Below are 136,237 nucleotides of genomic sequence, written 5' to 3' on the forward strand. Positions count from 1 at the left end.
TCTCTCAGAACATAGATATAATTCCACAGTTAATGTGGGAGTGCTTTCTTTTTTTCTGGCCAAAACATATTGCTGTGACCTGTCCTTATTGTTGCTGTTTCTATATGCCATCAGGTTAACTTTGACTTATGGCAACTCTGTGAATGAGAGACCTCCAAGACCCCCCCCCCCTCATATTAACAGCCCTGCTCAGGTCTTGCAAACTCATGGCTGTGCCTTCCTTGACTGAGTCCAGCTATAGTGGAACTTTCCTCTTTTCAAATGCATTCTACTTCACCAAGCCTTATTATCCTCTCCAATTAGACATGTTCAATGTATGACAGCCTTAATCGTATCAATGTGGCTTGTAGTGAGAGCTGGGGCTTGGTTTGCTCTTGAATGCATTTATTATTGTGTTTTTGGCAGTCCAGTGCATCCATGCATCTCCTGGAGCACCACTTTCAAATATTATTGCTGATATTTGCCATCAAGTTGACTTTGACTCGTGGTGACTCTATGAAGGAGAGACCTCCAAGAACCCTGACCATCAACTGCCTTGCTCAGGTCTTGCAAACTCAGGGCTATGCCTTCCTTGGTTGAATCAATCCATTTTCAGTGTAGTCTTCCTCTTTTTCTATTGTCTTTTTCTTTCTATCAGTCAAAAGGATAGAATCATAGAATCATAGAGTTGGAAGAGACCCCAAGGGCCCTGATCCAGTCCAACCCCCTTCTGCCATGCAGGAACTCTCAATCAAAGCATCCCTGACAGATGGCCATCCAGCCTCTGCTTAAAGACCTCCAAGGAAGGATGTTGCTTTATGGTACGGCTTGGTCTAGGGAATGTTGCTTTAAAAATAATAATCCCTAGTGTTGCCAGTTCGACACAATACAGAAAACAAAGAACTAGCTATCTAGGGGAGCTGGCAAAGTGACCAATGCTCAATGGGACCAGATGCTAATTGGGACTGATGCTCATCTTGTGCTTTGTACTTTGGGACACCAACCAGGGAGTGCCAACGCACACCAGGTAGAGCCAGACACATGTCAAGACACGCTTGGTGGTGTCCCGTTACACATCTTTGCAAATTACTAACAGGATTTCTACGTAGCTAAGTATATGTAAAGATACAAAACATAGACTGTGCCTTTGCTCTCCTCTGAGGCTGAGAGAGTGTGACTCGCCCAAGGTCACCCAGTGGGTTTCCATGGGCAAGTGGGGATTCGAACCCTGGTCTTCAGAGTCATAGTCCAATGCTCAAACTTAAAAAAGGACAAGCTTGCAGAAGATTCTGATGGAGAACCAAGAATCAATCCTATTCCAAGCCACAAAAGAGGCACCCATTTGGGCTTTATCTAGTGAGATGGGCCAAGGGTGCAGTGGTACTAATGGAAGGGAACTGAGGGGCAATACCCGCCAGGTGTTTTGCACCCAGAGCCAGGCTGTGTGTGAGATATTGCGTCTTGTGGATCACATGGGAATGGAGTCATCACTTGGATATGGGCCAGGTAAGGTAAGGAAAGGAAAGGAAAGGTAGAGCCCTGGAACAAGCCTCTTGGGAGTCTGGTGGGACACAGCTTTCCTGGGCTGCATCAAAACTGCAACAGTAATCTGGCTTGAGACCACTTTACGTGTCATGGCTCAATGCTATGGAATCCTGGGAACTGCAATTTGTTGTGGCACCAACAAACTACCATTCCCAGGATTCAGTAGCATTGAGCCATGGCACTTAAAGTGGTCTCAAACCAGATTTTTGCTGCAGTGCAGATGCAGCCATAATCCTCAATGCCGGATAGAGAATAAATAAAAAAGAGTCCCCAGAAGCCAATAAGGCAAAGAAAGAAGAAATCAGCCCAAGAATCGTTCTCTCCAATAGGAGTTTAGATTCCTCCTCCAAAGCCATCCCTGCTCCTTCTTCATCTCCTTCTAATATATCTGTATTTCTGTTGTTGGCACACAACAACAACTGTGCTGCCTTTGTGTAGCTGTATCTCCAGCTAGGGGTCTGTTTCTGGTCTGCCTTCATGGTAGAAGGGTTGTTTGCAGGCGGAAAGTATGATTAAATATCTCTGTGTGTGTGTGTGTGTGTGTGTGTAGTATATGTAATATATATGATATAAATGGATATGTATATATATTTATACACACACATATGTACACACACAATACACACACACACAATCCTATGTATATATATTCATACACTTATACACACACATAATACACACACAAAATACACACACATATATAATCCTATATTTGTGTGTGTGTGTGTATATATATATATATATATATATATATATATATATATATATAAACACAATCCTATAAGTGTGTATATGTACATATATATCACACAGAGACATATATAGAGAGAAACACAATACACACATATATAATCCTATGTGTGTGTGTGTGTATAATAATAATAAAACTAATAATCCTATATCATATAAAACCCCTATATTATTTCATGTTGTCTGTGTATTATGTGTGTGTGTGTGTGTGATTTTAATTGTTTGTGTTTTATATATATATATATATATATATATATATATATGTTTAAAATCCTATATTGTTATTGTTATTATATTGGATTTTTCCCTCTCTGGGCAATTTTTCCCTCTGCAATTCCCCCTGAGATTTGAGCTCCAGGGAAAGAAAGAAAGAAAGGAAAGAAGGAAAGGAAAGGAAGAAAGAAAAAAAGGAAGGAAGGAAGGAAAGAAGGAAAGGAAGAAAGGAAAAAGAAAGGAAAGGAAGAAACAAAAAAGAAAGGAAAGAAAAAAGAAGGAAAGGAAAGAAAAGGAAGAAAAAAGAAAGAAAGAATGAAAGAAAAGAATTAAAAGAAAGAAAAGAAAAGAAAAGAAAAAAGAAAGAAAGGCAGTCCAATGACTTCCGAAGAAAGCTGCATCCGCACTGCAGAAATAATCCGCTTTGAAGCCACTTTAACTGCCATGGCTCAAGGCTATGGGGTTTTGAGGACTGTACTTTAGTGATCAAACCGGATTATTTCTGCAGTGCGGATGCAGCCCCAGATCTTGGAATTTGGACCATTCTGGTCTCGATGAATAAGAGGCGCATGGCATGAGAGGGAAAGGGGCGCTCTGTGTGTGTTTTGTGTGTGTTGTGTGTTTTGTGTGTGTAGTTTCCGGCATTTTAAAATGTTGGCGATGCATTTCAAAATAAAAAAGGCGAGGCATCCAAAGGAAAAAAAAGGTGGATAAATCTGGGCTAAGAAACTCTTCCTGAAACGATCTGAAGGCAGACAACAGCAACCGCAATAATGGCAGTTGCAATTAATAACACAACAGCCACAATAATAACTTTAATGATGATGGTAATAATAACAATACTACAGTAGTCCAACTACTCCGGGGTTGCAAATAAACCTCCTTGCAATCTGAGGAACCGAAAGGGAAATTTCAATACGGGACAGAATCATTCTTTCTTCCGAGGAGGCTTCTGAAATGCTTAGGGTTCCCGAATGCAAAGACATAGCCGTGTTAGTCTCTAGAATCAGCACCCAGAGAGAGATCTTGCAGCACCTTTCAGGTTCAAGGTCCAAAGCGCACTGCAGAAATAACCCAGTTAGAGACCGCTTGAAGCGCCCTGGCGTTTGGTGAGACATGGCGCCTCCTCTGTCCGGGTGCCACAAGGTTTCCCAGGATTCCCTAGCCCTGAGCCAGGGCAGATAAAAGGGCCTCCAAGTGGACCTAATTGAAAGAAAGAAGTGGGCGGCTTGAGCTTTCCTAGGCTTCAGTCTACTTCCTCAGATGCATTTAGTCCATGAGGATGAGGAGGATTGAAGGAACGCGACACCCGACAAATGACGGAAGGCTCGGCATTCGTTCCAGTTTGTTTTGTTTTCCAACATCGATTTCTCTTGTAAACAAACAACAAACAAACAAACAAACAAACCGATTTCTTTTTCACCAGCAACTGTCGCTTGAGAACTGCAGCATCCTTAGAATTGGTTGCATGCATCCCTTTGCATCTAGTCTTCCTTATTCATATTATTATTATTACTACTATTATTATTTAAGAGATCCTTCCTTGCCTATAAGATCCCTTTGCATACAGCTATGCGTACTTGGTATACAAGATCCTCGCCTATAAGATCCCTTTGCATAGGCGCCGGTACTTGATCCCCTTGACGAAAACTCATGCTCCCGATCTCTCTCTCTCTCTCTGAGTGAGCCTCGACACGGTCCCTTTGCGCACAAGATCCCTTGGTAGACTCGCCTACAAGATCCTGGCATCAGACTAGATCCCCTTGTATACGAAAGCCCAGGCTCCCAATGCCTTTCTGGATCTGGCGATCTTTCGGGTATTTAAGGGGATCTGACCCAGGGATCAGGCAGGATCTGGTGCTTTCGCAGTGTTTAGGCGGAAGGGATCCTGCTTAGCTCCCAAGATCCATCGGGATCTGGTGCCTTTCGGGTATTTAGCCAGATCTAATCCCGTTCAGTTTCCAAAATCAGGTGGGATCTGGTGCCTTTTTCTCCGCACTGCAGAGATAACCCAGTTTGGCGCCACATGAACGGCCAAGGGCCAGTGCTATGGAATCCTGGGAACTCTAGTTATCCTGTGCGCTGATGCCACAACGAACTGCAGTTCCCAGAATTCCATAGCATGGAGCCATATCATTATTATTATGTTTGGGACCAAAGTGGCGCCAAACCAGATTATTCCTGCGGCGCGAAGACAGCCAGAAAGTGGTACCAAAGCGGATCATTCCCTGCAAATGCGGAAGCCACCAAACCGAATTATCTCTGCAGCGCGGATGTCCTCAGTGATGCCAGACCGGTTTATCTCTTCAAGCACGGAGGCCTCCTTTTTAAAGGCTGCATCCTCACTGCGGAGATAATCCGGTTTGACGCCACTTTAACTGCCCTGGCTCAAGGCTATGGCATTCTGGGAATGGGAGTTAGTTGTGGCCCCAGAGCTCTCTGACTACAATCCCCAGAATCCCAAGGCATTGAGCGATGGCTGTTAAAGTGGGGTCAAACCGGATTATTTCTGCAGTGTGCCGTCGATTGCTTTTTGTAGAGAGTCGGGATATAAATACGTTTATTATTATTATTATTATTATTATTATTTAATGTTGTGGGTGCGGCCTTTTAAAACACAGAGCAGTTTGGGGGAAGGAAGGAAGGAAGGAAGGAAGGAAGGAAGGAAAAGAGAAGAAAAGGCAAGAAAAGCAGTCAGTCCAGCCATCAGCCGAGGAGAGCGATCCCTTGAAGCCGGACGGCCTTCCTTCGCCAGATTCAAAAGGGAAAGGGAAAGGAGGAAGGAAAAGAAAGAAAGAAAGAGGAAAAGAAAGAGAAAGTAAAGGGATGAAGGAGTCAGTCAGGAGGAGGGCGATGCCTTGAAGGCAATGGAGTCGGAGAAGGCTTCCTTCATCAGTTTCAAGAGTTAAAGGAAGGAAGGGAGGAAAAGAAAGAGAGGAAAGAAAGAAAAGGGAGGAAAGAAGAAAAAGGAAGGAAGTAAAAGGAAGGAAGGAAGGAAGGAAGGAAGGAAGAAAAAGAAAGAAAGAGAGGAAACAGGAACGAAAGAGAAATAGAAAAGGAAGAAAGGAAAAAGAAGGAAAAAGAAGAAAGTAAAAGGAAGGAAGGGAAGAGAGGAAGGAAAGGAAGGAAGGGAGGGAGGGAGAGGCGGGATCCCTGGAGGCGTCAGCGCCGGAGGCTCCTTGCCTCCTTTCTGCCTCCATCAAAGTTTCAGGAGTTGGAGGAGGAGCTCCGTCCGAAGAAGAAAGTTTGCAGAGGGAAAGGGGCGGGGCCTTGTGGGCGTGGCCTGGCGTTGCCTGGCGACGGGATGCGGGGCGGGGCCTGGGGCGAGGGTCTGGTGGCGGGGTCTGCTCTGCTCTGGCTCGCAGCTGTCGGCGTTTGGCCCTCGGGCGCCCATTGGACGCAGCCGCCCTGAAGAAGGCGCCGCCGCCGCCCGCTCCGCCGCCCGCGCACCTCCGCCTCCTCCTCCTCCTCCTCCTCGGGCACCGGCACCCTCCCGCCTCCCTCCCTCCCTCCCTCCTTCACAGCAGCAGCAGCAGCAGCAGCACCTCCAGGACAGAGACGGACCTCCGCCGAGCCCGCCATGAGCAACCTGCAGCCCAAGGAGCCCGAGCACGGCAGCACCGGCAGCACCGGCACCGGCAGCGGAAGCAGCAGCCTCGAGGAAGAGGTAGGCGCCCCGCACCCGGACCTCCCTCCCTCCCTCCCTCTGGAAGACTCAGGGAGCCTCGGCCTCCTCCGCGCAGCCCTCAGGGCCCTCAGCCCAGGAAGGAAGGAAGGATGGAGGGACGGAGAGAAAGAGAAGGAAGGGCGCCAAGGGCCGGGCAGGGGCTCTGACGGGAACCACTCCGGTCCTTTGGGCGCCTGCAGAAAACTTCTCTCCTTCCTTCCTTCTCTCCTCTCTACTTCCTTCCTTCCTTCCTTCCTTCCTTCCTTCTTTCCTCCTTTCCTTCCTTCTCTCCTTTCTCCCTTCCTTCCTGGGAGTCACCAAACGTTCTTCTTTTACAGCACATGCCAGACATTCTTTCCTCCCTTCCTTCCTTTCTCTCTCTCTCTCTCTCTCTCTCTTTCTCTCTTGGAGACCCGAACTTTTTTTAATCCTAATTTTGTGGCACAAATTCTGTCTGCTCTTCTTGCCTTGAGAAAACTCTCTCTTGCCCCCCGCCCTGCCTGCCTTCCTGCCTTCCTTCCTTGTTTCCTTCCTTCCTTGTTTCCTTCCTTCCTTCCTTCCTTGTTTCCTTCCTTCTTTCCTTCCTTCCTTCTTTCCTTCCTTCCTTCCTTGTTTCCTTCCTTCCTTCCTTGTTTCCTTCCTTCCTTGTTTCCTTCCTTCCTTCCTTCCTTCCTTCCTTCCGCAGTGTGACCGAACATTCGTCTTTCAATAATAATAATAATAATAATAATAATAATAATGTTAGAGTAAAAAGAAATAAAAGCACAAAGCAAAACCTAATCAGAATATACACAAGGCTAACCCTCCGCCAACATCAGAATAAAACAATCAGTTGCACTTTCAAGATGAAAATGAGTTATAAAGCCATTAAAAGGTGGGTAACTGGAGAAGGAGAACTGCAGGCTGTCTCTTAATGGGAGATCTGCCTGGGAAGGATTGCCTTTGACAGGACATGCCAGCAATTCAGTTCCTTCCCTTCCCTTTCCTTTCTTCCTTTCCTTTCCATCTTCCCTTTCCTTTTTCCCTTCCCTTCCTCCATCTTCCTTTTCCTTTTCCTTTTCCCCTTCCCTTCTCTTCCTCCATCTTCCTTTTCCTTTTCCCCTTCCCTTCCCTTCCTCCATCTTCCTTTTCCTTTTCCCCTTCCCTTCTCTTCCTCCATCTTCCTTCCCTTTTTCCCTTTCCCTTTTTTCCCTCCCTTCCATCTCTTCCATTCCCTCAAGCAAACAGTCTCTTGGTGACCTGAACCTTTTAAATTTGCTGTCTGACCAATGGCTCTCCTTCCCTTGGTCTGAGAAAACTCTCCCATTCCCTCTGGCCAGGAGCAAGCTCCTTCCTTCCTTCCTTCCTTCCTTCCTTCCTTCCTTTCTCTTTCTCTCCCAATAAAGCAGTCTCTTGCTAACCTGAACTTTCCTAATCTTGTGGCACAAATGCTGTCTGACCAACTACATTCCCAGGCATCCCTTTCCTTGCTTTGGGGAGACTATCTCTTGCTCTCTGGCCAGGAACTAGCGCACTCCCTTCTTCCCTCCCCTCCCCTCCCCTCCCCTCCCAGGGTGACCCAAAGCCCTCCTTTTCCAAGACATGTCCTCCATGTCCTGGAAAAAGTGTCCTCCGTCAACCATCTGTCCAGGAGGGATTTCAAACTGTCCTTCATTTTGAGCACGACTCAGATGCATGGATTTATATCGATAGGAGTGTTTTCAGCTTTCAGTTGGCCGTGTCCTACATTTTTCTTGACTGTCCTCCTCGCGGTGCCTTGTCCTCCTTTGCAGTTAGGACGACATCTGGCCACCCTGCTCCTTCCTTTCTCTTTCTTTACCAATAAAGAAGTCTCTTGGTGACCTGAGCTTTTCTTATGCAGCAATTTGTTTCCAAGTTACATCAACCCTAAGCTGAAACGATCACAGGTTTCTTCAGAGAGGGGTTGCCATTGACATCCTCTGGGGCTGAGAGAGTGTGACTTGCCCAAGGCCACCCAGTGGGTTGACATGGCAGGGCCGAAATTCAAACCCAGTCCTCCCAGTGTCCTGGTCCAGTGCTCAGACCATTACTCCACACTGGCCCTCTTTTAGTGGGGTAGCCTGACTTTTTAACGCCTGCCTGGCAGCTGAGTGGAGAACGCAAAGATATCCCTTTTCTCCTGAGCATATGCTGAGCATATACTGGCAATGGCAGCTGTTGCCCAAGGAGAGCTTGGCTATCAAAATGCGGGGTGTTTCTTAAATCATTTGCACAGTTACTTGCCATTTTCACTTTATTTGCAGGATGCTTTCAATGCGCTTTAATTTCTCTTTAATGCCGAAATTAGCCCCAATGTGATAATCGGATTATTTGACTCTTTGATTCTTTCCTTAAACAAACAATACGCCTTGGATCATAAATGGTCTTTATAGCCAAGAACTTGAGCTCCCTTCTCATGAAGATCTTGAAATGCCTACCTAAAGGCTACTAGGTTTCACGGGGGTTGCCTTTTGCCCTAGATCTTTGCGGATTTGGACGACTGGGTTGCTTGGAAGTGACCTTTCCCTCCTCTAGTCATTCTTCTTGAGATCCAGATGTTGGCTTGGTTTCTCTTGGTGTAATCTGAATCGAGATGTGGCTGCAAATGTATGAGGTCCTGGTTTGGAGCTAGAAAATGGAACATGGCTCCGTTCCATGCAAGAAAGCCAGGGAAGAGATTTGCTGATTCCTCTCATGCTTTTGGACTTGGCTGGAAAGCAGAGACCATGCTACTAGACTCCCTTTCCGACCAGCCTTGTGGATTTTCCTTTGTGTGCGTGTGTGTGTGTGTCTACCTACACTACCATTGTGAAAATAATTGCATGTCATTGAGTGGCGAAGAACAAACTTCAGTTACAACCAAACTGACCATGTCATGTAGCATCAGTTACCTGTGCAATACTCCCATTTGTAACATGTTCGGGTATTAATTTATCATCTGCTGTATCTGTTCCACGGAAAAGACGTAGCTACCGCATAATTCAAAACTAGGGCTGAGCGACCTCCATGTTGGGTGTGCGTGTGTTCATCATCTGTGTGTGTGTGTAGCTCTTGAGATAAAAGGAAGAAGCCTCGGTTCCCCCTGGGCTGCAGTCAGTTACTTGTCCCCCTCCCAACCCTCTGGAAAATAGCCGTGTGGCTTCGTTGGCGCAGAATGGCGGCCGCTCTCCTCCATTCCTTCCAAACTGCACAAAGAACTGGAAGATCTTAATACTGTAGCCATACATTAGCAGCAGAGCTAATCTAAACTACTGGTAACCGCAATCTGAAAACGGATGGAGGCTTTCTCTTCACATTCTCTAACGGGACCATGTTCTGCGCAAAATGCTTCAGTCGGGTGGTTCTTCTGGTCTGGTGTTCTCTTGCGGATGTTGTATTAGGCTGAGCAATATTGATGTAATGTTGTTATATGTTGTATCTCGATTTCGATTAAATGATTTTGATTTTGAAAAGAAACACATGAGAAACTTGGGCACTACATGTTTATGATCTGGATGCTTCTGGACTAATTGCTTTGAGTGTCCTTACTTTACCTGTGCATCGTTGTTATGGGCCTTCAGGTGAATTCTAACTTTGGATGGCGCTCATCTAGGGTTTTCTTCGGAGGAGGTTTGTCGTCGCCTTCCTCTAAGGCTGAAAGAGCGACTTGCCCAAGGTCACCCAGTGGGTTTCCATGGCTGAGCGGGGATTCGAACCTGAGTCGTAGTCCAACAACAACAACAACATTTGCCATATATACTCGACTATAAGTCAACCTCATGTATAAGTCGAGGGCAGGTTTTGGGGCCAAAATTATGGATTTTGATATGACCTGTAGATAAGTCGAGGAGAAAACTTAGGGGCATGTAATGAAGGATCTATGAAGCTAAGGAAAACAATGCCAACAAAGTTACAAAATCCCAGCAGGAATAACTGTTTGTGCTCACAGTAAATGCTGGATGGATGAGAGTAGAAGGGTTTGAGGATCAATGCTTTCAGGACAGATTACGCTCTTCCCTTTCATCAGGGGATGGTTCCATATGTGTGTGTGTGTGTGTGTGTGTGTGTATTATATATAAGAGTTAAAGTACGGTACTTACATTGACCCATGGATAAGTCGACTCAGATTTTTTGATTAAATTTTCTAGACTTTAGCACAAATATATACAGTATTTATATCCTGCTTTCCGCCAAAATTGGGACTCAGAACGGCTTACAATTTAAAAGAATTACGATTAAAGCATACAAAAGTGGTCATTAAAACAGAATTAAACTATTACAGTATTAAAACACATCGCTTAAAATAATAAAATGCAGTTAAAAAGATAAAATTGCTTAGTCCAGTACTCAAAAGACTACATGACTCCCGGTGTCTGCAGTTCATCATCCTATCAGGCAGATGCATGGAAGACCCTTTCCTCCCATTTTTTGTTTGCTTCATTTAGCTATACAGAAATGCAAGAAATGCAAAGAACAAATGAAGCCATTACATCTTGGGTCAGTAGCAAATTGGCTGGAATCACATACCCAGCTTGCAAAAAATGGCAAACCTAGTAGAAAAGGTTGAAATGTAACTGTTACTGACACAGATAGTGAGCTCACTAACAATTCTACTCTTAACGCTTTTCTGCTACCGTTTCATCTCTGTCAATTATCAACAGTGTATAGTAAACATACGGAAGAATATCAAAATCAATACACTGATGGGCAATTAGCCGGTCTCCATTGAATTACCAAGTGGCTGCTGGTTTTTGAGATCCAGACAATAGAATGGTTTATTTGATATAATCCATGAAGACGCCTGATGCGTAATTATTGTGAAATCTTGTATGTGCCCTAATTTTGCCAGTTTTGGAAGGTTCCAGGAATTATCCTTTTAAAAGTAAGAGTAATATTTTAAAAGTAACAATTTACTTTTAAAAGTAAAAAAAAAAATAGCTCCTTGAAAGTGTCATGTGTGAAACTTTGCAGATAATAATGCAGAACTGGAGGTTAAGATGGCTGTGACTCCTCTGCTTAAGTTCATGTTGCTTAAATTCATTTTATTATTTGGTGCATTAACAAATTATGCCCTGGACTGGTTTAACGATAACTTGCTTTAACTAATAATTGTACCACAAAAAGAGGAATATGCATTTCTTGTGCATTGTAACCCCCATGCCTACCTTGAACAGATAGGATTGTCATAATGGGCCATTCTCTTATGTGTGTATTGTATGCATGAAAATCCAGGGAGGCTAAAATGTTGGCCACTGTCAGGCTTTGCTTGGTTAAGAGTCTAATCTATCAAACTACGATTGTGCTAATCACCTTTAATTATGATTTCCATTTATATGGGAACTGAATTTGGGGAAGGTGAGAGTAGTGGTTTTCTTATGTAAGAAACTATGTATTCCACCCCCCCCCCCCCCCAAAATCCCCAAACATTGTTGATAGAGCAGATGAAAAGGGCCACTCTATATTTAAATCCATACAGCCATTTTCTTCCGTCAGTGAAGACTTTGCATGTGTCATTCAATGACTGCGTACAACACTAACTCCCTCTCAATGCAGATAATGGTGACTTAATCTGAATTATTTTCATGATGAAAGATAGGAAGACTGATCCTTGTGAATAAATAGTGTTTGGATTCACACAGTCACGTGGCTTTTTATAAACGTTAGGATGGGGAGGGTGAATGAACCTAAACTGGTGCATTGGACTGAAGAGGGCTATCCTACAAAGTCACACTGATTATTCCAGAAAGGGGAGGATTAGCCATGATATTCAGTATGCTATTGCTGGGATGGAAAATTAGTCTCCCTCCAGGGTGAGTGGCAATGCACAATATTCCTTATTGCTAGCTTCACAGACTATAGCTGATGGAATTACAGCCCAACACTATTTGGAGGGCCATACACTTCCTACCTCTTTGCTATTTCCTTTCTGCTGTGAAAGATCTGCATGCGATTCCACTTAAATTTCTAGCATAGCCCTCTTCAACCTGGTTCCTTTCAAATTGCTGTACTTCAGTTTGTCTTCATCTTCACTCAATCAGCTTGCATACCTTCCAGCATTTCGCATATGGAAACACATGGGGCCAAACACCATCAGAGTGTGGTGAAGACAGCAAATGTTTTTAATGAGGAAAAACACAAAGCTAGGAGAGGCTGCAGCAGTTTGCTTTTGCCTGAGCCTGCTGGGAAGGGCAAAATTCTGCCTCCCTCCTCTCCTCTCCATTGAGTTAATTGAGTGCAAAATACTTTTCCACTATGAACTCACTTTGTCACAACTGAAATTAGCTAAGGGCAAAGGGGGTAAGTGGGAGGAGGAGAGAGAAACTGTGACATTTAAAAAGCAGCTGAAAAGTTGGGGTGGCAGAGGGTTAATTGGGACTGTCCCTTCCAAGCTGGGATAGTTAGAAAGTATGGGGCATGTTTCCTGGGAATGGCAGGAGTTCTAGTCCACCACATCTGTAGTGAGCCCAGGTTGGGGAGAGCTATTCTATAGATTAAAATGGAATTGCATACAGATCCTTGGGTGGTATAGCCGGCAATGTTTCTCTATAGATAGGCCTCTCCTGTTCCCTCTGTTATAGGAGTAGGGAACTGTTTGCCCTCCAGATGGTTTTTTAAATTAATGTTTTAATACACAGTACATAATGCAAATTGTACAATCCATATTTCATAATATGCTTTTCTCCCCTCTCCCCCTCCCAAAAACAGCATTTGAGGGAAATGCATTCCAATCAAGTTAACAATCATTATCGGAGATGTGGAAAATATCATTAATTATATTTTTTAACTTCTTCATACCCCATTTTGCCTTCCACTTTCTTAATCACGATTTCCCATTTATCTTTCCATGATTCTTTATTGCTTTCCCCAACATATTTAAGTCTTCTTTCCCTAAGGAAATCAAATAATATGTATTCTTTTATATATTTTAAACAAATAAGACTTAGTCCAGTTCGGTTTCTTTTTCCATCCAAAAGCAATCACTGCATGGTGCCCTCCAGATGTTGTGCCAATAACTCCCAAAATTCCTGAGTACTGGCCATGCTGAGTGCATGTGAAAGTTAGACATTTTGAGGGCTAAAGCTTCCCCTTCCCTTTAGAAGGGTCTGAAGATTCAGGTTATAAATTTGGCTCTTTGTGGGGGATAGAATATCACAATTAAAAGTGACATTTCTAGATAGAGCAATCATGAGAATTCCCTGATTACAAGGAAGTCTGCTATGATTGATATGTATCATGATGAGACAAATAGTCATGCTGTTTAATGTCCGCCTTTCACTGTTGGAGAATATTTAGTGGCTATTTACTGTACAAAGCAAGTCAAGGTCTATAATTTGGTTTGGCAGCCCCCTCCCCAGTATGTAATAGTGCTGGCTCCAGGGAATATCAAAAGCAAAGTGGCCTGTAAAAACTTTATTGTTGAAAGAATACATTTCTGGGATCTTGTATTTGCCCTCTTGTGATATTTATAGCCTTCAGGGACTTGGCTGATTAAACATCTTTTTCCATTGTCCCAGGAAATACAAGTATCTACAGCAGAATGTTTAGAGTGGGAGGAAAATCTTCAGCTCTAGAAACATGCCTAAGAAAGAGATTTCGTAAGGCAGTGGTTCTCAGACTTTTATCCTTGTGTCCCCTTCACATCTGTATGCGGATTTCATCCTCCCCTAAGTAGACATAGTGTATAAAAAAATAAAAAGTTGTTTGTTTAATGTGCTTATTTCAATTTATACTTTCATATTTTAACATTTTATAAGGAAGCAACCTTGTTCAAATTAAAAGTTTTATTTAAATAAATTCAATATTTAATATGTGTAAATTATACACATACTCTCTCTCACAGATGTTCCAATGCTCAGATATGTACTCGTGCTAGAGAGTCATGCACTTTCATTCTTTCTTTCACTCTCACACATACTCATCAACTCTCATGCACACACAAACATTCATTTCTCTTACTTTCTCTTCCTTCAGGCAAAGGCTGCTCTCCAGACACCCTCTTTGCCATTCTCTTCCCCTCCAGGAAAAAAAATGCTTAGAAAGAGGTGTGTGGGGTGGGGAATCAGGGCCTTAGGGTTATTCACATTGTGAATCTCTATTGTTCACACACATCCTGAATGCACCCAATTAAGTTGGAGGGGGCTGCCAAAACCCCACTTAATCCAGGATAATCGATATTTGGTTCCTCCCAAAGTTTTCTTAGAAAGATCGGCATCATTGGTAGTGTGAATAATCAATGTGAATAGACCTGGGATAAAACGCTGCATACCAAAATGCATCGTTGCATCAGTGACTCCATCTTTATTTGAGTGCTTGCACATGTAAGCAACTGAACTTGCAGAGATGCAGATCAATGCAGTTCCATAGTGTGAATAACAAACCTGGAATGCCTAAGTGAGATGATTCACATCAGCATGCTAAAAAAATATATGTCCGAATGACCCCCCACATCTCACATCTCCCCCTTTAGCAACTCTTGTGCCTCCCTGGATGTTCCACACCACTATTTGTGAACCACTGCTGTAAGGCAACCTATTTTCTCTTGCTGTACAAGATTTGGCAGAACATAAAGGATGCTCAACAATGGCTCCTTTTCATCCTGGAGGGAAGTGACCAGTGGGGTCCACAGAGTTCGGTCCTGAGCCCAGTGCTATTCAACATCTTTATTAATGACTTGGTTGACAGAATTGGGGGCATACTCATCAAATTTGCAGATGACACCAAATTAGGAGTAACGGCTAATACCCCGGAGGACAGGATCAAAATTCAAAATGACCTGAATAGACTAGAATGCTGGGCCAAAGCTAACAAAATGAAATTCAACACAGAAGTCTAAGGTACTGCTCTTAGGATGGAAAAATGAAATGCATAGATATAGGATGGGGGACACCTGGCTGAACAAAACTACGTGTGAAAGGGATCTAGGAGTCCAGGTTGGCCACAAGTTGAACATGAGTCAACAGTGCTAAGAAGGCCAATGCAATTTTAGGCTGCATCGATAGAAGTATAGTGTCTAGATCAAGGGAAGTAATAGTGCCACTGTATTCTGCTTTGGTCAGGCCCCACCTGGAATACTGTGTCCAATTCTGGCATTACAATTCAAAAAGGACATTGAGAAACTGGAGCGTGTCCAAAGGAGGGCGACCAAAATTGTGAAGGGTCTGGAAACCATGCCCTATGAGGAATGACTAAGGGAGCTGGGGATGTTTAGCCTGGAGAAGAGAAGATTAAGAGGTGATATGATAGCCCTGTTTAAATATTTGAAGGGATGTCACATTGAGGAGGGAGCTAGCTTGTTTTCTGCTGCTTCGAGACTAGGACCCGGAGCAATGGATGCAAGCTCCCGGAAAAGAGATTCCATCTCAACATTAGGAGGAACGTCCTGACAGTAAGGGCTGTTCGACAGTGGAACACACGCCCTCGGAGAATGGTGGAGTCTCCTTCCCTGGAGGTCTTTAATCAGAGGCTGGACAGCCATCTGTTGGGGATGCTTTGATTGTGAGTTCCTGCATGGCAGGGGTTGGACTCTATGATTCTATGAAAGGAAAGGCTCCAGGATTTTTATAAAGTAAAAATTTAAATTTAATAAAAATAATTATTTAAAATTTACAAAATTTATCCTTTTAAAATTTCCTTTTAAAAACATCACATTTCACTGCAATCACATTGAAAAATGTTTTGTTGTTGTGTGCCTCTAGGTATAATTTTATTTTTGAGGTCGCTCACAATTATCTCCATTACATTCAGTGATATATGGGAATTACGATGTATGAGTAGCATTAGTACAAAAAAAACCCATTACTAAAGATTCTGTATGATGTGGTATGGGAGGAAGTCAAAGAAGAGGGTGATACCATGAGTAAATGCACTGGGTGACGCCAACCCTAGTGACGCCACTAGTTGTTTACAAGGCTGTGCTAGTATCTCACACAGCAGTTCCCCATCACTTCCAAGTCACCTCCCCTTCCAAACAGCACTTGGAAGGATATGGGTGCAGTTCTTTCATTCTATTAACTTTGGGAGAGTCAGTCAACATGGGTTTTACAAGCAACTCAGTGACTCAAAGGTTAGCACCAACTTAACATTGGACAAGAATAAGCTAATACAAAGCTGGTTCAAACAGTTATCTTGGCTGTGATGGTCAGACTGTGCATTTGACTGTATGGACAGTGATACTACAGTGCGGTTGAGTCAGAGAACATCCTGGGCTTGTTTCCTCAACACATGTCCACATTTTATAAACCCATCAGACAAGCATGAAGAAGGGTTGAATTCAGTAGCATAACAAGAGACTAAGGGGCAGCCTGCAGCTGCCTCTCTTTGCACTGGATCAGGGCTGCAGCAACCACACACTGCAGCCCCAATCTCATCTTTCCGTGACGCAAAAAAGAGCCACAAAAAGCGACTCCTTTCTGTGCTGCAGAAAGGAGCCTTGGCTACCAGATCTGCAGTTTTTGGTGCTCCTTTGGACGCAGTGCTACAGGAGCGCTGTGATGACGCCTGTCGTGTGGTGAGGCATGCTACGTCATGCTGGCCTTGGGCGGAGTCAGGGCATGTGTCGTGTGGACGTCATGCCCTTATCTGCTGTCAGCCAGGTCTTAATGGTCGGTCTGTACACCGTCTAAGTCCCTTACATTAGGAATATCTTTCAAGAACATCTACATGATGCCACCTGCCTTTCTCAAGTTATCTTCTCAAAATCCACCTTTCCCAAAAAGCTGCATTCTTACACCACATAGCTGAAGCACAGCCTAAAAGTATATGGTATTTACTTGCATTATTTGTTTTAATTGTATAGCCTCCCTCCACTAACATTACTCATATTGTCTCTTTCAACCTGAAGATTTGAGTTGGAAACTCCTTGGGAGAAAGGATTTGTGTTTATTAATGCAACACCATAAAAGTTCTGTTGTATGCTGCTGTTACACAACCACTTCATCACACAGGATCCACATTACTATGACCATGCAAGATACTATAACCAGTCCTAAAAGCAAAGCAGCAGAAAGAGGGTTGAAGAGACTTGTTAGGAGACAGGTTACATATTGCCAAGGCCTAACAAGGATCAAACATTGTCTGCAATCCAATTAGAGCAAGTTATACTTGTCAGAAGGACTCAAAAATACATATGTGTCAGGGACTGGGACAAAGACTATTGAGACCATGGGTGAGTGGGGCAGGAGGCATTTTTTAACCCACAGCCCTTACAGGGGCTGGTGTGGAGTCTCTTTCTTTGGAGGTCTTTAAACAGAAGCTGGATGGCCATCGGTCGGGATGCTTTGATTGTGATTTCCTGCATGGCAGGGGTTGGACTGGATGGCCCTTGTGGTCTCTTCCAACTCTGTGATTCTATGATTCTACTTCTGCTTTCATTTTAGGCCATTTTTATAGTTTGGTTTTTTTTTAAATGCACTGTAGTGACCTGAGGTTCATGAGCAAAACCACCCTATTTTAACACCCTATTTTAGCCGCCTCAATTGCATTTTGTAGAGAGGCGGGATATAAATAAATTTAATTATTGTATTATTATAACAGTTGTTTCAAACTAGATTTTCTCGTTTCTGGCCAAAAAACCCTACTCTTTTTAAATCGGGAGGTCTAGGGGGCTTTGAGGGCTGCAGTGAGTGCAAATGGGGTCCCATGGATCAGAAACTAGGGCCCCTTGCTGGCTGGGACGTCTGGTTCTTGAAATCCATCAGTATCCAAAGAGCCAAATTTACAAGCTGATGCTCTAATAGAAAGTTTTTTTTGCAGCTATGGTTGTAGAGATAGACTTGGGAATGTGTCTGGGTAATACCTGTTAAAGATAATGCATATCTCAAAACAGGGCTTTGTGCCTTGAATTCTGGTCCCACGTAGTTTATACAAGGCATGGCATTTGGCTTTTACTTGGTACAGAGTATCATATTTTCCTTTTTGGTGCCATGTAAATGGCTTTGCCTTGGATGGGTGGGGGGAGAGTTAAGGAGCAGATGTACTGCAAGATGTTGCTGATTGTTGCAAAACCAAACTACCCAAATGCTATTGCTGATTCGTTCTTACTACTGTAGGCTGTCTAACTTCTTGAATTGCTTACCAGTTGTCTGCTACCTCCTTCAGAGAACTTACTATATGTAAAGGGAGAGCTTAAATCCAGTGGTTAGTCCTCAGTAGAGTAGACCCATTGAGTACTTAAGTGATGGCTTCCAAGTGATTCGACTGCTCTAGTTTAATTGGGATTAACAATTTTGTTTGGGCCAATTGGTGCAACAAGTCCAGGGATGGGGAAACTGGCCCCTAAACCTCTCTTTTACAGCCCTGAAACAGGTCTTGAGGGCCAGTTTTCTGCTTCTCGGACACTCCAGGGTCCACGCAAACTGTCCAAAATATCAAAACATGAAAAAAGTTGGAAGTGGTCAGAATTCTACTTCTGGTCTTGAAAAATTGTATGTTTTTGATGTTAACAATGCAGCAGCACCCGGCAGTCTATTTAAAAGATGAATTGCCTCCCTTAGAGAAGGAATTTGGCTGGGGGGAGCGGTCTGGAGGGCTGTCTGGTCCCAGAGCCCACATTGTGCCCACCCCTGTTCTAGGCCACCAGCATAACCTGAAGTAAACAGGCTTCAGAGCTCCTCTTCTAGTTGATATACGGCCCTTATCCTTTTCCTTATAGCTATCAAACTTGTTGGCTGTTCAGGCATTAAATTCTTTTGATATCTTGGTGGCAAATGCCTTCCTGTTGTGGGATTGTTACTTGAACTGCCTCTGGAGCTCCAACAAACAAACTTTTTCTTGTTGGGGGTCTTCAATAAATGTTAGCTATTTAGGATTAAATGTTAGAAATTTGGGGGCTGCAGAAATTTGTTTTTTTTTTTGGGGGGGGGGGCAGAATTCTTATGGAAAGGGCAGTCCTCCCATTTTCATCCCCCATGGCAGTGATGCATTCCTAGCAATGAAAGAGCCCCAGAAATAGGCAGGTTGTGATATCTGACGAGTAAAGCTGCCTGTAGGCTAGGTTCACACACTTCTGAATCCATAGTGTAGAGCAACAGCAATATGGTGTGGTGGTGGTGTCTATCAAGGGGTTTTCTTGGCAAGATTTGTTCTGAGGGGTTATGCCTTTGCCCTCCTCTGAGTCTGATTTGCCCAAGGCCAGCCAGTGGGTTTCCATGACAAAGCTGAGGTTCGAACCCTAGTCCTCCAGTTAGTCCAGCACTGAAATCACTACATCACACTTGCTTCATGTAGGTGTAGTAAGACAAAAGTAATCCTCCACTTTTAATGGTCTGTACATCAAAGTTCTATGAAGTGGGGTCACTTGCCCTTGAAATACTTTGAAATCCTAGAGGCGCTGGCCAACTTTCCCTGTAGTAAGGGAGGATGGGAGTTATATAGATTAAAATATCTAAAGGCAAAGTTTCTTCATTGCTGTTATAACCACTTGCATTATAAAAGAATCTCTTGATCAGCGGAAGGAAATGTCTCGCCAAGATGCTGTGGAGTGTAAATCCCAGCATCCCTCACCATTAGTTATGCTTGTTAGGATTGATGGGATGTTGACTCCAACAGTATCTGGAAGGATGCACAATTCTCATTTGTGTACTAGGCCAATACATTTTTCTGTCTAGCCGAGAGTGTTCACACTTTGAAGTTCATTCTAAGAGGTGAGACCTTAATGCAGACAGGGATAGCTCTGCTGCTAGGCAGAGTGAAGAAGTCGTCTTGGGCAGTTGGTGTCTATGTAGGCAATGGCAGCAGTCACTCAGTCCCCAGCCATGCCACTTGGTACTTACTAAGGACATTACTTCGAAACCACAGTTTCACTGGGAAAGAAACAGCTTTGGTGATGCTTGTTGCATGATGACGCCTCCAACCTGTAGCTATGTTGTCCCATACCTGTCTTTTTTCATTCACAAGGGGAAAATGTGAATGACTTCACAATTGTACAAGTCCCCAGGTGCAGGGATGTAGCCAAGGGGAGGGGTCAGTGGGGTCTGGACCCCCCCTTCCGTTAGATACAATGAATGATGCGGGCTGCCACGCCACCGCACCAAAGCCCCATTATAATGGTGGCACTTAGTCTGGACCCCCCCTTCCCAAAATCCTGGCTACATTCCTGCCAGGTGCAAAATATCAGTCACATGGTGTCAGTGTCCCCTCCTCCACCACTGCCCCTCCTTGCTATTCCAAAGCAGCCTGATTTTCTTTCTTTCTTTCTTTCTTTCTTTCTTTCTTTCTTTCTTTCTTTCTTTCACTTTTAAAAACTTCACTGCAGTAGAGCTCTGAGACTGCGCAGAAAAAAAGGGGGAAATAGAAAAACCAACAACAACCCAAAGCTCCCAACCACACTGATAGCCCAGGACAACACATAGGGCATAAAGCAGGGAAGGGTAGGGCATAAGGCAGGGAAGCAGGGTTAAGGAAGAGGTTGAGAAAAGAGCGTGATGGGGGCAGCTGCCCCAGTTATGTGATTGAGAGAGGCTTGGTGATTGCCTGAAAAGTGGTTTGTTCCCATTTTATTGTTACATGTGTAACTGGTGCGAGAACCCTGTTGTCCTGAGCTCTCACTGTGGTTGGGAGCTGTGTGTGGATTGGGTGAGGATATCCTGACTTATCAGAGACCACAAGGACCATCCAGTCCAACCCCTGCCATACAGGAACTCTCAATCAAAGCATCCCTGACAGATGCCCATACAACCTCCGCTTAAAGACTTGCAAGGAAGGAGACTCCACCACTCTCCGAGGAAGTGTGGTCCACTGTCGAACAGCTCTTATTTTCAGGAAGTTCCTCCTAATGTTGAGCTGAAATCTCTTTTCCTGTAGCTTGCATCCATTGTTCCGGGTCCTGTTCTCTGTAGCTGCAGAAAACAAGCTTTCTCCCTCCTCAATATGACACCCCTTCACATATTTAAACAGGGTTATCATATCACCTCTTAGCCTTCTCTTATCCAGGCTAAACATCCCTAGCTCTGTAAGTCATTCCTCATAGCACATGGTTTCCAGACCCTTCACCATTTTAGTTTCCCTCTTTTGGACACGCTCCAGTTTCTCAACATCCTTTCTGAACTGTGGTGCCCAGAACTGGACACAGTATTCCAGGTGGGGCCTGACCAAAGCAGAATACAGTGGCAGTATTATTTCCCTTGATCTAAACACTATAGTTTTATTGATGCAGCCTAAAATTGCATTGGCCTTTTTAGCTGCCGCATCACACTGTTGACTCATGTTCAACTTGTGGTCTACTTGGACTCCTAGATCCCTTTCACTCATAGTCTTGTTCAGCCAGGTGTCCCCCATCTATCTATACATTTCATTTTTCTGCCCTAAGTGCAGTACCTTACATTTCTCTGTATTAAATTTCATTTGTTAGCTTTGGCCCAGCTTTCTAGTCTATTAAGGTCTTTTGAATTTTGATCTGGAGTATTAGCTATTCCTCCTAATTTGGTGTCATCTGCAAATTTGATAAATATGCCCCTAATTCTGTCATCCAAGTCATTGATAAAGATGTTGAATAGTACTGGGCCCAGGACAAAACCCTGTGGGACCCCACTGGTCACATCTCTCCAGAATGAAACAACCGTTTTTGAGTACCCTTTGGGTTTGGCCAGTCAACCAATTACAAATCCATGTAACAGTTACCTTGTCTCGCTCACATTTTACAAGCTTGTTTGAGAGAATGTCATGGGGAACCTTGTCAAAGGCCTTACTGAAATCAAGACATACTATATCCACAGCGTCAGTTTGCAAAGTGTCCTGTGCCAGACCTGGTACTGGCAAGTCCTAAAGCAGAGGTTTGTTTCTTCAAGTTGACACTGACTCAGGGTGACCTATCATAAGAGTTTTATTGGCAATATGGTGTGAGAATAGGCTTGCTGCTAAAATAAATAATTAAATAAATCTTTTTTTAAAAAAAAAATTTTTTTTTAAAAAGGGGATTTAAAAGAGGGAATTGTTTTAATGAAGGGCAGACACTAAAGTGGCATATGATCTCAGTTGTCTTCTGTCTTTGGACAAATCGGATGTGTTTGGATGAGATTGGATGGAGCCCTTCCATGTGCAGATACAGAGCATTTGAGATCTTGATTTAGTTTAAATATGGACAGTATTTCATATCTCCTGACTACTTCATGAGGACTACTGGCATCTGATGCGAGCCAGACTCTTATGTTCAGATGTTCCAGTTGCTAAAAACCTAATTTTCCCAGCCTTATTTGATAATTACAGCAATGGCTAGTGGAATATTTGGTTACCAGATGTTTTGGGCTGCAGCTCCAAGCAGCCCTTGCCAGTATAGTCAATGGTTGGGAACTACAGTTGACCTTCTGTATCCACAAATTCTTATCCTCAGAATCAACCATCAATGGCTTGAAAATAAATAAATTTTAAAAAGCAAATCTTGATTTGTCGTATCATTTTACTGTGCCATTGTATTTAATAGGACTTGAGAATCCATGGATGTTGATATACATGTGTGGTCCTGGAACCAGGTCCCAGCAGATATGAAGGGCCCACTGTGCAAGAGTTGAAGTTAGAAATATCTGGAAAGCCTTTGAAAATGAGGATGGCAGGCATGGTAGGAAACAAACTAGGCCTCTAGCGCTACGAACCTGGAACCTGTTACTGTTGTTGCCTAGTCTTAGTGACAGCAGCAGATGGACAAAACTCCAGTGTCAAACATTAACCAGCTTAACTGTTGCTCCTTCAGTTTGGTAGGGAAATAAAGCAGAGGTGACCTTGGCCCTACCTGCAAGTGACAACTCTGAAGTTGAAGCTTTTAGCAAGTGAATCATCCTCCCCTACCCATTATATTTAGAAGTAAGACTTTACAGTGAAAGCATCTCGGTTAAACATCTGTTTTGGGTATGGAGGAGCAGGGAAGAGTTAAAATCAATAAGAACATCTCAAGCAAGAGATGCAATTGTATTTTACCACAGAACACACGGGAGGCAAAACCTCTGCTGTTTCATAGAGATGCAAACTGTGTGGAACACAAGAAAAGTTACAGGGAAGGGTTAGGTAACTGTGGGCCTCCACAGGTTTTTTGGGATAGCATTGCATCCCATAATCCCTTATTATCACATGCTACCTGGTGACCGGGGTATGATTCCCCCATATTGTACAACTAAGATGAGAATCTTGCCCTTGCTAATGTTGAGCAATCTTGCTTTAGTCTGCAGTGAAGTTTGGATACAGGCAAAGCACATTATGCAAACAAACTTTAATCTTCTCCTTCCCTGCTCTTTCTGCTTGCCTGCAAATTATGACCATGTATGGAGAAGGCATGAAACAGAAAGGTCATGTACCTCGCTAGATGGGGCTCATCCTCAAAGTGACAAGTTGTCTTATACAGATCAGTGCTAATGTCTACCCACATACAGTACAAGTTGTGCCCCCCCCCCCCCCCCGAGAAATAATAGGAAGGAACATTGTGTTATGCGGGCTCCTATGGGACAGTTAATACTAAGTTGTTGTAAGGCTGGTCTTTGCCTCTGACTCTTTACCAGCTCTTCAAAAACATCAGAAGGATACCATCATTTCCTAGTAGGTTCCTTTAGTGAGGCAGAGATGAAAGGAGACTGGGAAGGATACTCTTTCCAAACTTGTTTTCTGAAGTGACTTCTTCTTGGTTCATGGTTCATGTTAAAGCTAATAACTGATTTCCTGACAGTGCGCCGCTTCACACTGTGAACTGCCATAAGAGCGAAGTTTCACACAGGCCTCATTTCCAGTATAAATGCAAATATTTTCAAAGTAGGATCATAATGCAGAATGGAGGAATCCTCTCAATCTTGTGTCTGTTTCTACTACTTTGTCTTTGCCATGAATAACTTCTATTTAGTTGGTAACCTGAAGAGTTACCAGTGCAATACACCAGTGATAGCTACAAAGTTGGCTACATAGGTTTTAATTTCGGGAACAGATGCTGTTGGATTATTAGCTACAGCCCCTTTATTCTATTCTAACTCTCTTTTTTTATGGTCAAAGTGAAGTACTCATCTCTTCTCTACAGCAGAGCCCTGAGGGACTGATCTGAATTAGGCAGGGGCATTAACGCTCTCTCAGTCCAGATCAGTAATACACCTGAACCTTATAATAATGATGATGGTTGGGGCTGCTGGGACTTGGTAAAGAACCACAGTCCCTCACACCAGAGGACTAACAAAATATTGGAAGTGCAGAGGAACCAAGCTATCGCACCAAAAGCAATATGTGAACAGCATTTATATTAGAGCCATTAACTGAGTTTTCCCATTAATGAAATGATGTAATCAAGTAATGATGGAAATGCAATGTAATAATGGGAGAGTCGTGATTTCATGTGATACGGAAAGAGCAAACACAGAATGAAGCTAGTATAATCGTGCAACAAACCTTATCATGTGATAAAGTCCTTAATCTGCTTAATCATATAAACACATCTGGGTGAAACAAAGTAATGACTGCTGTGTGTATGGAGGAGGGGAGAGGTTGACCACAAAAGCTTGTAGCTTTGAGTAATTCAAAGCATCTCCTGTTTCGTTTATGTTCTCAATTTTATCAAAAGCCTAGTCTCCCCCTTTTCTTTTCAGATCTGCCCATACTGGTCTGTGCCTTTATGGGTCAAGTGGGAAATGGTGGCTATATAAATATTTATGGATTAAATTTGTAGCATCAGGCTTCATCTGCATTGCAGAAACAATCCAGTTTGACACCACTTTAACTGCCATGGCTCAATGCTGTAGAATTGTAAGCCTTAGGGCAGGGAACCATCCAATTAAAAAGATTGTATGTACAGCGCTGTGTAAATTTACAGCGCTTTATAAATAAAGGTTAATAATAATTACAATAATCTGGGAATTGTAGTTTTGTGGGAGATTTAACTTTCTCTGTCACAGAGCTCTGATGCTACAACAAACAACAATTCCCAGAATTCCATAGCATTGAGTCATGGCAGTTAAAGTGGTGTTGAACTGGATTATTTCCGTGGTGCCAATGCAGCCTAAGAAGAGTTTCCCTAAGAGCAGTCTCCCCTGGATATTATTTTCTGACTGATAGGAAGATGAGGAGGAGTTCTCAGCGGCTTAACACCAGCTTTGGACCTATCTTCTGAGATTCCTTTGGAATCTTTACCCTTTTGCAATCAAAGAGGTGCTTTCATTTAGGTAAACTTTTGACTTATCGAGTTAACTTGCCAGCTGTGTTAATTTTCATTGCTTTCCCTTTTTAACAAACATGTTGACTCTTTAAAAAAGTTATTCTTACTTTTTATTCTTACCATTTCTTGCACTTATCTTCTATGCTATTTTTGTAGGGATGTCAGTTACTTTGAATACCCTTGGCAGAAAAATAGGATGTTGTAATCTTTCATGGTTCTGTTCTTCACCACAGTTGTAGGGCAGTTCCAACAATGAGAGAATGGAGTTTATCAGACAAGGGGAATTGGAAGTATAATTCAATGGCAATCCGAACACAATCATGGGGTTTAACATTATTGCATGACAGATTGCCACACGCAAATTCGGGTAATGGCGTGCTATTTTCAGGCAATGGGAAGCCAGTTCGAACGCAATACACATTCACATAATTGCGCTAAACTAGCGACTTTAAGTGAATGCGTTCTGGCCTCACTTTCTTTTCATTCAAATTTAAGAGAAATTCCTCCCATTTGATAAACTCCAATATTGCTACTGTTACAATGATGATAGCCATAAGCAGGTTTGAACACTGATAGTACAGTGCAACCGTGTTATACGCGGGCGTGCTTTACGCGGACTTGAGTGTACACGCTCAAGCTGCGGGGAGTGTGCAGGGTGCAAGGGGTGGCACGTCCCATTCATATGAATGGGGTGTGTGCCCGTGGCGCCCCACGTGCTGCCGCGCTACCGTGCACGAGCCCCATTCAAGTGAATGGGGCTTGAGCATAGGCGGAATTCGCCTTATGCGGGGGGTCCGGAACGGATCCCCCGCGTAAGGCAAGGGCCCACTGTATATACTGTATAGGCTAAAGCAAGACAGCATCTACTATGATTGCAGTCATGTCAGATATTATAGGGGGGGGGGGGGGACAGAAATAATGGTTATGTTCCATGAGTTAAAAACAAAATCCACAGTTGAGTAATACTCTCATTAGGACTGATCAAGAGGCCACAAAAGTATGCACACTTTCAGTTTCCTCATGACTATTCGTCTTCAAAAACTGTGGATCAGAGATATAAAGATATGGGAAGATAGCAGTAGATTCTAGGAAGTCAATATTTGTGTTAGTAGTGGATATGTTTTAATTGATGTTTGTCTATACTTGTGTATGTATAATGTTAGTCTTAATCGTTTGGGGGGAATCTTTGGGTGGTATGAAAACGTCATTTATGTTTGTTATGATTACATGATGTAATTTTATATTGTGTATACTGGTTTTTTTTATAATATTAATAAATAAATAAAACTGTGGATCAGGCTAGCTATTACAAAAAATATGCAAAGGGTGGAGAGAAACAGAAATATTGATAATTAGTATCTTTATTAAGCATTTAAATTACAGAATCATATTTTATGAACATCACTTTGTGCAGTTAGCAAAATCCTGCAAATTTACACCAGTGTAACAGTTGGTATTCAATGCTTTCTTGGGGCAGTTTACTATTTCTCCCCTCTCCCTGTGAACTACAGTTGGTATTCAAAGTTGTGCAAATCAGTGTGGCACTGATTCAGTTTTTTGCCGCGTATTTTAACTTGAAGATTCATGAAGATGCAAATGCATCTGAGGAAGTCGCTTGTAGTCTATGAAAGCTCATGCTGCCAATTTCTTTCTTTCAGTTAGTCTCAAAGGTGCTATAAGATCTCTCTATGTATTTATTTAATGGAAATGCCTTGTGTAGCGAAAGTATACAACATTGCTTGCTAAACATCAAGATAATGGATTTATACATTAACACAAAACTACTAATAATAGAGCCCTCTTGAGGGTTGAGAATTATTGAGATCTGCCAGTCAAAATGACAATGAAGCCACTTCATAGTATAGGATTTTATTATTTTGATGTCTCGCACAATTTGGAAATCCCCACCTATGTTGCTTGGCATTGATTAGTAGAATCCTCAACCAGTAATCATGCATATATGAAAAAATTTGGGTTCATTTTAGTACTCCTCCAAAATTTCATATGTATCACATAGCCTATAAGTTAAACCAGACCATTCCACAAGGTGGAAAGCCACCTATTTATATGTGATGCAAAGACAGATAGATAGAACTTTAATTTTTTTATGCAGACAGGGCAAAATTGTACAAATTAATATGTTGAACAAAACTTTTTGAAACCTTTAATAAGTTGTGCCACACTAATCTGTGTGAATTAAAAATGATTGGATTGCTTTGCCTATGTGAATGTTATGTATGCCACATAGTATATAGTTTAAGTCAAACTATCCCAAATATACCTTCCAAATATCAAGCTGTTTGCATGTAATGTGGTAACATAGACTTTATTTATAAAGATATAGAATACTTGGTCCCTGCTTGATCCCAGAGGCACCTGGCAGTGAAAGTTAAAATAATCAATCACATGGAAACTTGTTACTATTTCTTGAAGCCTTAAGTTAATTGTCTCAAGGTGGCCTTTTAAGTCTGCTCATTACATCTCAATCATCCACCTGTTTTGATTCTGAACACAGGATTCTGTAGCTGCTTCCACACTGCCAAAATAATCCAGTTTGACACCACTTTAACTGCCATTCAGTGCAATTCAGTGCTATAGAATTCTAGGAACTGTAGTTTGTTGTGGCACCAGAAACTACAGTTCCCAAAATTCCATAGCATTGAGCCATGGCAGTTAAAGTGGTGTCAAACGGGATAATTTCGACAGTGTAGATGCAGCCCCAAACTCTGGTGTTGTGACTTAGAAGCAAAACCCAGAGGCCTGAGATGCTGGTTTAGTGTTAGCATACTGATGCTACAACTAGCCAAAGGAAGGGAAAAAATGAGATGAGTTGGAGCTGTCGCTTTTATAGGTCCAGCCCCACCTCACCCAGCAGAGTGCATATGGCTCAGTTTACAGGAGTGGATTGTCATTCAAGGCACAACTTCCTCCTCCTGTTGCAGGCAGAGGGGCTCAGTGGGGTGTGATGCGATTAGCTCATGTTTTTCATAGACCCAGGCCATGAACCTATAAGGTTTTTAATGCCCTTTTTTGTTTTTGAACTTTTAAAATTGCTTTGTATGTTTCAATTGCTTTTTATCATTTTAAGTGTATGCTTAAATTGTTTTAATATTATGAACAGTTTCATGCCAATGCTCACTTTTTTTAAATGCTTTTAGGTTGCTTTGTTCTTGTTTTAAATTGTAAGCTGCCTTTGAGTTCCAGTTTTAAGGGAAAGGCAGGATATAAAAATATAACCCTTTCTCCTACTGATACTTGAGGTAAGGGAGGAGGATCTGGCAGCCTGCAAGGAGAAGGACATGCCTTAATCCCAGTGGTTCTCAATTTTTTTACCATTGTGATCCCCTTTCCATCTAAATGCAGATGCCATTCCCCTCTCCACTTAATGTAGTATATGAATGAAAATATTTTGTTTGTTTAGTGTGCATATTTTCATTTGTACATTCATATATATCCACATGTTATAATGTTGTACAAGGAAATGGCATCACCCAAATTAGAACAGTTTTATTTAAATAAACTCAGTGCTTTACATATGTGTAAATTTTACACATACTGTCTCTTACACAGCCACACTCACATAAGCGAGTGCTCACAGATAAAGTACACATTCAGTCATGCTTTTTCATTCTCTTGTGTATATGCGAGTATTTGTTGTTGTTGTCAAGTCATTTCGTACTTACAGCGACCCTAAGGCGAGTTTCTTCAGAGGTGGTTTGCCATTGCCATCCTCTGAGTCTGAGAGAGTGTGACTTGCTTAAGGCCACTCAGTAGGTTTCAATGGCCAAATGGGGATTCAAACTCTGGTTGGACTCCAGAATTGTAGCCCAACTCTCAAACCATTGCACCATGCTGGCTGTCAACAACAATATGATGACATTCCTTCAAAAATTGAAACATGGCTATCATGTTATCTGTGAAGCTTCTCTTCCCTACGCTAAAGATACCCAGCTCACTAAGCTGCTCTTCATAGGGCATCATTTCTAGACATTTCACCATTTTGGTCACCCTCTTTTGGACAGACTCCAGCTTGTCAATTTGTTGTTTGTTGTTAACTACCCAACATTGTGATGGGGAATACCATGGCTTGGATGATTCTAACCTTAGGGTGCCATTGTATCTCTTTACTCTTTAGTATCTTGTCTAGTTCTTTCATAACTGCCCTTCCCATTCCTAGTTGTCATCTTATTTCTTGACTATAGCCTCTGTTCTGATCAGTGTTTAATCCAAGGTATGGGAAATCTTTAATAGCAGCTATAGCAATAGCAGCTTAATTTATATACTGCTTCATACTGAACTAAGCAGTCTCTAAGTGGTTTACAACTGTAAGCTAATTGCCCCAACAATCTGTCAGGAAGTTCCTCCTAATATTGAGGCGGAATCTTTTTCCCTGGAGATTGCATCCATTGTTCTGGGTCCTAGTCTCTGGAGCAGCAGAAAACAAGCTTGCTCCCTCCTCACTGTGACATCCCTTCAAGTATTTAAACAGGGCTATCATATCACCTCTTAATCTTCTCTTCTCCAGGCTAAACATCCCAGCTCCCTAAGTCGTTCCTCATAGGGAATGGTTTCCAGACCTTTCACCATTTTAGTCGCCCTCCTTTGGACATGCTCCAGTTTCTCAACATCCTTTTTAAATTGTGGTGCCCCACAGGAAAAGAGATGTCAGCTCATCAGCTCAGTGTGTTCATTAATGATGGGCATAACCTGTTCTGTTGCCTTGAACTGAGCCATTGGAGCCTGTATCTTTGGTGCTAGATTGCCATCTTTTAGAACCAGTGTTCATAGTGTGTTAGGTTCTCTACTTTTTCCCCTGCTTCCCAAACACTTGTACTTTCTTGACTTTTTGACTAACAAGATGTTTCCTTTGCCCCTTCCTTGTGGTTTGCAATCCTGTATTCACCCAACCCCTTTGAATGCATACTTGTATCCTTTCTGAATACTGGTTATATCTTTTCCTGCTATTATATCTCTTTCTGCAGCAAGTGCATATGCTCTGTTCTAGAGTCCAGAATTCCCCCCCAACAAGGCTCAATTTTAATTTATGAACAGCTTGGATCACTTGGAATTTTGTTTCTAGGTGTGACAAAGCTGACATTTCTGGCACCAAATTCAAGCAGATCTGATAATAGGCTATCTTGGCTGATGTACTTCTTGCTCCTCCGTGCAAGAATCAATCTTGATCTTAATTTTCCTAGTATCATGGACTGTACACTTTCTGTCCCAGCCACAGTGGCTAAGCACGAGTGCTAAAATCACCCCTCCACCTTATTTGAAACAGGAAGAAATGTTTAAAGGGTGACCTTCTTTAAACCATTTTCTCTCTCTTTGCAGCTTTAGGGAAGCATGCTGCCGCCACCTCTGCTTTCACAGCTGGGCTCCTTCTGGATTTTGGTGGCGGCATTTGCAAAACACATACCTCTTTGTGGAACAGCTTCCAGTTCTCCTGTTGTCTGCCCTCATTATGGGACCATAAAGGTTGCATGCTCTTTGAGGATCCTTGCATAAGCATTGGGCTTGTCTCTAGCTCAGTCTGCTACTCTTACTCATAATGTGTTAAAATGTCATTTGTGCCTGGCTGCACAAAAAGGTTTGACTGTTGCATGGCATATAGACAGAATGTGCAGTGTGGAACATGCTTGGTGTCCCCATGCGCCAACAGGGAGGGTGGAAAGCCAGCTCATATGTGGAAGCACTGATGCCCAGTCAAGATCTGTTTTTATTCTTGTAGTATATACTAGAGAATTGAGCTTCATCTTCAAGAAAGAATTGATTGGTGCAATGCTAATGTATGAGACTTATCACGTGAGATGTTAGATAGTAGGTGGCTATAGGAACTATTTCTTCTGGACGGAAAGAGCAGAACAGAACAGATTTGACTTGTCCTTCAGCACTGTGATCTGGAGAGTGTAGCTGATAGCTTCCCAATGGCAATCAACATTGCTTGCTGAACTTTAATGCCTTTCCTGTTTCTATAGTTCAGCCCCTCAGAGAAGCCAGTTTTGTTCCCATTTTAACTACGATTGACACCTCTGATAGCCATCTTTCAGTTCAATGATATTTAATGGTGGGCCCTTGGTATCTGCTGGGGTTTGGTTCCAGGACCTCCCCCCCCCCAGCCCCCATAGATATCAAGATTTGTGGATGCTCAAGTTCCATTAAATACAGTGGTGTAGTAAAATGGTGTCCCTTATATAAAATGGCAAAATCAAGATTTGTTTTTTGGTATTTTATATATATTCAAGCTGTGGATGGTTGGATCCATATATAAAGAATATAAGTATACGGAGGGCTGACTGCATGTGTATGTGCCTTCATAGGTTGCATTTAAATATCTTGTTTAAAGTGAGACTAGGAAATCATTGATGATTTTTTCCATCTTTTTGCCTTTTGCCACAGACAAAGCTGCTTTCTTCTTCAGAAGAGAAGGGTCTGTGCATTCATGCAAAAGCTGTAGTACTGAACCACACATTTGGGATGCTGTTGTGTACCAAGTCAAATCACTGGTTCATCTATTTTTGTTAACATCTTCTGTACTAACTGCTAGTGATGTTCCAGAATTTCAGACTGGGATCTTTCCCAACCCTACCTGGAGATGCTTGGGATTGAATTTGGAACCTTTCACATGCAAAATACTGAGCTGTGGCCTAATAAAGAGGTGCATTCTAATTCTCGGTTTAAATATGCACAATCTGCTAGAGAGCTGAGTAGACATAGCAGATAGTGCCTTCCATTTGTAGAAGGGGTGTGTGTGTGTGTGTGGGCGGGCGTGTGGGCCCTGGGATACATGTGGGCCCTATGGCCACTTTTGAGAGCCCCACACCCTCCAATATTGGCTTGCATATGACATCCCTTTTAAGAGCTCCCCTTGGCCTAAAACATCCCAGCTCCCCCCCCCCCCACAACATGGTGAAATTGTCCCTAGAGAACATGGTGGCATTTTAAAATTATATGGTATAGCTAGTGGCAGTAAAAAAAACAAACACTTTAGTTCCTACTAATACTTCATTTGTGTGCCTACAAGTCTGGTTAAAAATATAAAGAATGATAACTGCAAAGTTTCACTTGGAATGTGTGGTTTTTTTTTGAAAGATGGCACTATTCAATTGATGGTAATAGTATGCTTGTTGACTTCTTTTGTTCAACTGTGCATTGGCTATTTCTCTCTTCTTTGGTTTCACTTGAAAGCAAAGAACTTGTTGGAAAATGAGATTAAGAAAAAACCAGTAGACGCCAATATAAACAAGTTGGGAAATTTAAGCAGTAAAATCCTAACATCTGAAAAGGATGTTGTCAGCTATCACTTAATTTAAAAAATTGCCTATTTTATGCTTGTAAAGCACAACTTAGTAAATTCAACATTTAAGAACCAGGGAAGAAACACATTCATTAAAAGAAACAAAAGATAGAGAGCCTATTCTGTGGTACAAACCAGAGTGTAACATCTGAAAAAAGGATAAACATGTTTTTAAAAACCATGGGACATCCATTCTTTTGTGCAGAAAAAAAGTTTTCTGTAACAAAGACATCCAAAATCTTTCTTCAGTCACTGTTTAACTCCCTATTTATATACAATCCAAGTTGTTGTTTTTTTCCCCATCAACAACTAGATGGCCACGTTCCTTTATGAATATGAGTCTTAATGAGGTTGCTATGTTCTCTGAGACTAGCAGTTTAGTTAGCAGCTAATCTTTGTTTTGGAAGGTTCCAAATGTTCCCCTTTCTACAATTTGTTTTGCAGTCTCTCTGTGTGTTTTGATATTGCACAGAGAGCCTTATAAGTCCGGGTGTTTAAAGCTGACTGCTGCAGCCTAGCATTCCATCCGACTCACGTCAAGTGGCTCCAGCTGCATCTTATCCTGTGTTCTGGGATCGGCTTGACAGTTGGCTCTGGAGAGCAATAGAAACGGCAAAGCTTTAAGTAGTTGCTTCCCGGAATGGCTAGCTGAAGTTGTACCCAAGCTTTGCCCCAGTCAGGTCACTTGCCATCTTCCAGCCTCTAAGGACACCATGTCTTTTTTCCATGGCTGTAGGAAAGACTGGACAAATTCATGTAGGATTGTTAAGTATATTAGTGACTGTTGCCTAGATCAGTGCTGTTCAGAGTGGTGACCCCTGGATGAGTGCTAGTTCCTAAGTCATTGGATGCTGGTTCCCAGCTACCTAGAAAGAAAGAAACAGTTGTACCCAGTGTTCACAAATCTAGTGCCAGTCCCAGGCATGTTCAGGGGGAAAAATAGCTGGTCCTCCATGTCTGAAAGCATGAAAAGGACAGAGCTGGAGGATAACGTTAGGTCCAGAGGCAGGGTTTTTGTTGACTTCTCTCAGGTCAACCACAACACATAGTGACCCTGCGGATGAGAAATCTCCAAGTGCCCCTATCCTCCACTGCTGAGCTGAGATCTTGTAAATTCAGGCCTGTGACCTCCCTAAGTGAGTCTATCCATCTGGTATGTGGTCTTCCTCTCCTTCTGCTGACTTCAACCTTTTCTGGCAATTATTGTCATTTCTAATGCTTCATGACTTCTCATGATGTGACTGAAGTACGACCACCATTTGGTCACTCTTCAGCATCTCAGTTCCCACCTTCAATATGATATTTTTTCCAGTTAGGAGAAACTGACTGAACTCGGTAGTTGTTCAGATGTTTGTAGGGATTGCCAAGCACAACACAACTGATCATAGTCATAGGAATATCAAGCTCATGACTAAAACATCTTTAATAATTTAATCTGATTGAGATGCTTCCCAGTTGATAGAGATAAGTGGACATGGTAATACAACTGTGTATTCTGATAGCTATGATCCCTTCATAGACTAGGAAAATGCTACTTCAGATTGTGTGTTCAGGTTTTGTGCCTTCAAGTTCATTTCTTAGGCAATGAATACTCAGAGGTGGGTTTTTTCGGTTCCTCCTCTAAAATACAGCCTAAAGGATCTGTATTCACTGGTGATTTTCTATCCATGTATTAAGCAGCGCTGACTCTGCTTAGCTTCCTAGATCAAATGGGATCTGTTGCCCAGTGCAGAACACACTGTTGGGTCAAAATTGTCACTCCGGCTGCATTTACACTGTAGAATTAATGCAGTTTGACACCGCTTCAACTGCCATGGCTCAATGTTATGGAATTCTGGGATTTCTAGTTTTGTGAGGTATTTAGCCTTCTCTCTCAGAACTCTGGTGCCACAACAAACTACAAATCCCAGGATTCTATAGAACGAAGCCATGACAGTTAAAAGTGGTGTGAAACTGCATTCATTCTGCAGTGTGGCAGCAGCCTCAGAGGGCCTCCCAGTCTTGACAATTCAAAATAATGAAAGGACAAAATAGGGGTAGTGATAAAAATTCTAAGGCAGGGGCACAAATCATGTGGCCCTTCAAATGTTGTTGGACTGTCAGCAGCCCTACCCAGCATTGTAAGTGGTGAAGAATGGTGGGAATGGTGAAGAATGGTGAAAGTTGTATTCAAGCAACATCTGGAGGGCTCCCTAATCCTATCCTTGTCCTAAGGCATAACAGCAGGTGGCAACCTCTGATGCTACTAGGCAGTAACATTGAAGGGTTTTTCAATATGGTCTTCTTAAGCTGGCAATGTATCATGAAGTAAAGCTTGTTGTGAGCTAGTGCAGCAGGAGGAAACCAATGAGTTGTTCACTAGCAGACAATCTATGTTGTCAGTCTTTACCAACTTATTTACCCTTGATGTTGAGAGGGTGTCCAAAGCCATGCTTGGAGTTTCCAAATTGTCCACTTGCCCCCACCCCACTCTGTTTTATTCAAGCAGGTATTTGATGATTGATGGGTTGCAAAAGAGTCATTTTATGGGAGGGGTGCTGTATTTTTATATTTATTGATAAGTTTTAAAGCTAATGTAGTTTATACTTTTAAAATTGTTTTAATATGATAACTTGTTTAATTGTGTGGCCACTTTTCAGTGAGGTTTAGCTTTTACCTTTTTTTAAAAAAAATTGTAAGCTGCCTTGAGTTTCATATTGGAGAAAGATGAGATATAAATAAGTTTTAAAAAATAAAACAACCCAAAGGCTTCAGCTACTCTTGTATGCTGGTGCCCTTGCTACAGGCAGAAATCCACATCTGATCCAAGCTTTATTCTGTTTTTCTGAAAGGAATGTCTCCCTGGCTTGCCCATTAGTCTCTCACTTGAAAGAATAAAGAGCTCAATTATCACTATTAGGGTGGTACATTCCAATATGATACTGCCCTGAATTGGACATGACTCCTTCCAGCAGTTAGTGGAGGAGCATACCTTCCTACTGTAGTCTCAATTTAGCAGGGACACTCCTGATTCTGTGTCGTCCCACTTTTTCTGCTGCTTTTAAAATGTCCCAATTTTTCTCTCCCCCTCTCACGTTCCCCTTTGCCCTCAGCTTGCTTCAGTTGCTGCAAACTGAATTCAAAATGCAAATGTAATTGGCACCTAGTTAGCTCAAGAAGGTGGAGAGGAGAGGAGGCAAAATCTTGCCCTTTCCGGGATGCTCAGGCAAAGGCAAGGTACCACAGCCTCTCTTAGCTTGTCTGTTCTTCCTTATTAATAACATTTGTCAACTTGACCACACTCTGAAGTTGCTTGGCAACTTGTGTCCCAGTTTTTGTCTGTGAAATGTTCTAGGTATGGGGGAGCCTACTTGTTTCTGTCCTACGAAACAGGAGTCTGAACAAGGCCCTGTGCAGTCATTCCAGGCAGACTGTGTTCCATTTCAGCATTTCTTTCTTTGCAGGGATCAAACCTGAATGACTGCCATCTTGGACTTGGGAGTCTGCCATCTCCAGATTGACTTGTTGAGGCTTTTGCCAGGTCACTTGCAAAATTGGCCTGGTGTATTGCTTTTCACTGTGGTCCTTTTTGAGCACTCAAGGGTCAAAGTGCATGAACCTTTCTATGCGCCTGTCTTAGGATGCCTACGTTGTTATGAAGATGCAAATTACTCCATTATTGAGAGTAATCTGGAACTGCTGATGAAAGAGGAATGGAACCGAGGCTCTCCCCAAAGTAGCAAAGCAAATAGGATAATAACAGTGAAAATTGCTTCAAATAACCATTTAAATTACTGGGTTTAAAATTTCACTCTAGGGTTTTTAAATAAGTGAACTTCATGTAAGTATTAAGTAGTTAATATAGTTTCTAAAAGTATACAATGCATTAAGGGTCAAACTGTGACTGACTATAACCTTCTAAATACTTTTAAAAAAGAAACTTTTCTTTAAAAAAGACAGTTAAGGAGGACTGTGGATCAATATTTTTCTAACTCTTGGTAAAATGCACACTGCTATGAATTTACTTTGCTTTTGGGGGAAAAGTAATCAGTTTCAAACGTAAGTAACAATTACGTGTTCGTGGCTAAGTCTACTCCAACATTTCAAGAGTTTTCTGTTCTGGGCATGGTTCATGATTATATGAAAGCAGGTACAGTCCAGTGTTTCCTTCATCATTTCTTCCATTGTCCTCTAGCTAGAGAGGCCAGGGGTTGGACTTGGGACTTTCTGCTTACAGAGCACTTGCTTTAGTCATTTCCCATGGTCTTACGTAGGTAGTACAATCTTGATCTTTTGTCAATGAGTTCATCCATAAGGATTAAGTGAAAGTATCAAGGTCCTAGTATTAAAAAGGGGGGTTGTTCTTAGGGTGGAAAGTTAACAAGCTAGGGTTTGGTATTACCTTTCTGCTTGACTTCTGTTCAGATCATATTTCTTGAAGTCCAAGAGGGAGGATGCCAGGAGAAGTCATCCACATCAGTACATCCTTGGCCTCAGTGTAGATATCTATTGCTATAAGTATGCAGAACTTTCTAATAAAATAGTCCCATTTCCTGACCCAAGCCTTAAAACATTTTTCATGGGCAACAAGAGTTGATTCCCATGTATGAGTATAGTGTGTGTGTGTTTGTGTTTGTGTTTGTGTTTGTGTTTGTGTTTGTGTATAGGAAAGGCTAAAAAATGGGGGGGGGGAGGATTCTCCCAAAATCAGAAGTGGACTTTTTACCACTATTGGTTTCATGGTAGACATTGCTGGGTGTCCATGCACTCTCCAAAGGCTCCCAGGGTATAAAGTGGCTCCTAGTCCATTGGTACTCAAAGTGGTGGTCCGTGGACTAGGGCCAGCCCATGAGCTATTTATTGGTTGCAGGGCTCCTGCAAGCTTTTGGGAAAGAAAGAAACAGTTGTAGACAGTGGGCAAAAATATGATGCCTATCCCTGACATGTTGGGGGAAAAGCCCTCCTGGTCCCCCCATAGATAGCCTAAGAAGCACTCCTCTACACACACTCCCCACAGTTGCTCATTTCGGCTATGGGGTACTATGCTCATATAACTGCTGGATGTGCGGCCATAGGTGCTTCTTATGACCTTGCATAAGGTGGTATCTAATATCTCCTTATACAGACGGTCCCCTGATAGTGAAATAATCACCTTTTCTTCTAGTCTAATACAGTTGGGCAAGGTTCAAACATATTCATAGAATCATTTGGAAGAAACCACAAGGACCATCCAGTCCAACCCTCTGATATACATGAATGCGCAATCAAAGCATCCCCAACAGATGAACATCAGTCCTCTGTTTAAGGCCTCCAACGGAGACTCTACCACTCTCCTAGGCAGTGTGTTCCACGGTTGGAACAGCTTTTACTGTCAAGAAGTTCCTTCTAATGTTGAGGTGGAATCTCTTTTCCCGTAGCTTGCATCCATTGTTCCGGGTCCTTTTCTCTGGAGCAGTGGAAAACAAGCTTGCTCTATCTTCAGTATGACACCCTGTAACTGACTGTGATCAATGAATTATAAATACCACTGCAATCAGACCAGACCAATATGATACCCCTTCAAATACTTAAACATAGCTATCATAACTTTCTCTTCTCCAGGCTAAACATATCCAGCTCCTTATAGGGCATGGTCTCTCCTCATAGGGCATGGTTTTCAGACCCTTTACAATTCTGGTCACCATCCTCACGCATACCAATAAAATAAAATAAAATAAAATAAAATAAAATAAAAATCTAAAAAGCAAACTTAATTGTATTGGTTTGTATAAGGGACATCATTTTATTACACCACTGTATGCAAAGGGACTTGAGCATTGACAGATTTTGGTATCTATGAGGGGTCCTGGAACTAAATCCCAGCAGATACTAAAGCCACTGTACTTGTGTGTATCTCTCCCCTCACGTTCCCCTGGCCAAGACCATCCCCATCTTCTGTACTCTTGAATAACTTCAATATAGATTTTCTTCTTTGCCAGCACACAGTGGGATCCTGGATTTTTAATTGGTTTTTAATTTAATACTATGTACAGTGTAGATCAACTGTAGTTTTCCTGCATGGCAGGGGTTTGGGTTGAATGGCCCTTGTGGTCTCTTCCAACTCTATGATTCCAAACTTCATAGAATCACTCTTCTTTTTCAAACTGTAATCTTAGTATCATGTCATAAGTTTTTGCAGTTAATTTTTTTGGCATCTGAGATTAATATATCTCCCAGTTTATTGTCTTCCAGATCAAAGCCTTCTAGCTTCTGATCCATCTTGAATCTTTCTTGTAATTGTATGTAGATGAACTAGTGGAAGGTAAAGCCAGTGACAGGTAAAGGCTAAATGTGTAATTTGACCATGTGTTACATGGAACTGAGTATCAGAGCTGGGTAATCAGACTACCTCCCTATCAGTAATGGCTGTTCACTCAGGAATCAAAAATACCCTCCCAACATATATTTATATTTCCAAATTTGTCAAATTAAATGACTTAGTAGCTGAAGAATCTTAAACTGTCGTTGTTAATGCCATCATCATGTGCTGTAGTCATACCTGAGATCTAACCTGCTTGGTGTTGTCCCTTTTCTTCTAGGTAAGGACACTTTTTGTCAGTGGCCTTCCTGTAGACATCAAACCCAGAGAGCTTTACCTGCTTTTCCGGCCATTCAAGGTGAGCGAAATAATATGTTGAGGACTGTAGTTGTTAGTTGACCTATCAAGCAGGATAGTAGCAAAGTAAAACAAATCTTCACAAATGGCGGACAATAATTCAGTTGAAGAATATATGCTTTTGGATGGGGAAGGCTCAGGTTTGAACATCTATAGTTAACTAGCATTAACTTTTGTAGGGATAGGAGAGATCTCTGCCCGGGACCCTGGAAATACTATTGCTAGTCACAGTACTAGGCTACTGGACCAGTGGTGTGGCACTATATAAATATTTTGTACTGTGATAGGATGTTCCCCACTGATGGTGTGCTTTCTGGTAATGGGCTATGGGTATGTGCTGCCAATAAAAAAAATATCAGCTTAGTTTTAATTTGCTACACAGTGCTGCAAAAGTATTTCTGGCACTTCACTCTGCTGTTTAGGGGCACTGAGCTGGCCTCACAGACTGTATTTTTCCTTTTAAGGAGCCCAATAGCTAACTTGCTGGCTTCTTGCTTTTCAGGGTTATGAAGGATCACTGATCAAACTAACATCAAAACAGGTAATGCCTCCTTTAGTCCTCCTCCTGGCATTTGCCCAGTACTGCACTTAACTACTTAAACTGAACATCAGATATTTTAATTAGAAAGGAGGAGGGGAAGACAGTTCCTAGCCTTGGAATTTCAATAAAGGGATGAGCAATTTTAATGTGCTCAATTATAGCTGGTGCTTCAACTAACTCATCTACGGGGCCTATCTGAAGATTTTGCCACCTGATTGTCCTTTCTGTGATGCATTCACTGTTTGACATTTTCAGATCTTCTAGGTAGTGTCAGGGTGGGAATCTCCTGGCTCTCCATAGGATGTTGGACTGTAACTCCCAGAAGCCAGTGTAGCCAATGGTGAGGAATACAGGCAGTTGCAATCCAGCAACATCTGAAGGGTCACATAATTACCACTACTGGCAAAGTATAATAGTGAGCCCTTTGAAAAACTTCTAGGAAAGAAGCAGCTCTACCAGCTAACAAAACATTCCCATCCACCAAAGGGGTGTCGTGCCAAACTGTATTTGTAGGGTCCTTCATGCTAGGCTGCTAAATACCTTGCCAGCTGAATCTTTACTATGGTCTTTATTATTAATACTTCATTGTCTATGTAGGTGAATGACTTTTCTCCTTATTTGGGGGGTTCTCTTCAGCAGTGTGGCAAAACATGCATGAATGCATTGCTAAAATGATGTGCTTTCTTCCCTAGCCAGTAGGCTTTGTTACCTTCGACAGTCGGTCTGGTGCAGAAGCTGCAAAGAATGCATTGAATGTGAGTATTTTGGACTTTTCAATACAGATGGCTTGCAAAGCCAAATAGGTTGCCTAACTTAGGCCCAGCACCCTGTCTATAGTAACCTGGTTGAACTGAATCATTGCAGAATTCAGATGTACACTGGACTCATGACATATGACAATTATATCATATACAGTGGGCCCTTCACATTCACTGGGGTAGGAATGCAGGACCCCCATGAAAGTGGAAAAAATGCAAATAAAAAACAAAACAATTTTTAAATGTGAAAAAACACTTCTCTATTAATTTCTAGGTCCTCCAGAGCAACTCTGTGGTCAACATCTGCCAGGGGTTGACCACAGAATTATGCTGCAAGACCTAGAGATTTTTAGAGAGAACAAATTAATCCATCCATGGATTAATCCATGAATAATCAAAGCTGCAAAAAACAAAACAAAAACAAAGCTGCAAGTGTAGAGGGCCAACTGTATTTGCATTTGTCTGGCACAGTTCTCCTACCATTTGGCACTGGTCATCTCTATGGGCACTCTGTGTTCCGCCGCTTAAGCACAGACAACTTAGCTACTAGTTGCTTTGTGTTCTCTGAAAGAAAACTCAGAAATTCATAGGTTTCTTGCTACACTGCAGGAAAAAGCGTTCCTTTATTGGCTGTTAACTGGTCTTTGTGTCATGAACTGTGAGCAGTAGGTCTGGAAAGCTCCAGCTGTTTACACCCGCCCACATGGACCATGAACATCAGGCAGAAGTTAAAAAGGCACCTTATATAAAAACAGCTTCAAAGCATACATCTACAGATGAGTTGAGCAACAATTTTAAACGCTGCATCCATGGAGTGGGAATAATTAAAACTGTCTAATACTAGTGTGTATGATTCTGGGGACTTTCACACATGCTGATAGGAAATAAATTTCAGCAAAGGCAAACTCTCCGTGAACAAATCCTGCCAAGAAAACCCCATGATAGGTTTGTCTTAGGGGAGCAAACAGTTCAAAAGGTACACAACATCAGCAACATACACATCAATTCTAAAGATGGGTGCGGTCCTGCTCTTGCACTTTCTATTAATGCCTAGTAGTAAAAGTCTTTGTGATGTAGAAAAACATAATCTTAAAAAGAGCTTGCAATATGTTCCTCAGCTGTAATGGCAATGCTGGCTTTCCAACTTAAATGAGTATACTAGTGATATGGAAAAAACCACCAATCTTCTCTTGTCTTCCATCCCAATGTTTCAGGCAACAAGAGTAATTTCAGTCTTAAAGCTTACAGTCACACGTTTAACCATTCATCTCTTTATCTAACATTCCAAAAGCAACATTAAGTAGAAACTACCCTAGGGATTGGCAATTAATATCATATAGGATCAGTCAATGTACAGTCAGCTTTAACATCAGTCTAGCACAGCCAATATCTTTGGAGGGAATGCAGTGACAGTGCCTGAAAGACCCTGCTGCTCTCAACAACTTCATTTTGTCTTCATCATTTTGGAAATTGTTTCTTGTATGCTTTCTTGTCACTGGTCAGCTGAGATTGAATTGAAACAAACAATGGTGGTAGAATGGACTATGGTCGAATGGACTAGACCACACCAGACTGCAGGCAGGCAGATCATATTTGCAAAATGTAAAGGAACAGACATTCCTGTCATTAGAAAACTAGCACAGCAGAAATATCTGTCAGGGGAACAGTTTCACAGGCAGCACTTGAAAGCACTACCATTTCAAGTAGTGAAACCCATTCTCCCTGTCCATGGCTTCTTTATCCACGGGTTCAAGCATCCATGGCATAAAAAAATTCAAAAAATATATAAATTCCAAAAAAACAACCTTGATTTTGCCATTTTATTTAAGGGATACCATTTTACTATGACATTATAATTAATGAGACTTGGAACATCTATGGATTTTGGCATCTATGGGTGGTCTTGGAATTAAACCCCAATGAACACCAAGACCCACTGTATTGCACACACTGGTACAGCATGATTCCTCACACTGTAGCTTATCTGAGTTTCTTGCTTTAAGAAGAAAATAACTTCTTGTGTTACAGCTCTTCATTTAAACTATTTTCCAAGGCCCAATGTCCCATTTTTATTCTATTCATATAATCTGTCGTCTTCTTTTCTTCTGCTGCAGGGCATCCGCTTTGACCCGGAGAATCCCCAGACATTGCGGTTAGAGTTTGCTAAAGCCAACACCAAGATGGCAAAAAGCAAGCTGATGGCCACACCGAATCCCACCAATCTCCACCCTGCCCTAGGAGCACACTTCATTGCACGGGATCCTTGTGAGAAGTTGGTGGGGAAGGAGATAAATAGGGAATGGATCATGTTGGGCTTGGGTGCTCCTATATGGGGAGCAAACCTGCCACTTCTTCCTTCACTTAAGGCTGCTTTCCACCACTTTGCATGTCAGCAAATGTCTTCCCAGTGCTTATTTGTAGAGTGCAGCTACAACCTACCTGTAGAATGCATATGTTAGTGTGAATGTGAGAGTATTGCATGCTAAAGTTGAAATCCAGTTAGAATTGACCCATTCCATCAATTGTTGGATGGTGAGTCAACATATATGTAAATCTATTTAATTTAATGGGTCTGTTCTAATCAGAATTAACAACAGGATTTTTGGCCTAGGTGTGCTGGTAAAAAGTTTTAACACATTTTCTTAACTGTGAAGCAGTGCTTAGTTAGGTATTTTCATGTGGTGCAAGGCAAGTGAAGAATCTATAAGAACATAAACCTGTAGCCTCATCACTTTCCTATGCAAGGCAAGAGGCACCTGTATGCAGAGATGGTTTGCTTGCTGCTCTGGACTGATAGGCATAGTTGAATGGAAGCTTTCTGGTGCTTAATTTGGCTAGAGTGGTGTATGTACATATTCACATTACAGATCTGGTCTTGACCTTCTACCATCTAGAGACTATCTTGTTAACTTTCCCACAGGATATTGTCTACAGTGGTCCCTCCACATTTGCTGGGGTTAGGGGTGAAGGACCCCCCCCCCCCCCATGAATGTGGAAAAACTGCAAATAGAACATCTTACTTGCTAATTAGCTTACTTGCTGTTCACCACTATGATCTTTGGAATAGCGGTATATAAATAAAACAAATTATTATTATTATTATTATTATTATTATTATTATTATTATTATCTCTAGGAACTTCTAGATTCTCCAGCACAACTCTATGTTCAACCTCTGGCAGATTTGCGTTGGAGGACCTAGAGATTCCCAGAGAGAACATATTAATCAAAACAGCAAATAATCAAATCCACAAAAGCCAAAGCTTCAAATGCAGAGGGCCAACTGTATTGGATATTTCTTCAAGTGCAGCTCACTCTTGTCCCTTTCACAACCAGGGCAGTATCTAACATGTTGTCACTCCTCTGCCTCTAGATGACCTGACTGGAGCAGCTCTGATCCCAGCATCTCCAGAAGCATGGGCTCCCTATCCACTCTACACCACAGAGTTGACCCCTGCAATCCCACATGCTGCTTTCACATATCCAGCCGCCGCCGCCGCCGCTGCTGCCCTTCACGCTCAGGTGAGTCCATATCACCACCCTTTCTTCTTTGGGATGGGCAGGAAGCTATCTTTCTCTTCTCTTGAATGTGTCAAGAGATCTATGCTGCTAAATTGCAATGTGTAAAGGTGTCCTTTCCAGGGTGGAGCACTTTATGGGGTGGGTGGAGTGTTGCAGCACCTGAGTTGCTCCCTCCTTCCACTTCACAATAGCCCTACTTTGCTCCTGCACCTTTTATTGTAGAAAATCTAAAAAAAAAAAAAGACTCAACAATTGGCTGGGATTTGGTAAATGGACTGAATTGCAGTCCTTTCTACCCGGCATGTTGGCTTGCTAGGGCAACTAAATAAGTGATCCCAGCAGTAAAGAGAAATTCAGTCTGGCTGGCTCAGACTTGCTGTGTTACCCTGACTCAAACAAATAAATAAAAATACTGGAATGAATCTGCCCATTAAAAACCAACAACAACCATGTGTTCACTAAACCCTTCATTTGCCAGTATTATATCACAATAGGTCAGCCTTCTCTAACTTGGTACCCCTCCAGTTGTTGTACTACATCCTCTATCATCCCCAGCCATAGTTACAATTCAACACATCAGGAAGGGGCACTGGATTGATGTACATTAGAACAGATGATCTGATGGCTCTCAAGGAAAACAGTAATGCGGAAGGGAAAGGATACTCATACTGGCCTCTTAAAGAGTTCATGAAGAGGAGCTGACCTCCTAGAGTTTAAAAGATTGAAATGAGGAAAGGTGACACGCAGATGGAGATACTGATAGGGCTTAAAGCATTTGCTGTATTGCTGGAGGCTACCCCGAGTAAAGCCTATAGGGCTAAAAGCTAGAGGTCTCTATATTTTGGCCACCTGCATGGGTTGCATTCATATAGTTCATGGAGTTGTATTCATATAGTTAACAATAAAAAGGGAAGGAGGGAAGAGTTGTTAAGTGTGGCTTTTCCACCTTTGGACATTCTTATATCACCTCTTGTGTCACCTTTCTTGCTTCTCTTTGCTCCGTAAGAGATCTGAGAGCCTAGAAAAAGTCTAATATGCATTGGTGCATGAAGGATGCAAGGCTAATATGAAGAAGAAGCAGCTTTTTTTATTAGAGTCACAAACCAAAATGGGATAAATCTATAAAAATATTAAGAAGATAAAAAGTTCTTCATCATTCCTACTGGGAAAAAAGCAGGATAAAAAGAACATCATTCCTTTTTAAATAATTTCCAGTAAACATATAATTAAAAAGAAACGTATCACTTTCAGTGCTGATAGAATTCAAAGACATAGCCGTGTTAGTCTGGAATAACAGTATGCAAAAGGGATCTTGTAGCACCTTTGAGACTGTGTGAAAGAAGTTGTAGCATAAGCTGTTGTAGATTTGGTCTACTTCATGCATCTGAGGAAATAGACCAGGTCTATGAAAGCTTATGCTACAACTTCTTTAGCGTATATCCAAGGGCCTCAAAGGTGCTACAAGATCTCTTTACACACTTTCAATGAGTCTTTTGAATAGACATAGTTTATCTGAATCTTGTTAAACCAGCCAGTTAGCAAAACAGAGAGTGGTATGTTATGAATATGGCTGTTGTTGTTGTTGTTGTTTCCCCCCAAAATTGGGATTCAAAGCATCTTACAATGTAAAAGCACAGTACAATTAAAAACATATAAAAGTGACCATTAAAATAGAATTAAACGATTACAATATTTAAACAGAACACTTGTTTTAAAAAAAATAGAATACAATTAAAAAATATAAAAGCACTTAAATACCATTCACTTTAAAAACAGTAAAACACACCCAGGGTGTTTTATAAAAACTTTGTTTTAAAAGGCTGTCTGAATAAAAACATGTTAGCTTGTCAACGGAAGGACAACAAGGAGGGGACCTTTCTGGCCTCCCTGGAAAGGGAGTTCCAGAATCTCAGGACAGCCACCAAGAAGGTGTCCCCACCAACCATGGTTGCGATGGTGGAGGGACAGAGAGAAAGGCCTCTCCTGAGGATCTCAGGGCCTGGGCCAGCTCCACAGGGAGATATGGTCTGCCAAATAACCTGGACCTGAGCCATATGTGTGACTATGTGTGACGCTTGTAATATTTGGCAGATCTCCCCATATAACTCTTAGGAATTTTCAGCTCCTATTGTGTAACTCTTGCCCACTATTGGGAGTATGAGAGTGCTTCTGTATTAACTATATTAAGCTTATAACACTCTTTGGCTGAATATGTTTCTCTCCATGAGAAGTCTTGTTCAGGCAGTGGCCTCCAAACATAAGGAAAACTTGCTTGGAAGAGCACTGTGCCCATTAAAGGAGATTAGCATCGGCTGTGGTCAGATGTGACTTTCCTACTGTTAAAATTTGGAGAGGTTGGAACAGTAGTGTTTTGCTTTTCCTGCTATCCACTTGGAGAGAGGGTTCTACAGACTGAACTCTGGAAGCTCTTCCCTTAAAACAAACGAATGTGTTACTAATAAAGATTTTATAGTGTTAAACATTACTTCAGCCTCATCACTAGGCAACTGCTAGCTCAAAACTCCACTTAACAAATAAGCCGAAAGTCTGGTGTGTTAAGGTAAGGGTGAGAAACTTGCTCTTCAGTTTTGGAAGGAAGCATAATCTGGAGAGAGATGCTTAATCCCCCCACCCAGCTAATAACAACTATTGCTTTGTTGCAGAACTACCAGCTACTATAATAGTCTCCATAAACAAGACAATCTTCCTTGGGTCACAGTTAGGATTGCAACCAAGGGTCTTCCACTTAATTTGTTTGGAAATCAAAAATGGTTCTTAGGGGTGGGATGAAAGCCTTACATCTTAAATATTTGCTTCTAGTTGTTTTAGCACCCAGTTGCCACTTGCTGAATTGTCCTTCTCAATTAGTCACCTGCATATCACGATCAACCAAGGATCACATGGCAAATGTAACCATCACCTTTTTACAAGGTGGTGATGGTGTTGTTTAAAGGAAAGACAGTGTGCTGCTGTGCTTTCCCTCCTCTTCAGTTCAACCTAATTAGAATTAGATGGGCTACAGAGAAAAATAATTATACAAAAGCTTTTAGTAGAAAGGTCTGTGAAGAACAGGTGTCTGTTAATGATTGCAAACTTGCCAGAACATCTCAGGAATCAATGTGTCCCTTTACATAATCCTTCTTAGCTGAATGAATAGACAAATGACAGAGGAAGAAAAAATACACATATCCCTGTATAGTTGTACTTACAACTGAAGAAGGAAGCTGTAATGAGCCAAACAATAATACCTGAAAAATCTCTGTCTGCCTTTGAATGCTGATATCCTTCCCTACCCTCAATCTGGGAAGGGATTGCTCTACAATAGCAGCCAATTGTCATGCTTAATGTGGCTGCCACATGCCTCTTGCTCCCCCAAGGGGCTCCCACAGTGGCCCGCTGGTGATTGAAATGATCCCTCCTTTGATGTCTTCAGTGACCTGCAGCCAGGATACCTACGCAGGCTAGCCCTGAAGCTCAGAGCTGGCCCTGGAGGTGTGGGACATCATAGTCCTGGCTAATCCCTGCTAGAATGGAGTGGCTGTACAGCAGCTTAATTCCTAGAAACCTTTAAGGATGGTGGGTCCCGTCTGGAAAAGGCTGGTAAGGTAACAAAACATCTCTCTGCCATTTTGGGCACACAATGGGGTTTTCCCGCAAGCTTTTTACTTTCCTTTTTTTGCCCCATCTCTTCCTTAGCAATCCGGTGCATGGGCCTCCACGCTATCCACACACCCAAAGCCCAGGCAAAATGAAATGCCAGGCATTTCTCTAACCCACCTCTTGCCAACTTGGCGCACATGACATGACATCACAGCATGGCACCTCTTGTGTTCAAAGTGCTCCCACTGAGCAGTGATGGATTGGTCCTGCCAGTGGGAGGGAAGGAGCCTCAGTCTCAGTGAGGGGATCCTGCCACATGGTACTGTTGTGGGGTGGGGGTTCTTACCACCTTGTTTCACTCACCACAGTCACGTGGTGGGAGGGGGGAGATTGTACTAGTAATAGTAGCAGCAGCAACAGCACACACAGATTTACTTTTCCTCGCACAGTCAACTGGCACACATCAGTCACGCTGTGGACTCCGTCAAGGAAGGCAGAATCCTTCCTTTACAGGAGTCTGAAAAATCCTCCTTCACAATCTTTCTCCTTAAAAACTAGTAAAGTTTGCATTTTATGTTGTTAAAATTGTTTTCTTTTGCTGCTTCACTTTAGGGCTTATCCAGAAAGGAAAAAAAGTCCCTGGAAATATCAAGACTTTCCAGTCCTTTTGGTTTTGATTTTATCTGCATATTCATGATTTTGAATCCGAATTCTTTCTTGAAGTATATTGGGTTCCCCTCTGTTCCCAACTCCCTTGTGTTCTTCCTCCCGCCCTTCCTACTAATCATTTCTAGACTCAGAAATTCAGATTTTGTGAAATTGCTGTTCACCAATTTTTAAATTATTATTTAGGAGTTATAGTCAAAGTGTTAACATGTTTTAGCAATATTGCACTAGTTAACCAATAAGACCATTTTCTTTTATTGTTAGTATTCCTCTTTCCATCACTTGATCCCTGTTGAAACCTTTGCTATATTTCTTAGTAGCAGCCATCTTAGCTGGTTCCGATATAACACAAATAGACAGCCATGGAGAGGTGCATTCATTTTGGGAAATACTGGGTTAATTTAAACTGACCTGGGGAATGGGAATGAAAACTCCCAGGAATTTCCTGGGAGTATTTCAAGATAGGGCAAATATCATGCAGATCTCCAAAACAAAGCCTGTTTGTACAGGAGCAAATCCTGAGACTTTCAGAGACTTTTTGGGGGGAGGCTCAACGTCTGATATTATTGCTATATATGTAGTAAGGGAACTTAATAGGGAATGAGGTAAGGGGGGGGGAGGTATTGTAAGGTAGTTGTAGTTAGGATTGCAGTGCTAGAATAAAAGGGTGTCCTGAATGAGCATCAGATTTCTCAAAAAAAATCTTTTGAACTGCAGAAAGAAAGTGCTGTCTTCGAAGAAGCATCCCCCATCCATACATAGCAGGAAATAGTCTTCTTAAGACACAGATGTGTTAACAACAGCTGTCTAGAAAAGTGGTATTGTTTACTCCCGAGGAAATTTAATAACCCAAGTCCCCTTGACATATGATGGCCCTAGTTGTCATACAAAACTGTTTCAAAGCAGCAGGCTACAATCAAGGAGAAATTTCCATGAATTAAAACAAACTAGTAACACTCCTAAGATAGGCAACAGATCTGAGTGGCCACCAGATAAACTAATATGTTTATTATTCAGTTACACTGTTAAAAATAGCTGCTTGCCCTTCCATTGGACTGCATGTATTTTGGGCTGGAAGAATATTTTTGTGCTAGCAGAATGCTGCTGTTCCAGTAGTTAGGCTTTTCTTTCCAGGGTTAAAGAGCACCATGCATCCTGGCAAAGGGAGCTTCCCATTTCCATTGAACTGTTGAACAGAATGGACAAAACTAGTTCCAGATGTGCGGGGGAGATGGATTTAGGAATCTGGGAAATATTTATAAGCCACAGCTTGAAACAGAGTGGTGGTGGGGAGAGAGAAATGAAAGGAAGCTGTAAAACATTTGACAGTCTTGGTGGCAATCAAGTGGGAGGGCTCCATGAAAATTGGCTTTAGGCAAACAGCCCTTCTGTAGCCTCTCCTACCTTAAGTTAAGGTTGTGGAGTTCCACGCAGCATCAAGGACTCAGGGATCCTAGTGAGAGGGCAGCAGTGTTGGTCAGGGGCTGGAAACAGTGAAATGTACTTTTTTTGCACCTCTAGAAACCCCATGCAGAAGTGGGTTGGTCCTATAAGCTTGTGGAATCCTCTAGCTGAAAACAGCTCCGGGCTACATTTATAGTATGGCCCACGAAAAGAGATACTAGATTAATCTAGTTAGCATACAACCCACAACTATGATTTGTTGTGTGGCAAACATCAGGGATTGAATTCTCCCTACTTCCCCATCTCTGGTGAAGCCATGAGGAAAGGTAACCTTTCATTTTCATGTTCCCTGTTCATATCCTCGGCTCTGTCTAGGTTCACACACAATGGCCTTGAGCCTACATCAACCAGACAAAGCACAGCACTCTGCTTTGTGTCCTCTGTCCACTCTGGCAGCTTTCAAGCCTGGTGGGGAGCAGTGGCAGTAGCATCTGTTTTGGGGAGAGGACAGAGAGAGGAGGTAGGTCATTTTATGTTGGAGATGCAGCTGGTACAAACTCCAGGGGGGAGGATAGAGAGGGTGCACTCATAAATATATAAAAGGATAGGAGGGTGCACTTTATCTATGACTGCACCTTCCTTAGCCTCTCCACTGGATCTTCATCATCAGAATTGCTTTATCCGTCTGTTCCCTCCCTACTGACCAGAAACATGGGGCTTTAAAGTTGCTGAAGGGAGGTTTTATGTGGTGTACAAAGAGTTATAGAATAGCTCTCTGTGCAGAGTGTAAAAGCAGACTATATGTACACATAAGCCACACTTACATCCATGTCTGTCACTCACTCACAGGATACCAGCCAATTAGGAATTATAGAGAACAGTTAGCACTAACTGTGGTTTAGGGAAATAAGCCAACGCTGGAGAAACAGTTTGATTTGTTTTCCTAAATTGCAGTTAACACTGTGATAATATTTCTCACTTCAGATGGAATATTTAACTGTGAATAAAAAGGGAGTCAAATCATCCACGTTCAGTGTGCCCTTGTTTTAAATGTTGCTCTTGGTTTTGTTATTTCCAGATATAGCTGCAGCACTGCCCATTGAAGTTAGCTGTTGGAATATCATTGTCCTAATCATTGGGCCAGTATTAGCTTTTGGAATAAAAAGTCAGTTGGGAATCTTGTGTCTTTTTGAAAAAACAACAATTCTTCACAACCATGGTAGCAAGGAACACTTTTGATTCCAAAAATACAGAACAATAATATCAGCACATCATATTTATACAAGGACTGAGAAGGATAGAAGATGCATGATAAACACTTTTCAAATACTTGAAGGGCTGTCACAAGAAGACCAAGGACTTGTTCTCTGCTGCGTCCTAAATTTAATGGGCTTAAGGTATAGGAAGACAGAGCTTGGATGAATACAAAAAGGAACTCACTGTTGATAGAAGTAGATTGAGAATAGAACCATCTGCATAAAGGTGATGGTGAGTTCTCATTGGAGGTCTTTCAGCAGAGAATTAGACAACCATTTGTTGGAGCTGTTGTAGTCATGGATTTCTTACATCAAGCTGGGGGACTGGACTTGATGCCCTGTGAAACTCCTTCTAATTCTATGACTTGCAACAATATACACAGTAGATTGACATTCCCAAAAAGAGTGTTGTGCTTTATGTCACAACCCTTTCTACTAGCAAGTGCCTTTCCCTTGTGCCTCCTTCTGACCCAAACCATTTCCCTACTCCTAAATGGCTTGTTTTCTTGGTGTCTGTGTAGTTAGTTGTTTTGGGTCATGGTTGCAAGTTTGGTTCAAAACAAAACATTGGTCAAGCCCAGATGCTGTCTGTTCAATTCTACTTTACTCTCAGCCCCATATTCTCCAGCATTTCACAGGTATAAAAACAATCACTCTAGTATGTTACCTTTTATGTTCTCACACCAAAGGACCAGTCTGAGCAAATGCACAAAGACTATCAGTACTCCACCTGCCATTGCTGCACATTGAACAGACTCTTTTCATTTGCTGTGTTAAACTACCCTAAAACAACCGCTTCTGTGCCAGTTTCTTAAGGAGGTGGCAACAGTTTAGTCATTTTATTAATCAGATTCTCTCAGTGGATCTGGTTGTGTTATAGCTACAGTTCAAAAACTTCCTAATTTGATTCTCAATAGGTAGCTGGACTGCCAGAAGTGGGGAGATGGAAGGAAAATGGGTGTACCTGAGAAGGGCAAAATAGGGACAACAATTTACAAGGAACACACACCAGATAAATAAGAACAACTAGAATGTGTGCAGTCCCAGAGTAGGGGAAAACATGGATATTTAATGGTATTAGGACTGGAAGAAGTCTGGATGTAGGATAATAAGAGGTGCAGTGTTTTGAAATATCTTACCTTTGCGTATAAAAATAGACCTTAAGATTGATTCACATGAAAGTGTCTGTGCAGCTCATTCTGAGAAACCTCTACCCAGGGAACTTTTAAACCTAGCTTGCTAGACTATCTTTTTAAAAAATATATTATTTTTTTTATCCAGCCCTTCCCTCCAAAGTAGGTTTGCACACATTTTTGTGCAGTAGACTTTGGCACTGTTAAATGCCTTTCCCTCTTTGGATATACTCATGAAGAATGGGTGGATTTACACAGCGTTATCAAGAACTCTTAACAGAAGGAGAAAATTAAATTGCAATCCAGTTTGCTTGAATGAATTGTGCATGAGTTATTTAGGTACATTATTTGGGCAGCAGAGTACTTAACTGGTCATAATGAGGGAACCCAGGTGGAGGAGGAGACTGCACCAGTTCCATGCCTTCAATTGTCCCAATTTGGGAGCAACAATGCTGAATAATTCTCTGTTGTCCCATTTTCATCTGCTTTTAAAATGTCTTGTTTCTTTCTCTTGTCTCCCACTCCTTGCTCCCTTTGCCTTCAGCTTTTACTTCAGTTGTTACAAACTGAGTACAAAGACAAAAGTAGTTTGCACTCCATTAGGGAGGGAAGGGGAGAGGAGGGGGTGGAATCTTGCCCTTGCCAGTAGACTCAGGCAAAAGTAACCTCACCTAGCTTACACTATATGGTCTTCCCCATTAATAACTTTTGTCATCTTGATTGCACTCTGTAGTTGCTTAGCAAAACATGTACAGGTTTTCATCTGTAAAATGTTGGAGTATACAGTTCCATGTATTGCTGTCATGAAAAAAAAACACCACTTGTATGAAAGATGCTGCCAAATGTCATTTAGTGGCTTAACTTAGAAACCTGTGCTTGATCCATCAAATATGACCTCAAGGCTCCCTCACTACTAGTGTAGAATCTAATGGAAGATGGCTTATTGATCAGTGAGGAAAATTATTGTGATTCTACCAATGTAACTCATGTACATCTTCCTGCCTGCTAAGGAAGAAGGTTGCATGAACCATGTCTATTGGATATTTGGGGAATGTGCCTCATGCAGTTACCAAAAACACTAGTGCCTGCATCGGTTGAACTGCTTTACTCCCTCACTGTCACATCCTGTCATTCTCTTCTAGATGCGCTGGTATCCTCCTTCTGAAGCTACCCAGCAAGGATGGAAGTCTCGTCAGTTCTGTTAGTTTTAGTAAGTATCTTGCTTTGATGTCTGTGGGTCCTGCAGATGAAACCATCCTGTGTAGTTGGGTTGTCTAGTTCAGTGTTATGTGCTATTCAGCCATAAAGCTTGCTTCAGATAAGGGTGATGGGAAAAGGAGTGGTAGTTATCTACCTTCCATGACATTGAGGTTCTGCTGAAGTGTATGTTGTACAATGCTTCTGTAATGTTTTCTTCCTTTTTTCCAAGAGCCGCCTCTTGGCCCACCTTTCCCCTTCTTGTCTCTCCATGGAGTGATGTGCCAGGAATGAAGTAGTCTGTGGATCGCTGGAAATCTTCCCTCCAAACCCTTCCTGTGGACACCAGAAAGGTGCCCAACTGCAGTAACTTCCCCTTCTTGTGAATGAATCTGTGGGCTTCCCTGTCCCAAGACTGTGAACATAAACTGTCCAGCCTCTTCCCCAGTTCAGTAACTGCATGTTCTGTGTACTCTCCCGCCTGCTTGCCTGCCTGCCTGCTTCCCACCCCATCCACCCATTCCACTAACTCCCGTTACTGAGTTTCTCCTACTATGCTGGGGCCTAGTTGGAGAGACCAGATCTTGATGATAGACCCTTTTTTTGTTCCCAGCTGGGATGCTGGCATTAAATGTGGTCTAGCTGTGTACAGTGCAATATCCAGGCCTTTCTTATCCTAAACATTGTTTATGCAGTTCCGCTGAAGGAAGCGAAAGACAATCGGTTTTGCATGTTTTCTGGCATGAATTTAAAACACTTTAACTTGGTGGGTGTGTGCGTGTGTGAGTGTGCAAAGCTGTTTTTGTTCTAGCATTTGTGTAACCATAGCAATGGGTTTTGGCCTAGCTATTGATCACTGAAGTTTTTTCATCTTGCTTCTGTGAAGACTTGGCTTCTAAAAAACACTATCCTAGTTTTGCCTTGTTCTCTCCCTCCCCTCCTTCTTATTCCCTTTTGAGGCTCCCCTTTCCATTTTCTGCTTTGACTAGAATTTGAAAAGAGAGAGAGAGAGTTTCTTCTCAAAAGTACAATGCACTGGGTTTCTTGTCCATTTTGCCCTTCTCCAGTTCAAGTCAGGGTTGTTTTTGTGTTTTGTTTTTCTGTTAAGCTCCTATATATAGAACATCTGTAAAATATTTAACTTTTTTCCCCACATCCCTCTGATTGGAGAGAATCCAGTCTTGCCAAATAATCAGCCATCCTTATGGGAATATCGAACAAAGATGTACGAGTATTTTTGTACCATGTGTAATAAGGAAATATTTATGCATCATAAAAAGATTCTGTGTGGTTTTGTGCAATTAATTATTATTATTAAAGAGAAACTGTAATCTGTAAGATAAGTTTAATGTTCAGTTTAAAAGCTTGAAGGAAAAAAAAGACTTTTTTCTGTAACTGATTCAGTCAGGCATAGTAACAAGAAATTGTGCAATTTTTCGTTGACATTTTATTGCTTGGTATTTGGAAGTGCTTTAAGTATTATATTGGACCATGGCTGTCTCACTTGTATTAAAATTCTTAAGAATAAGTTGCTATATCCTATGAGAATGTGAAACTGGATAATATATGAATTGTACTCAGTGGTGTGTTGACTCTTTACTGCATGAAGGTGTATGATATGTGGTATTTACTTGTTACTGATGAAGGTCACAGATTGGTGTGTGTATGTGTGCGAGAGAGAGAGAGAATGAGAGAGAGAAACACCTTCACTCTCCCTAGAATGTGATCCTCACTGAGGTGGCAAACTTGTGAGTAGACCACAAAAGTCAGCCAAAAGGCTGGGGCATGAGGAGGCACATGCAAGAGATCTTTAGAGACCTTATTGTAAGATATTTTGATGCTAATGCCTCTAAACCAAAACAATTTTTAATTGTAAAGGAGAATATACATACCAGCATAATAAATTTGGTAGAATAAGGAGTAGCAATAGGAATATGACCATTTCTATGATTCTAGATACAGTGGCTATAGACTAGAGTGGTGTGGTAACATCACCAGGATTGGTGACACTTGATGCGGGTGGTACTGAGGGAGATTGGTGGCAGCAACTGCTTGTTGCTTCATTGGGGACCCTGATACTACCCTGGGGAGAGAGCCAGGGCAGTGATAAACCCATGAGCTGTGCACTTGCCTCTCTGCCATCCTCACCATCACCTCAGTTTCCTCTCACCCGAATTAGGGGGGGCTGCTGGGGAGCAGCAGCTGCTTGCCCCTTTGTTCACCCCAGGAAGGAAGGTGCTCTGACAACACATCCACAAGGGATGCAGTCACCCCTCTGCCGCAGCAGGAAGAGGACCCCACCAGGAGTGTCATCCGGTGCAGTCCGCACTCCCTGCACTCGCCCAGTGATGCCACTGCGGTGGTGTCTATCCTTCAAATATCAAGCTAGAAATCTGAAACTGAGCAGCCTCCATAGAAGCAATGTACATGGTGATGATCCCAAGCCCAAACTTAATTAAGTACTGGTTGTGGAACCTCCCCCCCCCCCCCCACACACAAACGAAAGTGCTTTGGGTGATCTTGACCTGGAGAAAGTATTGGAAATGCTTCATTAAAATTCTTGTTGTGATCATGGTGAAGAGGTAAAAATTCTACATATCCTTGGACTTAGGTGGTGCCTATGATTTGGTGAGAGATGTCAGTAGTTTTCGGAAATGATCAGAGTGATATACAATTCAACATAAACACAAGTATACAGTTGTCAAGGTCAACACAGTCTCTTTTTTCACTACAAAAAAGGGAACATCTTGAAGTGAAGACTGGTGAACAGTTAAATGGTAAAGACAAGAGGGTCAGATTTCCGCAGAAATGTTTGCAGGTTATTCAAAACCACAACTATAGAAGTTCACCTAGAATGTATATCAGGAAAAGGGCCACCTAGGTAGATACCCAGTATTTTAATGAACAAAGTCAAGAAAGTGATTAAGGAACATGTGACTGTCTTAGGGAAATGGAAGTCTTGCCCAAGTAAAGTGAATAATGGCACACAAACTTGCAACAACAAAACAGACAAAGGGAAAGAAATATAAAAAAACACTGCAGACATATAGAGCTAAAACAGTGAGAGTCAGGGTCGTGTAGTAGTTTGACCCTTGGAGTATAACTCTGGAGATGAAGGTTCAAATCCATGCTCAGCCATGGAAACCCACTGGTGATCTTAGGCAAGTCGCATTCTCTTACCTCAGAGGAAGGCAAAGACAAAGGCAGCCCCGCTCTGAACAAATCTTGCCAAGCAAACCCTGCCTTAAGGTCATTATAAGTCAGAAATGACTTGAAGGTAGACGACAAGAACAAGACAGTAAGACCAACAATTAAAATCATTTTAAAGTTTTTCAGAAACAGGAAGCTGGTTAAGGAAGGAAGTTAAGTGTGTGCTAATATAGGTTAAGGTGGTTGTAGGAAAGCTGAATCAATTGCTTACAGTGCAAGATACAGGGCAGATGCTTTATCTATTTTCAAGATGGAAGTCTGAAGCATTGGGTCAAATAGTGGTGACAAAATGTTTTTGCCATACTGAAAAATAAAGTTTTAACCAATCACTGAGTCGCTATAGTACCTCCTGGAGAACTCACAAAAATTCAAAGGTGAAAATGCTGTTCTAAAGTTGACTTAATCAGTGGATTCAAAGAATGGTCTCTACCCTATAGAGGTAGAAAGCAGGAATTTAACACTGATTCTTAACAAGGAACCCAGGAATTACTTGTTCTGGCTAAATTCATAGGCGGTATCATTAAATATTAAATACATTTATCCAGCACATAGACGAAGTCCTATACAAAGGTAAGTCATTAACACTTTAGTATTGTACAAGCATGTATATGGGGTGGGGCGGGGGGGATGTAGTGGTTACTGTATGGCTCCTGAGTTGATTCATAGGGAGATGAAATTAAAGTATGCTTCTTCCCCATACCTCCACATTTCCCTTATATACATGTCAGTATTAAAAAACTTGGTTGCACTGACTTTTAATTAGTTAATTAATTAAATACACATTGATAAATGTACGTTACCAATGTGAATACAAGTACATCCTAGGGAGGCAAAACTAAATATTGAAAGCTACAATGTCTATAATTTTTTTCATTCCAAATGCCATTGAATGTTAGACTCAGAATAATTTCAGTTTAGTGGTTCCCAAATGCTGCTCCTTCAGAAGTTTTGGTTATCAGCTCCCAGAATTTCTGTCTGTTGGCCAGACTGGCAGGGGCTTCTGGGAGTTGAAGTCCAAAACATCTGGACGACCAAAGTCTGAGAGTCACAGACATGTGGAACTCCTATCTAGCCCTTAGGGCAGAGGTAATAATAAACTAAAACCTTATTTAGTTGTTTTATACAGCTTCCAGCTACAGATCTTACTAATGGTCACTCTTTCTCTGTTATAACTGTTTGAGGGAAGGAGGATTGGAAAAATTTGAGGGAGAGTTAAGTAACTATACACAATTCTGAAATAGACATGTACTGGAAGTGCATTTACATACAAAGAAGACACAGCGTACAAAGAAGACACAGTGTATAGGATGATGCTAAAGAGATAAACCTGTATAGCAAAATGCTTATTTGCCTTTTGGAGAACTATAGGATTCTGCTTGTTGGATATGTTTCTTGTTAACAGATCTGGGTATGATGTGAATGATGATAAATGGTCTTTTAATACCAACCAGTTTTCCTTACAGACTTTATAAAGAAAAAAAACCTTTACAATTGTATTAATAACATATATGTGCTGGTGGTTATAACCTGGAGGCAAGCAGTAAGAGTTACAGGTAAAACGGTACACTTGTGTCATCTGGGATGAACTGTGTTATTACTCTCAGACAGAGCATTTAAACATGTGAGATATACAGCTGTGGTTAAATAAGGCCCGAGAGTTGCCATGCAAAAAGGTTTACAGGTATGCTCACAATTTGGAACCAAACTGCAAGTTTATAAAAGGGGAAGAAAATTACTAATAGCAATAGCTGATAGGAGGGGTAGGGGCTTTAACGTTTTGTCCCAGCTGTGGATCCTGATCCAGAGCAGTGATTGTGTCTATTGTTTGTATGGGAAGTAACAGCTGAAGTCAAAAAGAGATGAAGGAAGAACATAGGTCCATAGATGTATGCTCTATCTGGGAAGAATAACTTGATTTGGATCTTTGAGATGCTTAAAATGTTTTTGAAACCTTTTAAGCATGTCAGAAATCCAAGTCATGCAAAAGTTTGTATTGATGTAACAAGTGGCTGCTAACTGTGAAAACTAATGCAAGCATTCCAGCTTCTGCCAAAACCATAACCATAACCTCTAATTCTGCAACCTCCACTGCTTCTCTCGCTAGTGTTTTCACGAGTCTTTCCAAGATGAAGGAAGGAATTGTATGGTACTCCATGCAATGTGACATTGTAAATTTCATATATGAGCTTTGAATTTTTTTTTTTAAAAAATGTAATTCGTAACTTGCTATTTTAAGATGGATTGTCCATGACATTATATTTCCCATTTCTATGTATGGCTGTGAAAGCTGGACAGTGAAGAAAGATGATGGGGGAAGAAATAATCTAATTTGAGATGTTGTGCTGGAAGAGAGTTCTGAGAATACTGTGGACCACTAAAAAGACCGGTGGATGGATCCCAGAGCAGATCAGGCCTGAATTCTCCCTGGAAACAAAGGCCCCATACAGACTGGCCAAAATAAAGCTGCTTTGGTTCACTTTGGAGGTATGCTGTTTAAATGATGCATGCATCCTAAGAGTCCAGAAGCTGTGCCAAAACTGCGCTCCAGTCCTTATGGCTTTGGCATGGCTTCCAGACTCTTAGAGGACACATGCATCCTTTAAACAGCGTACTTCCAAAATGGCCCGAAGCAGCATTATTTTGGCCAGTCTGTATGGGGCCAAAGATAACTAAATTGAGGTTGTTATATTTTTAGTTACATTGTGGGAAGAAAGGACTCACTAGAAAAAACTAATGCTTGGGAAAGTAGAGGGCAACAGGAGAAAGGAAAACCATGTTCCATATGGATAGACTCAGTCAACCCACAACCATCAGTCTACAGGAGCTGAGCAGGGTGGTTGAAGATAGGATGTCTTTGAGGTCTCAACATGACCACTAAACAACATAAATTAAAAATGACAACATTACTACTAGTTAAGCTACTTTTTAAGAATCATGTTACACCTTCATCACTCCAAAGCATAACAGGAAGTGCAGTTAATGCACATTTTTCAAGTTCTGGTCATAAAACTCTAATAGTACAAAATGCAGGGATAATTGGAACACTGATGTCCAACACTGTCATTACCCTATAGCAGCCAGGTTGCCCTTCAATGGGGGAAAAAGCCTCTTTGAAGCTATTTAAAGATCCTACAAATTCAAATCATTGAAAGAAATTAACTGTTTCAGTGGAAATCAGGCAGCCCTCCTAGTCCTGTTTGACTGCAACTCGGAGCAACCCCATTCAGCATAACCAGCTGTAATGAATGCTGGGAATGACTGTTCAGCAACAATTGGGAGGTTGCATGATACTCATCCCAGATAAAAATGTATCTGTAAATAAGATCAGCCATATATAACACTTGAAAAAGACACTTAGGAAGTATGTGTTCTTGTCTCTTGTATGGCGTGTCTAGGATGGAAATGTGCTTTCTGTTTCCTTACACATATGACAAGTCAAAAGTCAGCCAAATCTGTTGCTGTATCTTTAATTGCTTACTACCACTTTCAGGGTTTGACAATGCTGAGGCCCCTTTTCTTTGTATATCTTCCTCTTTCTCCAAGTAGTTTGTTGGAGTTTATGATGGCTCTTGTGTGAACTTTGAATATAAGTCTTTTGCATTAGTGCTGTCAAATCTCTGCTTCTAAGGATTTATATACTCTTTCATACTCTTTGTAGGCTGCTAAATGTCATGGCATGGAATGTAGCTGTAAATAGCAAAGCATGTATGCACATATAAGGAAAATGCAAAGATGTGTTGTAGTAAGTGATGCTTCATGTATAAGTAAATTACAATCACATACCTCCTTTAGAATTCTGAACCAATGTGCCCCACATAGGAGTAAAACACTGGGAAAATAAAACACCTCTATCTGCACTAGTTTTGTGGGTTTTTTTTTTAACATTTAGACCACTTAATCTGGCTTAATTGTGAAAAGTTTCACTTTCCTTGTTCTGCAGGACATAGTCTGAGTGCAAGAATAGGCTTCACTGGTTCTTCTGGCACCTAACAACTCTCTTTTTCTTCTCTGTCCTGGCCAATTTGCCTGTACCCTGTTGATGCAGATACATAGGGCTTTCCTTAGGCAGAGTGCCTTAGAAGCTGTCTCTTTCCCAGAGATACAACCTGCCCTGAATGAAATTAGTTACTAGTTTTCTGCTATCTTGAATCTCATTAACAAAAGAGAAGGGGCCTCACCCTTGACTTTCCAGTAGCACTTGGCTGTAGTTAATGCCTTCTTGTTGCATTCACAATGGCAAGAGTTCTTGTCCCTAGTCACTAGTCCAATTGAAATGTCTAATTTCTTGAATGAGCATCACTCTTTCTCTGCCCTGGATCATTACCATCTGCCAGGTCTACTCTTTTTGCCTGCTTTACTTTGCCCCTTCGTGTGTTTGCACAGGAGCACAAGCTGTCAAAACCAGCCCTTCTCTCTCCTGAGAGAAGCTTTGGCACCTGATGTGGAGAGCCTTCCATTTTTTGCCTGCTGGGAGTGGGACTGCGTGGATGCACCTGCTCCATTAGACAGGCAAGTTTCACTGCAGCCTCAAAAAGGCAAGGACTGTTTTGATGAATAAATGATAACAATTAATCAGTCATGTTGAAACAACTGCTCAACCAAGCGGTAGTCCTCCAAGTAGACAGGAAGCGCCTTTTGCATTGCAGTGAGGAACGGTGGGAGATTGTGGGCAGCAGTTGTAGGAAAAGGGGCTGTAACGCTTTTGTAAGTGGGAAGCATGCTTGGTGCTATCTTGGCTGATCTGTAAAATGCAGATTTAAAAAGAAACACACTACACAATTTCTTTATTTTCCAAGAGGAACAGAAAAGTGGATCCTGTTGTGTCACTCAAAATGCTGCATCTCCAGAACATTTGGATTGTCTTGTGTTTTCAGCTGTGTTTCCAGAGTCACTGGATTAGCATGATTGTGTTTGATGGACTTCAAACCTGTGAGTCTTCTGCCCAAAAGGCACTATGGCACAAGACTGGGCTTGGTTTGATTGTTTTCCTCCTTAATCACAGAAAGCTGTTGCCTTCATAAGTTCTCAATGCATAGAATGTCGTCTTGCCATGCCCCACCTCTTTGCCAGAACTGAAGACCAAAGGAATGGCATGATGACAGAGTGAAAGAAAAAGTGTGAAAAGCCTGAGTCAACTGTAACAATAAATTCTTCCCTGTGAATGGTCTGTGTAAGCCAATAAATGACAAATGATTTGCCTGCTCCTGTCTTTTGCTGTTCTAGAGTCTTGCACCATAACCCTTGTTGAAGTGGACCAAGCCATTTTTTTTCCAAATTGAGGTTTTTCTGTAGGAGCTTCTGCAACCAAACAGTGCTACTCATATAATAGAGGTGAGATCCCAGTCTTTGACTCTGTCCCATCTTGTGAAGCACGACCAATCTGAGGAAGTAGACTGAAGTTTACAAAAGCTCATGCTGCCAACTTCTTTCTTTCAGTTAGTCCATTATCACACAAGGGAAATGTACCCCCATCCCGAAGGAAAGGGAAAGCAGACCCAATTCAAAATTAAGCCAATTCACGTGATTAATTATCACATGCAAAGAGCGAAATTGTGGTCATTCCAAAAGCAAAGCAGAGTGACAGCAAAATAAGTTACCACACCAGTAGATACCATGTGGATTCGACAATTCGAATTGGCACCCTTGCGCATGCTCAGTGGGGCTCTGAACGCATCGTGAACCTTTGCACTTCCAGGGTGAAGAAGGGGGCCACTTCCTGTTTCATGTGAATGCTAGCTTCACGTGAATGATTGCTTCACCTTTCTTCTCCTCCATGCATATATGTACGGGCACATGGAAGCACACGTGCACACACACATATATTTGTGTGCACACATACATATGCATGCACACATACCCCCCCCCCCCCCAAAATAGGCCACGGCTCTCTGGGATGCATTGGCGGCGGCTGTCTCCCAGATGGGCAACCTTCCCAGATGGGTGACCTTTCTTTAGGGGAGCTATTTTAATGCCCTTTGTGCTACTTTTCCAGGAACACAGATAATAAGAAACTGTTTTTAAAGAAAATATCAGTCATTGATCTACCACCAGCTCTGACTGGTAGCAGCTCTCTATTGTTTGAGAAGAACATTTCCTAGCCCTGCCAAGGGATGCCAGGAACCTATTGTGGACCTATTGGCATGAAACGTATGTGCTCTTACCCCTGAGCTACCATCTTTCCCAACCCAGGAAACTGCCTCATGCTATGTTGGTGGTCAAAATTGTGTGGTCCTCTCTAAATGTTGTTGAACTGCAGCACCCAACAGTCCTCACCATTGGCTGTACAGGTCAGAACTGATGGGAGCTGTAGTTCAACAGCACCTAGAAGGGATGCACTATTCTCACCTCTATACTAGGTGAAATTTGCTGTTTTTCTCAGTCCACAGGGCCTGAACCTGTTTGGCATTAGCTGCTACTGACCCTTTAGTGGGTGGTGCCAAAGCATAGACTTTCTGCATGGGAAGCTTATGTTCTACCAATGACCTATGGTTCCTCCTCGTGAGACCTCTATCCCCTTCATGCTACCTCCACAATCTTTTGGCTCTGGTGACTTCTCTCCTCATCAGCTCTTGTTCAGTCTCTGAATTTATTCCAGATGAGTTGTTGCCCCTCCTTTCCTGTCTGTCAAACCAGTCACATTACTCAGCTTTGCTCACCTAAGCGTGAATGGTCCTTGGGGAGCACTGGAGTCAATAGTGGGAGCACCCTGCCCTCTGAATTATAGATGAGATTGTTTAAATCCTGCATTAACATGGACTGTGCATGAATAATTGACACCCCCGTGCTTACAAAGAGTTGCTGCGCATGTACACACACACTGTTCATCATAATCAAAGTAGGTCATAGCAACAGCATGGGCCCTAGCATAGAGGCACATATTTGTGTGTGTGTGTATAAAAAGCAGGCAGATTGAGCATTGCATTTCCCAGTCTTTTGTGACATTGGTATAAGGCAGAATCAAAAGAGGCTATGTATAATATTGGTGAACACTAAGAGCCATGGCTGTATATAAAAGGATAGGTGTTGTTCATGTGAAGCTAGATGCTTCCTCTATGTAGAACCCAGTTCCACCATTTTTTGTTAGCAAGGAGTCTTTCCCCACTTTTCTCTCTGAATATATCCACAACTAGAAGGTCAGCTGGATATCATTATTACTCATATAGTAATGAGTCCCTTAATCACGTATTAATCTACAAAACTGTGCTTTCCCCTCAAAGTTGAATAATAACCCTTTCACACTGACAACTGGAAGAAGCCTTTCAGAATTTAAGTGCCCAAGTTGGCTATAGATGGACTTTGGCTTTTCCTCCCCTGGAACCACTTTCCTGTTAATGCCTGTAATTTTAGCTTTCTAGTTTTAAAACAGACTATTGGACATGGCTCTCTGGTGCCACCTGGCGACAGGTTTCTATTCAACAACCTAAGACTGAATTGAAATTAAGAAAAGTTCTGACTTTCTACTCTTGTGACCTCTTTGTGGCAAAATGGATGCAGAGCCACTGCATAATTTAGCCACAATGAAACCAAGGCAGCAATGTTTTCTGCCATACAGAGAATTTAAGTAGCAAAGGAATCTGGGTCAGGTTGACAGTATTGAAAGTATGTAGACCATTTTTCTACCACTTTACCATAAACGTGACTGACAAAATAGAAACACAATAAAACATAGCATGTCCTGTGAAGCATGAGAAGACTATGTATCAGCCTAGGCAGCAGCTTTTCAGTTTATACAGTGTATCAGGGTGCCCAGGGGAGTCGGAAGCGCGTCATGAGGATGCTACACCCCAACTTTGCCCCATGCCCACCTTTCAGGCCGGTCTGTACAGGGCCACAGTTTGTAAAACCAGAGTCAAATTACTGAAAATCATGAGTACTACTTTGTAGCAGCACAAAACGTTGACATTGGTGACGAAACTATTACAATGATGTAAACAAGGAGAAAGGGTAGCTCTCTAGCATTCTGCATTCCTCATTGCTTATTCTGGCTAGGACTAAAAAGTTATAGTCCAACATCTAGATGGCTGAGCAGTCTACCTCTGACCTGAAACCACATCAACCATCCTGTTCCCAGAAGCTATGGGCAAATTGTGGCCCCTCAGAAGTTGGACTATGGCCTGTTACAGACTGCCAAAATAAAGCTGCTTCGGGTCTCTTTGGAGGTATGCTATTTAAATGATGCATGGGTCCTAAGAGTCCGGAGGTCGCACCAAAGCCACACTCCGTTCCTAAGCACTGGAGTGCAGCTTTGGTGCAGCTTCCGGATTCTTAGGATGCATGCATCATTTAAACAGCATTCCTCCAAAGAGACCCGAAGCAGCTTTATTTTGGCAGTCTGTAACAGGCCTATAATTCTCATCAGCCCTAGCCAGTATAGCCAATGATGAAGAATCCTTTGTCTGCAGCCTCAAGATCTAGAGGGCTGAATTTCACTTATCTCTGGTCTGAATTGTTTATTGAAAGCTGCCACTGTTCTTCATACTACTGAATATATGAAGAAGAGGGACAAAACATTTGGAGAAGGAAAATTTAACTTTTATAAGTAGAAAAATGCCAAATGCATAGGTTGGAGGGAGTGGAAATAAAACGTCTGGATCCAGCATCACATGCACGGCACTCTCAGTCTCTCTCTGTTGCTCTTTTCTGTAACAGTGTAGTTCACAGCTTCCCTCCCAGAGGTAGACAAGCCACATACCATATGCTGTTGTTGCCACATCATCTATGACTTTATCCTCCCCTAGTTATAAGGGAAAAGGCCATTTGCAAGAGTAAAACACCCTCTCACTATTTAACAGTTTGTAAAGTCTCTCTAGCAGAAAACAGCCATTGAAAGCTCCCATGTAGATACAATGAAGTAAGGCTACTAATTTATTTGTGTGTGTTTGTGAGATAACACACATTCTTAATTCATTTTCCCAACCAATATTTTAGTGCAATCAATGAAGTCCATAGCAAAGTCTATCCACACTACATTACCCACAATCAAAATCCAAAATATAAACACAAGGAAGTCAAAAGTTGTGTTTCTATATATTTATTGTAAAAGTGACAGTACAGAAACGGCTTCAGATGGCTCCTCTTGGAGTTTTGAAGTTCATCCCTACGGTGGGCTGTGTAACCTGCAGGTTGGACAAGCTGCCAAAATCCTGGTGAGAAAAACAGAGCATTTAGCCAAAGCACACCAACCAGACCTCTGCGCTCATTTGCTCACATTTTGTGGTTTTATTTGTGTCAAACACAGCAGTACGCATTGGGAAATGTGTGTCCCTCTGAATCAGAGATGGACAAGTGTAGTGGTTCTGGAGGCTATTTTTCAGCCTTGTAGACCTACAATGTTCCACACTACCTTGTTTTTGGTCTAAACTAGCACCTAAAGTAATTGGAAATCTTCCTTCTGGTTTCAGCTTCTGAGTTCTCAGCCATCTGGCATTGGTGGGACATGCCAGGGGGTATTTGGAGGTAAACTGCCACTCCAGGAGCAAATTGGGTGTTTGGGGGCATTTTTTCGCCTAATCAAGAAAAACAAAAATAAAAGAGGCTGCAAAACAGTTGGGGTTGCATACAGCTTGCATTGTCCCAATTCCTTCTGTAGATGTTCTTGAACTGCAACTTGCATCAGTTCTAGCCAAAACAATAGTAAGCGATGATGGGAACTGCAGGCAAGTAATCTGGGGCACTTCCCTACCTTTTACTAACACCTAACCTTTTAAGTGCACCAATATGAACTAATACATTCATTACACAGGCCTAAGATGAAAAACTTTTTTCAACATTGTACTTGTTTTTAATGTATTTTTTGGTACCAATGTTAAAAACATAATAAAAGTGTTGCACCACATTTGCAGCCTCTTGCTGAGGGGCTGTTGCTCCCCTCAGCCCTAGCTAATAGTGAGGAATGCTAGGACATGCAGTCCCACATTTGGAGAGCTGAATTTTTGCCCACTCTTCCACTAAGCACTAAAAGGCAAATGTCTGAAAAGCTCAGGGTTTGGAAAGGATGACATTAAGCCCCTACCAAACACGGGAAATGCTTTCAGGAATTCTCTCCCTGCAGTATCAATGACCAGGCCACAGACAGAAGGCCAGAATCACTTTCGAATGCAGGTCTGATGAGGAACATCAGGTCAGTCTTGGATATGCTAAGGGTTAATATGTACATCAAGCAGATCTTTCAACAAAGTTGTTATTCAGTCTTGATTCAGTATGGAAGCTGATGCTCCAATGCAATTTCTTTTAGTGTTTTTGAATAGATTTTGTTTCATATCACCAAATTAGTGCTTTGAAAATCTATGAGAAGACCCCTTTCTTACTATTGGCAGGATAATTCTTTACAAGATCATTTTATTCAGTCACATAATACAACATAAAAACATTAATGCAAATTGTGAAAATCTGAAGTAATTTTTGGATTTAGAATGCCTCATTACTATAAAGCCATCATAAATTTTAAAAAAAGTTTCTATGACCCTGAATTTTGCAGGTCTGCAAATAATTATTACAATTTGGAATTATGGAGCATATACTACTAGCAATCACCCACAATGCTGCTTAACTATCAAAGGCAGCAACCCTTCATATAAGTCATCATGCTAGTCAAACATTAGGCAGTGTGGCTACTGCTACAAATAAAACCTACAGACCACACATTGACAACCATTTCCAAGAAGCAATTAGCTGGCTGAAGCAAAGCTGCTCTGCTGAAAACCATATAGTTCCTCCACTCACCAGCAGCTTCAACATCTCCTTGGTATCAGGGTCCACTTCAATGATCTCCTGATCCAGGGCAGAAACCTGATAGGGAAAGAAAGAGATTGATTTAGTTAAACCTATAAAGATCTGACCAGCAATATTATGTAGCTAGAATTCTTTTCCATATATTGGGGTAGGTGAAGTATTCATATTATGTTGTACTGCAACTCCTAGCACCCCTCACTATGGGTAAGCTGGCCAGGGCTGCTAGGAGTTGAACAGCCCTTTCCCTCTTTGCAGTATAAACTTTATGCTGCATCATGCAGTAGTCAGATGGCAAATGCTTAAAAGAAAGTGAAATGGTACTTGGCATTCAGTCCTAGAATCCTAGATGCCTTGACCTACAATTTAGCTCTCATCAAAGACACAAACATTGCCTAAAAACAATCTGAACAAATAAAATTATCACAAAGAATGCATTTTATAGTGAGGCAGTGGAGACAAACTGTTTAGAGACATTACATGTCTATCAAAAGACTAGCAGCCAGTGCTTCCTACGTCTGTGAAAATTAGTGTTTTGTGACCACAAAGGTGACCACATTAAAGAACAAGTATCATTGTGTGGATGCTCAAGTCCCATTAAATACAATATATAGTAAATTATTTATTATTATTTATTTATGGTATTTATACCCCGCCCTTCAGCCCTAAAGGTTATCAATGAATTGGTTTCCCTTATATAAAATGTCAAAATGAAGCCTAGTTTTCTGGAATTTATATATTTTAAAAATATTTTCAAACCGTGGATGCTTGAATCCATGGATAAAAAATCCATAGATACAGAAGCTGACTGTATTAATGTACATATCAGAGGTAGACAAAATGCAACCTCTCGTTGTTCCCATCAGCCCTAGCTAATGGTGAAGAATGCTAGGACATGCAGTCCCACATTTGGAGGGCTGCACTTTGCCCAATCTTCCACTAAGCACTAAAAGGCAAATGTCTAAAAAGTTCAGAGTTTGGAAAGGATGGCAATAAGGCCCTCCCAAACACGGGAAATGCTTTCAGGAATTCTCTCCCTGCAATATCAATGACCAGGCCACAGGCAGAAGGCCAGAATCACTTTCGAATGTAAGTCTCATGAGGAACATCACGTCAATCTTAGATATGCTGGGGTTAATCTATATATCAAGCCTTGCTATCAGAAATATGCATCTGAGAGCCACAGCTCAAAATTCCATTTTTTTAAACAGCTACTCTTGCCTTCATACATTAAAATGTTTAAGGACTATCCGAAACAACTATGAGAATTTCTCACTCAAATTTGCCATTAGTCCCCTACTCATTTCTTTAGCTGTCTCCAGCATTATGCTTGTGTCTGTGAGTAAATATAACAATACATTGGTTTGCAATCTTTATTCTCTTCATTCATGGCCAAATACCTTTTTTAACTCTAAAAATGGGTAACAAAGTAAGTGGTGACACTCCAAAGGTTACTAGCAAATCCATGTCAACACAGAGACTGAAAGTCACAATTTCCAAGTCCATAATGAAATTTCCAGTAAAGGTTTCATTATACCAGTTTACTGTCCAGAAAGCATATTGTTACAGACAAGACAGAAGAAAAGCCATTTTCATATACATTTCTTGGGAGAAGACACTTGATATTAAACTATACAAAAATATGTTGTTTCAAAATAATATAGTGACTCAAAAGGAAAAAGGAAGAGGCTACATATGCCCAAGAGCTTGAGAACTTGAGCAGAAACTATTCAGCTCAAGTAACTCCTATGAGCTTACAAAACTCACCTCAGGGACATAATTATCCCTTCTCTCTCTTTCTTCCTCCTGCAGCTTGATGGAGATGCCTCTGACTGGCCCTCGTTGAATACGTTTCATTAGATGGGTGACATACCTGCAGAAAAACACTATTTGATTAGGTTTGTGCCTCTCTTTAATCACATTAAAAAAAATCAAAGCCAAAAGTTAGCAGTAACAGTGCTCAGCTCTATATCTGCAAGCACAAACCGCAGTTCCCAACTTCCATCCAGTGATGTCTGATAAGCTCAGGGTTTGATAGGGATGAGTGTGACCCTCCAAACACGGGAAATGCTGTCAAGAATTCTCTTCCTGCATTATCAATGACTAGGTCACAAGCAAGACCAAAATCACTTTCGATGCAGGTTAAAAGGGTTCACAGCTGAACCTAGAAAAGCCGATGTGTGCTAACCATTACTATGTCCTAGCTGCAGGTCAAAACCAAGTGACTTACCCTGCAATCTTGTTGCGCAGCTTTTTGCTAGGGATGATGGCAATCTCCTCACATACTCGCTTGTTTGTGTGGAAGTCATTCCCAAGGCGGGTATAATATTTTTCAATGATGACCCGGGCAGCCTTTTTCACTGTCTTCGTGCGCACACGTCCCTAAGAAATCCAAAGAACAAGAGAGCAAATAACCAAGATGCAACATCTGTTGATAATTTTTAATTTGATCTATCTCTGGAAGACAGTAGAGGAATCCCTAAGCAGTTTCCCTCAGTACGTTACATGTAAAAAGGACAGACTTTGGAAGCAAAAAAGTAAAAAGCACAGTGGTGACTCCACAGAGACCAGCCTCTTCAGCTTCAGAAAATCTAGCATCAGAGGAAATGCTCCCCGCCCCATGCAAAATCCCTTTCAAGTTTTACATTCACAACTACAGTCATTTAATTGATTTTACAACTACAATCATCCCTCTACATTTGCGGCTTTGACTTTTGCAGCTTTGATTGTTCAGATTTGATTAATGTTCTATAGATTCTCCAAGACAAATTCTAGCAGATGTTAACCACAGAGTCGTTCTGGGGGACTTAAGAGATTCTTACTTCTCCAGGCATTTGTAGGTCCTTCAGTGCAACTTTACGGTCAACTTCCAGCAGATGTTGACCACAGAGTTGCATTGGAGGACCTAGAGGTTTCTAGAGAGGTGTTTTCTCAGGTTAAAAAAAGTGTTTTTTATTTGTGGTTTTCCATTTTCACAGGGGTCCTGTGTCCTAAACCCAGTGAATGTGGAGGGCCCACTGTTAGTTATTTATTAATTGAAGTGAAGGCAAAACAATTTCTCAGGGTAACACAGCATGGCCTCCCCACCCGTGTTCATTCTGATAAGGGGTACTGTCTATATGCAGTACATCTAGCTGTCTTGAATCATGACAATTTGTATGATCAGTGGATACATTCAGAGCAGCTGGTGGCTCCCATCAGGGTAGCAATGAACACACTCCTGGCTTTAGTCCACATTTCAGGGGTGCACTGTAGCATGCTGAACGCCATAACCCCAACAGATCAGCTCCCTGGATAGCCCCATTAAAGTTCAGTCTGAAACCATTGGGGATGGGTAGATTACAGCAACCAGCACTGGAGGAAATACTATAATCAATGTTACATCCTTTCTTCCGAATGCTGGTCCTCCAGTTGGACTTTGGCTCCCAGAATCCAAGACCACTGGCCAAGATGGCTGAGGCTTTGTGGACCTGAAGCTGAAAACACCTGGACTAGAGTTGGGGAATCACTCTTCTAGGGGTCTCCGATTTAACATGTTACTATGCCACCAGTATCATTCAAGTGAGGCTAGAGAACTAAAGCAGTGCTAAGACTTGTGCTTTTATCATCACACAAACGAATGTCATGGTTTGGCAAAGATGAGAAAGCAACCTTTAAGTCATGACTGTTGGTTTCTAACACCTATCACCCCAGCCAACATAATGGATGCTGAGGAATGATAACAGTTATAGTCCACCTAAACATTAGGAGGAACCTCCTGACAGTAAGGGCTGTTTGATAGTGGAGTATATAATCTTGGAGAGTGGTGCAGTCTCCCTCCTTGGAGGTCTTTCAACAGAGGCAGGATGGCCATCTTTTGGGGATGCTTTGATTGTGAGTTCCTGCATGGCAGAGGGTTGGATTGGATGGCCCTTGAGGTCCCTTCCAACTCTAAGATTCTACATCTGGAGGCCTATATTCCCTGTTTTCTCCCAAAGGTAGGGCCCAGCTTCAGGAATCCGTTTCCCTACATAGAATCATAGAACATAAGAGTTGGAAGAGACTGCAAGGGCCATCCAGCCCAATCCCCTGCCATGCAGGAACTCTCCGTCAAAGCATCCCTGACAGTTGGCCATCCAGCCTCTGCTTAAAGGCCTCCAAGGCTGGGCCAACCATAAAGGCTACCATTACACCCAAGCATGAGTTTTGAGAGAATAAACTTCACCGAGTCTCAAGAAAGTCCTTTACAAACACAAAGCAGTTGTAATGGCTTACAAAGAGATGAAACAGTGTTCCATCCTAGGGGTGGGGTGGGATCCTTTCCTGCAGCTTTTAAAGATGTGCAGTTAGTGCAGGTTGGGGAAATCAAAGAGGGGGCAACCGATTTAATACACACGCTACACATATACCAACGTCTGCTGTCACTTTTAGTTTTGTTCCTCCCTTAAGAAACAGAAGAGAAGGTTAAGAGGTGATATGATAGCCCTGTTTAAATATTTCAAGGGGTGTCACACTGAGGATGGGTCAAGCTTGTTTTCTGCTACTCCAGAGAACGGAACTCAGAACCATCTCAGAAAGTATCACAGAATCATAGAGCTGGAAGGGACCCCAAGAAGGGCCATCCAGTCCAACCCTTCTGCCATGCAGGAACTCGCAATCAAAGCACCACCAAAAGATGTCCATCCAGCCTCTGTTTAAAGACTTCCAAAGGAGCGTGTTCCACTCTAGAACAGCTTTTACTGCCAGTAGGTTCTTCCTAATATTGAGCTGGAATCTCTTTTCCGGTAGTTTGCATCCACTGTTCCGTGTTCTAGTCTCTGGAGCAGCAGAAAACAAGCTCGCTCCATCCTCAATGTGACATCCTTTCAAATACTTAAGCAGGGCTATCATATCACCTCTTCACCATCTCCAGGACCTGATGAACTACATCCAAGAGTATTAAAGGAACTGGCAAATGTAATATCGGAGCCATTAGGAGGAACTTCCTGACAGTTAAGAGCTGCGTGACAGAGGAACACACTCCTTCCTCGGAGTGTAATGGAGTCTCCTTCCTTGGAGGTCTTTAAGCAGAGGCTGGATGGCCATCTGTCAGGGATGCTTGGATTGAGAGTTCCTGCATGGCAGAATGGGGTTGGACTGGATCAGGGCCCTTCTTGGGGTCTCTTCCAACTCTATGATTTTCCCCATTACAGCATTACGCTCTTATAGAGCTGCTATTCCACTTTGACTGCCTCCTGTTGCATCCTGAGGCTTGTAGTTCAGAGAGGCCTAAGAGCTCTCTTGCTGACAATTCCAAATGCTTCTCCTTAAACTACAAATCCCAGAATGCAAAGGGAGGCAGCCAGAGCAGTACAAGGGGAATAACAGTTCCATAAGAGCATAGTGTGGTCATCATGTCTACCTATGAAAACAGACAAGACGAAGAGTCATGGGCTGCATCCACAGTGGAGGCGTAGCCCACTTTGTCTTGCTCAAGGTTGTGGAATTCTGGGAGTTGGAGTCTGTTGTGGAGCCCAAATGCAGCCTATGACTCCCCACAACTAACTCCAACTCCCAGAATCCCATAGCCTTGAGCCAAAGTGGTGCCAAACCGGGTTATGTCTTCACTGTGAATGCAGCCCTGGGTTTCAGAGCCTACTTTGGCCCCAAGGCGAATAGAGGCCTTGCAGGGCCTAGTTCCCACCTTGGAGCCTGACTTGAGTTAGACTGACTGACCCCCCCCGGTCATGTTTAGGCCTGGGAGGAGCAAAGACGCAGCCCGGGCGCGGCAATGATGGCGGCCCGAGCTAGAGGGTCCCCTTGCGGAGCTGAAGCCGTCCCTCTTTCCCCTCTGAGCGGCGCAGCGGCGCGGATGGCTCTCGATTCCGCTTCCCTGGTACTCACCATGTCGGCGGCAGCCGGTCGGAAAGAGAGCAAAGGATGCCGGGAACGGGGCTATAAAGCGAGTCGGGCCAGAGAGGCCGCCGGGAAAGAGAAACACACCCTACAGCGCCACCTAGCGAACGATGCGGGGAATAGACAGGCGGAGGAGATAAAAAGGCTGTAAAATGGTAGGCGGAAGTGAAAAAGGTAAGGGCATCTGAGACAGGCTTTACTTCCGGTTTCTTGCTTAGCTCTTCCGCAGGCAGGGAAAGAGTGGCGGAAGTAGAATATATATATATATTAAATTTTATATATTAATTTAATATTAAATATTATATGTATTAATATATATATATATATATATATATATATATATTATATATATTATATATATATAATCTTTTTAAAATTTGTTTTATTCTTTTAATAACTATCTGTTTTAATATTGTAATAATAATAATAATAATAATAATTAGAATATTCTTATTATAATATTATTATTATTACAATATTAAAAGAGAGAGTTATTATTATTATTAGAGTTGGTCTCTTCCAACTCTGTGATTTTTTTGGATCCATTAAATATTGGATATTGGACTTGGTTGTTTTTATTGGGTACCTTCAAGTTGATATATCTATATATCTATATATCTATATCTATATCTATATCTATATATATATGCAATTGATTATAATAGCAAAGATATAGGACTACAATAGTGTATGTAATTGGGTGGAAAATAAGCCCCATTTACTTCTGAGTCAGTATGTACTTGAGTATGCTATGAATGTAACAAAATCACATCAGTATTAGAACAGGTAAATGTAGTAGACATTTATTTGTTCAACCATATATATATATGAATGATCTTTATGAATAAAACTCTTCCAGAGTGGCTCACAATAAAACAATAAACACAAGCCAAAGAAATCCATGTGAGCATAAAATGCAGCGAGAAAACACAGCAACAAAATGTAGAAACAGGAGCTTATAAATGTGAAGTTGAAGGCTTTCATGGCCGGCATCCATAGTTTTTGTGGGTTTTTCGAGCTATGTGGCCATGTTCTAAAAGAGTTTCTTCCTGACGTTTCGGCAGCATCCTGAAGATGCCAGCCACAGATGCTGGCGAAATGTCAGGAAGAAACACTTCTAGAACATGGCCACATAGCCCGAAAAACCCACAAAAAACTAAGGAGCTTATCACTTGGCTATTAAAACCATTTTACCTCTATCTGGTTTAAAGCTTAATTCGAGTGGCATCCTGATCTTATCAGGTTTCTGCCGCCGAGTTTGCTGCCTGAAAACAGCCCAGGTCCATCCCCGCTTCCAGGAACACTCCGCTGGCCATTTTCTTAAGCCAGAAAACTTCTGGATCCAAAAAGAGCCATGACCCACGAGGAGCTCTCCTGGAAGTGGGGATGGACTGTATTCTGGCCTCAAAAATCTTCTGATAAAAGCAGCATGCCACCCAAATTGAGCTTTAAACTGGACAGAGGTAAGCTGGTTTTCATAGCCAAGCAATAAGCTCCAGAGATAAATCTCAGGTTTGCAGCTTGGGTGTGCTCCTGGATTTAGATCTTAGCCTGGATGCCCAGATTTTTACTGTATTTGCAGTTAAACCTAGTGTGCCAGCTGTGCCTGTTCCTTGAGAAGTCAGATCTGACTATGGTGACACATGCCTTGATTACATCCCACTTGGACTAGTGCAATGTGCTGTACTTGGGGCTGCGGCCAAGCTGCTGATCGGGGCTGGGTACAGGGATAATGTACCCACCCCACCCCTGTTGAAACAACTGGATTGTCACCAGTCTGTTTCCGGGCAGAAGTCAAAGTGCTAGCTTTGACCTTTAAATCCCTACACAACTTGCATCAGTCTGGGCAGTATCTCCTTATGCAAGCCAGTGTGAGCTTTAAATTGCAGAGAAGGCCTTTCTCTCAGTCCCACCACTTTTGCAGATATGATTGGTGAGGACTCCAGAAAGAGTTTCTTTGTAGTTGCTCACAGGCTGCGGAACTCCCTTCCAAAGGAGGTCTGGCTGGCCCCTTCCCTGCTTGCTTTCTGCTGGCAGGTGAAAACATTTTTATTCAGGGAGAGCTCCGAATTTTAATTGTGGAGCAGTAATGTGTGTAAAGCGGCATGCTGTATTTTTTAATCTTTATTGGAAATTATGTTTTAAGTATGTTTTAGATTTTTGTAACTGTTTTAATCACCAAAGATATAGCTGTGTTAGTCTGTAGAATCAGTATGTAGAGAGAACCTGATAGAACCTTTAAGACTAACTGAAAGAAAGAAGTTGGCAGCATAAGAAAGCTCATGCTGCAAACATTTTTCTTTCAGTTCAAAGGGCCCGAACAGACAGGCCAAAATAAAGCAACTTCGGGCCACTTTGGAGGTGTACTGTTTAAATTATGCACATGTCCCAAGAGGCCAGAAGCCATGCCGAAACTGCATCCTGGTCCTTAGGACTAAAGCGCAGCTTTAGTGTGGCTCCTGGCCTTTTAGGTGTGCATTGTTTAAACAGCACACCTCCAAAGTGGCCTGAAGCTGCTTTATTTTGTCCTGTCTGTTCTGGCCCTCAATCTCAAATGTGCTACAAGATCTCTCTACATACTGTTTAAATCATGTTTTTAATATTATTTCCTTTTTAACTTTTGTAAATTAGTGTTTTATTTTTATCCTTTTAAATTATTATATGCCACTTTGAATCCCATTTTGGAAGAAAGGCGGGACATAAATTCAATAAAATAAATAAATATACTTGTTTAGTTTTAGGTACTTTGTCTTGGGTGACCATTTGCAGCTCCATCTGAAGCAGCACAATATCTCCTGGGCCATCCCTTAGACTATCCGCATGCAAACCATGTGCTCTGCTAGTGAGCTATGGGTGAGGGCTGCTTTCCCCTGCCTTGGCCAAGGATAGGAAGCTGTTTGTCAAAGTTTGCAGAAGAGACACAGGAGCTGGTTAGTAATTCACATGGAGAAACTGGACGGCTCCAGCTACAACTTCCCTTGTGAATTCTGGAGATTTTCCTGGGTGATGGTTCACAGGATTTGACAGGCACTAAAGTCCATAGAATGGATTTCTCATCGACTTTGGTGCCCTCTCAATTCTTTCATAGCAAATTCCAGCATTACAAGCTGATGAGACTTCTAGCCTCTTCTCCTGATCTTGTGAAGCAGGCCTCAGTCTGAGGTTCTTCCTTAAATATATGGAAGGAGGCTTGGTGGTGGCTATCACAGCTTCCGTTCCTGGCTCTTTTTCTGAATCTTCTTCTGGTAACTCTGCCCTGACCGATGAACCATTAGCATCCTTTGAAGAAGAGCCCCCTTGTGCAATCTTGACTGATACTAAACCTTTTTTGCTTGACCGCTGGACCAAATGACTAGATGGATCAACTACATTCTTTTTTCTCACAAGGGTTGTTGAAGAGATGGGGGCAGTTACCACCCCTTCATGGGGGGACTCACTTCCACTCCCCCAGAAGCTTTTGTCCAGCATATTTTTATTCTTAGTGTTGCAAAGTACAGGGGTTCTTCCAGGAGACAAGCTGAGGTTCTCTCCAGTTGATGAAGTGGGACTACCATTGCTCTCTGTCCACTGCCTCCATCTCACTTTCTTTACCTGGGAAACAAAAACAAAGTATGTGATCAGAAATATCCCAAAGATATGCAGATCAGGGTGAAAATGGGTTGGCTGGTTTTATAAGCAGACTAGAAGGTTTAACTATCTCCAAAGAAAGTAATATATAGTATCTGGTTATCAAGAAACAACAGTGTATTACTGACAGCACCATAGTATTTTATCACATGGGACGGATCCCATGAAGAAATTGGATTTAAAGTGAAAACAACCTACAAAAGGACTAGGACCCAGAGCAATGAATGCAAGTTTTATGAAAGAGATTCCACCTCAACATTAGGAGGAACTTCCTAGCAGTAAGGGCTGTTTGACAGTGGAACACACTCCCTTGGAGAGTGATGGAATCTCCCTCCTTGGAGGTCTTCAAACAAAGGCTGGGTGGCCATCTGTCGGGGATGGTTTGATTGAGAGTTCCTGCATGGCAGAATGGGGGTGGACTGGATGGCCCTTGAGTCTCTTCCAACTCAGTGATTCTATAAATACCACTGGTTAATTCAGAGAGGGAGAGAAAAAGAGAGGATGATAGAGGAAGGCGGGGGGAGGGAGGGAGAGCAATTGTTTCTGGAGACTTCTCAATTCCCTGTTTCCTTTCTCCACAATATATTCAGTTTCAGTCCTTGTTACCTGGCAGCTTTCCCAGCCACGGGGATAGCGGGCAATGCTATGACGGATGAGCTGTTCCTTGTGCCAGTTTTCCTGCCAACAGTCCTGAGCAAGTTCTGACTTCCTTCCTTCCAGACGCTTCACCAGCTGTTGGTTCTCCCAGTAAATGCGTGCAAGATCCCGATGGCGCTTCTCCCAGTTTAAGCTGTATGGGTAGACCAGTAGTCATGGGGAGGCAGACTTCTTTCTTTCTTTCTTTCTTTCTTTCTTTCTTTCTTTCTCTCTCTCTCTCTCTCCTTCTTTCCTTCCTTGACTTACATCCTGCCTTTTCCCCAAAACTGGGCTCAAAGCAGCTCACGACAAACTTTAACTGCAAAACAACTCTCTCTCTCTTTCTCTCTATCGCTCTCGCCACAGAGAGAGAGAGATATTAATAATATTAAGGGCCAGAATCCTGTTAGTTAATCTTAGCTAGAGTAGACCTACTGAATCAGCTGTTGGCTGGTGAGTCAACACATATGAAAACTAAATTGATTCAGTAAATCTAAAACTAAACCAGCATGGCACAGTGGTTTCAGCATTGGGACTACTCTGGCGATCAGGGTTCGAATCCCTGATGAGTCATGAAACCCACTGGATGACTTTGGACAAGTCATATTCGCTCAGCCTCAAAGGATGGCAATGGCAAACCCCCTCTTAAGAAACTTGTCAAGAAAACCCCATAATAGGTTTATTTTAGGGTCACCATAAGTCTGGAAGGCACACTACCACCCTAATGCTATTTGGTGCTGTGATGTCATGGGCTTTTGGTGTAAAATATGGTTTAATTTACTATATTCATATTAAGGTAGTTCGCTTATGTCTGTATGTATGTATGTGCATTAGAAAAGTGGTTCTCAAATGGTGGGGCACGATCCCCCAGATGGACATGAGAGTTCCTCAAGAAGATGTGTGGCTAAGAAGGCAAAAGTTATTAATGAGGAAGAAGAGAGATGTCCAGTTCCTTTATAGCTGCCCTTCTAAGTCCTGGCCTTCTGATTTCCTGGCCTTCTGATTTCCTGACTTCAGTCTCCATACTGATTAATGACTGTGCCAAGCTATAAAAAATCTCCAGCTATTTCAAGGTTTTCATTGGCTATTTTAAAGTTATATAAATCGTCTGTGGTCATTATTGTTGTTTTCTTAATGTTCTGTTGTAAACCTTTGCTAGTGATGCTAATGAGAATTAATAGGACAGTTCAACCTAAAATTACAACTTTTCAAACAATATTTTGTTGCTGGGTCCCCCTCCCTGCTATTGGGATTGTAGGTGAACTCATGAGAGAACAAAGGTATCCAAGGGGGGGGGATGCCAGATGATATTGTCTGGTGTCATTGTTCCCACAAATTAATAACTGATTCCCAGTACTTCAATCCTGTGAACCCTGGCTCTACTAAACCTCATTACCTACCACCACCAGTGTGGTGTAGTGGCCTAGGTGTTGGACTGGGACACTGAGAGACCAGGGTTTGAATCCACAATCTCTTTATCTACCACTACAAGTGTGGTGTAGTGCTCTAGATGTTGGATTTGGACACTGGGAGACAAAGGTTTGACTCCACACTCAGCCATGGAAACCTGCTAGATGACCTTGGGCAAGTCACACTCTCTCAGCCTCTGAGGAAGGCAAGGACTACTGAACAAATTCTTCCAAGAAACCCCCGTGATAGGTTTGCCTTAGGGTCTCCACAAATCAGAAATGACTTGAAGACATACAACCACAATGGACTATGGAGCACTCTGGAATCATGGCTTATTTCATGACTTCTCCCACCATCCTATTTAACCCCCCACCCCACTTACAGACCTGTGCCTACAATAGAAGTTCCAGTTGTCCACACTTCCCTTGGACTGCTTGATGCCGCATAGTTTGGCAGAGTGTAGGAGATTTTCCCGATCCAAAAGTGCCTGGCGTTCTTTTTCCAGCTGAAATGTAGAAAACGGATTATGTACTAATCATAAATTGGTGATGGTACTGAATCCAGACATTATTTGTTGGGCGTTATTAAAGCCATAAATTGCACTCAGTAGCCAGTAAACAAGATTATTTCTAATCAGCATTGTTCACTATTGTGTAGTAATAGTGCAATGATTTGTGATTAACGCATCACTTATGTGTGTTGGACTTACTTATTCTCATACCTAAGGGGGTGTTTAGGTACATTTGGATATCATGTTCTGAGGCCTGATGGCATAACAAACCCATATCTAGCACACTCAACTCTACCTGTATTTTCTTCAAGTTCACCTGTAGATGGAAAGGTACTGGTGGGCTTTTTGTGTTCACAACAGGGACAGCTAGCTCCACCTGTAAGAAGGAAAGAAAGAAATGAACAGGTGAAGTAAAAGGACCTGCCCCTATCTCCCTCCTCCCAAATATAGAACAGTTATTTTCAACTTTTGGTATTACAGATGTTTTGGACTTCAAGTCCAGGAAGCCTCAACTGACGTGATTCTGACAGCAGAAGTTCCAGACATCTGGAGGGCCAAAAGTTATTGGTAAAGATGAATGCTAATTCTTCCATTTCTTTGATCATTGCAACCATAATGATGCTACAGCCATGGTTCATAAGACATCTGCCTCAACCATTTATTTTATTAGTCACCCAGGTGACTTTTCAGGGAATCACGCTTCCTATACCAACCGTAAAAAGTTCAGTTTCAAATACCAAATCCATGTAACAGTTACTTTGTCTAGCCCACATATTACAAGCTTGTTTGCAAGAATGTCATGGGGAACCTTGTCAAAGGCCTTACTGAAATCAAGATATACTATATCCACAGCATTCCCTTCATCTACCAAGCTGGTAATTTTATCAAAGAAAGAGGTCAGGTTTGTCTGGCATGACTTGTTTCTCTGAAACCCATGCTGACTTTTTGTGATTATGGAATTGCCTTCTAGATGTTCACTGATTCTCTGTTTAATGATCTGCTCCACAACGGGGAGAAATTACTGACTCACCCTGGAACATAAGTCAGTAAAACAGATACAAAGGGAGAGTGAGAGAGAAATGGTAACCATGACTATTTAAGGATCTATTCAAAGCAGCAACAAAAGGAGTGTCATAGTTAAACGGTCCTTGGGACAGAATCTGCCAATACAGAACACAGACAGGGAAAGTTACCTTTTGGGACTACAATTCTCGCAATCCACATTAGCTAGGAGTTTTAGTCTAACACAACTTCTCCAGGCTATGATGCAGAGTGGCTGCTGGAAATAGAAATAGCCAATGCTTGTGAAAGGTCTCTGAATAGAACATGAGGCACTTCATTAAGTGTATCTGACTTGGATCCATCTATACCTATACCTATGTCTATATTTATTTGGTCCTGAGAGAAATGGGGTATACCTATTCTTAATATTAAGCTTGACATCTAAAAACAAAGGAAGCATGCTTTTTGGGGTTCATATGCAAATCTAAAATTATCTCCAACCCTCCTTGAAAAGATTCTTAATACAGCTAGCAAAACTCAGTTTGCCTATATTTTTAAAGTAGTTTCATTGATTCCTAATAATTAATGGACTAAAGCTCATACAATTAATCACCTTCTGACTTTTCTTCAGTGAAATGAGTTTTGCAATAAGCATGCATGGATTAAATTTTTCCTCCTTTTTTTTAAACTGTGCATCGTATACCAGCCTGTGTTTTGTTTCCTGTAGCTTTCTTTCAAGGTACAAGCGAAGAATAACAACCTCTTTCATTGGGACACCCCAATATTGCCTCCTTCACCAGCTATGTTGTACCTTTCTGCGATGCTTCTTGTAACTGGCCTTGTCCCATTTCTCCTGCAGATACCTGTTGGTTGTTGGAAGAAGAGGCTGGTAGGCTCTATACATGTCTCACTGCAAGTGACCTGGGCTAGCACAAAAGACAAATGGCTGAAGTGGCCCAGCTGGGAAGAGACAGAAAACATCACTGGGTCCTAACCTCCACCTTTTTTGGAGACAGCTAATGTTGCAAAGGAGACAATACCCATACAAACCATGGGTAAGCATATAATATTCATTGTTTTTCACAGCCACACACAGAGATGCCTTGTACCAAGTTAAGCCACTAATGAGCAAAGTCCATATCATTAAGCAAAGTAAGATGGCACTGACTGCCATAGGCAGCGGATGCTGAGGTACAGCATTGGCAGCTTCAGGCTGTTCGTCCTGGAGTCACAGCTCTTCCAGAACATCAGTGAACAAAATGAATGTCATCAGGAAGTAATCAAGGATGTAGCCAAAGGGGATGTCTGTGGGGTCCAGACCCCCCCCCTTCTGTTAGATACAGTGAATGCTGTGCGCCACTGCGCCGCTGCACCCAAGCCCCATTATAATGATGGTACTTAGTCTGGAACCCCCTTCCCCAAATCCTGGCTATGACCCTGAAGTAATGTAAGGTACTACACTTAAACTCCTTATCACATGGGAGAATTTTTTCTTAATTTCGAATGAAAAGAAAGTGGGGCCAGAACGCATTCACGTGAATTCGCTAGTTCCGTGAATTTACGTGAATTCAAATTGCATGCGAACTGACTTCCCGTTGCCCGAAAATAGCTTGCCATTGCCCGAAATTGCATGTGGTAGTCTATCACGCAATAACGTTAAACCCCATGATTGCATTTGGACTTCCCATTGCCCAAAATTGCGTGTGGTAGTCTATCATGCAATAACGTTAAACCCCATGATTCGGATTGACATTAGATTATACTTCCAATTTCCCTTGTCTGATAAACTTCTTAGGCAGAAGAAATGAAATGCACAGATACAGGAGGGAGGCACCTGGCTTGACATTACATGTGAAAGGGATCTAGGAGTCACTGCTTTGACTTTATAATGCTTTATAATGGTCTTTAAGCACTGTCAGAAGAGCATTACAAAGATGGGCAGGTATATGGAAAGAAGACCTACAAAGAGAGGTTGAATGATCTGGTTATGTTTAGCCTAGAGAATAGTAAAGGAGCCTTAGCTCTAATTCTTGTAATAGAGAAGGGCTGTCACATAATAAAAGTGAAGGCTTGTTCTCTGCTGCACACATGAAAACTGGATGAGATTTACTGGGGCTGCATCCACACTGCAGAAATAATCCAGATCGAGACAGCTTTAACTGCTCTGGCTCAGTGCTAGGGAATCCTGGGAACTGTAGTTTATTGTGGCACCAGAACTCTCTGACAGAGAAGGCTAAATGTCTCACAAAACTAGAGTTTCCAGAATTCTCTAGCATTGCGCCAAGGCAGTTAAAGCAGTGTGTTTTGGACCCAGTTTACTTATTCAAGGGGGTAGAATTTTTAATTCCATCAAAGTAGCAAAGCCCTATAATCTAGCTCTGAACTAGTACGAAATGGAGTACATGTCATCTCACACAGACTCAGTAGGAGTCTTCTTTTCTGCAATGTCTACCTGAAGCCCTTTCCACAATGTTTCTGCAAGCAACTCAGGTTCCATTACCATGGGAGCGTTCCTGCCCCTATTCTGGGCCTAACCTGCATTTCATTCATTATTCAGAAGTTTTTCAAATGGAAACTTGATACTAGTCTAGAGGGAGAGCTTGCTGCTTTAACTGACCATCAATAATTGCAGGTCTTCAAAACCGGAGGTGGACTAGTGCAGAGTCTGGAAACAATTTATTGTCCTTAATTTGCTAACATTTTCAACAGCAATACTAACATTACCTATTTTAATAATTAAATGCTAATGAAGCTGTTTTTGAGTAATGCTGAGTCTTTCCTGTTGCTTTCATGTGCTAGCATGTTTTGTAACTCTGAATCAAAGCATCTCTGACAGATGGCCATCCAGCCTCTGCTTAAAGACTTCCAAGGAAGGCGACTCCACTACACCCCGAGGGAGTTTGTTCTGTCTAAATGGAGGAAGGTTGTTTTTTTAGTTAATAAAATATGTTGTATGCTTGCTTGATTGCTTGCTTGGGAGTTGATGGTTTGGCTAATAGTTGCTGTGGCTTATGGGTAAGCAGATAGTTAGTTGGCATAGAGGGGGATGGGATGTGTGCAGCTGGCCAGGATAGTTGTGGGAATGATAGCGTTGGAATGTGTCAAGTGTGGGCTGCGTCGGTGTCTGGTAGTGACTGAAAGGGAGGTGGAGGATGGAAATGCTTGAGTCGGAATGAGATAATGATATTTTTATACTGTTTTTATAATTGACTGGTAATTAATATATTGTAGGAATTTGTGAGTTTGCAAAAATCTATGTATTGTAATGCTGATTTTATCTGTTGTGCTCCCATCTCAATTCATGGGGAGAGGCAGGAAATATAAATAAAAATGTTATTATTTTTAGAGTTGGTGAGAAGATTTAGAAGGGGGGGGTGGCTGGACGGGGGGATGAGCTGGAGTTTCTGCACCGAATGAGGTTGGGGTGGAGTTTAAGGTTTTGGGGTTTTGATATACTGCTTGGCTGCTGGGGAGGCAGTTTCGTTTTAGGAGTTTATCAGGCAAGGGAAATTGGAAGCATAATCCAATGGCAATCCGAATGCAATCATGGGGTTTAACGTTATTGCGTGATAGACTACCACACACAATTTCGGGCAATGGCTAGCTATTTTCGGGCAATAGGAAGTCAGTTTGAATGCAATTCGAATTCACGTAAATTTCTATTCATTCAAAATTAAGAGAAATTCCTCCCGTGTGATAAACTCCTTAGTGAATTCGGCATAGTGAATTACTATGTGTATTCAATAAAGTTCTTTGCTGTTTTCAAAATCTTGGACTCTTGATGCAGATTGGTCTGACACTAAAGGTGCTGCCACATTTCTTTTTCTTTTTCCTTCCTTCCTTCCATCCTCCTTGTGCTGCAAGCGACTAACATACAGTTGGCCTTCTGTATCCACAGATTCTGCGTTCTTGAATTCAACCATCCATGGATTGCACTTTTTTTTTTTAAAGAAAAGGTTAAAAACCCCATACTTTGATTTTGTCATTTAATATAACCCTTGCGGTCTCTTCCAACTGTATTCTATGATTCTATGATAAGGGACACCACTTTACTACAACTTTGCATACATTGAGAGTTGAGCATACATGGATTTTGGTATCTACAGGAGGTCCTGGAACCAAACCCCCGCAGATACCACTGTAAACCTCTCTTAACATTTTAACATTAATAAAACCCAAACTTCTTTAACAATTTAACACTAATGCATCAACATTGGGTTGCCACTGTCCCAGGGCATGGCGCTCAGTCTCCAGTTTTTGTGGGTCATCTCCAGACGAGTTGGAGGTGGAAATTCTCCAGTCTTGGGGGGCTCAGGTCCAGGCAAAAGGAAAGAGCTGAGTGCAAATCTCCATCTCAGTTAGCAGAGCAGCAGTTTGCTACAATTTGTAAGGCCAATTTAGTGCTGCAAAGATTCTCCAAATAGTCTGTATTAAAGTGTTCACGCAGATTCCTCTTTTGCTCCCAGTCATTGTGGAGCCAGAGCTAACCCTCTGCTCTGCATTTGTCTTCTGGCTAGAAGCAGGCAAATAGGCTAGATTAAAAGTTCCTTATTCTATCTCCTTAAATCAATGAAAAGGAAGAAAATCTCTCTGCTTTAGAGGAAAGCAATTGCAAACACCCTCTGAACAAATCTTGTGCAGAGAAACGCATGACAGGGTCACCCTAAATTGGAAATTACTTGAAGGCACCCAGTACACATTATTAGATGTCTTTAAGCATGAAAAAGTATATTCTAAGTGCAGTGTAGAACTTGCATTTTAAGCTTTCCCTTCCAGTGTTACAGAAAACAATGCACCAGCAGTGCTTGCAACGTTTTAAAAGAACTGGACTGATTTAATTATTCCAACCAGCTAGCTCCATTGGTGAGCTGGAGCAAAACACGTATCAAAATGTGCACCCTGAACACATAACTGTCAGGGTTATGTAGAGCCAAACCATGCTCTTTACTGTTCCTATTTGCCCCCCTTCCCTATATTAATAGGTGTTGAACAAGCAGAATTTTTCAAGTTTTCTGCTTTGGTGTTCCTTTCTGGAACGGTAATGGCTGCCAACCAGCTGCTAAGCCATATTCAGGATGCTACCCTTTAATTCATAATGCTCTACAGACCAAGACCAGATTGAGAGATTATTTGTAATGTTTATAACAGATCCGTTCTAGATTTTTCAGAATGTCCTGGAGTATGTATACAAGGTCCAGTCCAGGTTTGTCTTTGGTATGTCTGGGAAGACTAGAACAGTTGAGCTGTAGCTGTGGAAAGAATTTTATTAATCCACACTACTGGTCAAGTTGGTTTTGGTGTATGTCAACCCCTTGAAGGAGAGATCTCCAGTCACTATGCTATTCATAGCTATGGTCTGGTCTTATAAGCTCAGAGTGATGGCTTCTTTGACCGATTCTATCCATCTGTAACTGTTTGCCTCCACCTACCCAAGCATTACTATCTTTTCTAATGAGTCATGCTCTTTAATGATATGTCCAAAACATGATCCTCCACCCCCCCCCCCCCCCGGCCACTTTATCATTTTGGTTTCTAGGAAGATTCAGGCTTGATTTCCTCTAGGATCCATTTATTTCAGATAATTGCAGAACAATAAAGCCTACATATTTTGCTATTTTAGAAGTCTACATTCTCACTTCCAAGCACACCAGGCCTCTAAAACACAATGCTACCACCTTCCATATAGACCAGATTGGTTTATTTAAGTGTGCAGTGTACTGTAGCATAGTGGTATTTTTATTGTGATGGGCAGTAGCCAACGGTTACTGAGATCAGTATCGTTGAATTATTTTGTTTTGCAGGCCTTAATGTGGAATAGTGTAAACTGTTTCGGGATTTTTGAAATGAAAAATAGTACACAAATTCTAAGTGATTCATTTTTACAAACTCAAAATGCTCCAAACTATATACACACTGAGAGCCAGTGTGGTGTAGTTGTTTTGACCATTGGACTATGACTCTGGAAACCAGGGTTTGAATCCCTGATGTGGAAACCCACTAGGTGGCCTAGGTCAAAAGGACTGGGGTGTTTTGTGAATTCCTGCATGGCAGGGGGTTGGACTGGATGGCCCTTGTGGTCTCTTCCAACTTTATGATTCTATGAAAGGTTGTTTATTCCATCTCTCTGAAACCAGCACTGTCCTTTTGGCAAGACCCAAGTAAGATCACCCTGATTCCATAGCAGTATAACTTCTGAAGGTATGGCCATGTTAAGTTTGTTGCAGCAAACCGTTCTCCACCGTGGTTGGTTGCTACAGAACACTTTGTCCTATCAAAGACGTTTGGCCAGGCTGAAAGGTTATCTCATCTTCCAGGGATGGAGAAAGTGTGGTACACCTATGCTATTTCTGAAGCCCCCAGCCCTTCTTTGTTTAAAAAAGACAACTTTGGGGTCCAAAGTGTTCCCATATACCCAAGGCTTCTAATCCATTTCCCATTTCCAAAAAGACCTCTCTTTGGTGCAAAACAGTTCACACAAAATGCTGTCATAAGGATAGATTTTATGACAGAAGTTTTTAAAATTCCAGGTCCTCTGGGAGACAGTTCACCCAATGTCTGGCAGTGGCCCATCTGTGCTGCGTTTCATGGCCCAGTTATATCATCCACCTGTCTAATTCTGATTCTACACAAGTGGGATCTGCAAACCAAATTTTGCACTGTGATTCCACTATAAGGAAAGGCTCAAGGAGTTGGGCCTGGGGAAGAGAAAACTGAAGTGACATTACTGCTCTCTAAATCTCTAAAAGTGTTTCATGCTGGCAAGGGTGCAGATTTGTTTTCTGCTGCCCCAGAGAATAGGACTAGAACTAATGGCTTTAAATTACAGGAAGCTAGATTGTGACTGAACATCAGAAGGAACTTCTTCATGGTAACAGCAGTTTAGCAATGGAATTATCTAGAGAGGTGGTGGAGTCTCTTTTTTTCTGGATGTCTTCAAAAAAGATGGACAGCTACCTGCACTGAGTGTGGGTTTGGACTCAATGGCTTATAGGGCCTGTTCCAATTCTATGAATGCTCCTGTTCTGTATTCCAAGATACTCTATTCTGCCTGCCCTCAAAAGTTAGCTAACATTCTGTGGACACTAAACACTCTTCAGTCCTTGGTTGATATTTTAGAGTTCTCCCCTTTAGCTCTTTAATGGTATTTTAATGTGATGTTTTTCCAATTGCTTTAACTTTTACTATCTATTTAAAAAATATAATCTTGTTTTTAGCCACTGTAAGCTGCCTTGGGTCCCATGTGGGGAGAAAAGCTGCATGTAAATTAAATGTCTGAAAATAAATTAAAATGTGCAAATCTCTTAAATCTGATACCCCCCCTCTTATGTATGGGTGATACAATCCGGACCCTGCCAAGCATCCACACTCCTTTCACAACTTGGGAAATTAAGTGAATGACAGAACCTACTTTTTAAGTACATGCTCCACTACAGTGAGCTACAATCCTTTCTCTGGAGACAAGTGTAGCAGGTAACATATAGCTAGGCTGAGGGCCACAGGCAGCACCTGCTCCTGCATCAGATCATGTCTTGGGTTTTCCAGTTTCCAAATCCTGGTAAAGTGCCACAATTATATGCATTAAACGGGATGAATTCAGCCCTAAAAGCTCCTTGGGAAACTTCTCAGACACATTTTTTAGAGCTATCCTTAAAGAGAAAAAAAAAAACCAAGGTTCTGCTGCAACGTGTTTATTATGTGCCAAGAACTACATCACAGCCTACTCCACACATCTGTAGGAGAGTGCAGTCTTGCCTGCATATACTACAATGAGGTAGAGACTTCACATACTGGTTCACAAAACCCCACAAAGAGCAGCTGGAATATGCAACATCAGCTCAGCAGGAAGAAGGGAGAACTTATGACACTGGTTCTTTGGCACACAGCTTCTAATAGAGGGGAAAAAATAAAACAAAATCAAAACTTCAACTCCCAGCACAATCTGTGGGCTGCACTTTTCCTTTGTACATTCCTTAGAAGTACTTTCTTCTCAACAGAAAAAGGGCTCCTGGGAACCTTTTGCCTGCCCTACTAAAGCACAGCCCTTAAATCAGCTCAGTTATAAAAAGAAAATTGAAGTCTTGTGACTTTGTGATTAAAAACCTGTTATCAAGCCCCCTGAAGTGCAACTTAAAGTGCAACAAACTATATACAGCAGCTCAAAGATCGTTTATCCGGTCCAGTTTCAAATCCAAAAATCCTATCCTTCTGGGTTGCAAATACTGCTATTCACAACTGGGAAACTTTTTTTTTAAACTAACAGCTCCCAGACACAAGTTGCAATGATGTTAAAAGCTGCCAGGAAAGAAAAAAATCTAGTCTCAAACGACTTAAAAACCATTTTCAAGAGTGTAAAAAGGAACTGGTAAAAATCCTGGAGCGTAAAATATGAAATATGATTTGGTTTAAGTGAAGAACATAGTCTCCTTGTTGTTACAGTAAAAAACACCAGCTGAACATTCAGTTTATTCCGTTCAGATGGGGGGGTTAAATGAATGGAAAGGCACTGTATGGCAACTGCAAAAAAATGGAGCCAATGAGACCTGCATTATTACCATCAGTATTGCAAGGAATGTAAAAAAAGGGCCCTTGATAAATAAGAAACTGAAGCGAAGGCATCCGCATCCAACACCTTCTTAACACAAGGCCCCTTTATGCTTGTCGTCAGCAACAAGGAACCGAAGTCTGGGAACTGCAGAATCGTTTGAGGGGCCCTCGCCTCTCAATCCCCCGCAAACAAACCCCTGACAAAAAATCACTGTGCATTAGGTGCAGAAACAAATAAAGACCAGCAAGTGCAAACGTGAAGGCAAGAATCCCCGTTAGTCTTTTCAAGATGGGCATCCCCCAGGCATGGGTGTGGTACCAGTAAGCATGCCAGGGTGCTCTCTCTTTCTCTTTTCCTGTGACAGGTAAACAGAAGAGCTTCCCCCTGCAAACTGCAGCAGCTCTGGGTGCCCCCGCCACCACTCTAGCTGGCATCTCTATTCTTCTGGTTGCGCATCAGTGGGCGGTGGTGATGCAAGATCTCCATGGAATGTTTCCAGTGCCAGCAGGAGCGACAGAAGTACTTGAAGCAGACCTAGTCAACAAGGGTGGGCAGGGAGAGGGAGAAACCAAAAAGCATCAGTCTGATACACAGGTTACACAGCATCTACGGGCTTTAAATGTTTAGAGCCTGGAAACATTACCATTAAGAGTTATGTAATAATGTAATACACGAAGTGATTTGTCATTCATGAATACTAGAGACCCTGCTTGGCTTCCAAGATCAGAAGGGACCTGGTGCCCTCACAGTATTTAAGCATAATGCCAGTGGTAGGGTCTCCTAAGTCAGACAAGTTTTTGCTGAAGAGACAGACTAAATGTGATTAGACTCAGAAGGCGGCTTGAAAATTGGAAGAAGGGACACCAACAATTTAAGAGTGTGGTTTAGTGGTCTGAGTGTTGGGCAAGTACTTTGGAGACCAGGTTCGATTCCCAGCTTGGCCATGAAACCCACTGGGTGACCCTGAGCAAACCACAGACTCTCAGCCTCAGAAGAAGGCAATGGTAAACTTCCTCTGAAGAAATCTTGCCAAGAAAACCCCACGATAGGTTCGCCATAGGGACACCACCACCACCACCACATGAAATAACTGTCATTCATGAATATTAGAATAGTTACAGAAAATGCTGTACAGCTGTGCTGGCTGTAAAGCACGAGTGGGCAATTGTTGGGGGGATTGAGAGCTACACTGGGCCCTGCGCGAGACCTTTGCAGGCCACATCCCGCTGCTGCCTTTATATGCCCTGGAACATTCTCTCAGATGCCTAAGAGGCATTTCTGCCACATTTTAGGATGCAACCTGGAACCAGCTCACTTCCTAAAAACAAAACAAAAAAGGGCTTCTCCTGTGTGAAAAAGCAAAATTTCCTCCCCACACCTCTCAGTGGGTCTTTGAAGACATCTGGGGCAATTAAAAATATATTTTGATCTCTGAAGACTCTGGGCCACATTCCAGCCTTGGGATAAGAGAAACAACAAATCCAGACTGCCTGTTAGGGTAATACATTTATTGAAACAACCAAGCAAACAAAGCACAAAGTTGGTTGATATTGTATCTTTGAAATAAGAAATCTCTTCACAGGCAAGGTGTTGCAAAAGGGATGGAGGAAAAGGCTGGCAACAGGAAAAAGAAGAGACAAAACACAAGCAGACCTGATGTTACAGCCTGTCTTGAGTTGTGTTGAGGACGAAGTGTCAGGTATTGAAATGAGGATCTATCAGGTGATACATCTGTGGTAGGGAGGGACTATACCTTCAATATCCATAATGCTTTCTGAGAAAAGTCACACACTCCATTATTGTGAATACAAAGTACAGACTTCATGGCTGGACTTTACATTTACAGTAACAGAGCACCTCACTTTTTCTAACTCTCCGCACGCATGCATCCAGTCCAGGTGCAATCTAATACCAGTATGTCACTTGATAGTGACATCTAAATATCCACTGTCTCGTCTTCCTTTAACAGAATGTAAGACATGAAAGGCACACAAAGGCTTCAACACAGTCTGCATTTGTTCACATCCCACTGCCCACTTTTTGAAGAATGATGCTTGATGAAGAGATCTGCTGAAAGCCTGTGTGCACTTCTGTGTTTTTTCTAACTAATGAAGGTATCTCAATAATGTGGAGTCAAACCCTTTATAAATCAAAGGAATCAAAATGCATACCTGGTCTCTGCAAAAGAAGGGACCTGGTTGAGACCTGCAAACTTGACACATGGCATCTTCTAGGTATGGATCAATCTGAACCTGCCCAAAAGAGAGGGAAATTAAGTAATTAAGGCAACTAACAAAAGTAAGTAGACAAAGGCATAAACAACATAGCCATGAATTTCAGAGGGTTTTCTTAGGCAAGAGGTAGTTCTGCCAGTTTGTTCCTCTAAAATATAGCCTACAACACCTGATATTCACTGACAGGCTCCCATCCAAGTACTAAGTAGGGCTGACCCTCCTTAACTTCCAACATCAGACAGGAGCTGGTGCCTTTTAGGGTATTTAGGCCTTGTCTCAGCTACTTACCCACATGTGAATTTTGCACAAGTGGCACTTTCTGCCACCTGCCCCTAATATATGTGCATCTGGAAACCACAAAACATCTTAGATCATCACGTTAGCTATGGCCAGGCAGAGAGGTGAACTTTGGAGTTTCTGGGAAGTCAGGCTTCCCACTAAATCTGGGCAGGGCAACTGAGTGGGTGCCAGGGTTCAACCCCCCCCTGCCTCCCAGGTGCATGGGCTTAACATGCACCTTTAGGATCATGTGCCTTTAGGATATTTAAGCCCTTGTACGTGTTGAGAACAACAAAACACATTTAACAAAAACCAAACGACCACAAACTGCTCCAAAATTAATCTGATGCATGTTTCAAGACTGCCCCATTTTTTCACCATTTAGAGATTTTCATTACATTTTACAATTAAGCAAATACATTATCTGAATTAGAACCGAATGTAAAAATTAGTGAACGTAAAGCAAAGTAGTTAGAACAGCTACTTTTTATACATAGTTAATGTCTCCCAAATGCTGTCATGCTATCCTTAAACAGCAACACCAGAAGATAAAACTATCTTCCCACCAGCCTGTATTAGATTCTAAACAGCCTCTTTCCAAAGCCACTCCCAGTTTTCTAAAAACTAAACCAAAAGGCCAGAGTGCATGTTTTCATAATTCAGTATGTGGAGGAGAGAATGGGATGAGTCTGCCTCCTCACTTCTGTTCTATCCCATCAGGCATCTCTCCTCTAAATTTATAGGAAGACTGAAGTATTTGTTATCTCTGACAACAAGTAGACTGTACAATACAATACAATACAATACAATACAATAAGCATTCTATTTTTATTTGTTGTGTCATACCTTTTTTGTAAACTTGGTTGTTTTGATCTCCACAAATGCAGCACTTACTGCTTTCAGATAGCTGCGTTGGTTGTTGAAGGTGACACGGCCAGATCCTGAAATTAAACCAGCCTATTAGTGAAATATGCAGCATAAGGATGGATTTGCCCAGAGCCAACAGAAGAGTAATACAAGACTGATGTTATGAGTCAGCACACAAATGATTTACTGCAAAGTCTGCCATACTGGAAATGGGGGATGAGGATTAGAAGGTTCAGTATTTTAACAGTCAGATCATTTGTGAATTTCTACATGAAATATTCCTGATTCACACCTCTCAAATGAAGGTGTGGATTGGAACTCAGTTATCTGACAGGTTTCACACCTCTTATCTGTTTAAATACATCAAAATAGATATTAAGAAATAAATTCTGAGACATTAAGAAAAACAGCAAATTAATGCAAATTAATGCAGAAATGGAACTATGGGTAAAAACATTAAAATGTCACCTGAAGCAGAAATAGACAGATTTGTTCAACTTTAACAGAAGGATCCTGCCTGTTCAAGTTACCAAACTGTTCAGAGTTTTTTGTGGGTTTTTCGGGCTATGTGACCATGTTCTAGAAGAGTTTATTCCTGATGTTTTGCCAGCATCTGGAAACAGCACCAAAAAGCCCATAACTTGGTTCTGATACGTGGATGACACTTTCACCATTTGGAGCCATGGAGAAGAAGATCTGGCTGTGTTCCTGAACCATCTGAACAACATCCACCCTAACATCCATCCAATTCACTATGGAAAAAGAAAAGGAAGGAACACTGCCATCCTTGGATGTCCTAGTCATCTGCAAACCGAACCAACATTTGGATCACACAGTATACAGAAAACCTACACAAAAAAGAAGCACAATAAAAACACTGGTACACCGGGCAAAACGCATCTGTGAACCCCACTTCTTGGAAGATGAATTAGAAGCACCTAGACCAGGCTCTACAGACAAATGGTTATTCCAGCTCAGACATCAGTAGGGCTGTCAGACCCAGAAAAACCCAGAGGAGTGAAGACAAGCAACCACCCAAAGGGAAGGTATTTTTTCCATACATCAAAGGAGTCACAGACAGAATAGAGAAAGTGGTGAGGAAACACAACCTCCAAATGGTTTACAAACCGACCAAATGCTACACTCAGAGAAGGACAGGAGAGACCCTCTCACAGCCACAGTTTACCGCATAGCATGCAGCTGCGGACAAGTCTACATAGGGACCACTTCTCCATATAAAGTGTTCACCGATGTACAGTCCCACAGAGACCATACTGTAACATACTACAAACACATTCAGACCATCTTGTTTTATACAATAAGTTGTTTACCCAGAGGTGTCCCATTAGTAAATGAGCTATGAGACACATTCAGAAAGCAGAACACATTATAAACCATCCTGGGCACAAAATGTTGTGTGAAAACACTGAAATTCTGGACCATGCCAACAACTATCAGGTCAGAATGCACAGGGAAGTCATTGAAATCCATAAACACTTGGACAATTTCAACAGGAAAGAAGAAACCCTTAAAGTAAACAAAGTTTGGCCACCAGTCCTGCAAAATAGCAAAATCAGCACTCAGCAAATGCAAATGAGAAACCACCCAGGGTCAGGGGCTTTCCTAGCAGACAATGATCAACAACTAGCAGATACTAATCCTCTTTTGCATATCCTCCCACCCTGAGGCCTTGCCATCAACAACATACACAGATTAACATGGGAATCACTCCTCCTTACACAGGGTCACACAGTGTCTCTCTCTCTCTCTTTTTTCCAGGTCAGCATTCTCTGAAGATGCCAGCAAGAATAAACTCTTCTAGAACACGGTCACACAGCCCGAAAAACCCACAAAAAACCATGGATGCAGACCATGAAAACCTTTGACTTCACATTGTTCAGAGTTTCTAAGGATGAATGGTCTGAAGCCTTTCCCCAACATCAGAGACTACTGTGTAGATTCAGAGGTTTTTTTTTTTTTTGGGGGGGGGGGGTTATCCTCAGACAGCTTGGAAGGGATTGGGAGCTGTAGTCCAAGAGGTAATGCTCCTATACTCTGCTTAGATACACTGTATGTGATATCTTGAGGGGTACAGAAGTCTTAGGGGCAGAAAACAAATACCACTATTCAGTCGCCCCTCCGTTTTCGCAGGGGATCTGTTCCGGACCACCACCACCCCAGGAAAATGGGAACTTGCAGGGACGTAGCCGGGATTTTAGGAAAGGGGGGGGATCCAGACTAAGTGCCACCATTATAATGGGGTTTGGGCGCGGTGGCGCAGCAGCGCATACCATTCATTTTTCTAATGGAAGGGGGGGGGGTCTGGACCCCACGGACCCCCCTCCCTTGGCTATGTCCCTGGAACTTGCCAATATTCAAGTCCCACTGGCTTCACCCCATTTTGTCCTCCTCCATTTGTTGCCCGCAAAAGGGCGAGGGACGCAGATTTCAAGTACACGAAAACAGAGGGGTGACTGTATATGTAAACCAGCCCGCCCCATCATAACTAGCCATGCTGGTTGGGGCTGATAGAAATTGTGCTCTAAATCAGAATGACAGAATCTTAGTGCTGGAAGGGGCCACAAAGACCCAATTTTCAGCCATTCAGGAGGGTTCAAGGTTATGAAAAGTTGATGTTAGCCTTTGGTCAAAATGGGACTACCTCGAGGGTATAAGTTTTGCCATAGTGGTGAGAAATCATCTACTTGTTCCTAATTTTACTGCCCAGATACTAAGAGCACAGCTAGGTCTGGGTTGTGAACCTTAGTTTACAAAACGTCTCTGATTTTCTAGGCTCCATCTCTTAATTTTTTTGGATCAGGAAAAGGAATATTTTCCTAAGTACTTCTCCAAAGCTCCAGATACCAAACGGGCGAATGTACTCACCAATAGGATACTTGTGCTTGTCTGTGTCAATGCCTGCATACACCACGCCTCCAAACAAGTCATTGAGGATCCCTGCTAAGGCCTCAGCATTCAACATCCCATGGAGAGCTCCCACAAAAACTGTTTTGCCAGGGTCAAGCCTCTGAGTTGGGCTACGCACAAAGTTGCTGTCTGCCAGGACCCATGGAATCACCTGTACCTGAAACACACCCAAGAAATCATTGGCACAACTGAGTCATCTGTCAACCATTTTAGAATTTCTCTTTAAAAAGGCTTTCTTTGCCTGAAGGGCCTAGAGCAATAATTCTCAGTCTCTGGCACCCCCAATGTTTTGAATTTCACCTCCCAGAATCCCTGTGCAGCTTCTAGGAACTGAAATCCAGAAACATGTGGAATATGATGAAATGTTAAGTAATAAAGGTTAATAATAATAATTATTATTAAACTATTTATATACCATCTAGGCTGCTGTGAGGATAAAAGTGAGAAGAAAAAGATTTAAGTATACTGTCTTGAACTCAATGGATAAAAGGTGGAATATACATTCAACTAATAAATAAAAATGGTTATTCCAGGGTAATATGCTCTGGCTACACTGTGCTCTACCCATCATCTTACTAACATACCAGAAGATAAAATCTTTCCTCTCGCTCTAGAAGTGCCCGAAAGTAGAACAGCAGTTCTTTACTGCTTTTCCTTTTTTTTCTTCCAGGCAGGGTTCGCCACTTTACGTCAACTCAGTATTGCACATTTTAAAGAAAGGGATGCCTTCTCCTTTGCCGTGCAGTTTTTCTCTACCCAGCCACAGCATTTATGTTCTTAGAAGAGAACATTTCTTTACATGTGCTCTGTGCTCAGCAGGATTAGCATTGTTCTATACCAAGAAACATATGGTAGTACCATGGAAACTGTATTCTGCAAATCAGTTAGGTAGGCAACACTGACTAGAGCATGTAGATGGGACAGGAATTATTCACTTCTGGGTGCACATCCTAAACCCAATCTCTCAAGGGTCACATCAGCAGAATTATTAATTCTGTGTAATCATAATATGCCAGTAAAAGAGTTAAACTGGTTTAGATTTGTGGTGCTGGCACATCCTTGGGGACAGTTTGCCTAGCAGCACTTACTCCACCCTTATCTTTAATTTGAATTAACAAAGACAAACAGAAGAGATACAGCTGCAAGGGACTATGGACTTTCCTTAAGTCTTTTCCTGGATCTTTTCCACATACTGGTGTGTCTAAAGGATTCAGTTGATTGTGTTTTAGTGGCTTAGGAAAGCAGCTAAACACCTACTTGAACTAGGGTGTGTGTATGTGTGCATGCACAAGCTTAATGGCACCTCAGTATCCGCTTAACCCAGATAGAGAGCCTGAGGCATACTTTTAGACATATTAATTGGTTCCAACTAAAATCTAAGCCAAAAAAAAAGGCCGTCCCTTCATCCCAATTGCCACTGTGCTGGCCTTGACGGTAGAGAAGAATCAGCCACAGCTCCACCATGCCTAAGCCCAGTAGCAGATGAAAGGCCTTCCCCCTCTATCCCTGCCCTGGCTTCACAGGGACAGAAGAACCAGCAGTATCTGCTGGACTTAATCCACTGCCATTCTTTTTCCTTGTGTGTCATGTCTTATTTAGATTGTAAGCCTGATAGTCATATTATCCATTTGTAGGCTGATTTGAGAGCTTTTGTGGCTGAAAAGCAGGGTATAAATATTCAAAATAAAAAAGTTAAATAAAAGTGAACCAGCTTAAAGCCGTGTCTCTCAATCTTGGGTCCCCAGAGGTTGCTGGGACTTCAATTCCTGTAAGGCTAGGAAAATCTGGGGTTGTAGTCCAACATCTGGGTTACCATATTAGGCTACAGCATTAACCCAGATGCAATGATGATTTCTGGTGTTGCAGTTCAAGAGTGTTGTATTTAGTTCAAGACTACTTTCTACAGCAGCCCACACTCCACACAGAAAAGCAATCCGATACAGTGGTACCTCGGGATACGAATTACCCAGCTTACGAAATTTTCAGGATACGAAAAAAATTAATTTAAAAAAACTGTTTCGGGTTAAGAAAGTTTTTTCGGGTTACGAAAAAACTTTTGGTGCTTTTCGGCGCGATTTCGCACCAAAAAGCGGCTTTTCCCCATTAGCGCCTATGGGGATTCGGCTTGCGAAAGCCTTTCGGGTTACGAAATTGACAGCGGAACGAATTAATTTCGTAACCCGAGGCACCACTGTATTCCCAAGAGCATTAGTTCATTAACATTTGGACAGTCACAAGGTTCTCAACTTTGACAGCTTCCCGTCCTCTTCACTGTCAGCAAGATGGACAATGGTGAGAAATAAAAGGGGGATGTAGTCCAAAAGTATCTTAGAGAATCACAGGTCCCCCACCCCTGTTCTATGCAATGCATGCCAAAAGCATCTCTGGCCAAGATGCAAACAGAAGACCTTGGGCAGGGAGCCAGAAGCCAACCAGCAACAGGCTGCTTGCTCATGGATTTACTGTTCATCCAGCCGCCACCCTAAACAAGGACCTATTGTTGAGAAAGATCTATGTCGAGAATTGCTGCCAATTCTAACACAAGCAGCTATTGCCAGCATCTGTCAGTCTGCACAAGGCATTGCCAGTATTGTTGAGGAAAGTTTATATTTTCCCACTAAGTTTTGAGCATGGGAGGACACCTTCTCTGGGTGCAGGAACAAATTTTCAACCTTAAAAACTGCTGAGGTTAAGACCCCAAGCCTGACAAAGTTTGATGGTGCAGTAATGGCAAAACAAACCAGTTTCTCTTTAATAACAAGGTTTGCAATGCACCCTGTTTTAAAGCATAATGGGACTTCCCAGAAACTTCTAGGACCACGACTGTGCTTTAAAACAAGGCTTTTTGGTGGAAGCAAAGAGGGTACAAAACTGAAGAGGGAAGCCATATACAGAATTACCACCATTTCCAAGGTGTCGTTCTCTGCTGCAGGGTTGAGCTCAACAAGTACAATCATCTTTACAAACAGAAACTAAATATATCCTTCATGAGGACAGCCAACAAGAAACTGATTCTGGAGTATGGATGGTCACAGATGGTGTTTCAAGTCAAAAAATGGGTGCTAAAACAAGGACTGATTATTGTCACCTATTCCATTTTTGTTTGGTTCATCTGCTCACCTCTTTGCAGCGCATCCGGCGGCTGGACATTTTGAAATAGTACTCGCTGAGGCCACTGGGACTCAGCACATCACGGGAACAATTCTGGAGTAAAGCACGCACAGATTTCTCCGACTCAAACACTAGATAAGCATAGCCTTTGTTGAGAGAAGAAAGGAAATGTTTTTAAGACACTAGGACAGATGCAATATCCATCATTCCTAGGATCATGGAATTGCTTTTGTATCAAAGAAACAACTAAATTCTACAGTAGCCAGTTTTAGGGGTGCTTCAAAATAATACCCTAACCCCTCTTGCTAATCCCAAGAAGCATAATGTCTCTGAAAATGGTGATTCTGCTTAGGCCTGTGTGTCCCATTCTCCTTTCCTTTGGAAAGTCCAAGACTAGGCAACACTGTCTTTGGCCATTTGTACTTTCATCAATATTGATACCTCTGGGATAAGCAATCTCCTCCAGTGCAAAAAGGGGTGTGCAAGTATAAGAGTAAAACCAGCACTAGGCCTCAAATGTTTGGCTCTCTTCTTGTAGTGCACTACTGCCACTGTAGCCCAAGTACCACTTGTTCCTTTTTCATCAGTGTAGTATGTAAGACTTGGATCAAGTGCATAGCTACAGCAGGGACTGATATCCTCTGCTCCAGATTGATACACGTGCCAGAGACAAAATATAATAATTAAATGCTCTAGTGACAAATAAAACCTGCCATGCCAGTCTGTCCAGATCACTCAGGATGCATCCAAACACTACATAGTTTGGATTTTGTTAGCCCACAACCCCAGCAAGTTGTAAAGTACCGCATGAGTGGCAGTCCAGCAGCAAACAGATTATATTGTCTCCATCTTTGTTTTACACTAATGCAGTCTGGTTTCTGAGCTAAACATACAACACAGTTCCAATGTACAAACCAGTCTTCTTCAAAGAAGGATGGAGACTGCAAGTCTACTGCACCCTCATTCACTAGAGTGCTTGCTGCAATAATCACTGCAGAAGAAAGGGATAGAAAAGGAATCACTGATCTTGGCCTCTTCCACAGTTCTTCCTGCTACCACTGCTGCTGCTCCAAAGAGGTGTGTACACAGAAAATGTATGTAAGCTAGCCCTAGAGTGAGTCAGAATCATAGTGTACACTTATTGGGTGGTTAAAAGTGTAGGCTTATTGGGTAGGGAACCACCAGCTCTCCAGATATTTACTTCAACTCCCAACAGTCCCAATTACCACTGCGAAGGGCCTGCAAGACCTATAATCCAAACTGTCTGGGGGACCAAAGTTCACCACTTCTGTTCTAAAGGACACATGGGCATCAGAAAGCTAGCTCTTTCTCCAGTCCTAGCACATCTTCCTGGTCCTAGCAGTCCTCTCGATAGAATGTGTCAAATTATCGCTTCCATTTCATTTCTTGACACCTGGGTTTCTCCAGTAACCCCATAGCTGAGTGGGGGGCAGAGAGTTGGAAATGTTCAGCTAAGCACGTACAAATTGCATTTGTGCCTGATGCAGTAGTTGGAACAGAGAAATTTCAGGGAAATGCAGTAACTGGAACAGGGAAATCCAGGTTCAAATTTCCCATGGGCTGTGAAGTTTGCTGGGTGACACTAAGGTGAGCGCCTATTTCTTAGCCTGACCTACCATAAAGGTTGTTTGTGAAGATAAAAATGAGGAGGAAGACCATGTCCTTGAAGGAAATACAAAACAAAAATCTAACAGAGTAATTTATTAAAAAACCTAAAAAAATACATGATAAAAAGTGTTAGATCTGATCATAATCTGGGTGTTTTTCAACTTCCCCTTTAAAAAAAACTGGGAAAAGATGGGATTGCAAACCTCTGGTTAAATGTCATCTGAATAGCAAGAATGAGTGTGGAAGCACCGCAAGACTCCTAAAGTGAAGTGCAGGATCAAAGAATCCCAAATAAAAGAAAGGCACACTTTTGAACTGCTACTTAATGACAACCAAGTATTCTCCTGGTTGCAGATCACTAACAGTCATGACCTTAACAAAAATGAACAGGAACAGTGGTGACTACAGTAGCAGTTTCTCTTCCAAATAATACCTGTTCCTTTCTCTCTACCCCATACCTTTAACTGCCACCTGTTTGTGAATTCCTCTATGAAGTAATTACCAGATGACATCAAGGGAAACCAACCGTGCATCACAGTGAGATCTGCATCATATGGTGCCTTCCACCCATTCAGTCACCAGCATGCAGTCATGCTAGCCCAGCAAGCCCTCGGTGTGCTATAGCATGGATAAAAGGGTTTCCTACCACGTCTGTATTACCTTTAGGCATATTACCTTTGGGAGGGCAGCGGGGGTGCTTGCTATCCTTACCAGGCCACTCCACTCTCAACGAACCAAACACACGGAAAGTGCTGATGAGACCCGCTGCACAGAAGAGAGAAATTTATTTAGAGACAAGAAGAACTTAAGTGTTGTTCATTCCAATGAATGCTTGGCATTTGCTTTTAGTTGCTGTCAACAAGATAAGCCAGGATGGGAAACCTATGCCTCCCATGGTTTGGATTACAATTTCCACAATCCTTTATGACTGAGCACTGGGAAAGTTGGCTGGGGCTTCTGTCAGTTGAAATCTAAACCTTTTGAAGAACTTGAACATCTTCCCACTTCCAAGCTGAAGAGAGCCACTGAATCCAATACCATCTATCAATGTTCTGAGGACTATACCACTTTCAAATGCAGATGGGAATTGCAATACAGCCCCTTAACTTTCTTAGCCTTTTTTAAATTAAAAAAAAATACTATTTGAAGATTTCTGCACAAGTGGATCTAATTAAGGTGGAAAATTAAAATAATTGTCTATAAAAAAGATAATTTTCCCCACAAAAAGCTGCTGCTTGAAGAAATTTCTAGAATAGTATGAAAAAATAATGAAAGGGGAATATTATTGGACATTTGTAGTATGAATTTCTTTGTTGTACCTGATAGTCATGAGGAATAATTATGTTCTCACTGTACTGTGTCTGACTGCTATAACTGCCACCATTATATGGATTGTTGTTGTTGTGTGCCTTCAAGTAGTTCTGGCCTTATGGTGATCCTAAGGCAATCATCACAGGGTTTTCTTGGCAAAATTTGTTCAGAGGGGGTTTGTTTGCCTTTGCCATCCTCTGAGGCTGAGAGAATGTGACTTGCCTAAGGTCACCCAGTGGGTTTCTGGAATGGAGTGGGGCTTCATACTCTGGTTTCCAGAATCCTAGTTCAACACCCAAATTACTGCACCATACTGGCTCTCATTATATGGGTACTGTCATTATTATTATTATGTTATGGTAAAATTCAATAAGTATATTTTCATTTTTTCTGGTCAGTATTAAAATAGCACTGTGGCACTACTGTCCACAACTCTATACTGAATCCATTTTTGTACTATGTATAACAATGTGGAATTTAAGTTATCTGTTATTTTTATATTGAGTGGACAACTGGTGCACTGGAACCATTTTTTTAACATGACAACAATTTCCTTGTATATCACAGTAGGGAAAGCATTCAACATGACACCTAAAACAGCTTTCCCCTGGTTCAGCACCCTCTAGATATTTTAGAATACAAATCCCATCTTCCTAGACTAACTTCCTGGAGCTAACTATAGCCTAACACATCGGGACAGTACCAAACTGAAATGCTGATGTTAATGAGGATACTAAAACAGAGCCTCTCTCTGATTCACTAAGTTTTTACTTCTAGTGTCTATTTCTGCTTATGGAGAGTTTTAAAAATGGTACCCCCAATGTGTTCCATGATTGATGTGGACAAAAATGTATATGGCAGCTAACACTGTCTTTGTGGAAGACTGTGTGCTTTGTGGAAGTATGTTGGTTTGGATGTGAGTTGTGGTAACATTCTGGTAATTTAATATTTTAAAGATTACCACACCAGGGTTCAGTAGGTCCTCAAGAGTCCTTTTTCTATGCCCCAGGCCACCTCTTCCATATAGTAAACTGAGAGCCAATAATACAATCCTTGAGGCTTTTCCTCTTGACCAAAGCTGTTCCCTTCTACTGGAGGGCAAGCTGTGTATGTCACACAATCTGTCCACAGACACCTAACTAGCTTTTTGTTCAGGTACAGAGAAAATACTATCCAAATACAAGATTTGAAGATGCAACGTTTGATCCAATTGGCTCACAAGCAACAAATTGTCTTTGACGAACTTTGCTGATGCTTCAAATTTCAGAAGAACAGTAAGACCTTCTCCCTCCAGACACAAGCAAGTCAGGTTTCAGTGAGACATTCAGAAGCAAAGAAGCATTCCCTGCCTTTAATCCAAGTGGGGGGACTGCCTCCATGACATTGGCTCTACCCTAAAGCAGAGCCTTTTTTGGCACTAGCTCTGCCTTAGGTAGAGTGAAGCATTAGCACCAGCCAGCAGACTCTGGATGCCACAAAAAGACAGTGTTATATTTTTACTGTGTTGGATGGAGAGAGGTGCTTATGGGATTTTCTGCCTCATATATGTATTCTTTAGTGCCCTAGCTTTCTCCCAATAAGGTACCCAAAGCAATGTGTATATCAAAATAACTTTGTTGGCTTTTGACACTGCATTTTAGACTTCAAATCAGTAGGGGGCCTCACTTGCAAAATATCTTGGGCTAAGGCTAGGGTGTTAATATACTTGGCCAATGAGGAGCAGTAAGCATGGCAAGGGAATTTACCTGCACTGTGATGAAGCAGTGAAAGAGGCCAGGATGAGTTTTTCAGCATCACAGCATCCACCTGCCTTTCTGCAGGCCATAGGAAACTGCTGGTTACTCACCTTCTGTGATATCCCAGGGTACTCCTCCTAAAAACACCTTACAGGAGTAGACTGGATTCTTGTAGTTTCGTGGCGGAAGCTGCCCACTCCATGTACAGGTTGCTTCGTTCATGGCTGCAGACAAAAAGGCATAAAAAGAGACATGTATTTTCCCCCAAGAAGCCAGGGACAGTCTAGCATTCAGACTGTTACCAAACCTGCCCTCCTAACTGCAAAGGCAACCTTCAGCTCACCTGCTGCCTGCTTGTGAAGCTTTGCTTCCCTTTCAATACTGAACAGGTCCTCTGGGGAGTCTGGCAAATTCCAGGAAGGCCATGTGGATGTTCCAGGCCACTGCTTGGGCATGCTGGTTGGGGTGGAAGTGACTGCAGCTATAGTAGCTTGATCTTGCTCCAGGTGGGAACCTGCTCCATTTAAGGAATCTCTGGTAAGACCACCAATAGGCAGGAATGGCAGAGGTGGAGAGATACGGAGGCTTGACTGTAAGAGACAGATGTTCAAAATAATGTGTGAAAGAAAGTACCAAGAATCCAAGGTGGTGTCTCCAAAGGTCATCTAATTCCCTGTGCCACTGTAGCAAATCCATCATCATAACACCCTGATATGAGGCTATTAAGCCTCTGCTTAAAAGTTCCTTGCTTCTTCTACCATGTTGAATGAAACAGCAGTTGCTGTAAAAAGCAGTTCAGATACTGATTACAAGTAGGGAAATAATACAATCCCTTCCCCTTAACTGACTGTATCAAAGATGGTGGAATTCAATCACTCTTTATGTGGTTTGCTAACTTAACACAATATAAGTATGAGTGATGTATCAAGAAAACCAACAGGAGCAGCCATGGCTGCCATCTGTTTAATGCTTCAAGAGAAAAGATTACAGTGATGGATCTTCCAAATGTGTAATTTAAGTAAGCAACCTTCTGGACTGAAAGATGGCAAAATTCTTCTTCGTTTATAGTATGCTTCTAATCATCATGTTTGAAACTATCATTGAAAAAATGCAAAAAGATTTTTAAGAAGGTATTAGGAAGATATTTTTAAGAAGACCTCCTCACACTGCTTCCCATATTTCAAGAGCCTACCTGAATTCCAGGACATGAACTTCAAGGCACACTGCCCTATTAACTGTTGTGGCAAGCTTTTTAATTGTAGCTCTCCAATTTGACATATGGTCTAATTAGACATATGTAAATTTAACACACTAATATCAATCCCTCTTTTCAGACTACAGCAAAGATGAAAATGTTTGGTTTCAGAAAAGGAGACCAGAACTTGTGTTTTTATTTTAGGATAGAATGTTAAAATCTGGATAGACACTGTATTTTTAAAAACTGGCTAGTAGTCACAGGCAACCAGAAACTCCATCCACTGCACCTCTGCAAGCCTGCCTCCATTGCCATCATGAGAATACAGTGGGACTGGTAATCTGTCAATTCTTTACTAGTCTGCTTCTTAAAAGTCTTTTTTATTGCTAGATTGTAACATTTTGACTAGACTGCTAATGGAGTTTTGCACAGCCACTATAAAAACACTGATAGCTAGTACAGTGCACCCCCGTTATATGCGGGCGCAACTTACACGGCTTCCAGCATATGCTGGAAAGAGTAATGGCGCACGCATGCTGCCACACCACCACAAGCACAAGCCCCATTGGCTTTAATGTGGCTTCAGCTTACGCGGAATTTCCCTTACGCAGGGGGAGAGGTGTTTGGAACGGATCCCCCTGTAATGGAAGGGACTACTGTAGCTTCTTAGCAGGCTAGTTACATCCTTTGAGGCTGACCCAAGGTCACCCAATGGGTTTCATAGCTGAGATGTGATTCGAACCCTGGTCTCCAGAGTCATAGTCCAACACTCAAACTACTACTACTGAGTTTTTGTGAGTTCTGAGGAAATATAGTCAAGCCCTCCACATTTGCGACTTAGATTTTGGCAGATTTTATTATTTTCGGATTTGATTAATATGTTCACTCTAGGAATCTCTAGGTCCTCCAGCATAATTCTGCTGGAAAGTTGGCCATAGAATTGCAGGAGGACTTAGCGATTTCTAGAGGAAACACTTCTCTAGGCATCTGTAAGTCCTGCAGCGTGATTATATGGTTAGCTTCTGACAGATGTTGACCACAGAGTTGTGTTGGAGGACCTAGAGATTCCTAGAGAGATGTTATCTCAGTTAAAAAAAAGTGTTTTTTTTTTAATTTGTGGTTTTCCCACTTTCACAGGGGTCCTGTGTCCTAACCTCAGCAAATGTGGGGGGGACTGTAGTCTGTGGTGAGATGACTTTCTCTTCAATTACATTAACGATAGTCAACACTTAGGTGTTTCTGCACAACTCAGAACTCAGTAGAGTTCCCACATCTCTCAACCTCTTGCTTCTGTACACCAATAAAAGGAAACAACTCCCCCCCAATAACTTACTATCAAGTCAGAGAGATGGTCAGAACCAGAGCTGAATCCACTGGTGTCAGAGTCGGAGGGGCTGCTGGAGCGTGAATACAGGAGTGAACGATTGCTGTCCAGGCGGGAACTTCTTAAAGATGGGTTTGGAAGGTTTTCTGTCAGCTCAGAGCCAATGGGATCCAGAGGCAGGAAACCCAATGGGGGTTTCCCCAGAGGATTGCTAAGCATGTTAAGAACTGTAAACAAGACAAAAATGGATCATTTATGTACAGTTCTATACTTGATCAAGCAGGATCCCCTTTCTCTTTTTAACCAGTTTTTTCTCATTCAAAAAGAGGGTAACTGAAAACAATGTAATTACTGTGGACCCTTGTTATACGCTGGGGCTTGGTTCCAAGATCCCCCGTGGATAACAAAATCTGTGAGTGCTCAAGTCCCATTAAATATATTGACATAGCAAAATGGTGTCCCTTATAAAACATGGAAAATCAAGGTTTGATATTTGAAATTTATACTTTTTTTGAACATTTTCAAACTGTGGATGCTTGAATCCATGTATAAGAAGGGCCGACTGTACAAACCTCAACATGCCCCCAAAATGCATAATAAACACTGTGCAATTCACCAATACATGCGCCAGAAAATGAGAAAACTATTCCTACAACAGGGAAGGGCAGTTGAGGAAGTCCAGAGGGCAACATTAACTTCTAGGAAACAGTGGCTGGCCATACCCCCATCAGAAAATAAAAATATTAATTATATAATTAAGTAATAATTAAAGGAGATCTGGTGAATCAATGGTTAAATGCCACTACTGCAGCCATTCACAGCCACAAGGTTGTGAGTTTGATCCCAGGGGCTGCAAGGTCCACTCAACCTTGCATCCTCTGTAGGTTGCTAAAATGTGTACCTAGCTTGTTGGGAGCAATTGACTAACACATTGGAAACTGCTTAGGGAGTGCTAGTTCACTGATAAGTGGTATAGAAATGTATTTGCTATACTGCTATGTATTTTAAAAATCCCCCCATATACCCTCTAGGCTGCAGGGGGACATTTTCACCATATTTTTAGGCTCAGGAGAGGCCTTTTTTAAACAGGAAGTAAGATGCCATTTCCTTTTTCAAAAAAGGTTTCTCTTTAGCCTATATTGGTCCAGGCCCTCTAAAACATGATAACCCCAGAGAAGATTTGAAGAATTTTGGGACAAAAATGGGACAGAGCAGAAAGGGAAAGATTATTGCAAGGCCCAGATGACACCCAAATATGGTGGAAATGCCTTCTATACACCCTAGAGGGCATTTTGGCACAAACATTAGGCTGGCTTCAGGAGGCTCTCAGAGGCTGTATGTGCCCACTGGCCATACATTGCCCATCATTATTCTACAACCTTGCTCCCAAGTTTGATACTTAACTGTAGTGAGCTGCTTCACCTTTTGACAAGCACACTGGCCTCAATCCATAGGGACACAAACATAAAATTAAGTGCCAATTTGCCTAAGCAACAACTGCATCTTTCTTGAACTGGAGCTGCTTTTGATCCATCAGCGACTACAGATAGCACCTTGCCACTTGGGGTTTGGCACACAAGGGCATTTTTCCAGAGTTATCTATCAGCACTTTGATGGTGCACTATATTGAAGTCACAAGTCTTAGTGAAGGCATCTCAGCAGGTCCTACGGATATGAATATCCCTCTTTCTTTAATAGAGAATTATATACTACAGCTGCAAAAAGGGACACAGTAGCCTCATTGCCCAGATGTTGCAGAAACCTCAATTTACATTCTTGGTATGGGACATCCCCTTCTGCTCAAAAAAACTGTCAAGATTGACAAGACATTACCTTGCTGTACACATGAACTGTTTTAAAATAAGAGTACACAAGTGGCCAACAGCCAAGTCACTGTTACATGTTTTGAACTTAACATAATTCTCATGGCAATTTCTGACCACAGCTACACAGTCCTCCAAAGCTAACGGTCAGCACCTCTTTTAATTTTGTGGCCAAAAACAGAGAGACCCTGTTGACCTGGAGCTTTAAGGCCTCATCAGCAAACACGCCAACATAATAAGCTAATCTTTTTCTGGGTATTTCCCTCAATTATGCTGAATTCAAGGCCTGTGTGTCTAATTTGGATTTCCTTAGCACAGAAATCTGAGCTCTTCTCAGTATTTCCTGGCTGTCAACTACTGTTGCCTCCAGACTAACAATGGCAAACAAAAAACCAAACCCAGCCCTAGGGATGGATAACCTGCACACCCAGACACCTGCAGTTTTGTTTTGATGATCCTTAAGGGACAGGTTACTGCGCAACTGCTAAGTTGGCACCAACTGAACATTTATATTTAGACACTACTTTAGGCTCTAGGCTGAGAGCAGCTTCTCTGAACAGAAGAAGCTTAACTACAGAACAGTTTCATGTTCCCAAGCAATTCCCCCCCCCCCTTGACTATCTACAATGGATGGGAACTTTTTTTCATGCAAATAACAGATGTGCGAGATGGTCCAGATCAAGTTCAAGTCCTCAAAGCCACTTACAAAAGGTTGGGATTCTCCTGGCAGTTACACTGAGGTTCTGATCAAGACTGGGGTTCTGGCTCTGCTCTTAAGGGTAAAGCAAGTGATTTAACATGTTGTGTCCATTTGCGCTCAGACAATAGTGGACTGTAGTAAGGTGATGCCAACTCAGAGAACCATCTTAACACGGTTACATTCATGTGAAACAGGGATGGGAAACAATAACACCAACATTACTACTAGTGATAAGAATATTTATTTTTTCCCCAGTCTGACACTTAAAGTAGATCATAAAAGTTAAAAAACCACCACACAAAATTATTCATCCCACACCCAGACCTAAAATAAATTAAATCTTTTAATTAGTATTGAAATGGAGCCAGCTACACATTTGGCAAAATTTTGTTCGTTTCATTTTAATTGTGGACTGGCTATGATATTCACATACTGCAGGATGTGAAGATAAGGACTTTGTCTCTAGGAAACATGAAGAATCACCACCCCCATATTTATTTATTACAAATATACACTTTATATTGACATTGTTACACTCCCAGTGCAGCTTATAAGAACAAGACAATTAAAACGTAAGTATAAAAAATATAACAATCTGAAAGCCAAAAGATATTAAAGGAATATACATGATTAAAACTGAATCAAAATATTCTGATAAAATGAAATAACATCTTTGTTTGGAAACAAAACAACAGCAAGGATGCCAGGCAGCCTGTTGAGGGAGAGCATTTTACAACTGCAGCACCATTTTTGAGAAGTCCCACTCTCTGGTACCCACCTGCCCCACCATAGAAGCTTACCCAGATCTTAAATTCAAGCATCTAGCAGGAATCAACCCATAATTTCTTTCTATAACTACACAGGGTCTAGACACTAACAGAGACAACCACTCACTGCGCAGATTCTCAGAATTCACTAACACCAACTGCATTCTGCAACAGAGGCTTGAGAGCCCACCATTCCAGGCTATGGACCTGAAACACAATCATGCCGAAGCCAGGGCTCTAAAGCAGGGAATTTTCCCAACTAAATTAGGTCTACATCAAGATCTAAATAGACTGCAGACTATGATCTAATCACAGTGCACTCCCTTGACTGTAGGCTAAGCATGCAGTCTTACAGGGTTTCTCTTATGCATGGAGTAAAATCTTACAGATTGCTCCAGATTCTTTCATGTCAACAAATGATTTAACCCTAAACATCTTTCTAATCTTGGTATTCATTTCCAGGTGATAAAACAAAGCTTCCAATTAGGGCTTGAAATTAATGACCATCCTAGTATTTTATCCTAAAATCTATATAAAGGAGGTTTCACTTAATTATCCTTAAATATTGTCCTATACATGGAAACAAATACTCAAGGCAATTCACAATTATAAAACAAAATAAAACAAAGGATAATCAGCAAAACATCCCCCCAAGGGGATTTCAGAAGTTTGGCACACAAAAATGAAAAATAAGGAGATGCTCCCTAGGATTGTGTCAGACCACAACCCAATATTATTACCATTAAAGACAAGGAAAAGAATTCAGTTGGAGAATTAATTATAAAACAAGGTAAGCAATTCATTGGTATTTCAAAAATAACATGACATCAGATGTTCCAATGAAAACGATATGGGATGCCAATAAGGTGATTATTTGAGGCCATTTTTTGATACAATGGGTGAAACAAAACAAAAAAGGACAAAATGCTAGAGGAGGTTTAGAGAAAAGAACAAGAGTTATAAGAACAAGAATTCATGAGCATCTAATGAATATACCAAAAAAGAAAAAAAGAAAAAAAGAAGAAGGAAGAAGAAAGAAGAAAGGAAAGGAAAGGAAAGGGAAAAAAATAAGATACAAAAAACAACTGTATTCAAACCACCCAGGAAGTGGCTTGCACATAGGGTTGCCATATCCTGGATTGGATGGTCAAAAAAGATCCCGTCCCATCTGTGTACATTTAGAAGGGAATGCAATAATCAAAAAAAGTCAACATGAGTTTTTGAAAAACAAGTCATGTCAGACAAATCTGATTGCTTTTTTTTTTTAATTACCAGTTTGGTGGATGAAGGGAATGCTGTAGATATTGCATATCTTGATTTCAGTAAGGCTTTTGACAAGGTTCCCCATGACATTCTTGCAAACAAGCTAGTAAAATATGGATTAGACAATGCAATTGTTAAATGGATTTGTAATTGGGTGACTGGCTGAACCCAAAGGGTGCTCAACAATGGCTCCTTTTCATCCTGGAGAAAAGTGACCAGTGGGGTCCCACAGGTTTTTGTCCTGGGCCCAGTGCTATTCAACATCTTTATCAATGACCTGGATGACAGAACTGGGGGCATACTTATCAAATTTGCAGATGACACCAAATTAGGAGGAGTAGCCAAAACCTCAGAGAACAGGATCAAAATTCAAAATGACCTGAATAGACTAGAAAGCTAGGTCAAAGCTAACAAAATGAATTGCAACACAGAGAAATGTAAAGTACTGCACTTAGGGCAAAAAAAAATGGAATGCATAGATATAGAATGGGAGACACCTAGCTGAACGAGACTACATGTGAAAGGGATCTAGGAGTCTTAGTAGACCACAAGTTGAACATGATTCAACAGTGTGATGCGGCAGCTAAAAAGGCTAATGCGATTCTAGGCTGCATCAATAGAAGTATAGTGTCTAGATCAAGGGAAGTAATAGTGCCACTCTATTCTGTCTTGGTCAGGCTTCACCTGGAATACTACGTCCAGTTCTGGGCACCACAATTAAAAAAGGATGTTGAGACACTGGAACGTGTCCAAAGGAGGGCAGCCAAAATGGTGAAGGCTCTAGAAACCATGCCTTGTGAGAAGAGACTTGGGGAACTGGGTATGTTTAGCCTGGAGAAGAAACGGTTAAGAGGTGATATGATAGCCTTGTTTAAATATTTGGAGAGTTGTCATATTGAGGATGGTGCAAGCTTCTTTGCTTCTGCTACAGAGAATAGGACCCAGAACAATAGATGCAAGCTACATGAAAAGAGATTCCACATTAACATTAGGAGGAACTTCCTGACAGTAAGGGCTGTTCGACAGTGGAACACACTCCTTCCTCGGAGAGTGGTGGAGTCTCCCACCTTGGAAGTCTTTAAACAGAGGCTGGATGGCCATCTGTCAGGGATGCTTGGATTGGGAGTTCCTACATGGCAGGGGGTTGGACTGGACGGCCCTTGTGGTCTCTTCCAATTCTATGATTCTGTAAATCATGGCCATCACTGGTGTTGGAAGGAAAATTACCAGCTCAATTTTTTTTTTTTTTTTTGCAATGACTGGCTTTTAGGTGGGTCCTCAAAGCCAAAGTATTTTGGGAAGGCTGGCATGGAAAATTGCTTCTGCCATAGAAGACGTAATGTTCCAATCCAGCCTTCCCCAAGACCCCAGGCTTTGATGACCCACCTTGAAGCCAAGCACTTCAGATATAAGCAGTTTTGAGCTGACAACCTCCCCTCCCCTACAGTGACAATTCTCTTGCCATTGCTGAGCTTGCAGTCTTTTCCCTCCTGCCACTGCACTGCACCCTACTCCAACAAGACCTGAGCCAATATCATCAGTGTGTTTGCTCTAAGATTCATTCCCCTGCTTGTAGTTCTCTCACTATTTCGACTAAAACTCTTCACTCCTATGTCATATTGAGATGACCTTTTCAGTTTGCTTTCTAACAACCCTAAGAGATCTTTTTTGGATAGTTCTAGTTAAATCAAAATCTGTCATGCTAGCATATATATTCACTTCACTGTCCTTTACTTTGCACCCACTCATTTGTTGTTGTTAACAGCTTTTGAGTTGATCCTGTGGATGAGACATCTCCAAGACTCCCTATTTTTTACTGCTCTGTTTAGGTCCAGCAAAATCATGCCTGTGAGCTCCTTTATTAAGTTAATTCATCTAGCATGCGGTCTTCCTTTCTTTCTACATCCCGCCACCTTTCCTAGCATTACTGTCTTTCCAATGAGTAATTCCTTCTCATGACATGACCAAAGTATGACAACCTCAATTTATCATCTTGGCTTCCAGGGAGATTTCAGGCTTGATCTGTTATAGGGCTCATTTGTTTGTCTTTTTAACTGTCCACAGTATCCTCAGGACTCTTCTCCAGCAGCACATCATCATCATCATCATCATCATTATTATTATTTTCCCACCTCTCCTGAATGGATTGAGGCAGGATCACAACCCAGTAAAATACATGCAAAGACAAATCAATAAAATACAGTAAAAATAATTACAGTAAAACTAAGTCATCGTCATATAACAGTACAATACAATGCAATGATACAATGGTCAGAAAGTGGAACAGTATTCCTTACAGGAGGTCAAGTGGGTAAGCTTGCCGGAAGAGATCCGTCTTAAGTGACCTTTTAAATGACTCCAAGGAGGCAATAAGACGGATCTCTTCTGGAAGACTATTCCCTATATTCAGAGCAGCCATAGTGAAGGCTCTTTGGGAAGTCATTACAAATCTGGTTGATTGATGTTCTAATAGATTCTTCCCAGTTGTTTTGAGAGTGCAGGGTGGATTATGTAGGGAGAGGCGTTCCCACAAGTAACTCGGACCCAAGCCATGTAGGGCTTTAAAGGTAATAACCAACACCTTGTATTGTGCCTGGAAGCTAATTGGCAGCCAGTGAAGAGATTTTAGGACAGGTGTTATGTGGTCAAACCTGGACGAACCGGTGACCAATCTGGCTGCTGCATTTTGAACCAATTGAAGCTTCTGAACTTGATACAAGGGTAACCCCATGTAGAGCACATTACAGAAATCAAGGCGAGAGATTACCAATGCATGTACCACTGCTTCAAGGTCCTTCTGGTCCAGGTAGGGATGCAGTTGGCATATCAACCAAAGTTGGTACCAAGCGCTCCTGGCTGTCACATCCACTTCAGATGATAATTGTAGAGACGAATCCAGGAGTACTTCCTATGGCTTATCACATTACCAAAACCATTAAGAGACAAACTATGGTCTGCAAGTTGATCAACAAATCAAGATTTGAAACCATGACGGCAGCCCAGCAAACAAGCACACACAGCCTTTTTTCAGGTCCAGATTCAAGTATAATCATAATTTCACTGTTATAATAATTATAATAATAATTTGTTTTATTTATATACCGCTATTCCAAAGATCATAGCGGTGAACAGCAAGTAAGCTAATTAGCCCCCAACAGTCTGGGTACTCATTTTAGCGACCTCGGAAGGATGCAAGCCTGAGTCGAGCTTGGGCCCTTTTGCTGGTCTTGAACTCGCAACCTTGTGGTTTTGAGTGAATGGCTGCAGTACAGGCATTTAACCACTGCGCCACCAGGGCTCTGTTAACAAAAAAGAATGACAATAGAAAGCTATATGGCATGACTTGAAGCCAGCTAAGTCTATTTCAACTGGACCCTTTTTCATTATTCAGCAACAAGCACCATCAAGGAGAATAGAGGTAAGGAAACTAGCCTGAGCTTCTGCCAGAGTTTAATGTTATGCAAGGGTGATGTGTTCAACCACAATTCTCAGCATCCTTAGCTAAACTGGATAAAGTGGATGGCAGCTGAAATCTGGCAAAAACTGAAAGTCACATATTGACTACCACCTATGCATCATTTTAATGATATAGATCAGTCGGTTCGATCCTAGAGACAACCTTCTTCTCTCTACTGCAACATCACTATATTTTCTATAGCCAGACAGAGAACAGGCAGTCAGCAGTCTCAAGTGCATATTACACAAGCATTTGAATATCTAACAAATCTGGCTGGATCGGCGGAGCTGATAAAAGGAAGGTACCTTTTTTCTGGGCAGAGATACATAAATCTTGTATGTCCATGTGCTTGTCACTTTCAGCACAGCACAGAACCACAGACTTAAAATTGATGTTCCCTTGATTCTTGGCCTAGCTTAGGAAAATGCAAGAAGCTAATGCAGACTGATTTATTTGCAGTTCTGAATTAGCAGTGATGTTTGACAAGGCCTTGGAGACTGAACCTTGAGCATTTCTTGTCAGTGATCTTCTCAGAATAAGTTTGAAGAGAAACAAAAGGGAATAACCAAATAGAGATCCACACATATTCTGGTGGAGCTGTAAGGAAGAAATGTCAGATGTATTAACTGAGCAGTGCTGATGCTCTAGAAAAGTGGTCTCTCACAGGTCAGGAATTGAATAGGCCTTTTTATAATCTGAGAGGATTCCAGTGTATTGTCCAAGAACTGCCACTCCAAGATAGCACCAGTCCAGGTGTCAACAACTGTGACTCAGCCATTCTATCTCCACAGAGGTCTGCAAAAGCACAACTTCCATTCCATTTAGGGATAAACTCAAAGAGACTCAGACGTCACAAAAGATTTGTTCTCCGTTCCCTAAAGCTGTTGCTCCAAGTCATTTCTGACTTATGGTGACCTTAAGGCAACCCTGTTTTCTTCCCATAATTTCTTCTTCTTGACTTCCTCCGAGGCTGGAGGAGTGTGACTTGCTCAAAGTCAGCCAGTGTTTTCTATGGTTTAGCAAGGATTTGAACCCTGGTCCTCCAGTGTCCTAGTCCACCACTCAAACCACTACACCATGCTGGCTCTCTCCCAACGACTACAAAAAAGGAAAAAAGATAGTATAGACTGAAAAGCCGCACTGCCATTAACCTTTACCTTCCTATGTCTCTGGGTGTCACCTCTCACAAAATATTCTAGTAAAACATTTAGAAGGCTTGCTGAGCAGGACAAACAAACAAAAAATGCTATTAAATGTGGGAGCAGCCATCAGACCTTGCAACACAGAAAACATCAGGTATGCACAAAATGTTTTACAGTAACTGTAAAGCACCTTGGAAAAACTTTGAGAAATTTGAGAGGTTACACAAATTTTTGTTTGTTAATAAGAAAGATAATCTCAGCTTGATACAGATGAGATGAGCAACTTCACAAATGTGGGCAAGAGGAAAGGGTATCATAAACACACATTGACATGACATCTTCATCCTACCTATTCAGGTCTTTTAAAAAATAAGCCAAGAGTTAAAAGGGGACTTACTCCTGAATTAGTTACTGAAAGATAACTGGTAATTTCTACATGCACCTTTCTTTCCACCAGAAGCGCGATGTTCTCTGTGAGAAAGCCTGATCTGCACAGGTCATGTGATTGTGAACTTCGCAAATACTAGTCCATCATTTAACAAGTTGTAGCATACTCATCCTAATCAACAGCCATTTGGTATGGGATAGGAGTGGCTCTCCAACAACTGAAAGGCCACGAGTTACCACCTCTAGAATCACAGAGTTGGAAGAAACATCAAGGGCCATCCAGTCCAACCCCCTGCCATGCAGGAAATCACAATCAAAGCATCCCCAACAGATGGCCATCCAGCCTCTGTTTAAAGACCTCCAAGGAGGGAGATTCCACCATTCTTCAAGGGAGTGTGTTTCACTAACAGCCCTTACTGTCAAGAAGTTCCTCCTAATGTTGAGGTGGAATCTCTTTTCCTATAGCTTGCATCCATTGTTCCAGGTCCTGCTCCCTCCTCAATATGACATCCCTTCAAATATTTAAACAAGGCTATCATACCACCTCTTAACCTTCTCTTCTCCAGGCTAAACATCCCCAGTTCTCTAAGTCATTCTTCATAGGACATGGTTTCTAGACCCTTCACTATTTTAGTCACCCTTCTTTGGACACACTCCAGTTTCTCAATGTCCTTTTTGAATTGTGGTGCCCACAATAGCAATAGAAATAGCAAGTACATTTCTATACTGCTTATCAGTTCACTTAAGCACTCCCTAAGTGGTTTACAAAATCTAAGCTAATTGCCCCCAACAATCTGGGTACTCATTTTCGAACTGGACACAATATTCCAGGTGGGGTCTGACCAAAGCAGATCAACAGCACACTAGAGGCTAGGGATGATGGATCACAGCTTAAGCACATTGTCCTGTTTGTGTAAGTTAGATGACAACTACAGGCTCCCTTATACTATGTAATACTTAAAATGATTTTCTTTCTATTTAACTGATTTATGTTTATGCAGGGACACCTCCACAAGGTCAGCAACCATTTCTAGGGAGAAGAGAGGTCAAGTAGAAGAAAACCCAGCTTTTACAGCAATGAAGGCTGCATCTTTCCCCTCAACACTACTACTAAAGATGAATAATACCCAAAATGTTGTCATTCCAATAACATATATGCAGTTAAGGCACGACTACCTGCATCAAGCATCCTAGAGGAGTACATGTATTCATATTCTACAGCAGTGGTGCAAATCCTCCTGCGGGAGGTCTGTGTTTAGCTGTGTGTTCTCAATTTACATTGCCCAAGGCATCAGATTCTATCTGGCATGGAAGCTAAGCAGGGTCAGGCCTGGTTACTATTTGGGACATCAGAGAATGCCAGGTGCTACAGGCTACATCTCCACCCATGAGGACTCCTTGCTTAAGGAACAGCCTACAAACTTCATGGGGTTGGTATAAGTCAGTAGTTCTCAATTGTGGATCATGACCCCTTTGGGGGTCAAATGACCCTTTCACAGGGATCGCCTAAGACCATTGGAAAACTCATAATTCCGATGGTCTTAGGAACAGATTTTATGGTTGAGGGTCACCACAACATGAGGAACTGTATTAAAGGGTTGTGGCATTAGGAAGGTTGAAAACCACTAGTATAAGTTGACAGGAAACCTGAAGGTAGTTACTCAGTTAATTTAAAAGAGTGGTGACACCCAAGCTGTGACCTCCTCCCCTATATTTTAGGCAATCGCTCCCCTAAAATTAGTAAATAATGGCTCTTACAGGCCTTCATTTTTCATTCCCCAGATTCATTCTGTTTTTGGATTTTAACTTCACCTGAAAATGGTGCAGGGTGAACCACAGGAGGACTGAAAATTGGCCTCTCCACCCACCATAACAGCCCACCCCAATTTAAAAACTCAATGTTCAAATATCTGATTATGCAAACACTCCCTGCTATGTGTCAAACCCATTTTTTTCATGATTTAAACTTCACTGATGAGGTTACTTTTTAATCTGAAATCAAAAGAAGAGGTAGGTAGCGATGGGGTGCCAATTAAGTTCCATTTTGTGAAAAAAAATGAGCAGTTTTTTAAAAAAAAGAACCTTTCCTAGACATTGACTACGCTGGGGGAGTCTGGGAATTGCTGTTTAAACAAATAATAGGTGCTGATGAAGTCTGTACATATACCATATCTTAAAGAGGAAAAGGAGTTTCTGACACTTGTAAAGCATTCAAGAGTGAAATATTTCCCATATTTCAACTCCCATTCATTGGGAATTTATATTATCTGTTTCAGAAATACTACTTTCATGTTTTCAATATTGCTTGGCTTGATGCTATTTCCCAGCGTTCTGATCCATCTGAAATTTTCCATTTAAATCCACTTGCTTCCTTTCTCAAACTGATGTTAAAACCTCTCCTCCAGCACCTACAAATTGGTTGGGAGAGGTCCAGAGAAGGAGGAGGGATGCAAGTGGTATTTCCCCCTTTCTATCCTTCCTTATAGCCCCCTAAGTTTTACCCTCGATTTAACCACGGGTCATATCAAAATCCAAGATTTTGACCCTGAAACCTTCCCTTGACTTATACATGAGTTCGACTTGTACACGAGTATATATGGTAGACAACTTATGTGAAATATGAATTTTATCACGGAGCTACTGTATGGGCAAATTCATCTTTAGAGGATGGCCATGGCAAAACTCCTCTGAAGAAAGGTACCAAGAAAACCCTATTATAGGGTTATCTTAAGGTTGCCATAAATTGGAAATGACTTGAAAGTACACATCAACAATGGACAGTTGTCTGCAGGTGGGTGGGTTTCTGAACCAATATTGCATCAAAAATTAGTCTCCCTTTCCCATTGGGCTGTAAGCCACAATTATTCATGGTGCCCCACTCTAGTGCTTTTATTTCTTCCTATCTGTTGTTGTGTGGCTTCGTTTCCGACTGTAAGGCATCTGTAAGGCTCATGGTATTTTCTTGGCACATTTCTTCAGAGGGGGTGTGCCATTGCTATCCTGAGGCTGAGCGAGTGCGATTTAGCCCATGTCACCCAGTGGGTTTCATGGCTCAGTGGGGATACGAACCCTGGTTTCCAGAGTCATAATCCAGCACTAAACCTCTATGTCATGCTGGCTCTCCTCTGAAATACAAATCTCTGAAGCCTCTTGGGGATCTGAGCTCTCTATGGCAGCAAAGTCCCATAAACATTTAAGTGTTGAAGCCACAGTTTTCCACATTTAGCAAAGACTGTTATGAATGTATTCATATTAGTTATGAGCAAAAGGCATTCCCTAGGAACTAGAAAACACACCCAGGATTCCTGTCAGTGTTGGGCACTTTCTATAGAAAATGCTGAGAGCCCAGATGGTAAGTCCTTTCTTACTTGTTGGAAAAAGATAGGGGCTCTGGCCAATACACTTCAAGGGAGTAATCATTGCATGTGGTTAGCTTTAGCCATGCAGATTTAATCCCAAATGCATGCCTGGATTCCAAGCTCATCAGTAGTCAAACACTGGCACTTCAAGAGTGCAGATCAGCAATAGTATTTTTAGCATGATTGTGAACTTTTTGCACTTCCAGCCAGCTCCCTGTGGATTTGTAGAGCTGAGTCATTGTAGAAGCTTCCAAACTGCTGAGAACCAACAATGCAGCTTGGTACTCAGCAGGGCCTGTCCCTCACAGAACTGACAGGCTGCGGTCTTGAAACAAAAAACAAAACAAAAATAAAACAAAACTGAACAAAAAACCCAGGCATTACAGCAGTTTCTGAGTGCCAAGCCAACTGCCAAAGTGCCATGCCAGATACATCAAGACACAGGGAAAGAGTTGCCTGCTGAAAATTTGACTCTTGACCTAACTCCCTATTCTTTGCTTAGCAAAGCAGACTTCACATAGAAAGATCTTCCTCTGCTGTATTATGCACATAATAGGCTATCTACATCATTACTTTGGCTGATATGTCAGCTGCATCCTTTCCTGGAGCCAGAGTGCCTGGAAACCGTGGTACATCACTGGTAGCCTCATGACGTGACTTCTGCGCCTAGTTCGGAAACCTCAATTAGTTCAAAACATGGCAGCCAGATTAGTCACTGGGAGATTTAGAGGTGACCATAGAACACCGATTATAAAATCTCTTCACTGGCTGCCCATTAGTTTCCGGGCACAGTACAAGGTATTCGTGATGACCTTTAAAGCCCTTCATAGCTCGGATCCAGCCTACTTACAAGATCACCTTCTTCCATATAATTTGCCCCACGCACTTAAGCCCTATGTGAAAAATTTACTGCAGCCAACAAAGACAAGGCTGGCTCCGATTACCCAGAGGGCCTTTTCATCTACCGCTCTCAAATTATGGAATGGTCTGTCGGAGGAGATCCAACATACAGTGGTCCCTTCCCTTATGCAGGGGATCTGTTTCGGGGGCCTCGCGTAAGGGAAATTCCACATATGCTCAAGCGGCATTAAAAGTAATGGGGCTCATGCTTGCGCCATTAGTCTGTCGTGTGGCGCTACTTCTTCCCACATGGCTTTCAGAGTATTGATGTGGGCGCACTGTATCACCAACCTTGACGACTTTGGCTGTCAAGACGGATCTTTTCCAACAAGCCTTCCCTGAATAATTGACTCAGTCGTCCCCACTGATATGGACCATCCTAGTGACTCCCCCAAGATGTCCTGTTTCCTGTCTCTGATTGTTTTAATGATATTAATTGTATTTCATCATTGCCATGTTGGAATTATTATGCTGATTTGTTTGAAGGGGGAGGGGATAGTAGGATTTATTTCATTATATTGTATGGATTTTATTGTTGTAAGCTGCCTCGATCATATTGGAGAGGCAGGATAGAAATAAATATTATTATTGTTGTTATTATTATTATTATTATTATTATTATTATTATTATTATTTGCTTTCCCTTCTCCCACCCTGCATTTTTACTTTTGAACACCTAGTCGTCCTCCAAAACAGCCATCAGTACAAAGTCTTATACAGAGGGGATCAGTTCTTCTCTGCTTTCCCTTCTGCTTCACAAAAGCTGCAAGAATCTTTTACAACAGTCATAGGAAATCTTTTGCCCCACAAATATTTTGGGCTTTTGACTTCCAAAAGTCCCAGCCAGCATGGACAATGGTCAGGCATTCTGGGAGTCCAAAATATCTATAAGGCCAAATGTTCTGCATTGCCGCCTTACAAAGTGGAACCCAGAAGAGGGCGGGAGTGGAAGGATAAAACCATGAGCCTGCCAGAACTAGACACACATGCTTTGCTACTTGCTGTTCAGACCACTTGAATAGTCCTTGAATATATGGTCTTTCACTGTAAATGCAAAACTGTACTTCAGAATTAAAAGTTTTCTTCACAGTACATGGCCTTACCCACAGGAGGCCACACACACATCAGCTCAGATTTTACAGAGAAGTTAGTGAGTCCAGAGTAACAATATGGCTCCATAGTTTTATGGCACAGCTACACTATCAGAGCTTTTGCCTCCTCCTGCTGGAGTGTTTTTAGATTCAATTTGGTTTTTTCTCACAGATGCACAGGCTAGTAAGCCTTGAATGGTGCATACTCTGTCTCCCAGGGCTAGGGTTGCCATAATTTGCTACCACCAAACCGGAAAAAAAATGTAGGACAAAATTTGCCTTAAAATGTAGGACATTCAAGAAAAATGAAGGACACACTCAGCTAAAAGCCAGAAACATTAATATTTTTTTAAAATATAATATAAATCCTTATTTACAGAAAACATTCTTCCTAGACAGAAGGCACACAACAACAAACATAATAAAACACATTTCAGGAAGTAGAATTCAAAGCTATAGAGCACTTGTTGTGCCGGTGAGACTAAATACATCCGAGGAAGTAGACTTTAGTCTAGGAAAGCTCAACGTCTTGCTGCGGTGGCCTCCCTCTATCTCCTTGGGGCCCAGGCAGCCTGCTGGACCCTGCGCGGGTCTCTCCGCCGCTGGAGGAAATTATGCCATGGTGACAGCCTCCCTCTCCAGGGCTCAGCCGGCTGGCTAGGCCCCATGCAGCTCCGTTGCTTCTGGAGGAGGCCGCTGGAAGGCTGCTTGCCTCGGCGGCCTCCTTTATCAGGGCCCAGTCAGCCGGCTAGGCCCCGCACATGGCAGCCTCCTCCTTTAGAGGCCAACTAGCCAGCTAGGCCCTGCACGACTTTCCTTGCCACTGGAGGCAGCCTTGCCGCATGGCGGCCTCTTCCTCCAAAGCCCAGTCAGCTGGCTAGGTCCCATATGGTGCTCACTGCTGCCGCCAGAGGCTTTGCCGCGGGAGCAGTCTCTTCCTCTAGAGTCCAGCTGGCCGGCTAGGCCCCATGTGGGGCTCGGCCTTGCATTACACTGCCGCTGCCATGCTATAAGCGCAGCAGCCAAGGACTTGCACCAAACCCAGGACAGGACATTCAAAACGGTTAAAAACCGTGAATGTCCCAGCAGAAACCAGGATATGGCAACCCTACCCAGGGCCCACTCGGGACTTCCACTCCCCATTTCAATTCTTTTATTACCTTTTCATGGACTATATACTGAACTAGGTGGTCACTTGCGTACCAGCTTATTGATAGCCACCCATTTCTACTATTTATATACATATATATCTGCTTTTCCTCTGGTGAGCTCAAGCCAGAATATATGGCCTTCCTTCTTTCCATTTTATCTTCACAACAAACTTGTGCAGTAGTCAGATTGAGACTATGTGACTCATCCAAAATTACTCAGTGATTTCACAGCTCAGTGAAGAACAGAATCTGGGTCTCTCAAATCCCAGTGTAACACTTTAATAAATACACACCAGCACTTTAACTGGTTTTTCACACAAGAGGATATGGTCTGAGGAATTTCTGCAGAGGCATTATGTACATTGTCTGCTTAACAATGACTAGAAATGTGTCATTAATAGGCTCTTTAGCAAGTTTTAAAGGGTATATGCTAGGAATGGGAATTCATGTAGCTGTTTGAATGCTGTATGACTGTAACACCCAGCAGTCCTAGTCACCATAGACAATGGTAAGGAATACTGGGAGGGCCGCATGATTTCCACTCTAGCTATATTTAATAGCTGAGTAATTCTCCTAATAAAAGCCTGTGTAAGGTTTCTCCAAAGGATTTTTGGTTGGAGTGAGTGGCACTGGGCTGTACTTAAAAGGCAGTAAAGGGATAATTCACTGTGCCTGAAAACCTATTCACGTATGCAGTGTTTTTTCTCTGGACCACTGTATCTTATACAGCTTCAAATGCCAATAGAATAACAGAAGGAAAGAAAGTCACTTTTCCCATTTAATCACACCTCTAAATTCCACATTCATGTCCAATGAAAACCTTTAACCAGGTGAATGATATTTTTCATTTCCAGTTAGAATGAAATGTAGATCGTGACTTTTTGATATCTGGGCAGCTTTCCTCCGCAGACAAAACTGTGCATTTATTGGAAAGCCTTGAATTGGCTTTCTTCTGTTCACTGGAACACTCTTCTACAAGAAAGTGATTTTGCAATAGTATCTTACAGCTAGTTGCCATTTGCACTGCAAACTGTACTCTAGCTATATCTTGCTGCATACTTAGGAACACAATGGAGCCAAGTGCAGCAGGCCTTTATTACAGTAATGTAACACTCATTTGTTCAGGCAATTGATATGGTTATATGTTTTTACACTGGCCCACAAAATAATGGTTTAGAGGATGTTTGAGTAACTTATGTTATCTTTGAAGTAAGTCAGTGGGCGTCTCCTCTTTTTCTGAGGGAGTCCTCTCACTGCAGGCATGCTGTCTAGAAGTTCTTACCAGTATGTTAGCCCCTTTTCTAATAAACTCCTTCCTGGCTTTTATTATGTTCTTTTAATGGACTCTCGGACAAATACAGCCTACCACTTCATCCTACTGATCAACCATGCACCACACTCTTGCTTGCAAAGCCAGCCAAAGCAGCAGCAAGCACAGCTTTACAGAGTGCTATAGCTGAGTGAGTGCCAATACTGCCCCACCTTAGGATGTCTGCACCAAGCTCTTGCCCCAACCCACTGCAACCATATCAGACTTCATTACAAGCAATAACTGTATTGTAAGACTTGGGAAGGAGATCAAGGCTATTCTACATTGCAGTTAAGGACTTATTCAGAAATCAAGGTCTTATTTATAGATTCTACATCCTCTAGTAGGTTACCAGTAGCATCTTGAGATCAATTGATGGACTGTAACAGCTTAACCCAACAACTCTATGTCACTAAGATGATGCTATCCTCAAGATCAGGTTAGGTGTAGGAGGTGTGCATCTATAGTCCTTGTGGAACAACCTGCATCTATAGCTATCAGGCCTACACTTGTTTCTTTATGAGAAATGCAGGCGAGTAAAGCATTTGGTTCAAGTTTGCTATATCCAAAGTGAAGATAGTGATGGAATTGTAGCAATGCGATTAGACTGCTGCAGATAGTTTGTCATATAAACACCAATATCTTTTCCCACCATGCACATGTTTTTCCTAAAGCTGCTTCTTATAAGCAGACCTGCAGAGTCACTCAAAAGCCATTGAAGGTAACATGCCCTGACATCTGCAGCAAACTAGATGAACCTGCAAAAATCCTGGCAAATCACATATTGACATGGCAGGCCACTCAAGACAAGTATCTGCAAACTGCCATTTCCAATAAGGTAAAATAATTTATTCTATAATTTCATATTATACGCTCCACACACATTATCTGCATTAAATTGTATTTAACTGCATTAAATATAATTGTCTAGTCACTGTGGTCTGAGGAGTATTAGCCTGACTCAGCTTGGCTCTTCAGAGCTCCATCTACCTAAAGAATCACAAATTGGCAGATCAACAGAGGAGGTCAGTAAAAGTACAAACTGGTGCCAATGCCTTTCCCCTTCTGCTTTAGGCAAACCTTTGATTCAAGGGAACAACTGACCCTAGGAATTTAACACCATCATATCCCAATGAATGTTACTATCCCACGTACAGTCAGGTGCCATCAGCCAACCCACAAAAATAGATATTCTTCCTCAAGGGCCCTTGACCTGAGGAGAGCTGCCACCAACTTGCCTAGAGGCAAGGTTTAAACAGCTATGCCAGTGGCTCTGTGGCATAGAATAAACAAAAGAAAATCAGCTAATGGGTTGGGCGCCTCTATACATACGCACATGACTATCCCTACCTGCAGAGGGCAGCTTAAATCACTCGGGAACCCTTCACAGGTTGAAGAACATGGTAGGAGACCCCAGCCCCAATCCAATTAAACTTTTTGTCACTGCCATATACCGTCCGCCCTTGCCATACTCGGGGATCCGTTCTGGACCGCCCCCTCACATAAGGCAAATTTCGTGTATGCTAGAGTCCCATTAAATTGAATGGTGGCTCGCTCCTGTGCGCCATGGCACATACACCATTTTGTCCCTCGCTACTTGCTGTCCAGGTAAGCTTGAATCTACATACAGCAAGGGTGCATATGCTGAGGGCGGTGTGTACATTACAACATTATGTCATATAAAGCTACCTTGGAGAGTATTTAGTCCTTTAACCTGCTGAAGCATTGTTAATGGGAGCCATTATCCCCCAACTTCCCCACCTATGCTAACCATTGTTAACCATTACTTTTCTCAATACAACATCCATTCTCGCAACTTATGTCAATACATTACCAATGAGGACTAATTCTCAACAGCATCCCTCCTCAAAGGGTCTAACTGTGGCCTTGAGGAAACAGGCACTCCCCACCCCCAAAGGAAAAGGTTACGAACGAAGGTGTCAGGAGCCATCAGAATCTGCTGTGTTGCCAGGAACAGCTCCCAGTGACTAAGCTGCAAAAAGGCAATCCAGCAACTGTTGCTGGGCGTCAGCAGTCACACTCACCAGACTGCGTGCTAGGCTGGGTTGCAGCATCCGAGTCCTGGGTGCTCCAAGGCCTGTCCCACCCTGGCAGACTAAGCGACTGCAGTCCAAGGCACAGGTCATTGGTATCCGGGAGGCCACGGGGAGACTCCTGTGCAGAAGGTGGGAAGAGCATCCTGCTTGCCGTCGATCCTTCTGAGTCCTGGAAGTCTGCTCAGACAGGAAGGGGGGAGGAATACAACAAACACAGTCACACTTAGAGGAGAGTTCAGGAGTTTCCCAGAGAGCCAAAGCTGAAGCCAGCTCACATAGCGCTCAGTCAGGAGCTCTTATTTCTATAGCGAGTGATTTACAGGCAGAGAGGAGGAAAAGAGGACCATCTGGCCTGCAACCAGACCCACCTCCACTCTCTCTATCCCGCCTGCACTACTGACTGGGCCAGCATGTGATCAGGCTGCTGATGCTTACCGTGCTGCCAGAGACGTCACTCGGCCATGCAATACAACCACATCTTCGCTTACAGGATAGAGGTGGAGAGGAAGTCTGCCCATGGGAGTCAAGGCAGCATGCAGGAGGAGGTGCGGCTACAAGCAGTCAGGGGTACACACTTAAACAGGGAGCTTTAGCTTAGCTTAGCTAGCAGCAGCAGCACAGGGAGGTGGCTAGAGGCAGCCATCCCCTCGGCAGTAGGCAATAGCTACAGCAGAGTGGCAGCAACAGAGAGAGATCTCGCACTGCTGGCTTGGTGCTATCCGGCTCTCCTAGCCCCACCCACACAGCCACCCTCTCCACCCACAAACCCCCCAAAACCCTTTGGCTATGGAAGGTTTCCAGCTGCTGGCACAAGTCCTGGAAGCAGCAAAATGCAAAGCTTCACAATTCTGCTGTCATAATCTGTTTGTTTTAAACTTGGCTACTGTGCTCTCACAGGCTCTGCACTGTTTACCACTATGGATAACCTTAAAAAAAAGGAAGGAAGGAAGGAAGGAAAGAAAGAGATCCTAAACTATACTAGGAAGTGTACATGTGTGTTTGTGCGCATGCACGTGTCTTATGGCCATGGTGCTAATGAGGCCACATTTTTTCTTTCTTTTCTTTTTTTCAGAGACAGCTACAGGTATCTCACCCATAGGAAAATCCTCATGTCTAGAAAACCCTATGAAATTCATGGTCGCCTTAAACCAACAGGTGACTTGAAGGCACACACACACACACATCCATGTCCTGTATCTGCAAAACACTGAGAAATAAGATGCACCCACATATTATATATGGAGAGGGGGGGGGGACTTATAGACAGGAAAGCAGCGAACATTTTCCTAGTTTCAAAATTCCAGCATAATGCAGACAACAGGGTGAGAACTGGCCCAGAGAACTATTGTCTCCTTTCTGAGCTATAATCACAAGAGATTTTAGTTTTGGCTACCTCACACAATATGCTGTGATGAGGAATTCAAGACCTAGCCTAGGCATGGATAAAGTGCAGCCACTGGCTTTTCATTGCATGTTTCATCATGTAAATTTAATCCTATAATTTTTCAATGGAAAATATTACATGAAATGACTTTAAGTGGGAGAAAACCTACCTTTTAACTGTTATCACTTGATAGCAGGGGAAATAGTGAGAAATCTTTATTTCAACACTCAGCAGGCATTTAAAACAGTTAAAGCATTCTCCATCCCATTTAATATACAAACATACAACTAGATTAAAAAAACAAAAACTTGTCAAGCATCCTAATTTCTGCAAACTTTTGAAAATGAAGGGATATTCTTAGAATAGTAAAGTAATCAGACCAAATACAGATAAACTTTTTTACATCACTTGTAGTTCAATCTCTCTACTGCGAGAACTGCAGTTAATTCCAGGGGGAACAGGTAATCCTGAGAGGGGAAGCAGATTATGATAATGTTTACAGCCCCATCATCTGAATTTGGAAAGAAATTAAGAATGAAACAGCAATTTCTTCTAATGCTGAGCCATGTGGATCTTTAGCAGAGAATGTGTGTGTATCTCAGAAATAACCTGCTATAGTCTTATTTGAGTAAGAGAATGCTGCTCATTATATTACTCTCATGCCCATTTAAACAGCATGTGATATGCTCCCAATGATTTCTTGCATTTACCTGTGTAACACCATAGAAAGTGCTAAAAAGAGATACAGACTCTAACTTTATGAGGAAATGGGGGGAATTTAAAAAGGAGATGCTAAATAGATTCTTTAAAAATGCTTCCCAAAATGGTTACAAAACGGTTTTTTGCATACTGCTAGTTGCTGTGTGCCTTCAAGCCATTTCGTTCTTATGGTAATCCTGAAATGAATCTATCAAGGGTTTTCTTGGCAACACTTTTTCAGAGGGTTTTCGATTGTTTTCCTCTGAGGCTGAGAAAGCATCAGCCGTAGGTCACTCAGTGCAATTTTCACAATTGAGTGCAGATTTGAGCCTGGTCTCCTCGATTCTTAGTCCAACACCCAAATTACCATTGCATTGCCTAAAATTAGGGAATTACTTACAGAACAGTGCATCTCAAGTTATTTGATGTGGGTGACTGGCAATTTTTTTATTGCATGTGCCAGGTAACCATGTCATATTTGTGCCACTGGCTACAATTGTGTTGTTGTTGTTGTTTTATTTCATGGGATCTCACTATGGACTGGCAGCCAATGGATCACCACTTTGAGCAACCGTGATACAGACAGATCACATGCAATCCTTACAGTACAGTACAGTGAGTAGCATTGAGCCATGCAATTCCAATTACAACCCAGATAGCCATACTCCAAAAGGACATGGAATCAACTCTCAAGCTCTTCGAATTCTTACATCTCTCTGGCACTTTTAAGAAACAGTGAGCAATGCATATTTTGAACTGCCATGAACCAGTTTTCCTCATAATGATCTGAAAAGCTGATGTTAAGATTCCAAAGACTGGACTATGGACATAGTGGTGTGTCTGCAGCAGGTCCATGCAAATACAGGCAGAAAAACCCGCACAGAATGCAAAACAAAGCACAAAAACTGCAGCATGCAGTAAGAAAGAAGCACTAAGAAAGGAACAGTGTTATGGTTGCTAAGATATGTTTGAATGTGTGGGCACTGTCTGTGAATTCTCAGACAGAAGGATTGCTAAATAACATTTCGAGGAGTCCTGGGGAGTGCCCTATATCCCACTGTAACCGAATTATGCAAACTGCAAAAAATTAAGAGGGTTTTTTTTGCACACTAACGTTCAATTACAACCACCCAAGTAATCTTAACAGCTGCCATATGATCCTTTGCAAGTCTTACTCAGAGTCTACTGAGACTTCTGTTGAACCTGTAAAAGGACAAAAATGGAATGTTCTCCCAGTCAAGTGTGCTGTGAACTACAAGCTACCCTTGAGGCAGGCATCTATTCAGTTTTCTCTGTGAACAATGCAGACATGTTTCAGAAATAGTAAGGGTGATGTTTGTGCTCATTATTAAAACTATATATAGCAAAGCTGTATCAAACCCTTTCCTAGAACGCTTTTGGTGAACAAGTGCTTCCTTAGAATACAGAGCAGAAGACGAAGTGAAAATATTATCTGTGGATACTTTTTGGGTGGGTATTTTTTGTAGCTGATAGACATGTTAGTTTGTTACAATTAAGACTATCTAGAGTTCTGTGGCACATTAATGCCCCCGTTGTTGAAGCATCTGTAAAAGTACCTGCCTGCTCAGATATAATCCATGCATATAATCTACAAAAACAGGTGCCAAAGAAAGCTGTTAAGTCTTTAAGATGCCAATAGTTGCTTTATGACACTTAGCCTGATCCCCCTTTGTGGTGACTATATTCTTTAAGTCCAAATCCCATTAATATTAACATTATACAGGCCCCACTCCCATTTGCACAGCCTTGGAATTCGCCCCCTCACTTAAGTGCTAGTGGCTAACGGAGGAAGGATATAATGGGGTGCGGGCACGTGCTACCATTCAGGCTTATGGAATGGATCCCCCCGCAAAAAAGGAGCTGACTGTAATGGTAAATCTTTACTTTTCACAACCATTTTATTCCTATCAAGCTGTTTAAACCCTTTTTAAACAAATTATATGCATCTGTTTTAGAAACTGAGATTTAAGCCATCCAAATTCCAGAGAATAGGACCTGGAACAATGGATGCAAGTTACAGGAAAAGAGATTCCCACCTTAACATTAGGAGGAACTTCCTGACAGTAAGGGCTATTCAACAGTGGAACACACTCCTTCCTCGGAGAGTGGTGGAGTCTCCCTCTTTGGAGGTCTTTAAACAGAGGCTGGATGGCCATCTGTCGGGGGTGTTTTGATTGAGAGTTCCCGCATGGCAGGAGGTTGGACTGGATGGCCCTTGTGGTCTCTTCCAACTCTATGATTCTATGATTTCTATGAAAGTGTCATCATTTTGGATAGTTTAAGGTTTTGCAAAATTGAGTCATCAAGCCATCTTTCATCTTGGGAATCCATCTTTCATCTTGGGAATTCAAAAGTGCAGTGCAAACTAGATATTCATATAAGCATTTACATCCACAGGACCAGTTGATATTTCCTAGGTGTCTAAAAGAGATCAAACAACACAGCTAAACCTGTACTAATACAAGATTGTAAATCCTCCAGGAGGCCTATGGTAGAAAACGTAGCTCTACTGGGATAAACAATTAGTATGACTGGAAGTAGTGGTGTGGATATGCTAATAATTTCAGCTAAGACATGACCACACGTTTGATGAAATGGCCTGAACAGAATCAATTACTGTATACAATCATGTGTAAGATGACTTTGTGTATACATCATTTTCTAACAAGATTTAAGGTACAGTACTTACATCTACCTGTAGGTAAGTCAACCCAGATTTTCTGAGTTGATTTTTTGACTAAAATTTCTAGCAATATAAATGAGTATATACAGTAAATGTTTTAGTTATAAGAGAGGCTCGCAATCATCATTCTACCTGTGAAAATAACTTGCTTAACCAAGCAAGAGCCATCTTAATGTAAACTCACAGGATCTCTATGGAGATGACTATGAAGGTGAGATAAGTGAAGACTACAGTAAGTCACATCTGCACTTTAAGTGCTCCAGCACTAGCCACCTCATAGCAGTAGCTTCGGTTTAATAAAAAATATTTATACTTTTCCATCTTAGGGTCACAAAATGGTGCAAAAAGGCTACTGAATGGATAGCCTGGGTGTTTACCACCACTTACATGACAGTATGCTATAGTTTTATGAAAATATAATTGAACTAGTATCTCTTATAACAGAAAAAAATCAATCCTGTTACAAGTTATATGTTTCAAGGTCACACTGGACCTAACAGGAAATCTATTCACCACCATGAAGTCTGCTATGCAACTAGTAATCTAGGCATAGGAGCCAAGGAATGAGCCTGCATGCCAGTCATCTAAGAACTATGCAAAGTGTTTATTTTGGGAAGCTTTCTGAGCATCTAAGTTAGAGCTTATATATATGCTTTTCACTTTGGGGACATTTTCCTTCTATAAATCAATAGTTTCCAAACCTGAGAACACTACTCAGACTTGAGCTATGGAACAGAGCCCTGGTGGCGCAGTGGTTAAATGCCTGTACTGCAGCCACTCACTCACAAACCAAAAGGCTGTGAGTTCAATACTAGCCCAAGAGCTCAGGCTTGACTCAGGCTTGCAATCTTCCGAGGGTGCTAAAATGAGCACCCAGCTTGTTGGGGGCAATTAGCTTACACTTCGTAAACTGCTTAGGGAGTGCTTAAGTGCACTGATAAGTGGTATAGAAATGTACTTGCTATTGCTATTGCTCTCTAGCAGAAAGGACCAAACTGTGTGCTAAGAATCTGAAGGTTCCTCATCATGAGGGATATCATCCTCATCGTCCACTGATTCTTCCTTCTCTATGATCATGTTTTGCTACCTGCTTTGAAGTTGTCATGCACAAGAGTCCATCCAAAAAAGACCATCTAGAAAACTCCAAGCTGATTTTACACATTACAATAGGCTCCTCCAAGGAAATACAAGGACTAAAATTTCCTGTTACTTTAAAAAAGCAATACCTACTAAAAAAACTACCTGGCAGTAGTTCTCTTCTTTCTTTTGTGATGGGTGTTGCACAGACCCCATTGAAGTCAAGTGAGTTATCCAACATGGCATTTATTCGACGGAAAATATCTGCATTGCTGCAAGTGGTAAGAGCTGGAACATCACAGCTGTCCCAGCAATCTTTTGCTGTCCTTCCAATTCCTTCCTTCTGGAAAGAAAGGGAACAATGTTAGCAACACAATAGGCAAGTTCAGCTACATGCTACTTAAGCACACTTTTGAAACCATTCAGAGGAGAACGGGATAGACAACAGCTTATAAAGGATAATAAATCAAATATTTAACATACTCTTACTGTCCCCATTAAAGTGGGCAATTAAGAAGGAGTGTTTTCCACAAGCCTAAGATAGTCTATAATACATCACTTACAATGGTGATGCATATAAGAAATGGGAGATGAATTTACATCCCTGTCCATATGGTCTTTGGAGACCAATTATCAAAATGATTCAGGCATCTTCTACACTACAGGCTCTATAGTGACTTAATGTGTAGATCTTGTTTCTGTGCACCTTCATGGTGACCACCCATCACAGGTTTTCATGGCAAGATTTGTTCAGAGGGGGTTTACCATTGCTTCCCCCTGAAACTGACAGTGTGCGACTTGCCCAAGGTCACCCAAGGGTTTCATGGCTAAGTAGGGATTTGGACCCTTTTCTCTCGAGTCATACTTCAATACTTAAACCAGTATGCCATTCCACTAACCTTGCCATAGTAGTCTCTCTGAGATTTTCTGCAACCATAAGGACTAGAACACATACTAGGAGGTTCTAGAACACTAAAACTTACATCGAATACACATTCTAGTTTATGCCAATTCACACATACTGCACTTTAGTTATTACCTGCTCATCATTCACAGTCAGCACCAGGAAACGAAATAACTGAAAATACCACATTCCTGATAGTACCTGTGCTGTCAGGGTCAGTCCAGGAAACTGCAACAGCTAGCAAAAATCACTGAATAAGTTACCAATGACTTACACAAGGCAGCTAAAATTATCACATCTAGGAAGGAGTAAGCCTAACCTCACCACTGCTCCTTTGTGCTACAGCATCCTTGATGCTATAATTCATGAAGTTAAGGGCCAACAACAACAAAAAATGCAGGTTATCCAGCAGTAGCCACGTTTGACATAAAAATAAATCAGGATTCCTACTTTTCTGTAAAGCATGATACTGCAGACTACTTGCTCAGCTCCTCCCTTTGCACAGGTGAGTAAAATTAACAGAAAAATTACATCTTACATCTGAAACCAGGTATGGTTACGTGCAACCAAACTGTTGGAAAATCATTGCATTCTCTCTTCCCCTCCTCAGATAGTTAGGATTTTCTTGCATGCATCTCTACTGTCTTCTATCTCTATTTGCATGCCATTTGGTCCTGCTAAATTACAGGGGCAATAAATACCTTTGTAAGTTGGTAAACAGATCATGTGATCTAAGTAACTTCTTTAGGAAGTTCTCTCACACAATAGATCTCTCCTGCTTTCCCTTCGGTCTCTCCATCATCATGCTCTCTCAACTTCCCTCTGAAAGATGGTGAGATACAAACAGCTTCTTTTACCTGAACTAGATAGGTTAGGATGTAGCTTCCATGCATATGTAGATTTAAGCCATTAGTAAAGTTTTGTTTTTTAAACTACAAGCTATTTGTGTCAGCCTCAGTTCTTATAGAAGCACCTTAAGGCAAAAGACCCTTTCTGCTGCTCTGCTGATTTACAAGCTAGACCCTAACAGGCTTGGCTTTGATAGTTTTGATATTTTTGTTTCCTTACCAAGGGCTGAAGCCTTAGGAAACTTGAATTCCCCTACACAAACAAACCAGGATTTCTTACAATGTGCCAAAAGGGGAAAGGATGCTGCAGGATTTCTTACAATGTGCCAAAAGGGGAAAGGATGCTGGGTTAAGTTAGGAATTCTGACTCACTTATGTGTAAATGCAGCCAGTTGTCTCTTCCAAATAATTCACTTCTTTGTTTTTATGCCCAAAATGATTAAAGGGGTAGAGACTTTTCGGCTATTCTGTTATTTTGACCTACAACTCCCACAGTTCCTTACTACCAGCTATGCTGGCTGGAACCTCTGGAAAACATTGGTCAAAGCATTAAGAGAGGCAAAGATTCCCCACACCTGCTTTATAAAGTCCTTAACAGCAAATAAAAGCAGAATTGTTCTGCAGAGACAATGCCATAGTGGTAACTCCCTGAACTTCATTTGAGAAGTATGATTTGAAGATTATGAAGGCCAAAAGCATAGGCCAAGGTGATCTAAGGACCAGGTAAACATAGATACAAATCAAATTAGAAACCTTAAAGATCTTAACAGCTACTGCGTGTTTGGTATTTCATGAGGGTGATCACTCTTACCAGCAAATATAACTCATGGAAGCCAGGTGTCAATGATTTTGTACTTTGCTTAATCAGTGTGTATTTCACACCTCTTTTCAGGCAGGTGGAAAAGTCAGAGTGAGAGAGAACAGGGTAGAGCTTCAACAGAAGTGTGTCAGGAGAGACTATTCCTGCAGACCTCATCTGAAACTATTTTTTGTTAGAGGTGGCAAGAAAGAGTGTTGGTGTTAGATTAGTCGCTTATTAGTCTCCACAAAAATAAAATTCTATCTATAGCATTTTAAAAGAGCTCGTATTCACAAAATAGGTTTAGGTACTTTCTTCCTAAGCCTTCTTCCTAATGTACATTAGCTGCTCTATGATGCACTCTTTGCAAACTTGGGAATTGTAGTTCATTGTGGCACTGAAGCTCAATGTCCACAGTTCCCAGAATTCCCCAGCATTGAGCCAGGGTAGTGAAAACGGTCTCAAATTGGATGATTTCTGCAGTGTGTTTTGGACCAGAGTCTTGAAACCAAGTGGCATGCCAAAGAAGATTAAGTGCCTCCTCAGCGCAATGCAGAAATGCAGCAAAATGTTCCCAACATTTTGGGCCCTCAGATACTGTCCCAAAAACCTCAAACAAGACCAATTGTGAAGAATTATAGGAGTTGTAATTGAACAACATCAGGGTCTCAAGGTTAGGGACTTCTGTGCTAAAGGGCTGAAAATCTCTATTTTGAATCCTCCGGATGTTAATTATTTTATTTGCAAGCTAGGGACTTTGGGTGCTTTATTTAGAGGTTAGGCATGGACTAATACAAAGGTGACAAGCTGCAAGAAACACTCAAGCCCTTTTACACTACAAAACTGAAGTGCTATGAATCAGCTTTAACTGCACCTGCCTAAGGAATGCTGGGGTATGTAGTCTGGTGAGCCTCTAGACTAGAGCTCACTAGCTGAGAATTCTAAATGGCTCCCCCTACAAAATGAAGAAATAGAAATAGTAAAAGAGTTCCCATACCTTGGATCAAACATTGATCAGAACGAGGACTACCGTCAAGAAATCCAAAGATAACTAGGAATTGGGAAGGCAGCTAGGAAAGAATTAGAAAACATCCTAGAGAATGAAGATACACAACCAAGCACACAAGTTAGAATCATAAAAGCCACCTTTTCCCTATTATCATGCACAGATGCGAGATTTGGACAATTCAGCAAGCAGATAAGAAAGTCAATTCATTTGAGATGTGGTTTTGGAAGAGTGCTGAGGATACAACCCCCCCCCCCCCAAATAAATGGGTCATAGAACAGAACAAGTCTGAAGTCCCCCCTGTAAGCGAAGATGACAAGGTTGTCCTACTTTGGCCACCTCATGAGAAGGCATGACTTACTGGAAAAGACAATGATGCTAGGAAAGGTTAAGGGATGTAGAAAGGGAAGACTGCATGCTAGATGGGATAGACTTTATCAAGGAGGTCATGGAGCAATGGATGCAAGCTCCAGGAAAAGAGATTCCAGCTCAACATTAGGAAGAACTTCCTGACAGTAAGGGCTGTTTGACAGTGGAAAACACTCCTTCCTCGGAGTGTAGTGGAGTCTCCTTCCTTGGAGGTCTTTAAGCAGAGGCTGGATGGCCATCTGTCAATGGGGAAGCTTTGATTTAGATTTCCTGCACGGCAGAATGGGGTTGGACTGGATGGCTCTTGTGGTCTCTTCCAACTCTATGATTCTATGGGCATGAGTTTGCAAGACCTGAACAGAGCAGAAGAAGACGGGGAGTCTTGGAGATGTCTCAATCACAGGGCTGCCATGAGTTGCGATCAACTTGTTGCTGGTTGACAACAACAACAACAACAGCAGCAGATCCCAGGATTCCACAGAATGGAACCATGGCAGTTGAAGTGGAATCATAGTGCAGGAATTATGAGGCATGAAAGGTCCCCAGATGGTGGAGGTGGCTGGGTAGACGTGAAGATGTAAATAAAGGTCCATCCTTACCTCTCCAACATGCCAGACTGCATAGTCTCACCCTCCTTCCAACAGCCACCATTTCCCTAACCAGTGTGGTGGTTTAAAAGTTGCACTTCATACTTAGAGATCAGGGTTCAAATCCTTGCTCAGCTATGGAAGCCCCACCTGGTGATCCTGACCAAGTTACACTGTCTCAGCCTCAGAGGAGGAAGACAAGGCAAACCACGTTAAACAAACCTTGCCAAGAAGCCCCTGCTGTGAGCGTTTCTTATTAGTCTGAAATTGAAGGTACACAACAACAAACCTAACTAGCAAGACATGTACCATAACTCTTTGGGGATATGAGCTCGGAACAAGTTAAGGAACTGAGACCTTTTTCTGTACCTTTACACAAGCTGCATCCGTACTGCAAAAATTAACCCAGTATAAACCCACTTAAACTGCCAAGGCTCAATGCTATGGAGTTTTGGGAACTGTAGTTTGTTGTGGCAGCTGAGCTCTCAGAAACCTAAACGTCTCCCAAAACTATACGGTTGCCAAATTACATAGCACTGACCCAGAGCAATTAAAGTGGTCTCAAACTGCATTATCCCTGCAGTGTGGATGCAGACAGAGACTTTAGAAAGCCATTTCTAAAAAAAAGACTACAAGTTAGAAAGTTAGCATTAAAAAGAGCGAAGGAGGAAGGGAGAGAGAGAATAAACTGATTCTTAATTGAAAAGGAGGGGTAAATCATACAAATGCACCATCGTAGTTTAATACTATATTTGCATTTTCTCTCTGTCTTCTTTTATATTTTTTATTGAGTAGAACAACATTGTTTAGTGAAAGTGAAGTTTTTAGAACCATTGTATAAATGGTCTAAGAACTAGGATTTGGTAAATGAAATTAGAAGTAATACAGGGATAACTGCATGATCATTTGATAAATAGATATTTAAGCAACATGGAATTAAAGTAATAAAATAATCTTTATTTAAAAGGAAGAGCATGTGTTATATTTTGTTCAACATCAGTTCAGTCTTTCCCTTACATGTTGTTTTAGTCTATGAAATGTGTGA

The 136,237-nt window shown here is 41.9% G+C and overlaps 4 protein-coding genes and 3 non-coding genes across 15 annotated transcripts in view; 1 reads left to right on the forward strand and 6 right to left on the reverse strand.

The window, feature by feature from the left end:
* The first annotated feature begins 5,666 nt into the window (after window positions 1–5,666).
* On the forward strand, window positions 5,667–54,902 carry LOC149307312 (RNA-binding protein with multiple splicing 2). 4 transcript variants are annotated; one of them, XR_016282367.1, is made up of 9 exons: window positions 5,667–6,154; window positions 39,099–39,176; window positions 39,678–39,716; window positions 40,409–40,471; window positions 42,589–42,739; window positions 43,848–43,996; window positions 47,430–47,596; window positions 53,198–53,265; window positions 53,485–54,902. XR_016282367.1 is itself a non-coding variant. In XM_089538872.1 (8 exons), exons 1-7 carry the CDS (start codon window positions 6,068–6,070, stop codon window positions 53,258–53,260), a joined length of 630 nt encoding a protein of 209 aa, XP_089394998.1. In that variant the 5' UTR covers window positions 5,670–6,067; the 3' UTR covers window positions 53,261–53,265; window positions 53,485–54,896. The 4 variants fall into 4 exon arrangements, 2 of the variants coding, with proteins under 2 accessions (XP_089394999.1, XP_089394998.1); XR_016282368.1 differs by lacking the exons at window positions 53,198–53,265; window positions 53,485–54,902 and adding an exon at window positions 50,042–53,191; XM_089538872.1 differs by lacking the exon at window positions 47,430–47,596 and having other exon boundaries at window positions 5,670–6,154; window positions 53,485–54,896.
* Window positions 54,903–65,477: 10,575 nt separating this feature from the next.
* On the reverse strand, window positions 65,478–73,157 carry RPS17 (ribosomal protein S17). The gene is made up of 5 exons (XM_089538875.1): window positions 73,053–73,157; window positions 69,421–69,572; window positions 68,958–69,063; window positions 67,185–67,250; window positions 65,478–65,605 (listed from the first exon to the last, which is right to left on the reverse strand). The coding sequence occupies exons 1-5, from the start codon at window positions 73,053–73,055 to the stop codon at window positions 65,525–65,527; spliced, it is 408 nt and encodes a 135-aa protein (XP_089395001.1). The 5' UTR covers window positions 73,056–73,157; the 3' UTR covers window positions 65,478–65,524.
* Window positions 66,429–66,565, reverse strand: LOC149307314 (small nucleolar RNA SNORA71). Its single transcript, XR_016282419.1, has one exon. It is a non-coding gene; the product is annotated as a small nucleolar RNA SNORA71 (small nucleolar RNA).
* Window positions 68,149–68,285, reverse strand: LOC149307315 (small nucleolar RNA SNORA71). The gene has a single exon (XR_016282420.1). It is a non-coding gene; the product is annotated as a small nucleolar RNA SNORA71 (small nucleolar RNA).
* On the reverse strand, window positions 69,203–69,333 carry LOC149307316 (small nucleolar RNA SNORA71). Its single transcript, XR_016282418.1, has one exon. It is a non-coding gene; the product is annotated as a small nucleolar RNA SNORA71 (small nucleolar RNA).
* Window positions 73,158–76,094: 2,937 nt separating the features above from the next.
* On the reverse strand, window positions 76,095–81,154 carry LOC149307317 (uncharacterized). Its single transcript, XM_089538305.1, has 5 exons — window positions 81,062–81,154; window positions 79,544–79,624; window positions 79,124–79,242; window positions 77,298–77,481; window positions 76,095–76,655 (listed from the first exon to the last, which is right to left on the reverse strand). Exons 1-5 carry the CDS (start codon window positions 81,152–81,154, stop codon window positions 76,095–76,097), a joined length of 1,038 nt encoding a protein of 345 aa, XP_089394431.1.
* Window positions 81,155–87,932: 6,778 nt separating this feature from the next.
* The window catches only part of LOC149307318 (cytoplasmic polyadenylation element-binding protein 1-like), a 50,205-nt gene continuing 1,900 nt past the window's right edge, over window positions 87,933–136,237 (reverse strand). The window contains exons 2-12 of one of the 6 annotated variants that reach the window (XM_089538877.1): window positions 130,833–131,019; window positions 124,804–124,992; window positions 105,419–105,636; window positions 103,234–103,480; window positions 103,001–103,114; window positions 100,504–100,608; window positions 98,224–98,360; window positions 95,062–95,260; window positions 92,155–92,249; window positions 90,967–91,047; window positions 87,933–89,329 (exon numbers count right to left, since the gene is read on the reverse strand). In XM_089538877.1, the coding sequence (XP_089395003.1) occupies window positions 89,219–89,329; window positions 90,967–91,047; window positions 92,155–92,249; window positions 95,062–95,260; window positions 98,224–98,360; window positions 100,504–100,608; window positions 103,001–103,114; window positions 103,234–103,480; window positions 105,419–105,636; window positions 124,804–124,992; window positions 130,833–131,019 (1,683 nt within the window). In that variant the 3' untranslated portion in view covers window positions 87,933–89,218. Of the gene's footprint in view, window positions 89,330–90,966; window positions 91,048–92,154; window positions 92,250–95,061; window positions 95,261–98,223; window positions 98,361–100,503; window positions 100,609–103,000; window positions 103,115–103,233; window positions 103,481–105,418; window positions 105,637–124,803; window positions 124,993–125,250; window positions 125,325–130,832; window positions 131,023–136,237 lie in introns of those variants that run through there. The other 5 variants (XM_089538880.1, XM_089538878.1, XM_089538879.1 and 2 more) reach the window with 5 other exon arrangements.

Source organism: Sceloporus occidentalis, unplaced genomic scaffold, assembly GCF_023333645.1.
Source record: "Sceloporus occidentalis isolate IW3139 unplaced genomic scaffold, rSceOcc1.0.p SCAF_9, whole genome shotgun sequence".
NCBI lineage: Eukaryota > Metazoa > Chordata > Lepidosauria > Squamata > Phrynosomatidae > Sceloporus > Sceloporus occidentalis.

What these genes read in the sequence shown, in the direction of transcription:
- LOC149307312 (XM_089538872.1), top strand. Translation starts at nt 6,068, where the DNA reads ATGAGCAACCTGCAGCCCAAGGAGCCCGAGCACGGCAGCACCGGCAGC. An exon ending in GCAGCAGCCTCGAGGAAGAG is followed by an intron (nt 6,155 to 39,098) that starts GTAGGCGCCCCG and finishes CTTTTCTTCTAG; the next exon opens with GTAAGGACACTTTTTGTCAG. An exon ending in CTGCAAAGAATGCATTGAAT is followed by an intron (nt 40,472 to 42,588) that starts GTGAGTATTTTG and finishes CTTCTGCTGCAG; the next exon opens with GGCATCCGCTTTGACCCGGA.
- RPS17 (XM_089538875.1), bottom strand. An exon ending in CTGCGCAACAAGATTGCAGG is followed by an intron (nt 69,064 to 69,420) that starts GTAAGTCACTTG and finishes GTTTTTCTGCAG; the next exon opens with GTATGTCACCCATCTAATGA. An exon ending in GGGATAATTATGTCCCTGAG is followed by an intron (nt 67,251 to 68,957) that starts GTGAGTTTTGTA and finishes TTTCCCTATCAG; the next exon opens with GTTTCTGCCCTGGATCAGGA.
- LOC149307317 (XM_089538305.1), bottom strand. Translation starts at nt 81,154, where the DNA reads ATGTATAGAGCCTACCAGCCTCTTCTTCCAACAACCAACAGGTATCTG. An exon ending in TGAACTTGAAGAAAATACAG is followed by an intron (nt 79,243 to 79,543) that starts GTAGAGTTGAGT and finishes TCTACATTTCAG; the next exon opens with CTGGAAAAAGAACGCCAGGC. An exon ending in GTGGCTGGGAAAGCTGCCAG is followed by an intron (nt 76,656 to 77,297) that starts GTAACAAGGACT and finishes TTTGTTTCCCAG; the next exon opens with GTAAAGAAAGTGAGATGGAG.